The 139,236-nt window shown below is 38.2% G+C and overlaps 1 protein-coding gene across 6 annotated transcripts; it reads left to right on the top strand.

Moving 5' to 3' along the window:
* The first annotated feature begins 40,935 nt into the window (after nucleotides 1–40,935).
* Nucleotides 40,936–135,622, top strand: gria1b (glutamate receptor, ionotropic, AMPA 1b). Of its 6 annotated transcripts, none has more exons than XM_007244537.3 (16): nucleotides 40,937–41,451; nucleotides 42,592–42,726; nucleotides 58,680–58,919; nucleotides 72,941–73,125; nucleotides 74,023–74,076; nucleotides 82,313–82,471; nucleotides 83,954–84,121; nucleotides 89,187–89,291; nucleotides 89,683–89,793; nucleotides 92,324–92,530; nucleotides 98,535–98,992; nucleotides 119,241–119,439; nucleotides 120,963–121,210; nucleotides 125,093–125,207; nucleotides 127,121–127,255; nucleotides 130,124–135,622. In XM_007244537.3, the coding sequence occupies exons 1-16, from the start codon at nucleotides 41,352–41,354 to the stop codon at nucleotides 130,280–130,282; spliced, it is 2,778 nt and encodes a 925-aa protein (XP_007244599.3). In that variant the 5' UTR covers nucleotides 40,937–41,351; the 3' UTR covers nucleotides 130,283–135,622. The 6 variants fall into 6 exon arrangements, 5 of the variants coding, with proteins under 5 accessions (XP_022531896.2, XP_015460087.3, XP_007244598.3 ...); XM_007244535.3 differs by lacking the exon at nucleotides 125,093–125,207 and adding an exon at nucleotides 124,395–124,509; XR_007425115.1 differs by lacking the exon at nucleotides 125,093–125,207 and having other exon boundaries at nucleotides 130,124–130,228.
* Nucleotides 135,623–139,236: the final 3,614 nt, after the last annotated feature.

Here is a 139,236-nt window from a genome sequence, read left to right as displayed (position 1 = left end):
CTTCTGTGATCTGATTCTTCCTTTACTAGTGTGCACTCCTAGCATTGAACAGTTTTAATATGTTTACTATAGACCATACATTTAAAATATGAACAATGGTTTTAACCTTTTACGAGTTCTTGTAAATTACAATAAACAAATAAATAGGAACCTTAATATTTTAACAGCAAATTCAGGGCAATCTTAAAGAGAACTATGGCTCAAATAGTATTTAATATTGTAAAATATGAAGAACTTGTTGTGAGTAGGTCAAAATTAAACATGGTTGGGACCCAAGCATCCATAACTTTATTTATACACAAGTATCACATACAGTGCTGGAAAACTTTGGAATATAATCAAGAGGAATATGGATGATCACAAGCCATCAAACCATCTGAACTGCTTGAATTTTTGCACCAGGAGTGGCATAAAGTTATCCAAAAGCAGTGTGTATGACTGGTGGAGGAGAACATGCCAAGATGCATGAAAAACTATGATTAAAAACCAGGGTTATTCCACTAAATATTGATTTCTGAACTCTTCAAACTTTTAAATATGCTGTGTGTAGTTTATAGAATAAAACAACAATGTTCATTTTACTCAAACACATACCTATAAATATCAAAATCAAAGAATCTGATTCAGAAATTGAAGTGGCTTCTTATTTTTTTCCAGAGCTGTATAAGTTATTAATGGGTAAATTGCACATCTGCCAACTTTATACTCAAGTGTTCAGAGTTTTGCTGTTGGGAGATGGTTAATTGTTTTTGGAAAACATTTATTTATATTGTAATTTAAAAAAATGCCAAATGCCAACTGGCATGAATGCCTCTAATTGTGATAGTTATCTATTCTTGAACTCTTTAAAAACCAGTACTGTCAATATGTCATTACACAATGCTATAATTTCTGCTTTGTTGGCAGCTCTCCCGAACATTGGAACAGCTGTGAGTGGGTGGATGTTACTACACCAGAGTTTCTGATGAAATGTAATGGTTTGTAACATTTGATTTAATAATAATCTTCTTAAACATAGGATATACAGCTCTGGACAAAAAAAAAATAAGAGACCACTTCACATAGGTATATGTTTAAGTAAAATGAACATGGTTACGGACAAAATTTCTCCCAAATTCCAAATAAAAATATTGTAATTTAGAACATTTGCAAAAACGTCTGAAATAACAAAGATGCAGAAATTTCAGACCTCAAATTATGCAAAGAAAACAAGTTCATATTTATAAAGTTTAAAAAGTTCAGAAATCAATATTTGGAGGAATGACCCCACAGTTTTCATGCATCTTGGCATGTTCTCCTCCATCAGTCTTACACACTGCTTTTGGATAATGTTATGCCACTGCTGATGCAAAAATGTAAGCAGTTCAGCTTGGTTTGATGGTTGTGATCACCCATCTTCCTCTTGATTATATTCCAGAGGTTTTCAGTTTGATAATCAAAGGAACTCATAATTTTTAAGTGGTTTCTTATATTTTCCAGAGCTGTATGTGAGACTGAGTGTTCTATATCTATTTTACTTTAATCACCTGCATGTGGTTGTGTCTGATAACCAATTTTAGAGACAGTGGTAAAACATTTTAATGCTGTATCTTATACCCAGCATGTTAACTGAGCTAAAGTGACTCATCTGTGGTTAGTTTTGTCACTCCTCACCACAGTAGCCCAGATGGGAGAGCTGTCCTCGCCCTCATGCATCGATGGGTCTGGGATGGTTAACATCCTGTTGCCAGTGTGTGGTTTGTATCTCTTTGGACCTCTTTCAGTACATAATCAGCACTGCTGACCGCCGCTTCACAAGCCTTGGCAGAACAAGTTGTTTGGCCACAATGATTTCGATCTTTCCAACATCCCTCAGGTCTTCAAAGCTGCCCAATTTTACTGCCACAAAACACATCTTAAACACAATGTAAAATTAGTTTTCTTATTAAATGTTTTTTAGACAGTCAAAGTTCCCCTAAACCCAGAGTTAAGCAAACTCAAAAAACATTAGTAAGTGTACTGCAGCTTAACCCTTGTGTAGTGTTCGGTTCTGTGGGACCCATTTTCAGTTTTCATCAAATGATCCTAAAAAATATTTTTTCTAACTCAAACTTATTGGCATTGGCTCATTTTTTGTGATAAACATATATCAAAACACATTTTCGATAAACACACACTGTACACCCCCCCCCCCCCCCCACACACACACATTTATACATTTATATTACATACAGTATGTTTGGCCAAGGGCTAATAAACATTGCTTCATTTGTAAATTTGAAACTAATTCATTTTACATTTTATTAAAAGAGTAGCACTTTTTGAAAGAAATGTAACATAAGAAAGGTAAAGGGCAAATATTAACCATGTAAGCTGTTTATATTGCTTGCAATTTAGGTGAAGCAAGCATGTGTAAAGCATTTTAATGTAAAATTGCTTAATTTTGCTGAATTAAATACAAGTAACAAAGTAAACGAGTAACAAAAATATGAACACCACACAAGGGTTAAACATTTAATAAGATTTGTATTCTGTGTTCAGTCACTGTAATTTCATTACTTTTTCTATCTGTACAGATAGGACTTATCTTTTGAATCTTAATAATACCCATGTCATGGGCACGGCCTTATATAATCTCAGATTCCTGACCATTGAAAGCTGTTTATGAAATGTATGTTTTCCTGTTTGTTGACAGGCAGGTAGTTAGATGGTTATGTCACTGTTATTTTTAGAGAAAACATTATAGACAGCGGAATTTCCTACACACTATCCATCTATCCAATCTATCCAAATTGCAACAATTGCATGAAACAAATCAGCAGCAAAAAAAATATTTTTTATCTAATACAGTTGTGCATGCATCACTATGCAGTCTTTATGGCAGTGTTCATTTTCATGACATCTCAATGTAGGAGAGAAAAGGTAGAGAGAGAGAGAGATTTTGCTCGCTCAGACTCTGGCTGCTGATGGCATGATTTGGGATTTGAACTGAAGATTTAAGGTTGCAGCACCTTAGTCTGCTTGACCACTGATCCCACATTTTCCATCATATTCCAACTTCCAACAACTTTTTTGAAGATGTTTTTTAATGGAATTTTGACATTTAAAGCATGCAGCTCTTCACACTGCATTTCTTTGTTAACCCTTTCAGACCCTGTGTCCATTACAATGGACATCATGTATTTTCTTTTTTTTTGTTTGTTTGTTTGTTTTTTGCACACTAAACTATTTGAGACCTGTTGTAAGAATATATAGAAAAGTCAGAATAGATTATAAATAAGCCAATGAATAAGTTTGTAAGCCAATTAAACAATAGCTTAGCCTTGTCTACTGTACTGGGGGAACAAAAACAGCACTAGAGACAAAGATGCAAATCAAAATAGTTCATTTTCATGTTTATTTTAGTAGTTAGAGATGGCTTGTAATGTTTTTTAATCCAATTGACATAAACAGATGCTTATTTTAGTTCATTTGACTTGTTAATATTGTTAATGTTGTTTTTCCTTTGTGTACATTACATACGGATAATAATTGTTAAATAAATTTTTCCATCACTGGCACACAATTCAGGTCTGAAATAGTTAAAATGCTTTACAGAACTATCCACTGTAAGTTTCTCTGGCCGACCAAAAGTGCTACTTCCATAGCATCAAGAACCATTTAAAACTGTTATTTTTATTTTTAGGAGTGTAGGTGTGAACAGATTTCACAGTTTGGTCGTATGTCTCAACCGTTCTATAACATGCTTCCTCTTTCATCACTGCCAGAATAGTAAGAATAGTAAGAAACAGCCATCTGCATGACTAAAAGCATCTTTCAGTGTCTGGTGTGAGCCTGGGTTTTGGTTGGCAGCCCAGAGAAGCTGAGATAGACTGAGGTTTGGATATAGAAAGAGAGAGAAAGAGAGTAAGCAAATGGGATGTAGGACTGATCTGAGTGGGCTTTTCTTTTGGAGGGGGCTGCTATAGTGATTCACACCATCATGCGTTCCAGCCAAGCGAACCGCTATGTCCTCCTCCCTACAGTGACTTTCAGCACCACGGACAGGGACAGAGCAGCAACAACACACAGCCTCACTAATAAACGGGGTGTCAAATCAAGAACAAGAGCGACAGCCTAATGAAAGCTTCTCAAAACAGTGCTATCAGAGGGTGTCCTCCACTCATCAGCGCAATCGATAGACGGAAATGGCACCGTGATAACAGCTCATTTTCTTATGGCCTTTAAAGGCCTGACATTTCAGATGTTTCTGTGTGTCCTTCAGCTTAAAAAATACCTAAACGTTACACTTTAAATCCAAAATTTGTATGAACTCAAAACAGTTGTCTGTTGTATCTAAAACTGGATATTAAATTAGATGAAAGATTTTTTTGGTTACTTTATACATACAAATAGGATCTTTGAGTTAAATGATACATAATAACTGAGTTTGAGTTCTGTTTTGACTTCTAGAATCATCTACGGCTATGGAAAAAAAAAAGAGAGACCCCTTCAGTTTCTGAATCAGTTTCTCTGATTTTGCTATTTATAGGTATATGTTTTAGTAAAATGAACAATGTTGCTTCATTCTATAAACTAAGGACAATATTTCTACCAAATTCCAAATAAAAATATTCTCATTCAGAGCATTCATTTGCAGAATTTTTTTAATGAAATAACAAAAAAGATGCAGAGCCTTCAGACCTCAAATAATGAAAAGAAAACAAGTTAATATAGTTTTTAATCACAGTTTTCATGCATCTTGTCATGTTCTCCTGCACCAGTCTTACACACTGCTTTTGGATAACTTTATGCCACTGCTGGTGCAAAGATTCAAGCAGTTCAGTTTGGTTTGATGGCTTGTGATCATCCATCTTCCTCTTGATTATATTCCAGAGGTTTTCAATTTGGTAAAATCAAAGAAACTCTTCATGTTTAGATGTTTTTTTCAAGAGCTGTATATGGAAACTGGGCTCATTTTTAGTCACTGATTCTTACCGTCAGTGTGTAGTCACTCCCTTTAGGCTACCTTGGATAAACTCATAGTTCACTCACATACACACATACACACATACACACATACACACACACACACACACACACACACACACACACACACACACGCACACACACACATAGTAATGGTTAACTGCTTATTCTCCATGTTGTAGGCTGTAAAAGCAGGTGACTCTTTTCTTTAATATTACTTTTAAGCATAAAACTTTTACTACAAAGATTTTAAATCAATGTTTTAGTTTAACCAAAAAGAGAAGTTTAATCATCTCAAGATTTTTAACATTAGTTAACATTTATAAAGCAGCCAGTTTCTTGTAAATTCAACTCTTTCAGACTTTTCCACAAATATATAAAAACCATTCTTCTTCAAGGCTGTTCCTGTCAGCTAAACTGTATCAGCGCTCACTCAGCTGAAGCTCTCATTTCACCCACAAGACACTGGCAGTCATGCGAGCCGCTACACCTCTGTTGTTAAGATCAAAAGTGTGTGTACATTTCCCAGCGGAAAATAGAATGAATTCAGCTTTGATCCCCTATTTGAGCTTGTCAGCACAAACACCCCGCTCCCTCTTTCTTCCTCTCTTTCTTTCCTCCTTTTTTCTTTCTTTCCCTCAAATATTCAGTATCTACACTGTACAGTATAGTATTGTGGCGTGGAAGAGGAAGGAAGACCCGTGAGACTCATGCTGAATGCTCAATAGCTCCTTTATTAAACAGGCTTGCCTCTCACTCACAGTCTTTAACAAGACTAGGAGAGCTAAAACCATTCTACCCAAATAGGCTACCAACAGAACCAAATGACTAAACTCACTACTCACTTACTTTATGGTGAGTGCCCTGAACAGCACCCATCTGCAAGGCCCCTCCCCATACCCTAGGTTACGGGGGAGGTACCAACTACGTAGGCTAGAGCAACACAGCACACATAGCACAACAGAACACATAAGGCCACACACACAGAAGAACAGAAACATGCCTACAGGCAGCCACACACACAACCCAGAGCCGCCACAGTATATACACATACCCCATGTGGAAAGAAAGTATTGGGACACCTGTTTATTATTAATTCTTCTACAATCGGAGGTATTAAAAAAAAGAGTTTACCCTTCTTCGTCTCTATTGTCCAGGCAAACCATTGCTGTAAGGATTTGATTGCATTCAGTGACAGTGTTGGCAAGGATGCTGGATAATGCTCACTTTAGTCACAGAAGTAGTGGGTGAAGTATGAGTGTAAAGTTTTGTTGGGTTTCATTTGGAAGGGTGGTTGTCATAATGGTGTGTCCATTAAAAACACAGGAGGATGAACAGACTTGAACTGATGCAGTTTATTCACAGATTCTTTTACAATTATGCAGAGCAGATATCAAATGCATGGATGGACAGTAGATAAAGCAATTGATGAGAAAAGGATGGATGATGATGGAGTATGATTTGGATGGATAAAGGAAGGAAGGAGGTATAGGATGGATGGTTTATCTAAAAACACAAAACTACAAGGATCAGTAAAACATTACAAACAGCAAACAATAGAAACAATCAAAATCAAAATGGACAAATTAACATAAATGGATAAATTAATAGTTTAAAAAAAATTACACAAACACACAGCCAATGGACACACAGTCTTCAATCCAAAAGGTACAAATCCTCCTCCCATGCCAAACAGAGAAAATAACAATGGCAGGCAGTGACCTTTTAAACTTTAAGCCCCACCTTATCCTGCTGCAAAGGATTATGGTCTTTGTAGTTTTTTTTTTTTTTTTTTTTAAAAGCTGCTCCCAGGTAATTTCCAACAATGAGCATTACATAGAGCACTGCCAACAAGTGCTGTTTAGTTCCTGGGAATTACATCTGATAGTTGGGTTTAGATCATATTCTCACCACAAGGAATCATGGACATTTCCTACATTCTGAGTTTCATACATTTTAGATTAATCACAGGTCTTATCTATTTAGTCTTTTGATTTTTTTTTCTATTTTGGCTGTTTGACTGTTCCTCTGCCTCTAATTATCCTCCTTTGGATGTGTTGTTTTGACTTCTATACTGCTGTTACTCACTTCAGTACCTCTTCTCTTTGTATATCTGAGCTCCTTGTGATTAAACCTGTTAATCACCTTTTACAAATGTTAGTGTAAGTATTAGAGATTGTTTGGACACAATAGTCTTAGTGTGGTTGTCCAGTTTCACCAGACTAGAAAGTGCAGAAGTGAGAACACCCTATATCTGTTTCTCAATTATACTGCCTCACATTCTATTTCTGTATGTCTTTTTTCACTCATTCCATGTCAGTCCATTACTATTTGGCCCATTCTCTCTCTCTCTCTATTTATCTCTTCTTCTATCTCTTTTTCTATATTTCACATTTTCTCCAGCCTCTCTGTCTTTTTGTGTCTTATCTTGCTTTTTATTTGTCAATAGCCTTGACTCTATTTTTTTTCTTTCTGTTTCCTATCTTCTCTCTTGTCTTTTGTCTCCACTCTTTTTTTATATTTTCTTTCTCTCACTTGCTGTCTGTCCATATACCTCTATGTCTCTTTTGCCCTATCCTTTATTCTCTTTGTCTCTCTCTCTCTCTCTTTTACTCTCTCTCTCTCTCTCTCTCTCTCTCTCTCTCTCTCTCTCTCTTTTACTCTCTCTCCATCTCTCTCTCTCTCTCTCTCTGTCCCTCTCTCTCTCTTTTACTCTCTCTCTCTTTTACTCTCTCTCTCTCTCTCTCTCTCTCTCTCTCTCTCTCTCTGCCGCACAGAAGCACAGAGCTGTGTGATCACAGTTAGATTATGGCTTTGTGGGAGTGAAATCAAGCTTGTGTGAAATTGTCTGGAGACGCTGCAATTCTAAAGAGGATCTTCTCTCAGTGACTGTCTCTGCACACTGTAGACAGTAAGCTAACTATAGTCTGTGTGTGTGTGTTTGTGTGTGTGTGTGTGTGTGTAGGAAAACACTGTTTAAAAAGTGTAAAGTGTCCTGTTGGCCCTGTATTGTGTCGCACTCTTAGGCCTTTCTCCTGCTTCCACAAACTCTACCAAATACATTTCCCATAATCAACCTCCCTCTGAATTTCTAGCCAATCATGGACTGTTCTTACATTCCCAGTCACCTGAATTCTAGATTACTTGCACCTGTTATCCATTTAGTCTGTGTATGTATACATACCTGTTTGTTCGCATTTGCACTTTGCCAACTCAGCTGAACAGTAAAATACCAAACATTATCTTTTGTGTTTTTCTCTTTTTACTTTTTCTGTTATATCGATCTTTGCCTGTTTAGCATTCCTCTGCCTTAGCTTAAAACATTTTGAATTTGTTGTTTTGGTTTGGCTGTTGACCCCCTAGTTCCAAACTTTTTTGTTGGGGGCCAGAAGGAGAAATATATTTGAAGTCACGGGCCACAGACTCCGTAATAAAACAAATAATGAAATATACCACTTTAAATAATACATTTTCCTGATTACTTTCATTTACACACCATTTTACATTTAACTATCTTTATCTTTGACATTGTTGTGTAAACTAAGATTTTTCAAATTAATGTTTAATTTCATAATGCCTCTTAATATAAAACTCCTTAATTACGGCAACTTTTAGACTCTCTGGCCCGTTTTTCTGCGCTAGAAATGCGCACCCTCTCCGCTTTTAGACTCTTTGGCCGTTTTTCTGCACTAGAAATGCGCACCCTCTCCGCTTTTAGACTCTGTGGCCGTTTTTCTGCACTAGAAATGCGCACTCTCTCCGCTTTTAGACTCTGTGACCGTTTTTCTGCACTAGAAATGCGCACCCTCTCCGCTTTTAGACTCTGTGACCGTTTTTCTGCGCTAGAAATGCGCACTCTCTCCGCTTTTAGACTCTTTGGCCGTTTTTCTGTGCTAGAAATGCGCACCCTCTCCGCTTTTAGACTTTGTAGCCGTTTTTCTGAGCTAGAAATGCGCACTCTCTCCGCTTTTAGACTCTTTTACCCCCTTTTTTCTGCGCTAGAAATGCGCACCCTCTCCGCTTTTAGACTCTTTGGCCGTTTTTCTGTGCTAGAAATGCGCACCCTCTCCGCTTTTAGACTCTTTGGCCGTTTTTCTGAGCTAGAAATGCGCACTCTCTCCGCTTTTAGACTCTTTTACCCCCTTTTTTCTGCGCTAGAAATGCGCACCCTCTCCGCTTTTAGACTCTTTTACCCCGTTTTTTCTGCGCTAGAAATGCGCACTCCTCCGCTTTTAGACCCTCTTGTCTGTTTTGGTCACTTTAGCTGTGATAATCAGTGTGTCATTTGTTTGTTGTTAAATCCGTTAATCTATTTTACAGTTGTAAGTATCTGAACCATATCTTGCCTTAGCATTACACTATGTTTAGACAGGACTGCTGGCTCTTCACGTACAAAAACCCTTTTTATAAGTCAAGCCCGTGTGTGTTAACCCATTTTAACAGTAGAGATTCGTCTGAAATGCAGTTTTGAGAGGGTTAATATTAGTAGGCCTTCTGGTACCTTAAAAAGGCACCCCATTATTGGAATTGGGATTGAGTTAGCTTTAATGGTAGCCCTGAAGCTGGTAAAAGTCACTGAGTTTAATGGCCATTGAGAGCCATTAGGAAGACTCTTCTGGGGCTCGAGCCACAGCCATGCAGACACTCGGTGAGGAATGATCTCAGACGACCATATGCAGAGTCGAGCTCACTCAACAGACTGGAAAAAGCTGAAGGATTTCTGGCAGGCAAAAGATGCGAGCCTTCCAAATTTGAGTAAATGCTGCGATTAGTTGCGCTCCACAGCACATGAGACTGCGGGTCCAATGGCAACTGTTTTTAAACATGTCAAAGAGTTCCTTATCCATTGTGCTGCAGGTTCTACTGAGCTGCACAAGCCCACGCAGAGCTTTTTAGACATGAGAGAGACTCTGAGGGAAATTGGCTTCTTGCTCTGAGTGCTTTTGAAAACTTACCCTTGGAGATGACACTACTCAGTGTGAAAAAAGAAGAAAAGACAAGAAACGGGAAGAAAATAAAAAATAACAATAGTAAGAACATAAAAGCCCTAACTGCTTTGCATGGCAGCCTATAGATAATATGGATGTAAGTGTCTGTGCAGTGCGCTGCTTGTCTTTTGTAAGTGATAAATGTATAGTGCTGATCTTCAGTAAAAAGAAGAAAAACTTCAGAAAGCTAAAAAGACTGAAGATGTACAGAATCTTACAGCAGCGCTGAGCTATTGCCTCTGCAGCTCCAGGCACGGATGCAGTTTTAAAGATGCATTGGAAGGGTGATAATTTACTCCCAGTATGTGTTCATAAAGGTCTCTTTCCCCATCTATAGCCAATAATTATGCTATTATCTCTAATAACACCATTTAGGCAGATTCATAAGTCACAACTTCACACCTGGAAGAAACCAAGTGACCCATTACTGCTTCTGCTTCACTCTGTATTTCCTGGATATCTGGATCTAAGGCAATCCAATCAAAACATTGCTGTTTGGAGTAGAGGTGGACTAAAATAACTATCTATCTTCCATCACCAATACTGATATTTAAAAAAAACTTTGTGGACTTTTCTTTAAAAACTACACTCTAAGCTCACAGGTTAAAAACATTCCATTGAGCTAATAGATTTTTACAAAGAACTATCTGAAAAAAATAATAATTTAATTCATATAAAGAAGCATTCAAAGCCTTTAATATGATTTTATTAACACTCCTTTAAGGAAAGAAGAAGATTTACCTTGAAACCTTGTAGCTTTAAAATAGATTAAATCTCTTTTTAATAGTTTTTCGTAGCAGCAAATAGCACTATATTCAGTAGAAATGCATTGGGATGTATTAAAAATAAAAGTTTTATTTATATGATAATATTCTGACATGGATAGCAAATAACTAACTTTTATGTATTAGTTGGAATGGATGGGTGGGTGGGTGGATGGATGGATGGATGGATGGATGGATTGGGTGAATGGATGGATTGGGTGAATGGATTGGGGGATGGATGGATGGATTGGGTGGATGGATGGATGGATTGGGTGGGTGGATGGATGGGTGGGTGGATGGATTGGGTGGATGGATGGATGGATGGATGGATGGATGGATGGATGGATTGTGTGGATGGACTTTATTGATTGATGGATTGATTGATTGATTGATTGATTGTTTGTTTGATTGGATGAATGGATGGATGGATGGATGGATGGATGGATGGATGCATGGATGGATTGGATGAATGGATGGGTAAGTGGGCAGGCGGGTGGATGGATGTTTAATGTTTTATTGATCCAGAAGGAAATGTAGGCATCTACAATATATTATGAATAGAGTGTATATTGTAGAAGATTTGTGGGTGTAAACAAGTTTTTTAAAGGTTTAAAAGTGTAATAAAATGTCTTTAATTAAATACACTTTCCAACAACCATTAGATTATGTGGAGATTCTTCAAACTTTTAAATGGTTCTTTTCACTCTCATCTTACTTTAAAAAGCTTCCATTAAAGTTTTTAGTGAACTGAAACTTCTTTACTTCTTCTTTGGTTCTTCTTATTCTATTTAAAGAATAAATCCAGATCATCCCTAAATATTACTCACTCAAATATAGCAGGTAAATGCAATAATAATTGAGAGGTCATACACACTATAAACTATTGGCATGTATGTGCTGCCCTTATAGGCACAAAACCTCTCAGGGAATTTTATTGCAAGGTCAGAACTAACTATAGTATATTTATAAGTATTTAATGGGCACTTAAAAATCTTGACCTCTTCAACTTCTTATTAAGTAATAATAGTCCCGAGCGAGTGAAGAAATTCTATCTGAAGTTAGACAGCTAACTAAGAGCACAGGTAAAACATTTATTTTTAAAGTCTTTATTAATGTTTTATGCTCCCTAACAAAACACTGACATCAGAGAGATCCCAAAAGCTGTGGCAGGAATGCATCTCAAAAACATTGAGACAGGGCAACAAAAGGCTATAAAGGTAATTGCTACTAATAAAAAACATACTGTATACAATTTGTTTTAGAGAGGCATGGTCTCTTAAAAGCAAAGATGGGCAGACGTTCACCAGTCTGTGAAAGACAGCATCTAAAAATTGTGGAAAAAAATATTAAAATGTAATTCCTTAATGTAAAATTAACATTTAGATAATTCATACATAATATTATTAATTTATTTAATATCTGGAAAAATCCCTGTGTGCAAGGGATTGATGAAAGGCTGATGGTCAATATAGGATGCTGGTGATCTTCAGGCCCTCAGGTGGCACTGAATTAAAAACAGAAGACGTTCAAAACTCACTGTGGGCGCCGAGTGGTCCAGTGGTCTAAAGCACTGCCACTATGAGCAGGAGGTCGCAGGTTCGAACCCCTGCTCATGCAGCTTTGCCATCAAGCTGCCGGCGCTCAGAGGGCACAAAATTGGCCCTGCTCCCTCTGGGTGGGTAGATGGCGCTCTCTTCCCACATCACTCCTAGGGTGATGTCTGCAGCACAGGGCATCTGTGAGCTGATGTACAGGAGCAGAGTCGCTGCGCTTTCCTCCGAGCGTGCTGGCTGCATCAGCATCAGCTCGAAAAGGTGGCTGACTTCACATTTATCGGGGGAAGCATGTGCTGGGGCATCACTAGTGATAGGGGGAGTCCTAATCATCATCATCATCATTTGTCCTCACATTAAAATGCAGGTCAAGAGATCAAACATGATAAAGTTTATTTATTTTTCACCCAAGCAGCTCTGTTCTCTTCTAGTGTCAATAAAACCTAATTTAATCAAATGGAAGGAAAACTGCATTATGTTGCTAATTTTTCTTTGCTTTCCTTTAATGCATTGCACCACAATCCTCCTACATCCAAGAGCGCTTATGAAATGTTTAATGCATAGACTAATTAATTATGTGCTTTCTATGAATGACGCAGTAAAGAGGCAAATTACTATTCATTGTACATCTAAGCTGCCTGATGCATAATTTACTATCTGAGCTATAGCCTATGCTGCTTTCTCTTCTAGTTTTTATGACACCAGCAATGCATAGTAAAAGAAAGAAAGCTCTCTAAAGATCCTGGCATGCTACTTCCCACTCAGCACTACATTTTATCCTCCCATTTCTGACTTTTCTGATCTCTTGTTTTGCAGAATGCTGTAAGCTTTGTGTAGGTAATGAATAAAACAACATTTAAAGAATGCTACAACACTGGCCTCGTCCACCGCTTTCAATCTGGAACCCCCAACACGTTGCTAATTGTCAGATTACAAATTATTCATTGCGTTATTTAATGTATTATGCATCAATGTGCTGCCCCAACAGAGGGTGAATCTAGATGAGGGTGTTTTTCCTCCATCTTGCAGACAGAGCTGACAGCTTGAGGAAGGTGGAGAACTGAGCTAAGTGCTTGTAGATGTGCCGTCTCTGTATATCAGATTCACTCAGAGAGACAAAGTGGGTTTCCCTCTTGTCCTGTGGTTTCTCACACTTCAGGTTAATAACTATACTCATGTGTGCAGCTTTTAAACTTTGCAGTGCTGGAATTCAAGTTCTGATAAGTTACACAGCCACTCATGCGCAAAAAAACCCATATAAATAAATAAACTAAAATATTTTAAAATGAAAAAAGGTTTTTAAAAATACTATTAGCACTAGTGATCACTGGTGTGATCAAACTTCCTGAAAATTAGTGATAAGAAATTAAAACATATGTAAATATTCAAACACATACAAGTAAAAAACTTACCAATAACTATCTCTTATCTACCTTAATGTTGAGTCATAAAAGTTACATTCAGTCGTTCATTAATCGTCAAACCTGCTTAATCTGTTCCAGGTAGCAGGGGAGCTAAAGCCAATCCCACCATCACAAACACCTCCAGTTCACCTGAACAGCATGTTTTGGACTGTGTGAGGAAACAAGAGAACCAGAAGGAAACCCACTCAGACACAGAGAGAAGATGCAAACTCCACATATACAAAGACCTGATTACTGAACCCTGGCCTTCTTGCTTTCAGGCGATCGTGCTACCAACCGTGTTGTCCTAATTCTTACATGTGATAAATTATACCACAGTTAGTTCCGACCCTGCAATGTGATTGGCTGAGAGGAGTTTTTTGATGGCCTTTATCAGCCGGTAATGCACTGCAACCGAAGCTCTTCTTGTATTACTCCTCCACACACAGGTAACCAAGCAGCGATGCAGCGCTTACAAGCCAAACAACGCAGCTACAAACAGGGCAGCAATGAAACTATTTTAACTCGTAGAGTGTTTATAACCAAACAGATAGTATTTTCTCATTCTCTTTAACTCAAAATCTTTCAATACACAGCAATAATGGAACTGTGGTATAATCACAATAATACACTCAAAGGTTCACACTCCAAACTACAGGATAATATGCTAAGATAATAATTTAAATCCAAAATTTCATTTGTTATTACTCACAAGGGATTTATCATGAAGAAGCACTAGATTAGCACTAGAGCCAAAATGTGATGTTTTTAGACTTATTAAGCTGTATAAGTGCCTTCATTCTCCAAACCGATATATTTATTCTTTTTGCTTGACTTGAGCATATACTCAAAAATAACCTTCTGTAATGTGTACAAAACAGATGTTTCCCTTCCCTTTGTTCTCTATAGTCCACACAAGTGTCCAGCTTGTATTAAGCCACTTTTACCATACAGTGGATGGTGATTGTAAGTGACTGGCTGTCTAGAGAGTTTACAGTTATCAGATTTTAAAAGCTATGATCTTGATCAGAAGGGCTTTTGAGCATGACACATAGCTTTTAAAAGTCTCCTTTCAGTATTCTGAATTGCTGAATTTTGCAACTATCTGAACAAAGACTGTCGTCCTACAATATACTCCCCTAGAACTGTCTTGTGTGTTTGCACTCTCATATGTGTGCTGGACATCATCGGGGAGGCACAATGTTTTCAGACCATATTAGTTTCACTTTATAGTCTTAAAGCTGTTCCTATTCATTTGCTTATGTCATTAAAAGTTTCTTCGTATAACTGTAATGCATTGTGTGAAAATGCCAGAATATTCTAACATTTGCAAAAACCTTTCCAGTGAAAACGCAACTAGTAAAACAAATGACACTATGTGTCTTTATGAAAAGACAAGTGATTTTAAAACTTTGAACAGTGTATAGTTGTTTTTTGATTGGATTTTTGAATAGAAAAAAACGTTCAGAGAGTATTTGTTAAAAGGGTCCATTCTGGGTAACCTGGATGCAAACATATGTTTTTTTAGGTTAATCCGGGGCTTCAGAAAGCTGGTTTTGGCTGACATTTCTGCTCCTGATGACAAACAAGTTCTAAACCGGCCATCACTTTTTCTACTACATTAAGTTCACGTTATGATGTGTGTATGTGTGTGTGTGTGTGTGTGTGTGAGCGCATGGAGACAGAGAGGAAACGGAAAATGAAAGCAGTCCCCCATCTGCTTCCTCTTTATGAGAGCCATCATTCAGCACAGTCATCACCGAATTAATTGAGCCTTTTGACGACTGCTATCTTAACTCTGGCAGCAAACTGCTGACTCTCTAACACTACTAATTAGTCTTCTGTGGACGCAGTGAGCGCTGGAACCTCTCCATTCCAGTTTTCAGGTTCACGCGGTGCCACACAATTTCAGCGTTCCGAGGCTCGGAACAACCTCAAAAACATAACAGCTTTTCAATGCTTCACTTCATTATGTATATGGGTGCATCCAAACTCAAGTATTATACATGATACACTTATTTGCAAGAGCACAACATTAGCGACTGTTTTCCAGGCTTATTGAATGCGGCACTTGGAGCGTGGAATGTTTCAGGCAGACAGCCTTTGATAATGAAATTTACAGAAGCTCTCAGTGTAACATTTCACCTCAGTATAACTATTAGTTATCAAGCATTCCTTTTAGAACTGTTTGCAATTGCTTGTTTGCTTGCTATAATATGGCAAATACAATTAAACCAATGTTTTTTTTTAGCACATTCATATCTTGATGAACACATGTAGTCTGGTTCTAACACAATTTTAACAAACAGTAGATAAAAACTAAATGCAGTTTGGGTTCTGTGTAATTCAGCAGGCTAAGTGTTGCCATTATGATCAGTAGATTGCTGGTTCGAATCCCAGTCATGCAGCTTGCCATCAGCTGCTGGAGCCCTAAGAGAGCACAATTGGCCTTGTTCTCTCTCTGGGTGAGTAGATGGCGCTGTCTTTCTCCCCACATCACTCCAAAGGGTGATTTTTTGGTTTACTGGAGTTTTTATAACAACCATCGGTGTTAAACAATTCACATAGTTGGAGTTATTGGTCATATTTATATTTATAGTTATATTTCAACTCCCCGAAGAGTAAAATTTCAATTTCTCACTGTGTATTCTCTCAGATTCTCCTCCACTTGATTTTGATTCGCTCCCAGCATGGTCTGCGGTCATCATTTTCCTTAGTTTTTAGGGGATTTATGTTGTATTAGTTTGTGTGGATTAAGTATGTAGGTTTATGTGTTTAATTTGTTTATTTATATCATGTTTAGCTGTGGTGATTGAATTATTCACCATTATTATTATTGTGTTAGAAGTTGGATAGGGGTTTCCACTGCTGTTACAAAAGTAAAATAAAAGTTAATGTTACATAGAGTTGAGAAAATATGACTGCACGATGTTGAGTTGACTCTAATATTACACTGTAGAGGGTGGTTTTAATTTAGTTTTAGTCTGCAGTATAATGGAGAATTGAGTCTTTACTAGTGTAAATATTAAAACACACTTAAAATGTTGGTTTAATAGCATTTGTTGGTGTTAGTTACGCCAACACTTTTTGAAATGTTGAATTAACACATTGGTTTCTGAATAGATAGAACTCTTTTAGTGCTGAATTCGTAGCTTCAAATTTGCAGTTTAGCCAGCGGGCTCTGAGGAAATCGCAGCGACCCAGCTCCCGTTGAACATCATCCAGCAGATGCCTCATACTCACCCATAGAGTACAAAGCCTATTGTGCTCTCTCTCAGACTCCGGCTGCTGATGGCAAGCAGCATGACCCTTGATTCAACCAGTATGACAGCGTCTCAGTCCACTGGACCACCCAGAGCTCAGAGAATCCTGTTTATTTTTAGGTTTCAATGGTTTTTAAAAATTTCAAATATACCCTTTTTTCATGTTGGTTTGAATGTTAGCAAAAATGCTAAGGATGCTAAACGCAGCCCTCTCACCCATTTTATGCTTCTGCTACAGTGCTTAGTCACAGTTGTGATGATGTATAGCCTTTCCCAAACCGGTCCCTCCCCATTAACACTCTGTGATGGAGTGTCACTCCACATGAAGTTAGACTCGCTGCTATGGAGTGCCCTCCTAATGGGAGAAGAGAGGAGAGAGTAAAAATTAATGAGAAAACTTTGGGATGCCCTTGTAACACTCCAGACAGAAGGATGAAGCCGCGCTCACTGTGGCTCAGGATCGATGCTTTGTTTTCTTAGATGCAGATGATCTTAGAAGCTTTTTACTCACATAAGGAGGGCAGCCAAAAGAGCACTTTGTCTCTTTTTTGCTTTTTCAATCATGGTGATGCCTTTTTTTTAACTCCCATGCACAATTTGAGTCCAAAATGCCAATTGTGCTCTCACAGGCTCTGCCGGCTGATGGTAAGCAGCATAACAGGGATTTAAACCAGCTATGTTCCGATCATAGCGGCAGCGTTTTAGACCATGGACCCCTCAGAGTACACCCATTGTGTTTTTGTGTCCAGCATAGTGTGGAGCAGTTACAACGATTAGCAGATGCTGAAATTTGGAGTTGACAAATTTTGGTACCACTTTAAAATAAGACTACCTTTATAAAGGGGTTATGGATGGTTTATAAAGAAGATTATTAATGGTTATGAATTAGGCTGCAAATACTTTAAAACTTTTAATAAACAGTTAATAAATAAATAACAACATAGATAGAAATGACAACAGTGAGTTAAAAAAATGGCAAAGTAGTGATTCCACACTCCTTTCTACTGTCAAACCGCAGATGTTTCTAGATACTGATCTTACTTCGTGTTTTCCATCAATCAGCATTAAACCTGTCATATTAATGTATTTGTAAGTATGTTTAACTATTTACTTTAAATTTAATGATTCATTTAATTGTTTAAATTGAATGACTAAGCAAACAATTGATCTGTCACGCTCTGCTCTGTTTCCCTGTGTTTTCTGCATTTTTCAGTGTGTTTCTCCAGTTATTTTCCATCACGTGTCTGTAATTTGTAGCTTTCGTTACCTGTCTCCCCAGGTGTTCATTGTTTCCTGTTAATGTAAATAGTGCCCTTTTGTCTATGTTTATTCGTCGGTCTTTCTGTAACGGGGAGAGCAGACGGGGGGCGGACGTAAAAGCGGGTAAGACAGACAGATTTATTAAATAACAAATAAATAAATAAACAAACAGGGAATAAACGAGAAAATAAGTAAACATAAACAAACAGGGAAAACGACGAGGAACTAAACTAGACAGAAAAATAACTAAACAGGAAAAGGGATATATACAAGGAAATATACGTGATAAGCAAGGAACTAGAAATAAACAAGAGGTAAACAGAGCGCAAAGAAAACCGTGAATAAACTATAGCAAACGTGGCAAGACAAACGACAGAGGAAGGTGCAAAGACCGACGAATAAATATAGACAAAAGGGCACTATTTATATTAACAGGAAACAATGAACACCGGGGGAGACAGGTAACGAGGGGCGGAGCTACAAGTTACAGACACGTGACGGAAAATAACTGGGGAAACACACTGGGAAACGCAGAAAACATAGAGAAACAGAGCAGGGTGTGACAGGATCACTGTGTTGTAATTGCTTATCAATGGTTTTAAGGCACTTGCAACCATTTATAAACCCTTTATAAGGGTAGTCATATTTTAAAGTGGTACCTATATTTTTTCGATTGACATACTAGGTTATTGCGTTAACTAATTACGGCAGCTCTAATAACATGCATAACAGATCTTTCATATTTGGCTTAATAGTCAGATGGAACTAGCTTTTGAATACTGCTTTTCTCTGTCTGATAAACATGCTGCACATCTGTGGAAGGTTTTTGTACGTCTGAATTGATGCTCGTTATGAGTCAGAAGCTGTGTCTGAAAGCCCTGGATGCATCCAAAGAAAGTCTGTATTTCTGGACTGTTATGTCACTGGAGTCTGTACTGTTTTGTAGGATCCTTGAAATGTGGCCAAGGAATGTGTGTGGCTGCAGCTCTAGAATGTGACAGTTACCCAGAATATCTGCTTGAATATTTGACCACCCTTATTAGTAGGATTTAAGAAGTTAGTATGTGGCACTGATTTTAAGCATGTTCCACTTCTTTCTGATAGTGTTGAAGCAATTTCAAAAGCTTTACCTTAGTCTACTTTATTCATAATAAAGTTTTAACCTTCTAGCTAATAGTGATTCTAAAAGGTCATTTTGTGTTTTATGTGGTGTTTGTCAAGGCACCTACATCAGTGTTGATTCATAAAACATACTGTACATCTTTCCCATTGGCCACTGGAGTGTCCGACCCTCACTTACCATCAGTGTGTTGTCTTTCCCCCCAAAGCTATCTTCTTTTGGGTGCTAAATGTGATATATTTAGGTTTATATATATATTGGGTAGCTGAGAGTCCTCAACGTTGTAGGCTGTAAGAGCAAGATTAGAACTATATTGAGTGCTGCTGCTGCTGAACTGTGTTTGGCGTGGTGCTACTGTGGTTGGATTACTCTTGTGATTCCACAGGAATATGCTGTCAAAAATGGCAGATTAAAAATACAAAATATATGTATTGTTTTTTTTAATGAAGCCGATACTTAATAAGTAAGTTGTCAAGCAGATCCAGATCCAGTCAGGCAGTCCAGGGTCAAATGGCAATGGGCAAAGCAAAAATGAGAAAACTGAAATACAAAAGAGGTCTGTAACAAAAGGCAAAAACAAAAGAGCCCTTCGTACAAGAGCTAGATAAACTAGATTCAAAACTAGATTCAATACTCAGTGAGGACTAGGCCAAACTGAGGAGTATATATATACATACACAGGGGAGAACAGGTGACAGCAATCAATAGCTCAGAGAGTGGAAACGCCGTAACATCACGTGATCTGTAGTGTGAGGAAGTTCCGGTGTGAGTGTATGCTGGGAAATGGAGTCTTAAGTGACAAGTTCAGAGTCTGGATCAATTTTAAATTAAAAGATTGTTGTGTGAACAGAACTTATTAAAGTTAAATAAACAACACATATTTTTTTCAGTGTGTAAATTATGTGTTGTACTATATATGACATTCTGGACACAGCTCATACAGCTCCACTGCTGCGCTCGGGGTCCTCGCACGCTGCACGAATCCAATGCAAAGTGCTGCCACAGTTGCCATGGCAATGCAAATAAAAGCAATTAAGGGTGATCTAAGAAGAAAAAGATGATGACTTGTAATTTTCGCATGACCCTCTGAGCTGTATGAGTGCCAGGTGTTAATATGCTCCTTTATCTCTTCCCGGTCTCATCGTGCCTGAGTTCAATACACAAAGCGAAAAACGCTGACAAACGAGTGGAAGTTTCTGGTTGGAGTTCTGTGTTTCAGTGGTGAGGACTAGAAGAAAAAAAAACTCTGCTAATGGAGGATTAATTTGGATGTGCATTAATAATGCTGACTGACAAGTCAGGACTTTTCACTAACCAAGGGAGCAGCTCTGTTAGCATGGCCTTGCCAAAGCTGGCTCCAGCTGAGCTAAAACTTTGGGAAATCTGACAGGTCCTATTTCCGTGGTTCACCCTGACTGAAGCTGCCTGACAGAACTTGTAATTAGTTGAGGGAAACTCAAAGAGACATAACAGCATGCCACATTTTACACACTGACACCCAATGACTCATGCACACTCTACTGACCAGACTTGGTCACACATACAGAAATCTAAAGGTACTGTACTGAAAGTGCACTGTGGGAGGTCTGGAGTGAGTTCTGACACTGCTGGAAAATCCAGATCACAACCAAATTGGGCTGGTAGATGTTTTTAGATGGTCTATGTTGGTCTTGGGTGATTAAATTGGTTGAAAAGATGGACATCCCTGTGAAAACACACTGGTAGAGCTGGACAGAGCATCGTCTCTCAAAAGTGACGCCACCACAGGTCGGGCGCCCCCTGCTGTTCAGTTTCAGAAAGCTGTGTAACTCCACCTATCACCATAGGTTTCAATGGCAAAACAGAAAAACTTTCAATCACGTTTTTTTCTAATATACTGTATTTCTACCTCCTTTATTTAAATGCAACAGCTAGTGTAACCTCTGCTTATATTGTCAAATTTTTATATCCCCACAGAATTCATTTTTAAAAAACGTTATTCAGCTCTATTAAAAAAAGGTGTGGTTATTGTAAAAGGGCCGGTTATCCTCTTCTCCGCTCTGCAGCCTGCGACTGCGAGGCAGCCCTCAGGGGCGGAGTTATTCAAATGAGTAGGAGCTCTCTACAGTCTTTCTCCCTCCTCTGGTCTCTACTGCGCAGACTCGGGTTTAAGGATCACCAACATGGCGGAAGATTTTGACTTCATTTTCATTGAATGAATGGGAACGGCGACACAGCGTCCATCTTTTTTTTACAGTCTCTGTGGTCAACCAACTTGTTCTTGCAGATCAACCAGTCTGGTCTTGCTAATCGACCAGTTTGATCATTCTAGTTTCATAATCTGTCATTTGATTGGTCAACCAGCTGACTGATATTGTTTGAACAGGACAGTCATGCTGACTGACCAATTGGTCATGGTGGTTGACAAGTATATTAATGCTGGTTATGTTGGTCAACATGCTTGGTCATGACTTTTTGGCCTTGCTTTTCAAGCTTAGTCATGCTGGCTTGCTGGCTAAACCGTCAAATGCAAAAAAACTGTATAACCCTATACTGATAAAATTTTAATATTGTCAACCAGCCCAAACATCTTGTCCAGCTGGATCGGTCTATGCTGGGGGTTTTTCAGCAGGGGAGTCACTGCAAATGCACAAGGCATTTCTATAGGTATACTTTTAGCATACAAAAAAGTAAATAAATTACTAAAACACTACCAGACATAATTATTCTAAATAAGTACAAATCTAAAATCTGTAAGCACAGTCTAAAGGAAGGCATTTCTCTTATTTACATTATGAAATAAACTTTAGCTAAAAAAAAATACTGTCTGAGGGTGTAACATGAATTCAGAAGTGATCTAGTGAATAAATCATGAAATTCCAAATGTAGCCTGAAATGAACAACTACGTCAAAATCCACGGTGTACCTTCATCAGCGCGGTTTAAATTTAGCCCACGCTAGACACAATTTTGCTTTTTCATGTTGTTATTTTGTTCCGTCAGGTTTTTCTGCAACCTATCAGCATGGGGGAATGGACCACAATGATTTATTTAAGTGGAGATGGTTGAATGGAGCAGCCTGTGGCGGTATAAAAGTGGCAGTAACAATAGCAGAGAGCCTAAGCTGAAGAACCGATTCAGAATAACTTGGCCTATGTCTGGTAGACCATATCTGCCAGTCAAGCTGTGCAAAGAGAAAATACACTGCTTCCTTTTAAAAAATAGCAAGAGTACATTGAGTGAGTAAAGTGTAAAAGGATTGTTTGAGTGATGCCAGAGGAAACACAGAAGAACCAGTTGTGGTTCCATAAGAAACATGTGTTTCAGTGTTTAATTGAGATGTATGTGTGTAAAAAATCTTTAAATCCAGTGAAATTAGCTTTAGATAAAGTTCTACCTGGAGACTCTAATGCAATCCTAATCTTCTAGTCTTCTACTTCACCTTGCGCTGACCATCAGCTTACACTGTAAAGTAAGCTGCTATTAGCTGTTATAACTATTGTGTTATTGCCATTTGATTTAAGAGACCACTTCAGTTTCTGAATCAGTTTCTCTGATTTTGCTATTCATAGGTATATGTTTGAGTAAAATGAACATTGTTATTTTATTCTATAAACTTTGGACAACATTTCTCCAAAATTCCAAATGAAAATATTGTCATTTAGAGCATTTATTTGCAGAAAATGAGAAATCGCTGAAATAAAAAAAGTTGCATAGTTTTCAGACCTCAAATAATGCAAGGAAAACAAGTTCATATTCATAAAGTTTTGAGAGTTCAAAAATCCATATTTGGTGGGATAACCCTGTTTTTTAATCACAGTTTTTATGCATCTTGGCATGTTCTCCTCCACCAGTCTTACACACTGCTTTTGCATAACTTTATGCCACTCCTGGTGCGGAAATTCTAGCAGTTCAGTTTGGTTTGATGGTTTGTGATAATCCATCTTCCTCTTAATTATATTCCAGAGGTTTTTAATTTGGTAAAATCAAAGAAGCTCATCAATTTTACGTTTTGTTCCTCTTATTTTTTTTCAGAGCTGTATCTATGAAATAAAGTATCAACAGTTTCTATCTTAAGCAGTTTTTAGTTATTGATACTGCATTATTAATAAGAACATAATTTTTAGAGTTTGAAGAGATTAAGTCTCTTTATAGAGGAGCTGTCTCAGCTGTACCAACATTCTGCAATGAAACAGCTTCTCAGCACTCTTCAGAGTGGACACATTAGACCGGTTACAGTTTCTATTGCCATTGGCTGTGTTGCTAAACCAGGATCAGGAAGTGCTACAGCCTGGCATCACTATTGCGGTGCTAGCTACCAGCCTGCTCCCACATCTCTACAACCATTGTACAACATCAACACCATTGCGTTACCAGCCTGACAACCAGTATAGCACAGCATTAGTAGGTATGGTACTGAGAAAACCCGACAGAGTTTGGTTTGTATGTGTTCTGTGCTGAACTGTGTCCATGTGGAAAAGCCACAAGAACTGTTCAGAACCTTTAAAGCTCAGAACTGTTCAGTCCTGCAGTGGAAAACAGCCAAACTAAAGCACTTAAATACGCATTACAGGCACCTGTGTTTCATCAGCTTTACCATTATTTTAACCACAACCTTCCAGTCCTTCAGCACAAAGCTCTTTCAAGCTCTCTATCACTACTGCTGCCTCTCTCCTCCCTCTCTTTGTCTCTTTACTCCATTTTTAAACAGGCCCATATTGCCTCTGGCTAATCAGCTCCAGCTGATCCTAATCAGCTCAGGCACCTGATGGAGGAAGCTGGAGAGAAAGGCTTGCTCCGGATCTCATTCACCTACCTGCACTGCTGCCAGAATCGTATGTGAGGCACGGTTTGTTGGCTGTCCTGCAGAACCAGAGGCAAGGCTCAGAGGATAGTGCTTGAGGATGTATCTGCATTTTCCTGTAAAATATTCTCATGTAGAGCATTTATTTGCAAAAAATGAGAAATGCCTGAAATAACAAAAAAAGGTGCAGAGCTTTCAGACGTCAAATAATGCAAAGAAAACAAGTTCATATTTATAAAGTTTTAAAAGTTCAGAAATCAATATTTGGTGAAATAATACTGTTTTTTAATCACAGTTTTCACCTCCACCAGTCTTACACACTGCTTTTGGATAACTTTATGCCACTCCGGGTGCGAAAATTCAAGCAGTTCAGTTTGGTTTGATGGCTTGTGAACATCCATCTTCCTCTTGATTATATTCCAGATGTTTTTAATTTGGTAAAATCAAAAAAACATACCAGCTAATTTACGTTAAAAGGAATGCCTTACTAAATAAACACAAGGGAAAATGTTGAGATTAGGAATAATTATTTAGGTCATGTCCATATATTGTATGATAAGGCAATAATGTAATTATTGTAACAGGTCTACTGGTATTGCTTTAGAGAAGCCATTTAGGTTCAGCACCTTCAGGGCACCTTTAGCTTTAAGAGTGTTGGTGGATTATTATGGAACAGAAGCTCAGGATCACAGGTTAAGGTTTTTGTTGTCTCTTCTGGTGTGTGCATAACATTAAATGCTTAGCTCAGACACAAAGCCGATTGTAGAAAAGCTCGTTTAACAGAAAAGTTTGTGGAAAACACGATTAGCTACTGAATTTATGTCTGTAGTTGTGCACACAATGTACAAACTCACATTACACAATCGTCTTTTTTTTTTTCTCCTGTCGAAGTGGCACTTATTATCAAACGCTGATAGAAGAGATAAGTAGCTTAATGCGTGATCATATGCTCCTCTCTGGAGCCGGATTGATGAACACAAGCCGAGGCGTGCAGGCTGCACATGCGGATTTGTTTCTTAGTCCTCCTTGTCTAATCTGAACCGCTCGCCTGCCTTCCAAACAAACATTCGCCTCTTCCCTCGCCCTGGGCAATAACGAGAGCTGACAGCTGAGGCGTACTGGCAAAATTAATATGAAAGGAAAAGAGTTTCTTTTTGTTTCACTCCACACCGCTTTGTGTTATAATGACGGTAATGGCCCCATTGCTTCCTGTTCAGAGACCTCCTGCCTCTCTGTCTGCCTTTCAAAAGGTGAAAAGCTTTTAAGGTATAATGGGGACGCAAATGTTACCTCCTGGCACCGGAGAATTAGCCATGCCCCGTCACCTTTAACCACTAGCCGGGGGAAAAACATCCTTGACTGAAGGGTGTACGTGGAGGCCAGAGAGGATCGTTCCTTGAGAACACTTCTGACATCAGAATACAGTGCACCAGTGTGACTCAGTGATGTATATAAGCTGGTTCACGGCAATGCTTTATTTCTTTTATCTATTTATGCATTTTTTTTCTTCATATTAATAAGTGTTGAATGCTACTGCATGACACTGCAGGGCAAATAGGCATGACAAGGCTTCTGGATGTAGGCGTTGGTAGGTACAGCTATTACTTACGTACAGCTATGTTGCACACAGAAGGAAGGAAGGAAGTGATTTTGAAATTGTGATTTGAAATAAACAAATTACCAGGAACAATAGGTGATAAAAAATGTAGATTAATATGAACAATATTTATTGAGCTGCACCTACAGAAACAGGGTGTAATGCATGTAAAATTTAACATGCCAGATATCTCTGCATTAGGTTGTAGAGGTTACTAATGGTGTCCTTCTATAATCCATCCCTTGCAGCTTAAATTTTTCTTGCACAGTTCCTTCAGATTTTGGAGTGTTGGATTGAAGTGTTAATAGCGTGTGCCAAATGACAACCCACATATTTTCAATCAGGGATAGATCTGGTAATGCTGCTGGTTATTCCAGAAAGCAGTATATGGACGAGCATTGTCCTGTTGGAATAGCACACCAAGAAGAGGTAGGGTCAGTGGTTCTTCTTTCCAAAACACATACAACTCTGGAATAAAAATTATAAATTTCTTTGATTTTACCAAATTAAAAACCTCTGGAATAAAATTAAGAGGAAGGTGGATGATTACAAGCCAACAAACCAAACTGAACTGCTTGAATTTTTGCACCAGGAATGTCATAAAGTTATCCAAAAGCAGTGTGAAAGACTGGTGGAGGAGAACATGCCAAGATGCATGAAATCTGTGATTAAAAACCAGGGTTATTCCAGCAAATATTGATTGCTGAACTCTTAAAACTTTATGAATATGAACTTGTTTTCTTTGCATTATTTGAAGTCTGAAAGCTCTGCATCTTTTTTTGTTATTTCAGCCATTTATCATTTTCTGTAAATAAATGCTCTTAATGACAATATTTTTATTTGAAATTTGGGAGAAATGTTGTCCGTAGTTTATAGAATAAAACAACTATGTTCATTTTACTCAAACATATACCTATAAATAGCAAAATCAGAAAGTGAGAAAGTGATTCAGAAACTGAAGTGGTCTTTTAATTGTTTCCAGAGCTGTAGTTCAGAATCTTTTCTACAGCTCAATGTCGGGGGGATTTATACCCCTCTGTTTTTAGCCCATGCCTTCCATTAGGCATGGTACCAATGGGTTCATTTAAATCTGCTACAGAGTATTCACACAAGGTGTGTGTGTGTACATTTGCACATTTGTGTAAATAATACACAAACGTCCACAAACATATGTCCACAAACATTTGGACATATAGTGCATCAAGAAAAGTCAGCAAGGAAATATTATTTGCAGTTGTTTTAGTGTTTGTATTGATCCTATTATGCGTGGATGAATAATAGTTGAGATATCCTTCATGCTGTGATGGGCAGGAGAGGTACTTGTTTACTTGTTGAATCTAAAGAGAATACTCTTAAAGGATCAGTGAACTGTGCGAAGTTGCTCTGAAGTGAAGTTGCTTTTTGTTAAATCAAACATTGAGGGCCGACAATCTGAACCAAACATTCAGGGTCAGTCCAAACATTTCTTTTTAAATATTTAAAAGAAAAGACACAAGGTTGTTTACACAGCGTGTGTTTTTTATTTTTGAATAGCTTAGTTTCACTTATTTTTATGTTTGTGTTTTCACGCTTTACCTCTGACACTCCTGATCATCATCACATGACACTCACTCGATCTCGGTCACCTGACTATTGATTGCTTTCACCTGCTTCTCTGTCTATTTATACCCTCTCCTTTGTTCTGTTCATTTCTTGTTTGTTTTTTCGTGTATGACTGTTGCAACTAGCCCTTGTTTGCTAAAATGTCTGGCCTTGAACCTAACAGCAAAACAAATACAACCCTCCCTTCAGCGCTCCTTCAGAACGTCCGCCCCCAAAACTTCACATTCACATTGTTAGTTAGCAAACGGTTGCTACAGTTGCTGCTACTATACAAATTGGTCATAATTATCTACAGTATCACAAACATTTCCAAACTGGACAAAACAATACTGACATATTTCTTGGAAACAAATCAAAATAAGGCAAAGTTACTCACACATTAAGTAGGAGAAATCTACATCCTTATCCCTTTCCATGCCATTTAATGTTTGGATGGCTCTCCACTTCCAAACATCATAACAATAATAATAATTTAAACATTACTTCACCCCTGCCCATTCCCATTCTCTGTCTTGTGCAAGAGAACACACACTTATTGTTGCTCTCTGGCTATAAAAGAGTTGTATTTGTTTGTTTCCCATTAAAAGACCCAGGGCTCAGTATAGGAACCCCAGAACACCTTTTAATCCCAGACTAGAACATTAGTATGAATTAATTTAACAAAAATTATAGTTACTGTATTCATTTGAAAACATGTACAGCACTTATAATATGGTACAATGTCAAATTCAAATGACTGGACCCTCATTTAAGGACATGACCTTCTCAGTCCTCCACAACAAAGCTCATCCAGACTAACTTGCACAAAACAATTGGCTTCATTCAGAAGAGTTCTGAAGATTTTCTAAACTGAAGACTTTGTGGTTTCTGGTTTCTTTCCCAGCCACACACTGCAGAAAGCATCTTCTCAGACATCTCTGAAGGGTAAAATCAAAGTGTCTCCACAGACTTTCTCCAAAAGGGAGAATCAAAGAGGCCCAGTATCAGCTGGGCCTTTGGCCAGCTCTCGCATGAAGAGCCAGAGGACAGGGACATGCTGCTTCACTCTGAAGGCTGGTCCAGAGATTGCAGTAAAGGCCAGCCAGCCTGGGCACTCGTTCGTCCTGCAGAGAGAAGCTGCACAGTGGCCCGTGGCTCTGTGAGATGACCACTTCTGGATGGAGAGGACACCTGAGAGAAGTGAAGCATTCAGAGTAAGCTCTCGAGGCTGGTTCATCCTAATGCTCATTAGCATGAAGGCTGGACCGTGAACATTCCAGTGGATACTTTCGGGGAATGCATTTGTTCACCTGACAACAGCAAACAAGCTTAAAAGCTTAAAATCCAGTGTTTAAACAGCAGCAACATATGTAAAGTCTTTACCTAAATTAATGTTTTCAGTCCGGTATAATACCTTGCAGTGTGGTTTCTCTGCTCTAACAGAGCAGAGATAATATGCTTGAGCAAAAATAGGCAGTGCAATGAGAGCAAATCGTCGCTGTCCAATGAAAAACACTTATCTCCAAAACAGCAACTTTTCAGGAGAGAGAAAAAAACCTTATTAACTTTCAATGGAAGTCAATGTAAAAAGAGGTTATGTCAGGTCATTTTGAAGAGTTTGTATTGGTCCGTTCATCAAGGCATTTTGGCACAGTGTAAGGAACCGTTTGTCTGTTCAAATTATGTAGTAAACTAAAAATCGTCAAAAATGGAGATAAGTGTTTTTCCTTGGACAGCGACGATATACTGTGTTATTTTAGTAAAAACTGCAAAACATAAATTAATATAAATGAAAATGCAATGCAATGATTTGCAAATATCATAGAACGCCATTTTATTCACAATGTAAAATTGAAAAAGTTAGATGTTGAATTTAAGACCCTTGACTATTTTATGCACTCATTTAGCACTTCATGGCAGCAACACATCTTAAGTTGGGAAAAGGCAACAAAAGGCTAGGAAATTAAGTGGTACTGAGAAAAAAAAGCAAGCTGCAATAAGAGCAATTTGTCTCTTAGAGTCTCTTAAAATCTGCCAAACAACTGAAACATTTTCAGAAAATGTTCCTCATTCTAAAATTGCAAAAACATTGTATATCCCACCACCTATGATACATAATATTTAGAAAATCTGGAGAAATCCCTGTGCACAAAAGACCAGGTTGAGGGTTTTAAAAAACATCTTCATTCTCTACTAGAAATCACTGCATGGGTTTTAAATTAGGTTATTTACATTTATTTACATTTTACACAGCGTCCCAACGTTTTAGGAATTGATATTGTTGATTAAGCTGCCAAATTATTTGGTAAACCTAAACACATTTTATTCCATCATCTAGACATACAAGGTATATACAAATCAAATTAGAAAAAAGATAATAACCTTTTTTTGGGAAGTTACTTTTGATTTTCTTATGTAGTTTTCAATGGATTATTTAGAAATTCCATTCAGAAAGTCCTTAGAGTTAGGGCACAGAGTGGTCCAGCGGCCTAAAGCGCTGCCACTATGAGCAGGAGGTTGCAGGTCCGAACCCCCGCTCATGCAGCTTTGCCATCAAGCTGCCGGCGTCAGAGGAAGCAAAATTGGCCCTGATCCCTCTGGGTGGGTAGATGGCGCTCTCTCCCCACATCACTCCTATGGTAATGTCTGCAGCACAGGGCGTCTGTGAGCTGATGTACCAAAGCCGAGCCACTGTGCTTTCTTCCAAGTGCGCTGGCTGCTCGGCAATGCTGCATCAGCAGCAGCTCGAAAAGAAGCGGTGGCTGGCTTCACATGAATCAGAGGAAACATGTGCTAGTCTTCACCCTCCTGGTGTGTTGGGGCATCACTAGTGATAGGGGGAGTCCTAATGAGTGGGTTGGGTAATTGGCCGTGTAAATTGGGGAGAAAATGGGAAAAATTAGAAATAAAATTCTAAAAAAAAAGAAAGTCCATAGAGTTTATGGAAGCAGTAAGGTAGGCCTGAGAACATGATCACAGCAACATGCAAGTCTGAAACGATGTTTCTAAATGATGCAGTACCATTCTGACAAAGAAGGAACCAGGAGCAAGCCTTAAAATATTTTATTATACAGCAATAATATACAACACTTTCAAACAAATTACCAACAGAAGATATACCCTTAAAGGCCCACTGTTCTAATCCATAGTTTAAGTCCATAGTGCCTGGTAGGAAATCGAGATTCTCAGCAATCAGACTGAAAACAAAGGTCAGTCTCTTCTCTGTTCGATATTCCACACTTTTCTCCAGCTCTAACTGTATTGACTGTAACTGGGTTATTACAGTTCTCTTTGACAAGCTTTAGGTGTTTTAAAGAACAATTCTTCAGAGGGCCTTTTGACTGATGCATCAATATCCAGCCATATAAAGGAGCGTAATCACTGCTTTAAAGTGTACTGATGTTACCTTTAAAATCATAGCCTGTTAAATTGAACCAGATGAAGAACTGAAGTGGATTCTCAGGAATTGCTGTAAACAGATGCTTTTTAAGTGTTTTATAGGGGAATATAAGTGCAACATATGTTTATATTGCATGAATAGTAAATTATTTTCTATCATTCTTCTTCTTATTTGCTTTTTCAGGTGAGGCACACAGTGTGTACCTAGAATAATGTGATACATGGCAGGAATATGCACTGAATGGAAGCACCAACTTTTTAACTAGCTGCACTTTAACATAACCAATTCACCTACCATTGATGTTCTTGGGAGAAAACTGGGGTAACTGTGGTAAAACACACACAGACACGAGGAGAACACACCAAAAAAAAAAAAAAAAAAAAAAACACAGGCAGCAGCCAGAATGACAATGGAACCCATAACCCTAGGCCTTTGCAGCAAACACACACTACCTGCTTGACCACTCAGAGAAAGCAATTTGAAAAGGCTATAAACAGAATCCTCTTATGTTGCCAAGTTCAATGTATGACTGGTTAAACTCTGGCACACAAGCATGTGAACATTCCAACAGAAAGATACTTATGCATAACCTATATTAGCATTTATCATTTTGTCGTTCTATGTAGTTAAGAAGTTAAAAAGCATCAAAAAGCACATAGTGAAAAGGTGGCTATGCATTGTATAACATTTCTGGCACCCCTGCCTTTGTAAAATCATCTGTCTGTCAAAAAAACGAAATACTGGGCCAGGCAGGGATGAAACAAGTGCAAATCAAATAAAGAGGCTTTATTAGAAAGGGATGGTCCAAAGATGTAGTCAACAACAGGCAGGGTCCAAACCGAAATACAGTACACAAGCATAAGGCAGCAAATCTTCCATGAATGGTGATAGAGTCTTGAGAAAAAACACATCAAGGCAGTATCAGAGTGCAGGGCAAAAATCGTAAAAAAAAAAAAAAAAGATCATACAGAGAATAAACAAAACAGGGGCAAGCTTAACACTTTGTAGATGACAGACGGAATCAGAACAAATACTCAGCAAGGAGAGTATGTGGTGAAGGGGTATTTATAGTGAGTGAAACAGATAAAGTCAATATTCCAGTGGTTGTGGTCTGGGGAGTATCATGTGATGTGTCATGTGAAGAAGTAAATGAGGGATGTCACGGTGTGGTGCATTCTGGGCAATGGAGTTTGGAGTTGGAAGATTGATGGTAGACACAGGTGCAGGAGAAATCTCTACATTAACCTTATTCACAGTTTCTTTCTAAACATATTTTAAGCATTAAAAATGTTAAACACAAGTAAATATTTGTATTCACACGACTTTCTCATTATAAAAAAAAACTTTTGTTTTATGGTTAGTTTCTTTAAAATTGTGAACATGCCTTGTGTATGTGGAGAGATAACTGTGAGCAAGTTAGAGATCGTTTTTTATAGGATGTTAGATTAAGAAGATGGCCTTTGGGCCTGTTCCTCCTCCCAAAATGATGCTATTTCCATAACGTCACAAAAAAACTTTATTTAAACTTTGATTTTTACATTTTTTTATTAAATCACAACACATTTCATTAAACACTGTTTTTGTCATTTTAGACAAAACTGTAAAATATATTGGGAAAAGCTTATAAAAACAATTTAGAATGTAGATATAAATAATAAATATGTAATGGGTGTAAAAACTGTTAAACTCTGTATTCCATAATTAAATCTATGGTCATCTGCATTCAGATGCTCCCCTCCTTTTGTGTAAGAGATCATGATAGAGTGCTGAGAGACTCTGCCGTACTTTCAAGTCAAAACTGGAATTACTTAAGCAGATCTTGATTATTTCATTTAGGGCACTCATGCATTATTTATGACCTTAGTTATTAATTATGTTCATGCTTCACTTGCATGCATGCAGTCAGACTCCATAAAGGATTTTCCAGGGACTCACCTGATGAAACACACCAGAGGGAAGCAGGATTTCCTGAAAGGACAAAAGCGAGCCAGTTAAATGTAACTCTGTAATCTTTCGTCATGGACATTAATTTGATTACACTAGTTACTTCAATGACTTGTTCATGATAATGCTGTTCCCTTCCACTGCGTGATATAATCTAATCCCGGTAGACTGCGTTAATGTTTGGCTCTGGATTTTGATTGCATTAAGCAATATTGTATTCAGCTCTCAGTTGGATAAATGAGTCTGAGGAAGCATTTTGCTAGGTATTACAAGTAATCAGCAATTACAAATAATAATGATGAATAAATAGCATTGCCAGAGGGGTTTATTTAATTGCTCTGATGAACAGAGAAGCGCGCTGAAAGGATGTCAGAGTCTTAACAGGCAGAGGTAGAGCACGAAATGGTGTGTAGTGAAGCCTAGTTTTCAGAAAATGCTGACAGCTTCACATTTGTGAAGCATTACATGTAATATAGATACAATAAATATAGCATGCACTTATCATTTATTCATTAGCAATGTTAAAGGCCAGATGTAAAGAATTTATGATTTCTGCTACGCTGACCAGGGCATCTGTCAAAACAAAACATGTCTGATGCTTCCGAAATCCATCAGAATGTGTAACTGCAGTGAGTGTTACTATAAGAAGCATTTCACAGATAATGTTAAACATCCTGTAACATTACATAGAACTAGTTTCATATCCCATGACTTTTGGCATGTCCCATGGAACACACATGTGCACTATACATAAAGGGAAGCTCAAGCACACTATTATCACTAGTGGTGTACAACAAGGATTTAAATAAACACATTGCATTTATCCCACAATGACTCTAAAGCTCTATGCAGACGGGATTAGTTTTTCACTGACCTCCGTGGTCCTCCAGTAATTTTAGTCCCATCCAGACGCACATCTCTGAGTTTCGTCACCTTGTGTTTAATAAAATAGCTACTGTCCACTGCCACGCACCGTAATTACGCTTTGGGTGCGTGTTTCTACGGAGATCCATGTAAACACAACAGCGAGTGGAAATGGAGGAGCTACTGAACACGATGTCATGTGACCAAGAAAGCCAAAAAAACTCACAGGTCTTTCTGTTTTTTTAATTGCAGTCCGGATGCAAGAGTTTTATCCCTTAGTAGAAGTGTGAAATATTTTTCACAGACATTCTCCTGAGAAACTAATCCCGTCCGGATAGGGCTAAAGAAAGTGCTTTAGCTTTGCATTGCAGTGTTCCCCACCATCACATAAATTTGTTTAAATATCATTCAGCAGATGATTTAATTTATTGAAGCACTGATAAACCAAACCAGATATTTAATGGTTTGGAACTGGTTAAATTAATAAAAAAAAAAAACATTTGCGATTTGCATTTGCGAAAATGTTTTTCTGCAAGGTTGCAACAAAAACCCTATACTGCTGCACACCTTTAGAAGTGTCTTCAGGAAGAATGTGACAAGATAACACCTGAAACACACTTTATTGCTGGGTAACTTAAGTGACAAATGTGTTTTAAGTGTTGTGAGAAGTAATAGCAACAGAATAAGCGGGAAATGCTTTACAATCCCAACTTTTTTTAAATATGTTGCAGTCCTTAAATGCAGAAATGGACGTATATTCACAAAAATAAAACATAAAATATGAATTTGAGCAGACAAAACATGACACATCTTGGGTCTGTCTACAGTCTAATAATGATAATAATAATCTAAGTCAATGTAAATGTTTTATTTGCATTTATTCCCATACTGTCCTAAATCTGTGTGATTTGAGTACATGCAATACTATATTTATTTCAATACTGCAACATGTACAGTAGGTAAGACTGCAAAAGAAGAATGTGTTTAAGAAAAGTCACTACTGTAAGTGATTCTTAATTGGTAAAGTGAGCATCACAAACTCTCTCTCTCTCTCTCTCTCTCTCGCTCTCTCTCTATCTCTCTTGTTCTCTCTCTCTACCTGTCAATGTGATCTTAACTGTAAAATGTTCCTGAGAAACAGCAGATCAAAGTCACAGTTCACTGACTAATAGAATAGAACAATATTTTCCAAACCATTTTCCACACACTATTAGGGATTTACTTTTTTATTTGTTTCCATAAACATTTTGTATAATATTAATGTAAAATTTCTTATAAGATTCAGTTGTGATTCCTTTTTTGGCATCACTCCCAAAAGGTTCTGGTTCTGTTCCTTCAGGAGGAAACATCTTCCTTTTCATTTTGAGGTGCTTACAACATAGCCAGGGGGTAGTAAGGCAAGCTCTGTGATATACTGTGATACACAAGTATAAGAGAACTTTTTTTTTAAGATTTTGAACCTCAGTGTTGCTCAGCTTGATTGTTTGATTGCGTAAAGGAACGTGAAAGATGTCAGCAGTAACAACTCGAACATGTCAAAAATGTCAGAGAGTCATACATTATTTCACAAATATAATAGACACCTTCTGAGCACACTAGTTTAGCTAGTTCATTTCTGTTGAATCTGTTCTTCTATGGTCAGGACATCACAGGACCACCACAGAGCAGGTACAGTTTGGGTGGTGTGTCGTTCTTGGCTCTGATGTGACGTATATGAGGTGTTAGAGTATGTTGTGTTGGTATGAGGGTATCAGACACAGCGGTGCTGCTGAAGTTTTTAAACACTGCATCACCCAAAGGTGTAGGAGTGAAGCAAAGCCCACCTTATAGTGACTTACACTATTACACACTTTTTTCTGTACTTCTGTATATTGTTACCTAAGTCCAACCAAAGGTCACTTTACAACCTAAACATTCTAATCCACATTACATTTACTGTTGTTAGAAACTTAATATTTAAAATAATTTAACAACAAATTTGTTTTTATTGCAGTATATTGTTATTGTTGCAATTCATTGCTCTCATCACTGAACCACTGTTGTGCCGAATTTGGCATCCCTGCCAGGAAAACGCCCCTCTCGGGTGCGTGCACCCACGTCTTCTTCCACTTCTTCCAGGGGTTCATGGACAGAGGGAATTGTGGTAAACTGAAATGCTGGTGCTGCTGTTCTCCCACTGCACACGGTCACTCAGGTTTGTGACGGTGGAGTGAGTGGAGGCTGGTGTTTCAGGGTGCCTTCGTGTCTATGTTACCTTCTGGCTCTCTACCTTTAGTTAGGCTGTTTTATTCAGATCTGCCGGAGTCATTAGCCACACTCTGATAATGTTTTATGTTTCTCTGTTTTACATAAATCCAGTAAAAATAATTCCATCTCTCTGGCTTCCTCCGAGTTACTGACTGCCCACCTGTCTGACCCGATACCGATGGATGTTGAACCCTCAGGCTCTCATGTCCCCCTGTCCGGCCAGACTGATGGAAGTTTCTGAAGTCAGCTCTTCTCCATCACCCACCACAGATCAGCTGTTTATCATCCATCTTACTCTCCACTACAGAATACATCCAAGCAATTAGTGGTGCTGCTATACTCCTGAATATGTAAGACCTATGTGGATGTATAAAGACTTTTTAAAATTAATTTAAAAGCTGTTTGACCAGTGATATGATGGTCCCCCCTTTTATGTGAGTCTTGGTCCTCCCAAGGTTTCTTCCTCCTCCTGCAGCTCTGAGGGAGTTTTTCCTTGCCTCCGCGCTCACTGGGGGTTCTGTATTCTGTATTTTCTATGTTTAATGTTTTGCCTAATTGTTTGTCCTGTGATCATGTTTCTGTAAAAAGCACTATACAAATGAATTTGATTTGATTTGATTTGATTCTTGGCTTCAACTTTACTTAGAAAATGGAAACACTCAAGATACTTTTCTAAGCTACGCTGAAATAAGGAAAAAGAAACATCATCTGCAGCCTCTCCTGAGAGGGGGTGCTTTTCTTGGGCGGGGTGCTGAATTCGACACCATACTCTATAGACACCATAGTGCCTAAATCTGCACCCTCGCCATGAAAAGCACCCCGCAAACGAACCGCCTTCTTGATAAAAGCGGAGATAATTGCTTTAGCTAACTTTAGGGGGTGCAGATTTCGGCACACTTTCCAAATAAAAGTTTATTTTACAACAATTTCAGTTTTTTCTGCTATATAATTTTTTGGGTGGGCAAATTCACCTCTTTCTGACATTCCCCCGGTTCCCCCAGTTCCTACGCCAATGGTGTCAGCTCATGTTCAGGAGAGCACAAATGGGTGTGTAATATGCTTGATCAGTGTATAGATGTACAGTTAGATCTTGTGCTAACCTTATGTTGACACTACAACCTTTGTAAACTTTTTTTTACTAGCAACATATTTGCATGTATTATCCTCGTAAGAATTAGCTAGATACTTTCTTTAAATTCAGTTGTAGTCAATATGAATCTCAGAATGAATCTCAGTTATAAGCGCAGTGAATAGAAAACTATCCAGCATGCAGCACACACTTCAAAATACAGAAAAAGCTGAAAGATAAATAAATTCTGTTTATATTACACAGAGGAATACAAAGATGGAAAATTTTGACACAGTTTGCTTCACTCAGTTTGTGAAAAGCAAAAGTTTAAAGAAGACTCAGACTCAGACAGCTTGCAGCTCAGTGGTTTCCAGTTTCTGTATTTTGTTTTTTCCTGTACTATCATCATTAATTTCTGTCATCTACAAGACAACCCAATGAAATGACTGACGCAAATCAATAGAGTGTGCAGCTAAGTCTAACACTCATCCACTAGGTTATGTAGTCACATTCTGTCTGACATTGTTTTGGTTCTCTGTTCCTATCATGCCATCCTGTCTATGAGTCACTGTGCAATCAATGCAGAAGAAAACACTGCGACGCAGATGCCCAGAATGCTGATGATGTTTTTATGAAGACAGATGTGAAAATTGCTATTGGCAACCCTCTAACTTTGTTGTTCTGTAACAACTCTGGAATACATAAACATGCAGTATGGCTGTCATCGTTTTCCTATAGAAAGCTCAACTAGCGGTTTTGTGTTTGAAAGTGTCAAAGCTGCATTTTTATTTACATTTTATTTACATTTTGCGTCTTTTTTCCTACTTAGGAGCATTAATTTACAATAAAGTGCATCATTATGGATGAGCCACTCATTTTCCTGGCATTACTGTAATATGCAGCAACTCAGAGCTGTTCAAATTGTCTCATTTTTAGTGGAAATGATTATAGCGAAAGGAGGCCATAAGAGAAATAAGTCTCTACTTCCAACATATTAACAAATAATGTCTCACTTACTGGTCCTTCCTCTATTCAGAGAACGGCTTCTCCAGACTATTGAACCTCCCCCACACACACACCTGTGTGGAATGAGCTCATTAGCCACACCTTTAAAACTGGAACTCTCACTCTGGCTTCTTGCGAGGTATTGCCACTCTATGTGTCTCTGTCAAGCATTATTTTGCTATATATATATATATATATATATATATATATATATATATATATATATATATATATATATATATATATATATATATATATACATATGGCATGTGGTGATATACATCATAATATGTGGACAATTACTATTTCCTACTCTCTTTTGGTTTGTTGTTTTGGAAATATAAGCTTTTGGTAGCATTCACAAATCCTAAATATGCGTGTTTAGATTCTATTAATATTCATTAAAATTTGGTAACTTAGTAGTCAGTGAAATAGGAAGTATAAAAATATGTAATTTTAGAGCTAAAATGTAAAAAATGGCTAAAATGTAAAAAAAAATAGAGCAATATTCTATCAATATTCTAACTTACTTTTTGTATTTATCTTAACTTGTTATATTAAGTTTTGTGATTTCAACTACAGCTTGTCAGTTGTCAGCCTTTCAATTTAGGTTTTATGTTCTGCATGGAGTTTCATTTACGTGTTAAAACTCATTGTTATGCACAAAATTTCACTCACAAAACTGTGCAGAAATCTGTAAAAATAAAAATGCATTATTTAGTCAAATCAAGTTGTGTGTACATCATTGTTATATTATCCTCAAAAAGTAGGATCACTTTTCTAACTGCTTACACAAATTTAAAGCAAAAAAGAGCTTCAGGATAAGTAGGATATAAATAGTTCTTGAAGTGCTTCATTTATTAGTTTGAGGTGTAAAATGTTCTCAACACATTCACTTCACTTTAAAGCATTAAGTGGCAGGGCCACAACTTTACTGTCAATTCACAAGTGCATCATTAAAACAGCAATCTGAAATGGAGCTAAAGGAGCGGATGTTAAATAACAAAGTTAAATTCTTATGTCAGTAATGATGATTAACTTGAGTAGCATATTTATAAAGTACTGTTGCTGCTACTACAAATACAAATGCTTCTAAACTATACAACCCCAATTCATACAAATATCATTGAAAGCTGAAAGTAAAGACATTTTACCATTTCATGAAAAAAAAACATTAGTAAGAAGTTGATAGCAGCAACACATCTCAAAAAAGGTTGGGACAGGGTCATATCTACCATTGTGTAGCATCCCTTCTATTTTTAACAACAGTCTGTCTGTAAACCTCTGTGATGTGAGGAGACCAATTGCTTGAGTTTTGTTGGAGGACTGTTGTCCCATTCTAGTCTGATATAGGATTCTAGCTGCTGAGCAGTTATGGATCTTCTTTGTTTGATTTTTCATTTCATGCTGTGCCAGTGATTTTTATTAGGGTCTGGACTACAGACAAGGCATTTCATCACATGGACTCTTCTTCTTCAAAGCCATGCTGTTGAGATTGAGGTTGCAGTATGTGGGTTATCATTGTCATGCTAAAATAAACCAAGCCTTCCCTGAAATATACAGTGTCTGGATGGGAACATGTACTTCTAAAACCTCTATATACTGTTTAAAATGCATAGTGCCTTTTTAGTTTCTTGCCGTAGACAATGAAACCCATACTGTCAGATATGCATGCTTTTGAACTTTGTGCTGATAACAAGCTTGATGTTCCCTCTCTTCTTGAGTCCTTGAGCCCAATATTGATTGTCGCCCTGTCCCTTGAGAACTTCTCCACATTCTTGGAATCTTTTAATAATATTATGTACTGTAGATGGAGGCATATTCAAGGTCTTTGCAATTTCCTACTAGTACCACTATTCTTTCATTTTGGTGGACCATGTCCCAACTTTGTGTTGCTACCATCAAGTTCAACATGAGTTCAAGTTCTACATGAGTACATTCAACCTTTAATAAACCATATAGAGGAAAAATATAGAGGACAAAAATGTCTGCCATGATGAACAATTAACAATTTTGTTTTTATTCTCTCTCTCTCTCTCTGAATATACAGTAGCTAAAAATAGAAAATCCTATTTCTAACAGAGTGTTAACAATAAACTTACATCACTGTAGTAAATCTAAGTACAAAGAATGTTACCCACCACTACCAATCTGATTCAACATCTGATCTCAAAAACACAACAGTAAAACAAATAGATCATGAACCCCAAGTTTATCACTGTAAAAAACAAAACTAAAAAATGTTTTGCTTAGTGTGATTTTTAAGTCAGCTGAATGAGAAATATTGAATTGCACCCTAAAATATAGCAAACTAATCATCCCAACTTACTTTATTAAGTTTCTTGTTAAAAGTTGTTCCACATAAATAATCTGTGTTGGCAAAATTTACTTATTGTAGTTAACCCTAGTCGAGGCCATGCCAACTACTCTGCACATGCTCAGTTTGACCCTTTATTTGATCGGGGTCTATGGAGCAATGTTAATCACACTATTTGCATATTGGGCGTGTCCTTCCACCTCTCACTCATCATCAGTGTGTAAGATGAGATGGTGGTGAGATTTAATATTTAATGTTTTAATACATATGATCTGGGCTAAATATTTCTGGTTGGTACAACTGCATGTTTTTTTTTTTTTCAAAACTTAAAAGACTGAGTTGGTCTCAAAACTCAAAAATGTAGTGCAGTAAGTTGCCTTAATATTTTGAGTTTTCTTAACTTTTTTATTTTTACAGTGTATGGTGAACAATTGGTGCCAAATTATAAAGCAATTACTGCAAATGAAAATAAAACCCCTTTTTCATCCATCTGTTTTATGAAATTGTATGCTGATGAAATGTAAAATGCAAATTTAAAAGAAGAAAGTTGAGGACTTAAACGTTAAAATTCTAACGTTTGCACAACCATTTAACATTAAATGTTTTATCAACGTGGAAACAACAGATGTTAATTCAACCACATTTCAACGTTGAAGCTTGGTTGTGTGCCAGCTGGTATGCTTTCAGAAAATGTGTGTAAACAATCGAGAAATTAATTTTAATATTAATATTTATCTTAAAATACATCTGTTTATTGTTACAGCTCGTCTCTGAGTGAATGGTACAGTCTGCTCAGTTTCCGAATAAACCGCTCCACGCGCAGCAGCGTCCCCTTCCCAGTCCGCACTCTGCTACAGCAGCGCTCGCGGTGATGTTTTGTGATGTTGGGTGAATAAAGCTCAGCTCGCGTGACCCCGTTTGTACTGCTCACACCTTTTTGTCTCTCTCCGACGGAGCGCGGGCGCGCGGCACAGCACGGCACGCGGAGTGAGTAGAGAGAGAGCAACGGAGAGTGTGCGAGTGAGAGAAAGCGAAGAGAGAGAGCAACAGATAGAGAGAAAGAGTGAGTGAGTATCTGAGAGAGAGAGGGTGAGAGAGAAAGCAAGAGAGAGCGAGAGAGAGAGAAGCGCGCGCGGAGCTCGAGACTGCCCCTCTCTCTCGCGCTGGTGCGGCCGGGCTTGGCGGGAGCTCGGCGGGATACATGCGCGCACTCCGGCTGCTTTTGCGCCGCCGATGCACGAGGAAATATGCAGCGCAGTCCGGCCCTCTTCCTCCTCCTGCTCCTCGTCCTGAGCGGCCTGCTGGGACTCAGCTCCAGCTCCAGCTTTCCCAGTAACATCAACATAGGTGAGTACAGGGGGCTCCTCGCGCGCGCGGACTCTGAAGTTCCTGAGCGGAGAGCTCGAGAGTGGACACAACTTTAGTTTAGCGTCTTTTTAGGTGTTTTTATGTGTCTAAAACGCAAGAAACGGTGATTTGATGCCTCGAAGGCAGTGTAGAGATGCAGGTGTCTGTTTATCTAAACGGAAAGGAAGAAAATAACGTTACGTCCTGACGTTGCCAAAGTATGGACAGCTCACCGCTAAAAATGAGCGTTTAGCTGTGTGTTTTTTATTAGATATTAGCATTTTAGCACAGTAAAACAGAATATAGATAACTAAACTTCCATTTAAACATGATTGGGTGCGTTTTTGACTCAGAATCCTGTCAGAATAGACAACATTTCGTGGACATTTTGGCTTATTTTGTCTTCTTTTTTAAGCTACAGCATCCTTAAAAAAGGTAGCTTAGCTAAAGTGGGAAAAATATATGTATGAATGAGTATATATATTGTTGTTAGTTAAACGTGTGTGTTTAGCTGTGTTGTCATTGGTTAATAGCGTTTTAGCACAGTTAAACAGAATATAGAAAACTAAACTTCAATTTAGACATGACTGGGTGCCTTTTTACCTCAGAATCCTGTCAGAATTTACACCTTTTTTATACAGGTTTTTGGTGGACATTTTGGCTTATTTTACCTGTCTACAGCATTCTGTCTTTAAAAAAAGTAGCTAATAGGGGAAAATATGCATTTTTTAGATATATTGTTGTTTTTTTTACGCACAAGTCTGTTTGTGTTCACTTCCTGCTGAATGGCACATGACAGCGTATAGTCAGTCCATTCTGTGGAAAATAAGGCAAATCAAAGTTGACATTAAGATTAACTAGCATGAAACATAGAGAGAGATAAGCAAGCAAAATATAAAAGAGGGTCACAGCCATGACTTGGTTCTGTACCTGTGAGTTATACCTGCTGGACACACTGCATGTATAAAAGAGCTTCAATGACCTGTATTCATGCCAGCTTTTCGGTTAAAATGCATAGCATTATCCGTTGACTGAGTGCATTTGAGCTGTTTTGTCTGCGAGAGTGTTTGTGTTTGCTTCCTGCTGTACTGCGCAGTTTTTCCCATCTCTCTCTCTGTCTCTTTCGCTCTCTCCTCACAGGGGGTCTGTTCCCCACCGACTCCCACGAGTATGAAGTGTTCCGCTTTGCTCTCTCTCAGAACCATGAGGTGCCCAAACTGGTACCACAGGTGGACATGGTGGACACGGGCAGCAGCTTCGCCATGACATATGCATGTAAGTGCAGTTCTTTCTGTGTGATAAACAGCTCTGGAAAAAAATAAGAGACCACTTAAAAATGATGAGTTTCTTTGATTTCACCAAAATGAACACCTCTGGAATATAATCAAGAGGAAGATGGATGAAGAATTGGAAGAACAGCTTGATTTTTTGCACCAGAAGTGGCATAAAGTTAACAAAAAGCAGTGTGTAAAACTGGTGGAGGAGAACATGCCAAGATGCATGAAACCTGTGATTAAAAACGAAGGTTATTCCACCTAATACTGATTTCTGAACTCTTAAAACTTCATGAATATGAACTTGTTTTCTTTGCATTATTTGGGGTCTAAAAGCTCTGCATCTTTTTCAGCAATTTCTCATTTTCTGCAAATAAATGCTCTAAATGCCAATATTTGTATTTGGAATTTGGGAGAAATGTTGCTCATAGTTTTTAAAATAAAACAACAATGTTCCTTTTATTCAAACATATACCTATAAATAGAATAGAAAAATCAGAGAAACTGATTCAGAAACTGAAGTAGTATTTATTTCTTTTAACAGCTGAAACAGAGCTGTATCTGACTGTTTGAATTAGGTCTGGACAATAATTCAGTATCAATGTATTTCACAATACAAAATGTTTTATTTAATATAATATAAATTCTTTACAGCTTCTATCATCGACTGACTTTCATTAGAGAACATATTACATCGATTTATCATGCAACATATAAAGAAGACCACAATATTCCAGTTTTTTTTTAGTCAGTTTTTATGTTACTTTTTTATTGTGCATATTGATAGTTGAATAATCCCATATTTAAGTAATTATATAAGTAAATATATAAGTAGCCATGATAACCAATGCTGTGCTTCTCGTCACTTGTGACCCTTAATTCATATAATGCTGCCACATGACACAGAGCGTTTCGGTCACGCTCTGGAAAATAAAGCTGACGTGAAGATAAACTAGCATGAAACATGACGGGATAAAGCAGAGGCTTTAAAAAAAAACAACAAATAATGAATTTAATCACTGCCATGACTTGGTGGATGTGGTCCTGTTAGCTGTTGTTGTGAAGTGGACCTTCTGGAAACACTGCAGGAATAATAGAGTGAAAAGTTCTGCTGTAAGAAAATTCAATGGCCTGTAGTCATGCTATCGCTACATTTAAGCCTGTTTGTTAGAATTGTGTATGGTTAAACTGCAGTTTCCATATATGATATGAACTAATAGTCTATCATTATGGACAGACAGACATGCTTCACTGTTTTCTTCAGTTACTTTTAAACTGCACTAGATATTTTGATTGTAGCCACATCAAATGAATCTCATCTTTATCCCACTACCATGTCGATTACACAATCCTCACCTAATTGGACTATAACAGCAACAGAACCTGAGAATGCTGGGTATCTTTTCATCTTTAAGCACGTTCACTTATCAGACCAAACAAATCAGATATTCCTCTGATCCCTGAAAGAGACATTAGAAGGTTCTGCTGTCGCATTGTTGGGAAGATTACAGCATGATTTGCTTAACATGAAGAATCTTTTAACATCAAACGGGTTGGTGTTTGTGGAGTGCGAAGGCGAGAGGTGCGTTGGTGCGCTTCGAATCCCGCTGATATTAGCAGCTCCTGACAGCGCGGATGATGACGGCATCCTCACCCAAGACTCAGCTGGCGGTGTCATTCAGCGACTGCTTCGTGTTTGAAGTCGGAGGTTGACTCAGGCAACTGGCATTATTTATTTCAACTCCAGCCAGAATCTGCCTGAACAATGTGCAACCTCTATCGACACGGTGTATGGAGCCCCATGATCAGCGAGCATTTAAGTATGATTCTGAGATCTGGAGTGATGGAGTCAGGGGGTGCAATGAAGACTCTAGCAGAGTGTTGTATACTAGTGTGGTAGCATGTATTTGAGAGTGGATCTACATGGGGTGTAGTCAGATATTAATGTCAGTCTCAGGTAACGGCATCACCGCAGAACAGTGTCGGTGCTATGAGATGTTCCCCAACAAACAACCGCATTCTAATACATTCTAATGCATACAATTTCCTAATTGGTTGAATGGTTGAAACATTTATGAAAAAAACAACAATTCTAGGTAAAGCATGTACAGGTTAACTGTTAGCATCTGTGTATGCGTCCAGCGTTTTAATATAAAAGTCTGTTCACTCAGTGGCCATATTTGTCAGGCTTGTGAGCATTTATTTGGTAAAGAGTTTGTAGGATTTACCTCAATAATGCACAACAAATCTCAGGGACTTTTCACAGAGATGTTATAAATGAGGAGACCAGTCACTGGTCATGATGTCTGCTTACAGATAAAGCCTTGCCCTTCAATAAATTAGAGCCACTCAGCTTGCTGGATATGTTGTGAGCACAAGTGGACAGTATTTATATATAATTTATACATATTTATATATCCATATATAATTCTAATTCAAGACCTAAACTGAAACCTCGCCCTAATCCTAAACCTATTCCTAATGCTGAACCCATTTTAATCCTTACATTATTCATAATCCAAACCCCAGTCCTAATCCTAAACCCAAAGAAATCCTTTAACATTTAGGAGTATTCTGTTGTATATTTATTTGCCCTAGAACCTATCAATTGTCATATATTTCGTTTCCATATTCATATTATGACCCTGTCCACAACCTGAAATTCAACCCAAAACATAATTCTAATTCAAAACCTAAACCAAACCCTGGAGCTAATTCTAAACCTATTCCTTATCCTAAACCCATTATAATCCTTACACTATTCATAATTCAAACCACAGTCCTAATCATAAACATATTCTTAATCCTAACAGTGTTCCTAATCCTAAACCCATTTCTATTCCTTACCCCAGACCCAATCCTAGACCTTTTCATAATCTTAAACCATGTTCCTAATCTTGTTCTTCTAATCCTAAATCCATCACTAATCCTTATAGTATTCTTAATCCTTACCCAGGTCCTAACCTATTTTTTAACCCTAAACCCTGTTCCTAATCATTAAACCCTTTACTAATCATAACCTATTCCTAATTCTAACTGCTATGCTCATCCTAAACCCATTCCTATTCCTAAACCCGTTCCTAATACTAACCCCATTACTAATCCCAACACTATCTCTAATCCCAAACCTCTAAAGGAAGTGGAACCATCTTTTCTAACCTAGCAACAGTTTCTATGCAAGATCAAAATATGTGGGTGGATCATCGACTGAACTGTCAAATGGCACATTATCGAAACAGTTGGCTTTGTTGTTGTGTGTTGGAGGAGTGTGCGCTCTGGGCTTTATAGTCAGTAAAGTTCCTTCTGGAATGCTCTTCATGCTTTACGTGATTTACACATGGATGATGCCCTGAGAAGCTTGAACTTCTGCGGTGCTTGATGATGGGCTTTAGAATAGCAGCTGAATTTGCCTTGGGGCGAGTGATGGTGGAGATGTTTATTTTACGATTGATCCTGAGAGATTGTGTGATTGTGTTAGGTGTGTAAGTGAAGTGCGCTGGAGGAGGGAGGGTGCTTCAAAGCAGAGCAGTACATAGGCACCGCATTTGTGTAGGCTATGTATGAAGTGTGAAAGCAATTATATGGAGCTAATTACCTGCACGGCTACAGTGTCTTCTCAGAGGGGGATGTTAGCAGTACATGGATGGTTTCTGTCTCATCCCCCTCGTGTGATTGCGTGTGACTCTCTGGCTCTGTTGAGTGTGATGGAAGAATGTGATGAAGAGTAGTGTGCTTTAAAGACCATCAAAATGAAATTCCCCTTTCATAATATGATATTAATCGTATTTACTGTTTTTTTCTTCTTCTGTTCTCTGCCAATTGCTATCACACCAGCCCAGGAAAGCTGAGAGCTATCAGAAAGAGGAGAGAAATGAAACAAGCTTTGGGAAGCATGATTAGAAGGGAGGTTCCTCTAGTTCGCTGAACTCATCCGCAGCATCCGCAAATATTTATCTGTTTGTTCTGGTGAGAAACAAGTACGCAGACTTACAGACTTGACAAAAAAGAGGTTTGTCATCTATATCCAGCTCTCCACTTTTAGAACATGGTGGTAAAACTGAATATGAGATTCTGTGTTTTATGTGCCTTGTGCTATTGTTTTTGTGCCCTGGTGCTTTGAAGTTAGTTTTCGGGTTTCAAATATAACAGTGCTCAACAAAAATGCTGAAAGCGCAGAAGCACTTAAAAAAAGAGAACAAAAAAAACAACAGTTGCTGTGCACTGTTATGCCATCTATTGTAAGTGCCTCAGAAATGCCAATTCATGCCCTGAAAATGTCAGCCACGCAGTGTAGCAGTTGGTGCAGTAATATAAATGTCTGTTAAACCTAGTAATTTCATGCTCATTTCGCTCTGTTTGTGTGTGCATGATGTGCTTGTCGGTTGCTGTCCTTTCTGAACTCCATTCCCTAGCGAAAGATTAACTATTAAATAGACACAGAAATGCAAATGTAGCGTATTAGTCACAGTGCCCCGTAGCCAAGATACGCATTATCATAATCTGTCATTGAAGATGATTAAAAGGAAAGCAACACCGGATGTGCTGGCCACCTCATGATTTTATCTGATATCTCATACTGATGTGTGCATGTAGCCAAGTGAATGAAAACCTTATCATAAAAGTGAAGACTGCAGCCTTCAAGTGGCCTTCAAGTAATTTTTTTAACAAATCAACCTTGTCGTCTATGGATTACCATAAACAATCTTTCTTGCAGCATGTTTACATGCATCTCCCAGCTGGGATGAGACCTTGGCGATGTAGAGAAATGTTGAAAAATGGCCTGATGTGTTCCACAGTGCTGGCAGGGGTGTAGGTACACGAAGGGGACTGCTTATGCTAACACATGCTAGCACAGTGCAGTGCAGGTTTGCTGTGACAGTTGCCTGAAAGGGCTGCCTAAGTGGCCGTGTCTCGGAGGAGCTCCGCTAATCGTTCAGCGCAGCCCAGCTCAGCTCTGCCACATTCATTTAATCTATTATTCATCGCATCATAGCTAAAGTGATTATTTTCCAAAGTTAAGACTCGTGCGTATGCAGCAGCACTCCTCTCCAGCCTGGCAGGAGTTAGAAGGGGGGTACAGTTGTTAAAAATCCATTTATGCAGGAAAGGGTTTGCCAGTATGTAACTGGAGTAGGACATGTGCTCTTTGGGTGGGTGTAGTGGTGTTGGTAGGAGTTGAGAGGTGTTTAGAATTACCATATCAAGGGGAATATTAGATTTTTAAATGCCCAGATATTTCTTCAGGTTGTGACAGAATATATTCAGTATATAAAAACAAAAAGTGACTAACGTTGCTGTATAATCCTAGTGTGTCAACATAGGATACAAAAACCCACATGCAGATATGGATATAGCTGTGTTAAAAAAAATCTATTTAGGTAAAATTTTACAATGCAAGGCTGTGTTTCTGTTACCAGGACATAGTCTGAGTTATTCACCTGTTAGTCTAACAGAAGCATTGGTAAATATTGACACACTCTTTAATTGAAATGAAATCTTTATTAGTATTGACAGTGTGTTTCTCTTCAGCTTGTTAAAGATATCCTGGCATTCAGGCTTGGAAAGAGATGTCTGACAAACACAAGAAAATACACTTTTATACAAACAGCAAAACACATGTCAGATGTTTTGACACATGACAGACAAAACACCACAGACACTTTATACTCAAAAGCAACAGTTTAATCAAAGGAATGTGCCAGATGTTAAGAGAAGAATAGTAGATGAGGTATAGACTAAGTTTGATCCAGTCCAAATTTGTTTGATTGACTGACAGTTATTACACAGGGCAACAGACAGACAAACATCTTGTATCTTTTTTGTATATTTTTTGTTTTTGGCTTTTGGATAAAATGTGAATCTGGCAGTTCTTCTTCATATACCAACATGTCAAATATCAATGGACAAAAACTAGTATAGTATACCGTGACTTTTGTGTCCCTTGGAAGCTATAGAACACTGCACTGACCTGCTGGTTTCTATTCACACGGAAAGTTCTGTCTACTGTGGATGGTAATGCCTTCTGTGATGTATTCTCGATACATGCAGGACACTGTGGATTAAGGAATGTAAATAGTCCACAGAACTTTAAAAATAGAAGGTCTCACCTAACTGATTCCACTATCAGGACTCTCTAAAACTACCATGATTAACATTTGCCTGCTATGAAAAGGCTGGTCATTGTACAGGTTTGGGAGTTCTTAAGCCTTCCCCTGAGTTAACACTTCATGATCAAGTTACCTACTGACATCCCATGATGACAATGACCACACTTTTAAATGAATGAATCAATAGAAATGTTCTTAAATGAACAAAACAATTTTTTTACACTGACATCCTTAAAAATCCTTAAAGACGTTTTTTCCTTCTCCTTCACGTTTTAAACATTATTGTTTTTGTCCAATACTAATGATATATGTCTTACATATCTACAGTGTCAAATCTAAAAACAACTTTTATTAGATTGAGATAACAAAGCTTATAGCTACGTTTAGTTGTCAGTAACACGTAAACAGCTCATAATAGAACATCTATATTTTCTGGAAGTTTACTTACCAATTTCTCAGTCAATTCTATTAGTTTAACCATAGTCGTGTTGAACAGAGTTATACTGCTGATGTTACATTTACACTAATAATTCCCTTAGTCCTGAGAGCTGCAGAGATACTGAGCTGTCACGTGAATAGAGTGTGTGAATAAAACCGGTGCGGTTTGTAAACACTGAGCCACAAGAGCCCAAAAGCAACATATTGAGCATAGCCAAACATCTGCAATGTCATCACTCTGGTGTGTGAGTGGAAAGCAGAGTATTCATCTTTTAATCTCAAATTCAAATGTTTTCAGTGTGCAGCAAAAATAAAGGAATTGGCCTCACTTTTCCAGAACGTTTGAATGGAAGTGTGAGTTGTGGAGACACAGACAACTGTCTTTAAATTGTCTCCATTTTCTTTTGCTTTTCTGATCCGGAAAATTAGGAAAACAGATTAAGGGATTATTATTGGGTTTACATTTAGATTAGAAGTTAATGTGTATTTAGCTTTTATATTAACAGGAAAGTTCATTAAAACAGTGATTTTGTAAATAATATATTCATCTTTGTTGCCGTCATTGTTGGTAAGCAAATGCGTGAAACAACCTCTAAATAGTTTTGCTAAATTTAAAACACAAAAGCTACGTAGTGTTATTTGGTAAATGAGCAATTCATAATCAAAAAAATTTAATTATGTGTTTCAATAATGAAAATATTATTTCACTGCAAGACAGTGGATAACTTAACATATGAATGTTTAAAGTTAAATTTAAAATCTATATATATATATTTATGTCTACTAAATGAAAATCTACATAATTCTTAGACACATAATATCATTCTCAGCATTAGCTTTGAAATGCATATATAGGTCACACACTAAAAAGAGAGTGGATATTTGCTGCTGTTGAAGTGATAATTGTCACCTGCAACACTCTACTGTCTCACAGAACACTGAAGGTACATCCTCTTGAGAATCCTTAGCAGATGTTGAAAAAGAAGAAGAGTAAATGGCAATTGTTGAAAGCTGTTAATTAGAGCTGAATCTGATATTACATTGTTATTTTATTTCTGTATGCTGCCGTTGCTGTATGACTTGCAGTGTAATGTATCCTGCACTTAGCATTTCTGTTTGACATTTAAAATGCGTTAGTTTATGTTAATTTGTAAAGATTTCTATAGTTTTATATTCTATTTGAATGTCTGCATAGCTTGAGATAGACCAGGCAAAATGTCTTTAGATTTCTGAATATTAACTGTATATGAACAAGTTGTTTTGTATATGACATATTTAGCCACTTCTAAACACACTTAGATTGTCAGAGTAATAGTTTAGAGTTGTATGTTTTGACTGAAAGGGGCAACTTGTGGTCATAAATATTATTCATGCAGCTGTAGTGTGAAATAAAATGTGATCTAGCATTGTACAAAATTGCTGTTGATTTAGGCACAAATTCATTGGTCAGTTCCACCTTAACTAAAGCAGGAATCATCACTAAATATGACCCACTGCCATTCGCAATATGAGTCACTCCATGACGGTCTGGCATGACTACCCATGAAGTTTCATTCTTGTTGTTTGTTCCTTTCTGGGTGCAACTATGTTTTTGATGATATATTAAAAAAATTAAATGTCATGTTAAGTAACATTAAATTGTTAGACTTTGGGATCCTGAGGGATGTTGACCATTTTATGCTTATATGCCATTTTGTTTTATTACATACTATCATCTTTTTATAACTTTAACAAGACATGTTATTTCAGTTTCCTCTGACAGACATTCATTGTTCAGTGTTATTCAGATTCATCTATCTGACGTGCTTCTTGTGAGGAAAATCTGGCCCTGAATAGATAGGGCACCTGGAGTGGCATAAGGCTTTATGACAGCCTGCTCAGGGAATTCATCTGATCAGACTCTCTCAGCCCTGGTTTCTACACATATCAGTCCCTTTATCACTCTGACAGGCAGCCAAACCAAATGTCCGTAGCATGTCAATCAGCAAGACTCCAAAGGGGCCCATTGAGTCAGCTTACATCAGACCAGGGCTCAGAACAAACAGCGCTTTGTGGATTCTCCCTGAGGATTACATGGCTTTCGGGGAGGGTACTGAGGTAGTTGTACCTGCTTGGTAACTGCGAAGGTGAAGCCAACAAGGAATGAAGTGACTTCAAAGAAAAAAACGTGTCCTGATGTAAAAGGGGTGTCTGAATGTGGGGCCTGCTCTCTGTCCTCAGCTACAGGTCATAATCTGATATCGTCACTCTTGGATCAGCTGCATGGCCTTTAGCAAGAACTCCCAGCCCTCAGAGGATTTCAAAATAAAGCCCTGTCACACAGTCAAGACTGTGTTTGGCTCTTGCAGCATACACTGGCTCGGGGCGCTTCATTGTTGATTGCGTATGACAGGGATCTCATTAGCCTGATGTTGCTGGCCACTAGGAATATGCACCTGTCCTGAGGGGATTATGGAGGCAGCTGGGGCATGTGTGTGGCATGATATATGTCTGTGAAAGGCTGGATGACCTTTGTCCTTCACCGATATCATGGGGTGACTGAGATATTTTGTGAATGTGTGTAGTGGTGGAACAATTTTTTTTTTGTAGAGCAGTTACCAGACCTTATATTGTATTTTGCATTCATTTTCTGCATCTCACAGTGCTGTAGGCATGTTACAATTTGACTTTTTAATAGTGTAATGACAAATATAGCAGTTTCAGAGTGTTACAGTATATAAAGTATATAAATAGAAGCAAAATATATATATAGGAAACATAAAAAAAAGTTTTTTTTTAAATAGCACTCATACATTAAGAATGCACATATCAATATATATCGCAATGTGCACATGCCTGTAGCCACATCGCAGAACATACAGTGTTATATGACACTTTTTAGCCATTCTCCTTTTCTATGATGTAGCTGCACAAAGCTGATTATATCGACCCAAAATTGCTTATTTTATTTCAATATTTGGTAAACAAGTGTGTATTATTTATTGTATGACCTATTAGATCACTAATATCTATAGAAAATATTGCAGTGTCAGTTTTTTTTTGTAAGCTGTTTAACACAAGGGATTCAATTTGGGATATCACAGTTGGATGCTGGAAAAAAAAGAGTATATAATATGATAATTAGGGGTGGGGAAAAAAAACGTGTTTGTTTGCGTTACCTTATTGAAACAAATATCAGTGTTTTTATTAAAATGTATGTGCTCTAAGCTCCCTAAGATTCGTCCACCAGTTTGACTTACTAAAGTTACTGTTTTATTACTCCATATTTTGGTGCTAACAAAATGAATAGGGTAAACTTGTTGTGAAGAATTTTGGTTGTCAAATTCTGTAAATCTGACACAGTAATAAATACATCATTTCTGGTATTTGCTTATTTAGGAGTATTTTATTCTCTTCAGTAACACAGATGACTTGTCGTATCACAAAGAATTGTGTTGCTGTATAATAATTATTGCAGAATCAGAGTGTCATTGTTATCATGGGCAATGTTTTATAATAATTCAGTATCTTGAGATGCCCTGTGTATCCCAACCCTAATAATAATATATTTTGGAGACATATAAGTCTTTCAAACTAATGATTTTCTTTAGAAAGCTGTCAGTTTTAGCTAAAAAACGAATTGTTAGATGTCACATCTTGTGCAAGAAAGCAGTATAGAGAATATTAATTTACTTGATTATCAACTGACAATATCAAAAGCAAAATATAGACTCATCATTTAGTCTGCACACAGACACATATTACACACATGGCCAGGGGTGAGCAGCCTTCAGTGTGGCACCCAGAAAGTAGAGTGGTTTAGGGGACCTACCTAAGGCCCCAACAGCGGCAGCTTAGTAAAGCTTAGTTTCAAACCCACAACCCAGTTATCAGTAATTCACCACTGAAAAACCTCTGCTCCATAAAACACTTCTACAAAAAAGCTCATTTTTCTAGATCATACATAGACATGTGAAGCATGTAACAGACATTAACATATATATTACCTTGTATGTAAATTTATTCCATTTTCATCAATTGAATCAGGTTACACTGCAACTCGTATTCCCAAATCAGTTCCACTAATTGTAAATCAAAACATGATTGGTTGCTTCCTGTCGCTTTATAATTATGTTTTAAATCAGAAAAGGTTTAGTGATAGATTCAATTGTGATTCCATTCACATAACTGAGCTCACAGTTATATATAATGTATATTTTCTCCTCAGATTAACTGAATAAGTAAACTCACACACTTATGATTCCCTTTTGTGACTTGCAATGCTCACAAAACTAGAACAATCAGCCACCACCTCTTTTTTAACCAATGCCAGTGCTGCATCACTAGGCAGCCAAAGCTCTCTGAGGAAAGTGCCGCACCTCAGCTCTGATAATCTAGCCAACAGATGCCTGCACCGGCCAGCTTCACAGTCAGGGCAGGGGGGAGAGAATGCCTTTGGCCCACCAATAATAATAATTACATACAGACATTTTACTAGCAAAGCAAAATGAAAATGGAAAATTATACCTCTTTAATTCTATGTTTTAATTATCTCCCAGGTTATTATAAGCAGGGTGGATTCTTTTTAAGAAAAAATAAAAATAGTTATAATCCACATATCAAAATACTATATTCTCCTTAGACCTGGCATTCCATTTTTGTATAATTTAAGTCAAGCACCAAGTATGCAATCACTTTATATCCTGCTGTACTTTCAAATGACAACCTGGGCTTTTTAGGGAGGCTTTGAGTGCGGGGGTGTGGCCAACAGAGCACAGGGACATTCTTACATTCAGTATTCTTGATTTTGCAGTTCTCACATTTTATGCCAAAAACATGGGCAAGTGATTATTTTATGTTTTTTTATATTATAGAAATATGACAAATGAGATTCTTAATCTTATTCTTAAGATTTTAGAAAGTAAGCCACTGCTTTTATTGAGTGTCCTCTGAAGTGGACAACAGGTCTGATACTATTACAGAAAAAAAAAAAAAATATATATATATATATATATATATAATCTTTTTTTTTTTGGAAACATGTTAGAGCACACAAACCTGCCGGAGGATCTAACCTTTTAGTGTTTGGATTTGTTTCCTTCATCTGTCTGTTTTTTTCTGTTTATTAAATAAGAAGAATTGTTAGCAAAGGTCCACATAAAAATGAAAATCGTTACATAACCCTTACAAAAATCTTTCTTTTCCACTGTAACTTTATCTTATCCACAGTACTAAAAATCGAAATATTAAAAACATTAATCTGTGTCTGAGGATAATAAGCAATATATATAATACAATTCTGGCCATTTCTTGCTTGCTGGTTCCTTCAGCAGATCTATGCAGTTCTTGGCAGGTTCTCTTTTCCTGGTCTAAAGACAGGGGGAGCTGAATCTGACACGAGCCAGAGCGAGCCGATGCTGGCATTTTCCTCAAATCTCCACAGGGGAGCCTGGAGATCAGAGAGGACCGCTCACCTCTGGACGCGGGTGTCACAAACATCGAAGCATGAGGAAGATCGCCTCGGGCCAAAGGCTGTTTTTCCCGTCTGACCGCACATTCCACCTTGTATGCACAATCACAGCCCTGCTAGAAACGCATCCTGCCAATCTTTCCAAGCACCAGTGCTTTTGGAATCTGTTAAACCATGTTCTTTTATCTGCGAGTGGAAGAGGAAAGACAGATAAAAAAGAAGCTATGGTACGCACATGGAAATATAGTGTTATCTCTTCCAATGAGAGATAATGGCTTTGTGCAGCCTGGCACAGCTGTGTTATCTCCTGCAGCATAAGATACATATCTTGAAGTAATGACAGAACATTTGTTAATTTGCGCTATCAGTGCAGCGGCTGTGAGAATGCAGCTGATTTGTACGGAGGATGATGTATGAATGGAGCGCAGGGTGGTGGGTGGAGAGTGAAATAGTAGAGGCTCACTGTTAGAGAAGCTGCTCCCAGAGGAGAGTGGGCTGTTCTGGTATGGCTTGAAAGTTTGCTTTGCCTGAAGGTAAGATTTCAAGTTCATGTGTCACCGTAGTAGCACAGCCTTCATTCACATTCCTCTGAGCCCAAGGGAGCCGACATGGCTCAATGCAAATGACAAGACACTCTGCCGCAATGATGGGATTAGTGGGTCAAGTATGATGTCTTACTGTATTAGCTTCACTTCTACAGTAAAGCTAGTTTGGCCTCTGTAACAAATCCTGATTGGGCCAAAAATAAAAGAACAAAAATGCTTGTGATTTATGATGCTTAAAATAAACTAGGATAGATAAAAATAGACTTCTGAAAAGAAGTTTATTCAAGGATTCTTTATGAAGGCATTGGTTATATATAGAAGTATCACAAATCAAAGATTCATTAGACTGTTCATCCGTTTATCACCTACACCTGACAAGAGATCTCCATGCCTCTTGGTGTTGGGTTTTCCGCTCCAGCTGGTTTCAGGTGTACCCCATTCTTTTGGTGTCCACATCATGGTTTAGGCTTCACATGTTTATGGTCTGTCCTCTGTTCCTTTTGCCTTGCGGGTTCCAGGTCAATGCTTGCTTAGTGATGTTGGGGGCTGGTTTGCACAGCATGTGACTGATCCATATCTAGCACTGTATGTGTATCTCATTAGACATTGTGCATAATGGGTTGTGGTGCACTGAGGAATCTAAACAGTGCCCAGTTTGGCCATTGATGCACAGCACCAGTTTGTGACAGATTTTAAGTCACATTGAGCATGTTTTTTAAACTGTAAAACTTAGCTATTTAACTAAACATTAGGCAGTAAAATCCATATTTTTCTCTTCACTCCTTTCCCTTTCTTCCTCCTGTATTTATTGTTTCAAACTAAAAGCTTTCTACAGAGATTTGTCATTGTGAAGTCACATTGTGAATGACATTTGGAAGGAGTGTTAGCATTAATTTTGTGTCAGTGGGCTAGCACTAAAGAATGTATGCAGCAGAAACTGTGGCACATTTATGGTACTACGTAGAATATTTGTCTGTGTAGACTGTGGAGTAAATAATAATATAAAACCCAAATTAAATAATTATGCCCTGGGATGATGCCTGTCAAAATGGACTGAGCGGATTGACAATGAATGAATGAATGAATGAATGAATAAATTAATGAATGATCAGGAAAAGTGAATGAAGACGTGGCAAAAAGGATTAATGCTAGCAGATCTTTTTCTGTTCTGACCAACTCTTTTTTTCTCACACTCACCATGTTTCTTCTCCTCATCTTACGGAAAATTGAAAACTGCTTGCCAAGTCTCTAATCTCCTTCTCCATCAGCTCCCTGGAGTTTGAGAGATTTGGGATCTCTGAGTTCGGGAGCATGCAGAATGTTGCACGCAGGATACTGCGCATAACTGAGTGATCTCCTGTTGAGCACTAGTCTCTGATTTCTCATCAGTGATTTATTAGCTTTAAAAACATTTGACTGCAATAACACCCAACGTGGCAGGTGTATTATGAAAACTCTTGTCCTCCAATTAAAACAGACAGTTACCTTGTTACAGGTGCAAATGGAGATACACACGTGCATAGTAGCTACAATAATTAGAAAAATGAATATTGTATGTGTGTTTTAGAATGAGGCAAATACCACATATTTTATAAATAAATATTTCTGAAATTTCTTTCAGATTGTATTGGTGTTATCAAATATTATCTTGTCATACAAAATACTTGTATTTTCAAATGATAACTTAATAGAAGAAAGAAAAATGTCAAAAAAATTTGATTGGTTCTATTCAACATGAAATTGTGACTCAATGTGAAGAACATATAACAAGTTTAATTTATGTTAAAAAAGTGAAAACAGTCAAGTTGATTTCAGTTTCCCAAACGCATTTTAATATTGAACTGGTGGAGATAGTGTTTAGTGGAAGGTTTACTCAACCATTTAGGCAAAATCATTGTGGTAACATAAATGTTGAGCATTGCTCTTGACCATACTGCATGCTGTAACCAAAGAAGCTTGACTGTACCTTTCAAATCATGAATAATAATAATGTCATAACCCTGTTAGAATAAGGTGAATAACATGCGGTTCTGATCTAATTTATTATCTGTTCATGGCCATGTCATTGTGTCAGTGCTCTGATGAGTTGATGAGGCCTCGGGTTCATCCTGTTTTTGTGCAGATCATGAGGACACACATGGAGACGGGATAATGAATTCTCATTCAAACCAAAGACCAAAGACAATCACATTTGTTTAAATCAAAAGACCAGTCACACAGTAATTGTCAATAATTTGAACAGATTGATTAATTATGAGGGCTCAGCATAAAGTATTAATTAGTGAAGGTCCCTTTCACATCTATGACTTCTTGTTAATCACTTTAATGACACAATTGACACCCTTATGGAGTATTATTACATACTATATGAAGCTAGATATAATAAAATGTATTTAAATATCAAAGATATAACTTCCTATATTATATTTGGTACTTTGAAATTTGGACCAGTTGTCTGTAAGATGTAAGACAAGAATTAGAACAGAATTGTATGGAAATAGTTAGTTTGTCATTTAAGAGTTTGAAATATTTCATTAGAGAAGTATGAGTTTTATTTGAAACAGTCTTGCTTGCTATTGAAGGGCATTGAATGTTCCTGGAATTTAAATGGAGCTCTCTTCTTTCGGCATACTTTCAGCATTTCTTACGTAATTGCTTCTTAAGTAATTGCTAAAAAATTCAATGGATAAATGGTTATTTAATACTGAGTAAAATGTAAGATTAATAAAGTATTACCTTGAGTTTAATTTGATAAACAATTTTACTGTGTTTTTTGACATTTCTCTGAGTGCACTGACAAGTTACTTTATCACTTTTCATCATTCAGTCTTATGTATAATAATGGTGCAGTGTTTCTTCAAACACACACTTGGTATTATTATTAGAATTATTATTATTGATACTATAATGATAACACTATTCATAATACTAATTCCAGGTAGTTGGCCATTAGCATCAATAGTGTAGCTGTATACTCCAGGTTTAAATTCCTTTTTAAATTCACTAGCAGAAATAAACCTAAATAAAGCTTTCAGCATCTCCTTATCATGCTTGGCTTTGGTTCATTCAGTTTACTGCCTCTTCACAAACTCGCTGTTTTACACAATGTTCTTTTTAAGAACAAAAACTTATTGTTTACCTTTCTACCATCTCTCCTCTCCCTGTCTTCTTTATTTTTCAACCTCTGTTGTTCATAGTGTGTAGAGATAGGAAGACAGGGTGCTGTGTCATCATATGCCTCCACTTCCTGTATCTGTTGGTTTAGTGAAAACTCTGCAGTTTTTCATTGCAATCTCATGATATTTCATACCATTTTGAAGAAGCAGTAGGCTCCAAATGATGGGACCAAATGAGGTATCTAAAATACCTTCAGGAGTGGACTTCCTAACCTTTCTTTATCTATTTGTTTCCACAGTTTGTTCCCAGTTCTCTAAAGGAGTCTATGCCATCATTGGTCTGTATGACAGGAAGACTATGAACATGCTGATGTCGTTCTGCGGGGCTCTGCACGTCTGCTTCGTCACGCCCAGCTTCCCCATTGACACCAACAACCAGTTTGTGATCCAGCTGAGGCCTGAGCTACAAGATGCCCTGATTGCCCTTGTGGAGCACTACAAGTGGACCAAGTTTGTCTACATGTACAGCTCCGACTCAGGTAACCTTTTTCAACGCACACTTATAGTCTTAGAAGTAAAGGTTACTTAATGGCTCTTGGCACGAATGTGCAGTTCTAGGAAAACCTTTAACTGGAGGTTCATTAAATAACACAAACCTGCATGCAAACACATATACACACACTCATTTCAGATATGGATGTTTAGAAAATTTCAGAACATACAAATGTTCTATATGTAACTAATATTGCTTCTTCTACATAATTTCTCTTAAAATCTGTTTTTGGCCCTGACCTTCTGACTTTTCATTTTGGTTTGTTGGGTTGTGCTGCAAACCACAATCTGGACCAAACTAACAAAGGAAGTGGTCTCAATAAGGAACAACTGAACCAGGGAAAATTACAGGAACTTAAATAAAACATTAAACAACTAAAGAAAATTAAGAGCTTAAGAAATCAGTACACAACAGTTTATGCTGTCAATTAACCCTTATTATTAATTACATGGGCTGTACGATAATTATATATGTATACATCAGATACATCTAGTAAGTGCTATTATACTGCAGACAAACAGGACCATAGTTCAGTAAACGAGGACCAAGACCACCTCTTTTGCTTTAAATGTTGGTTATTTGGTCCAGACTGGTCCCTTTCACCCTAAATGTACAAAATGTTATCAGCAGCAAGAACCTCGGTTCAGATTTTTGTCCGGACTTTCAGGTGTAATAACATCCTAAGTGCGTAATGACTAGTAGCACAGGATGTCTCCACAGAGTTAGTCTATATAGCTTTGCTGCACAGAAGTCTTCTGTGAAGGCAAGAGTGATGTGCATCATTAGGACTGCCTGAGAAAGCAAAACAAATTCTAGGATGAAGTGGCAGTTTCTGTGATGGGTTCTTCTGCTGATGTGATTAAGGATAGAGTGTTTTATGAAGTTCTCAGGCTTCCAGTATATGGACTACAGTGATTTATAATGAGGAGCTTTCTGGAGTCTATTGAGAGAGCTTTATAACGTAGAAATGTGAGGAGGAACATGATGCTGTGCAGTACTATTGGGTTGAGCTCTGAGTGTAATGGCCTTTATGCTATAGTCTGACATTTGCAGTGCCTCCGGTGCTCAGTTTCAGCTCCTTGGGAACCTTGGGATTTCACTGTGGAAAGGGCGGTAATTACATTTACTTGTGGCCTGTGGTAAATTGCTGCCTTTACTCGCTTGACTTGCCATTAAGTGAATTTACTTGTAAATATTGTATTTATTAATGTAACTAAATAGTAAGCAGTGACAAAGTAATTGGCTTAGTGCTATTGGTGTGCTTTATGAGGAAAGGAGAAAGCAAGACAAAGTAAGGACAGTTGCGAAGGACAACTGGCATTATGTAACGTGTAATTCCTTCATCTGCATATGAAACAAGGCTGATAATGAGTTGTTGTTTGCTTAAGGAGCTCTTCTGATTCGCTGAAGCAGTGGAATAATTAATTGACATGTTTGCCTACCAAATGTTCACTGTCGCTGAACTGATCAAGGTTAGAGAGTGTACTGTGACACTCATGTTCAAACACCTCTGGAACCCGCCATTGCTCTACTGTTGCCTAGATACAGCAGCGCTCCGGCTCAGGGCTATTTTGAACCTTTTAAGTAACTCCTTATGTGTGTATGTTTTTGTTACAATCAGGCAATTCTATTCAAACATTCTGTCCAAACCAAACAGATGCTCTATTATGTTTTTACATTTAGGTTCCATTGTTCCGTTCAGGGACGGCCATTCATTTGCAGTTTTCCAACCAGCTAAAAAAAAACCATGGCTTTATTTAGAGATGCACCAAAATGAAAATACCAAAAAAACACTTGTCAAGTACTGAACATAGTTTTTGCAAGTTTTCATTTATTTTGCCATTTTATTTCCTATTGAAGTAAACAAGTAGCGTAAATGTGTTTTTTTTTTTTTACTTTTTAAAGAAGAAAAATCAATTGCACAACTACAGTTGAAAAATACTGGATGCATATTGAGCCATTTTTTTTATATTCCAGCCGTCAGGCCTGAGCAACCGCGCCCCCCCCTCCGGCACTCTCTGAGAGAGCACTATGCCCATATAAGGACATCCGCTCCTTCAGAGCGCACACACACACACACGGCTGCTCAGCCCTGATCACAGACTGGCTTCAGCTGCGGAGAGCAGTTTAAAAGCACGCTGCTCTCCTCCACTCTTCGCCGAGTAATGGTCACTATCATGGTCTGTGTTTCCCTGCGGTTCCAGCCTGTTAGCTGTCTTACAAAGCGTACTCTCAGACGATCCTGTCTTCCCGTTTTCCCGGTGTCCCCTTTGCCTAAGTATTTTCTGTTATATTTTCTTATTTTGTTTCTTTGCCCAGTTTGAGTTTTTTAGTCTAGCCGTTTTCCCTAAGCTCTGCTTAGTAGTTTTTCGTTCTAGTTTGTAGCCTAGTTGTCCCGTTTTCCCCGTTGTACCGCGCTACGCGCTGGTCTTATTGTTTTGGCCACTTCCTGGTTTTATTGTTTTGGCCGTTTTCCGTTTCTCCCGTTTTTCAGCTTTTTCTTTACTTTGCCCAGTCCCATTTTATTTGTCAGTTTCTAAGTTTGTTTCTAGTTTTCCCCAGTTAGTTATTGTTGCATGTTCATTGTGTTTTCATTTGTTTTCCATTTTTGAGTTTTATATTATTCCTGTGTTTCTTAATAAACACAACTGCTTCGTATTCCATCCCAGCAGTGTCTCCCTTTTCTCTCTCTCTCTGCCTGATCCCAGTCAGGTATGACACCAGCAGACAAACCAACAAAGCACAACAGATTTACCTCACTTTGCAGTGCAGTTTTATTCATGGGTCATTGCACACCTGCGAATATGCATTTGGTGGTAGTGGTGGTGATGGGGTGATTTTGTACTGATTTAATTCTTTCATGGTTGGCAAGTCTCATTATCGAAATATTGTGCCTTTTGGCCCTCAAAGCTTCAAACTAAATAAAATTCGATTTGATTTATTTTGATTAACTATCATATTTATACACAGACTACACAGAAATCATATTTTTCCAGCTTAATCACTTTTTATTTCCTGCCGTTCATGCATATACCTTGTCATGGCGAGCTTTACAACACGGTGGACAATTTTAAAGAAAAAAGCATTTCATGGGTTTACCTACAGTTGAAATCATATTAAAATGTTCATGGTGATCTTGTTGTGTTATTTTTCCATGGTACATATGTTCTTCTAAAATAATTTTAATTACCTGGACAGCTTAAGCTTTACCTCAGTAAAATACAGAAACAATATGAGAAATATTATGGGAAAGTAATATTATAAATTACTGAATTTGCAGCCAGTGTCTTCAGTCCCTTGAAAAGGAAACAGTATGAAGGATGTGATGGTTAGTTTTAATGGTCCAGCAACACTGCCGTGTCTGATCCACTCATACCAGCCAACACACACCATGTCAGTGTCACTGCAGTGCTGAGGGGTCCAAACCATTCTCTGTACAGCACTTTGGTCAACATCTGTTGTTTGAAATGTCCTTTGGAAATACAATTGACATTGACATTGACAAAGAACAGGGTGAAAGGAGGATAAAGTATGCAGTGAAACAGAAGGACTACAGTCTATGGTTATGCTGTGATTTTTGATGTTCATCGGCAGATTTCTTCATAAGTTCATAAGTTTAGACAGCAATCTTTATATAGAAGCAAAACAGAACTGTGAAGCGGACAAATCAGCTTCAAAAGATTTTTACCATACATTTACATATTTAGCAGATGCTGTAATCTGTGAATAAAATCATTCTGTACACTATGTGAGACTTCATCCTCACATATTTATCCATTCAGAGCACACCACAGTGACAGATGAATGTAATGTCAGCAGTTGTGTCTATAATGCTCGTATTAGTATATTATAGCAGTGATTATGATGCCGGCCTGACCCCGATCTCCTCTGTGCAGAGTACTGCCTCTTCACTCGGCTGACAGAAACCCTCTCACTGCAATGAAATGGATTTTTGTTAATCTATCCATCACACAATGGGTGTAAAACAATAGCCGCCGTGGGAGGAGTGTGAGGGCGGAGGATTAAGATTTTTAGACTTACTGAAAGATTCTTAATTAGAACACTGTATTCATCAAATGATTACTAAAGACATGTTTTCTATGCAGTGCCAACAGCAATGCATCCGCCTCCTATCACACCTCTAGTGACTCTCTCCATTAGAATGTTAAGTAATTTACCCCAGTTACTGTCAGTTTACTTTGAATTTAAATGAAGCTGCAGCCAGGATGTCCAAAGTGAGCAATAGTAAAAAAAAAAAAAGAACAGCAAAAACAATAAATACAGTAAGCAATTGCCATTTCTTTATTATTATATCCCAAAAGTATTACTAACTGCATGTTAATTATTAAAACTAGTAACTGATCATTTATTCTTTATTATACAATAAAAGTATCATAAGGCAAAATATTATACACAATTTAATTAAGTATTAAATGTAATTAAAACAAACAATCAAATCTGAAAAGTATGGAAAGGAAAGATTCAATAAACCTTTAAAAGATTCTCTCGGTATTACAGAAATTGACCTTATGTAATCAGAATGTATTAAATCATGCAGAATATCATCCATCATTTTAAGACTATAATGTTCTCTCAACATCAGTAATTTAACATAATGTGACTTAAAACTGTTGAATATCCCAAAAATTATCCAAAAAATTAGTCAATACATTAAATAAAAGGGTTCTAAGACCCAAACGTGCAGGTGCTCAAGCACCCTCCGTCCCCCACTCTGCACGTGCCTGGGCAACACTATAAACAGCCTTGTGAAAGAAAGAGTGTATGGAAATGTTGTGACTGGGGTTTGTAGGTAACTGGGGTGGCAGGGGGCATTATTATTATTACTAGCATCCCTAACTTGGACCTCCATGCCTTGTGCATCCATACTATTTTTAAATGCAAATTGAACTGAAGAATATCTAGAAATGAGAGATTTTCATATTTTAAATGCAACCAGAAATCAACTCCAAGGACTGTCTGGATGTGGGCCTTTTGAATTTTGCTGCTTGCTGTGAAAACCCTAATCTGCAGAAATGCTGAAGAATGTGCTGCTGTGCATTGATGTTAGTTATGGGTGCAACTGCCTTTACACTACAGTCTAAAACTACTGCAATATGAGCGAAGAATTCCATATTGTGATTTGCCATCCTTAGAGCTGGGCAGTGCATTGTGAATGTTTATATATTCAAAACAATTCTTTACAAAAATATTTAAAACGACAAGATTGTAACAAGTTTTTTGGTTGTTTAATGACAGTAAAACAAAACACTGTGTGCAATATTGTGGCACATTCAACACCTGATGTATCTTGCAGTATTATGACCTGTCACTTTTTCAGCAGTTCTAGTCCAATAGGAATTAAATCAGTTTTAGTACACAGCACCCAATTCACTTCTTTTTCAACCCGAGGCACGGGAAAGTGAGCATCATGTGGAGATGGAAGGTAATTAAATGAACACAGCCTCCAGAACGTCCACTTGCCAGTCTGCACAGATGTTTCCCGAGCTGAACTATAATAAGCTGGATGGATGGAACGTGTCTGTCTCCGCAAAGATGTGCAAAAGGCAGTCAGAAAAAATTGACTCACAACAAGTAGCTGCTTTTTTGATTGAAATGAAAACAGTTCCCTGAATTGGCCGCGAACGAACACGGACGGAAACGGAAATTCAATTTGTGTCTTGGCGTGACATCTGGCGAATGTGCGACGCTCAGGTAAGTTGGACAGTGGGCCAAACCTCTTTCTCTCCGGCCTTTAGCTCATCTCCCTTCGCTTCCAGTCTTATCGCTGCTGCTGCAGGAGCGTGACACGACACTAAAATGCAAGACAGATAGCGTGCGGCGTCCATCTCTCTCTCTCTCTGGCTTTCTCTATTTTCTCTCGCATGCACTCTCGCTCTCTCTCACTGTCTCTCACTCGTGCGCTCGCTCGCTCTCCAGCCTTATCTACAGGTTAGTGCTGCTCAGTGGGCGATAAAGCCGCTTTGCTCGCCGGTGTGAGGCAATTTCACAGCTGCCGAGACCTGCTCCAATGATGCTGGCGAGGAAAGAGCGACAGCACGGCCAAAAAGCTGGGAAAGCATTTCGAAACGCAATAGGACACAGTTTTTTAATGAATGGCATTGTGTCCAGCGCACTGCGCTTTAACAGTTGACAGCCCCAATTCTGGTGTTTTGGTGCAAAACCAAAGTATCCCACTTATAATTAACAATTCCCTGCTTTAGTTGCTGCTGAGCTGTGTACAGGAACAAAAAAGAGGACATGAATAATATGGAACTCAGGTTACTGGGGAGCACAAAATGTCCTCTAGTTTTATGCATAGGCATTTTGATTTAAGGCAAAGAGTTGAGATTAATAAATTTTGGTATGTTTATTTAAATATTTTTTTAATTGTTTTTAGATTGTGAATTAACATCTATATTTTGAACTTTTTAAAAATTTCCACATTCTGGGCTATGTTTCCGAAATTCATTTTAAAATGGTTTCAGTTAATTTGTCTTCGTCAGTCTAAACACAATACTTTAAATTAAAGAAAGAAGTAACCCATGTTAAGTCAAGTATTTAGACCTGTCACATAGGTTTTGTTTAAAAGCAATGACAGTCTCAAGTCAAATTTTTAGGAAGTTTCTCCATCAAGACTGAGTCAAGACTGAGAACAGGATTCGCTAAGACTAGGACAAAACCATGACCTGATGAATTTTTTTATATAAACATTAGTAGAAAATTTAAAAATGTTCATTTCAACAGGACAGCTTCACAACGAGGCAGAGATAAGACTGATTTCACAGTTTAAGGCTGAAGAAATTGGGGCTCATTCTTAATGGTCTTGAGACCAAGATCGAACTTGAGTACTACAACACTAACAAGTTCTGGGAATGATTTTCACTCAGGACTGCTAAATATTTTTTCTGCTTTCATCATTCTATCTATTCTGACTAAAAATATCCCCACAGCAAAATACTTCCACCTCAGTGTTTGACTGTAGGGATGTTATTAATGAGGTGATGCTCAGTGCCTGGTTTCCTCCACACACGCCATTGGGAATTGTAGTTAAATAGTTCAGTTTTCATTTCATTCAGGTTCCTTTTGGCAAACTCCCAGTGGGCTTTCATGCATTTTTACTGAGGAAAGATGTCTGTCTGGCCAGCCTACCGTGAAGACCTGATTGGTCGAGGGTTATACTGATGGATGTTCTTCTGTTAGGCCCACCTAGGATACAGGATCTCATTCATAAATATCATCGTCTGTGAGTGCTCAGTTTGGCTGATGTGCCATAGCTATTAAGTTGGTTCCAAACGTACTGTATTTCATTTGAATAAGTGATGGAGGCTTCTCTGTGCTCTTGGGCGTTTTCAGTGATGCAGGATTTTCTTGTATCCTTCCCAAGATCTGTGCCATGGCACAACCCTGTCTTGCAGGTCTACTGGGCATTGGTGGCTCAGCAGTTTGAGCACCAGGCCATTAATAACAAAGTTGTGGTTTTGATACCTGGATTTGGCAAGCTGCCAATGTTGGGCCCTTGAGCAAGGCCCTCAACACTCACTGTTTTCGGGGTGCTGCAGCAATGCCAGGAAGTACCACCCTGGGCATGAGTACTCACTGTATGTTACTGAGTCTTTGTGTTCACTGATGTTTATGAATGTGTGTTTGGTTTTCTACGCTGTTAAAGCACAAATATGGTCACTATGGTTGTTTGTTTCATTGACAATTCTTTTGACCTAATCGCATAAGTTTTTACCCTGACCTCATGTAGACAGATGTTCACCTTTCTCGATTATGTCCAGTGCATTCAGTTTTTTCAATTATATATAGAAGCCTGTTTGTTATTGTCATAAGAAGGAAATAAAGCATTCAGCATTACTTATCACGCTTGATAAGTATGAGTTTACTAAATTATCGAAAAACAAAATGATACAAGCTGTACAAGGTTAACATTTACCAAAAAACTGACTGCCTTTCTTTGCCTTTCTTTCACCCACATAGTTTACAAAATGCTGTAGAATGTACAATAATATAAAATAATGTACTGAATTAAATTTATTTATTTCATAATATGTGACTTAAATCTTATTATTCAGCTTAAATAAACCAAAGCACAAAATTTTGTCAATGTAAAAATACTCTATGAATATGGAAATTATATACACATCATTTGTATTAAGTACATTCTGTGCATCACTTCTTTTCAGTATGCGTTTCAGAATCTTACCTCTGCATTCTCTTTGTAGGCTTTGCTCCTCCGATCTTGTCTAAATATAATTCTACTTTTTTAGTAAATGATATGCACTGCTAATGTATTATGCAAATGAAATGCAGTAGGGCCTAGATTAGTAGACAGCTTAGACCTTCAGTCTACTGTGGATTCTCTCAGGAGGATCTGCTTTAGCCAAGTTAAAAAACAGCTTGGGGTCCCAAAGATATAGTGGGAACTGAAACAAACGGTTAAGCATCAATATTTTGATACATGCTAAGCACATGAGACATCTTCTTAAACTTCCAACAGGGAGACTCTCAATCTCATTTTGCCAGCAGCTCACAACAACAGCAGCAATTATCTAGTACTACTCTAATTATTCATCTCCATGACAGGATGTGCAGTCTAAGCTTCATGATAAATGCAAAATCATCTCATTGCATAAATTTGCTTATCATTTCCGTCTTTCTCGGAGTCAGATAAGGTCAAGTTTATGAATTGCACTTGGAGGCGGTTGATCATGGTCGCCAGATGGGGCAGATTAATGTCTCAGGCTAAACTCTCATAGCCTCATATTTCAGTAGCCGCGAGGTCAGTTGTCGGGGAGCTGTGTCTGATTGGCTGGCTGGTTTGTATTCCTAGTGTTTGGTCTGCTTAGGAAGCAGTGCTTACAAACAGTGTTCAGTGGCGTCTGCAGGTGCCGGTATTGATCTGCTGTCTTCTTTGAAGGTGCAATGCACTCTGCCTCAGGTCGAATTTGACTTGCACTGTTTCTTTGAAGTTAAAATTCTGCAGCATTTAGCATGTCCTTCATATTGGCCAGTTAGCTTATCATTAAAGCGCACAGGACAAACGCTGTGTTGGAGAGCACAGCCTTTGATCCCGTAGCTTCAAGACAGAGTCTGTCAGCAAACTCGCCAGATTCAGCCAGAAATGTCTGCGTATCTTTTTGAAGTCTGTGAGTGTAGCTGCTGAGCACTTATGTGTTACTTAAAGAACAACATCTGAGGTGACCAGTTTGATCATTAGATGCAGTTTACTTCAGTGAAGTTCAGTCTAAAGCTGCAAAAAATGATTTAAAAACCCATATCTCGTTATGCCTAAGAGAAACAGTAATATACCATAGGATGCAATATTTTAAAATCCTTAATAAAGTAAGTTCAAGTATTAGCATATACAAAAAAATCTGTATTTAAACAGTAAATATAACAGTGTATCTATGTAATGGATATTTTCTAGAAATACCACGCTCATTTACTCATACTAGTATTGCCTTGTGCACTTTTCTGTGCTAACAAACAGACAACTCTAGTCTCCGGTAACCTAATCGCTCAAGTTCGAATTGTATAAATATTCAGTCCCAGATCCACAGCACCGGAGATAACATGAGTGAGAGAATTAGAGATCGAGAGCATGCAATAAGATGACTGAGTTGGGTAAATACAACAGTCTCAACTTCAAACCCCAGCAGCTCAGCAAACAGTCCTTGCAATGAAATTATAAAGCACTTTGTCCAGGCACTGTTAGTTCACCTTGACATCCCATAAGAGGCACCCACATGCAGTTATAAAAAAAAAAACACTGGTAAAAAGTGAACAAAAAATGCCACTCCAACTGCTCTGCCTTTTCCACTTGTTCTTTCCCTCCTATTTACTTCTTGTTTTTTCATCAGTCTCATCTGATTGGCTCATGTGGTCATGACATCACACAATCACACTGGGGTGATAAACATATGTGCTTAGAGTAAAACAAATCTCTATTTTTATTTAAGTATAATTTGCTAAAAATAATCTTGTTTGCAAAAGTACAAAACATGTTCAAAAGAAAACAAATAATAACTAATTAAATGTTGCCTTGCACTACTTTACACTAACAACTACACTATTACAAAATGCTCCAAAAAAACCCTAATTCTAAGTAGGTGTCCGTGTCAGAAAGTAAAAAACTTGAAAGATATTGCAGAACGTTACAGAAGTCCTGCATATGAAAGATTTTTTGTATGCCCGGGAAGGTTTATGTGATATTCAGCCGCAATCAGCCAATTACATTTAAAAGCTTTAAAAACATTCATCGGCCATTTCTAGTTTTATATAGCATTGCTCAAAACCCATTTCTTGTGCCTTTATTTTTACACTAACAGTAGCCTCCTGCACAACACAGCAGAGAGTCACTACAAGGTGCTCAAAAAAATCTTCATCCCTGTCAAAACATCCTTCAAATGCTGAGAGAGAGACGTTTTCCAATTAAAAGATATCTCCCTCTGTGTAACCTAACACTTTGAGCTTTTAATTGATTTCGTAAGTCCTACATGTGAGTTGAAATCAGTCATTAATAATCAGTCAAGCTGATTGCAGGAAATCGTCTACTGAACATAAATGGAACCTCTTTCCAGTCACTTGCATGTATTTTTGTACCTCTTTGTAGTCAAAGTAGATCTTCCTGGGACGAGCGGAAGGCACTTACCTCCAAATCAAAGATGACTGAGGCGAAATAAGAGAGGGGGTCCTTTTAATAAGACTAATTATAGCGATGTGTCTGCTACATGGAAGACAAGCTGTCATGATGGGGAAAGAACTCCTGTTTGAAGGACAATCTGTAGTTCATTCTCTCATTAGCTCACCCCCCCAACCCCTCTTTCAGTATGCAGTGAACCAAATCAACTGCCTAATCTGAAGAGATCAGGAACATATAGTTCATTTAGCAGCTTGGTGGTAAAGCTAACTGATTTGAAGCAGGGTTAATAATTCTTTTATGTCCTGCAGTATAATACAGAAAATGCAGCATCATGAACTCCCAATCAACTTCTCAGCGCAATTTTTGACAACTTCAAATCCTCATCCAGAACTTTATGGGAAATCAGTGGAATAGTCAGCTAGAGTCAGACAGCTTTAGGTTCTCTGTCCTAGAGCTACAGGTCTTTCTGAAACAAAAATGTATATGTATTAGTAGGTATATATAAAATAACAGTCAAAACAATAAAGTAACAAATATGGAATTATTTAGTGTTGGAAAATAGGTTAAAGAAGGAATCTATTTGAAATTATTTAAAGTAGCCAAACTGTTATCTTAATTTAGTGTTACACTTTCTTTGTACTTTTCTTAAGCAGCTAAAATGGAGCTGAGATGCTTTTTTGTTCCAAACCTTCCAAAAGGAAATATATCATCCTATACTTTCGATGTTTTACATATTTAGATGTAAATGTAATGAAATGTTTGGTGAAATGGTTCTGAAATCATACTGCATCTATATTTTCAGTTAATGAGAAACATACCTACAAATAATAGTAATAATAATATCTTGTAACTATAATATGCTGTATATCTAACTATAGTTAGAAACACACTTCAAAACAGAATTCACATTGTAGATTCAACCCACTGAACACACACACAACTGAACTGGGTTGATGATACACACACCCAGAGCAGTGGAACGCCCACCTGTCACTGCCTGCAGGTTAAGGGGGTTCAAACCAGTCACCTACCAGGGCCAAGCCCAACTTTTTTTTTTAACTGCTGACACATAAAAGCATTAAAACATGAGTTACTATGTAAAACTGCATGTGCATTTTACTGCATTTGTAACATTTTGTAACGCTAAACCAGGTCCATGTATTATTAAAAAAACTAAATGCGATAATTCTAACCAATGTAATCATGTCCATATCTGTTATTTATTTATTTATTTAGGTATTTATGCTTAACATGGTTTGTCTGTTATTACTTCCCCACTGTGTGTTTATCCACGGTCCCTTTAAAAAACATAATACTGCATGTATGATAGTGCTCTATCTAATCTTAGACATGAAAGCAATATGGAGGAAAACTTAAGCACAGAACCTACTGAGGAACTATGAAAAAATTGTCCATTATTCAGTAAAATAATGTTCAAATAATCATAATACTGTTTTGAGATCACATCGCCCAGCTCTAGTTTAAATATTGAAACATTAAAAAATACTGGATATTGTCATCAGCCAACAATTCCACCAATCAGTTCATCCCTTAATACTGTAAGCATATCCCCTGTTCCATTTTGGTTGAAAGTAATAGTTGTTTTCATCCACTTCTCTCACAATCTTTTTAACAAAATAATGCTGGATAGAAGTGTTATATAGAGCTATTATAGCTATGAAAAACTTACACACCAGGGAATAACATGATTATTACAGTTGTATTGCTTCAGCTGTCTTACTCCTTGTGCTTTTCATAAAATATCTCACTTGTTATCCAGAGATTTACTATGCAAAATATTTTGTGGGACTTATGAAAGGAAGGCTATTGCCCCAAGTTTGACACACATTCAGTAGCTCTGCTAGGCCTCAGTTCTTAGTAGTATCTCCTCTGTAGGGGGTGAGTAGAGAGCAGTGGAGATGATGGTTGTCAGGAGGAAAAAAATCTTCTACACACTTCACAGACTTGACTTGCTGTGATCACCACAGACTCTGCATAATATGGCCAGATTAAGTGACTTCAAACATCCCTCTGCCTTTCCCCTCTGCCTGCCGAAAAAGCCGGCATTTCCATTTTCCTTCAATTAAACAGAAAAAAGGCATTTGAAGTTCAGCACAGGCTCGGTTCACATTCGGAGGGAGTGAACTGATATGAAAACCCACGTTCATCATAGCTGCAGAGAAGCCGCTCAAACCCCCTACTGCTCTCAGGGACAGCACTTTCTGACAGCGGCCTCTCTCGCACAATGATGTGTTTGTGTTTTTTCCAGAAAATCCAAAGAACAGCTAAGCCAAATCCCTAGACTTAGAGATAGAGCACATTCATAGTTTCCAGGACTAGTACAAAAAATCTTATACAAAATGACACCTTATGCAGGTAGGAGGCTGGATGGATGTTTTCAAACAATATTACAGCTCCACTCAATATTTGGCATATTTCTCCCAGTACTCTTGGGATAAGTTGGGGAGTTGGGGAAGGAGGTGGGTGTTGATCATCCAACATCCTGACCTTATTACTAACACTTTTGTCGCTGAATGCAATTAAGTCCTCAAATCAACTGCTGTGATTTCAGATGAAATACTGAATGAAGAGGTGTTTCAACACTTTTGTCCATATTGAGTATTTTATCTAAGTTAGGTATTGACAGTTATTTATACTTAAAGGTATTCATAGAAGCAAAAATAAACCATAAATAATTGTATTCATTGTGATTTAAATGTCCTTAAATCTCCTTCAATCTCTCAAATATGCAGTGGAAATAAACTTTTCAAATATTACTACTCTGGTACAGAAGCACTGTTAACAATCAATAATAAAAGTAGGATATACATTTTCAATATTATTGTATATCATGATAAAAAAAATAAGTTTTCTAATATTTAAACATAGCATACATAATACAGCATTTAGCACTATCCGGATAAGATTAGTTTCTCCGGTAATTTTAATCCTGTCCGGACTCACATCTCTGAGTTTCGTCACCTCACATTTAATAAAATAACTATTTGTCCACTGCCATGCATCATAATTACACTTTGGGCGTGCATTTCCACAGAGATCCACAAAAGCACAGCAGTGAGTGGAAATGGAGGAGCTACTAAACTCAATGTCATGTGACTGAGAATGCCAAAAAAATGTTGGCATTTTGTCGCTGACATTCACTACAGATTGCTTTACATGAATTGCCTTTTTCTGTTTGTTTAAGTTTTTGACCGTATCATCTAGTCCTAACTAATACTGTTAAATTCCCTCATAACTAGTTACTTGATTAAATGCAGTTCTATTACCACCTCTATGTAGATTGATGAATCATTGATGCTGAAGTCTGTCATAATTCAAATCTTTCTTTTCCTCTTGTCTAGGTCTGACAGTGCTTCAGAAGATCCTGGACACCGCTGCAGAAAAAACCTGGCAGGTCACATCCATCAACTTCGACACGCTTACAGAGGCAGCCTTCCTGAAAGCCATCCAGGACCTGGAGAACAAAAAAGAGTACAAGATCATTTTGGACTGTGAGCTGGAGAGACTTAACTCCATCCTCAACCTGGTGAATTTTCTTACACCTCTCTTCTGACATTAATTATAGTATGTAGTATATAGTATATAGTAATAATATATAAAGGGATAAATGGTGTTTCTTCTAGTAGCTGTTTGAGGCTTTATGATATTCTAGAGTAATAACTACAGATCTTATTGCTGAAAATGGGACACGAACATTATCTTAAAACAGAAAACGTATATGTAATACAGACAAGATTTAACATTCATAAGCCTCCCCTAAAGAGGCTTTGGCTGGCTTTTAACACATATTGTTAGGGACCCTATAGCTTAGCTTATGCTTTCACCAGAAGCCAAGGCAAACCAATGTTGTTTAAACTGTACGGTTATATTTGGGTTTGTGCCCCAAGTAGTGCTCAGAATGAATAAATTACTTATTGGCAGAGCCTGGCTCACCTTATGGGGAAACCTTATAGGAATTAGATTTTTGAACAGTTAACAAAAAAGGAGATCATTTTGAGCATTTTCTCTGTGTGTGTTTTGTTTAGTTTGGCCAGATTTGGTGCTTAGAGACCAGGGTCAGGTTTATTTAATTGTGAATCTCAGGCATCTAGGACTTTCTAGGGATTTGAGAAGATTGCCATAACTCACAGGTGTGTGTGAATTCCTGGTGCACATGTAATCATTAAGGCCCATAATTGGGCTGCCCATGAAGACAGATGCCAAATCCCCTCCCCCAGCCCTTCTTGTGTAGTTCCATCTGCCCCCCACACTCTGCTGATCTCAGATATTCCACTTATAGGAAAGGATGGGAGGTGAACAATTTAAATCCTGAAAGATGGGACCAGTTAATTTCTGTCTGGGGGACATACTGAACGTTAAACTGTGAATATGGTTATATACACATCAGGTGTTTAAAATGTGTTGCTTGTGTTTTGCTTTACAGATAGCAGCCCAGCGAAAGAACCTGAAGAATTACCACTTCATTCTGGCAAACCTGGTAAGTGATATTTTGTCTTCTAAGTAAAAAAGTTGAGTCATTGGACTTCCAGTTGAAATGCTAAACAGCTCATCTGGACTATTAAGGGTATTGCTCATTTTGATCTTCAAGTAAACCTATTATTTATTTAGCCTTTATTCAGTTAAACAGGTGCAGGATTTATCACCTTTCTGGATTGTGTTATTTACAGTTAAACAAACCCAAAATTAGAAAAAAAGCTTCAACTAATTTGTGCTGACTTGGGCCTACCATATTTATTTCAAAATCTAGCAAATCTGTGCAATTGAACAGCACAGATAATAACACATTTAAAACATTTTACTACTCATAAATAGCAGAGGATAATTGTAGCCTCTTCTTGATTTACTGATCTAACAAAGCTGTTACGAAATGAAATGAAGTTTGTTCTATCAGTTGGAGTATTATTGGGTCTAATTGAAAGACATGCCAGTTACACCTTTAGCAAGATGTTAACATAAAACTACTGGTTGCTACTGTAGATTAATGTGCATACTTCCAAAAAGCAACTTTCAATTAAGCAATAATACAAATAGCACTGCTGTGCTGCGGTCATAGACACAAGGCCGCAGAACCACTGTTCCATTATCGCTGTTTATTGAAAGATGTTGAGTTAAAGAGGATGAGAAAATATGATCTGTTTGGTTATAAAAGATTGAGTTAAAAAAGTTCCATTGCTGCTCTGTTTGTAGCTGCGCTGTTTGGTTTGTAAGCGCTGCATCATTGCAAGGTAACCTGTATGTGGTGGAGTAATACATGGATAATACATTCAGTTACATTGCATTACCGGCTGATAATGGCACTCATAAAACGTCTTTCAGCTAATCACATTGCAGGGTCGGAACTATCTGTGGTATAATTTAGGTAACAATAGATTGAAAAGTATTACGGTAGCTCCAAAAAATAACAACAATATTATGTCCTGAGTTATTTTTCTATCTAGTACATGCTCAAATAAGCTAAATTGACAGAAGACTCCATTCATATCTATATCAGTATCTGTATTTAACATTGTGCATGAATGAGCCTTAATTCGCAGTACTCTAACTTAGTAACTTTTACAATTGTTGTCAGACTGACGGTTTAACGTTTATTGAATGACTGATTTAAGACAATGTTTAGGTTGTGACCCTTTAAACTATACTTGCTAATTTATCTTTTTTTTTAATGATTACACTATTCATTAACTCGAGTCACTCAAGATTGTTTTTCAAGTACTTAAGTAACTGTGCACATCCCTAATGAATGATTGATACTAATTGGTAAACATGATGTAAATTACAATTACATTTGGCAATCATGCTAACTTCATGTCAGATGCATAGTGGTCAGTTCTGATGTGCAGTGCTGATTTGATATATTTTAATAGGAAAATGATGGACACCATTTTTTCAGAGTACCTCATCAACCTCTGCTGGTCAGAGACACTGAGCTCACTTAGCTTCCAGATGCAATCTAGCAGGTCAACCTTAGCACATCAGCTGCGATAGTAAGGGAAAAGCTCAGGCAAATCGATAGTGGCGTACCACCATTTTTGTGTACTTACTCTCCCTCGTTTTTTTTTTTTTTTGTGACCAGAGCAGCCATGCTTTTAAATGCAGAACACAAAGCAGACAGATTGCTGATTACCCGCTGAGCCGGGAATTATCATCCCTACTTCTCCTGGAAGGCATCAACATCAGACACCCTTTCTTCTGCAGCTGGGGGAGTGTTGGTGTTGTGATTGTGTGTATGTGTGTGTGTGTGTGTGTGTGTAGGAGGGTGTAGAAGTGGTGGTCTGGGAAGACTTTTTGTTTTAAGGCTTCCAGCGTCTGCTTTGCTTTCACTCTGTGTTGCTGAATGATGCAGTTCTATCACACAGCTTTATGTAAACTTTATATAACCACTGCAGTGCTGAATTGTGCTGGATAAGTAGTCACACTCCAGCACGCATTGTCCCAGGTCACTGTTTATTTGCATCTGATAAAACCCACATAACACTCAGCGAGATGGTGTTTTTCCAGAACTCACAGGAAAGACAATGGGGTTTCTGTAACATTAGCCAAATGAGCCCTGCATGAATTAAGTTAGCAAAAAGCAGTGAAGTGTAAATCTCTTTCCCTTTAACTTACTTTAATAAAATAACTTTAATGCAGTATTTTACACAACACAAGCTATAGGGAGTGTAGGGAATCAATATGCATTCTTAAAAAAAATTAAAACATGTAACCGGTGTGCAACTGTACACACAATTTACAATTCTATGTGCAGCAGCGTTTGGGCCTCGTGGTGAGAAAATTCTCATTAATCACAACAATATGTGATTAATCATGATTAATACTAATTTACAATGCTCCTATTTTAAATTGTATTACATTGTTTCTGCTAATCATAGTTGTGAAATGAATGCTACCACCACATCACAGCTCACAAATTAAAACAGTAAAACAACTTGTACTGCTAAAAACACCAGTTCATTAGATAAACTGGTGGATTATACAGGTAACATGGCAAACTTCAGCAGAACAGAGTGTGTGTGTGTGTGTGTGTGTGTGTGTGTGTGTGTGAGAGAAAGAGAGCAGAAGAGAATGGAGCTGTAAGAAATTGGGATTAGGAGATTTGATCCATATTCCAGCATGAAAACAAAATAGTCTACCTTTTGAATTTAACAGCAGTGACACTGTGTTTACATCACTAAATAAAATAAGCTAATATGTCACCAGGTTCTGTAAAAAGAAGGACTTATGGGAAGAAGTTAGGGCCAAACTTCTTAAACTAAATAATTTGTGTTTCATATACCTCCATCTAGTCCATATAGTGCCATATAGCAATCCACACTACAGCCTGTAGTGTGTTGATTAAGCAGTACAGTGTAAATCTTAGCATGTTTATTGTGTGTGCACAGTCAAGCACACACACACACACACACTCTCAAACACTCACATTCCAAAATACACATCGTCTGACACATCGTCCTTGTCCAATCCACCATGAATTGAAAAAAGATGTTAAAAGTTTCTGAATATCGCTGCAATAATTGCATATTTTCAAGCATTTTAAATACAGTGATGAGAACAGTGGGAAATAAAGAATAAAGAGATAAAAAATGAAAACTGAGAGAGAGAGAGAGATGAGAAAAGGAACCTAGACTTTAAAAGTCCCAACAAAACCATTTAGAAAATCCATCAGCTTACAGTTTAAGATTTCTGGGTGGCTGTAGTTCTTGTGAAATTACCACATTTCCCTTATCTTGTGTACCGTGTACTCTACATGCGTCTGTGTGCACCAACCATGACTTCCGTACCTGCTTAAATATTTTTCTAAATTAAGGTTGGAGAGTTGGGGATGAGGTGGGTTTGTGTTTTTCATCCCGACCTCAGTAACGCTATGCAATCATATCCTAATAGAAATACTTCAAAAACTTGTAGAAAGCCTTCCTTAAACTAAAATTTCTATTTCTAATTTCTGTCCATATAGTACAGGGTGTCTGATGCTACTAGACATTGGGAAAAGTTGAATAGACATATGCGGATTTGATGATTAAAATAATATACCAGCATTGTTTCATCTGTAATCTCATTTACGATATAGGTCAACAGGCAGTTTTATGAATTTATGCAATTTTAGCCTTTCAAATGAGATAAGATGATTTAAGATGAGACAGACATGAGAAAATATCTTATCTGAGCTGATTTTATGATGTTTTATTCAGCTTCTGAATACTGTTGCAACACAATCAGAAGGGTAACTCTCACTGTCCCCAAGGTTTTCTGTAATTCGTGTGCAATCAGGCTGGAACCTGTGAAAACTCCATCTGTACCAGTACAGTTCTAACATATTATCACAAATTATTCCCTCTGGAGAACAAAACCAAGCACGAGAACAACATACTGTACAGACTGACAGCTTTTAAAAAAGAATGGATGTGCTTCACACAAATCATGGTGATTGACTGTACTCTACAAGTGTAGTAAATAAAGATTTGGTGTAAATAGACTTCCATTAATTAGCCCTTTACAATACTTTTCAGCCTCACTAAGTGTATTGATTGAACTGGAGCTGTAAAGACAGTGGAAAGATGTGTTTTACTGAAGACAAAGAAGACAGAAGTTGCTGAAGATGTAGTTTGCCTTTTTCAGTAGTTGTGAGCTGTGTCTTTAGACAATAAATTAATTTACATACATTTTATATTTTAATTACTGCAGAATATGTTAATTTATCAGTGATCTTCTGAGAAAATGCTCATTAAAGAGTCATTCATTTCGTCCATTAATACGTCCAGCCAATAGTGTAACAGAATAAGGTGTGATTAAAACATCAGATAAACCCATAAAACTTTACACTGCATTTTTTTTTTAAACATTTTGAACCATACATCTGCTAGAAGTTGAGGATTGTATAAATTCTTTCATTTCAGTATTACAAAAACATTTAAAAGTATTTAAAAGCTGCTCGCTTATTTCTGTTACCATCGTCTGTTTTCTCTCATGCACTAAGAAATCTAATCCCATGTGTACTCCAGTTAAGAGTATACATGGACTGAGAAATACAATTTTATAGTGAAACTTAAATGTTCATTTTTCGGCGTTTCTGGGACATCAACTTTGATCTGCACTGGGCAATAGTGCATGATGGATGTATTGTCTCCTTTAGCAGATACTATGCATTCATATTTCTTGCAAAATAGATATCTGATTCCACAGGATTAATTGATGTTAATTAGGGGGATAAAAAGATAAAAATAGTCAATTCAGTTTGACTTCTCTCTGTCTGTTTCTCTGCTGTGTGTGTTTAAGTGCTTTTCCACCTGTCAAGTCTAAGGCAGCCAAGGTGGACACACATGTGCATACATGGGCGAGATTCTCCCTACACTTGTGTTTCCCTCCCAATACCAGTAATGAGCAAATATCAGTGAAACCGGTTAACGCTGCAAACCTAGTCACTAGTGGCACATCCCCAACCAGTAGTCTATAGATGTTGAGGTTGCCACTATAAAGAGGAGATACTGTATATGTCTGGAAATAGGCAAGTGACACAAACATGTGTAACTATAGCAGTAAAATAGATGTTCAAGTGTCCTATCCGGACAGCTGGACAAAAAGTCATGGAGCCCCAGTGAACTGAGAGCTCACAGTACACATTGTGAAATTTATAATTGGGCTCCGTGAGAGGGAAAAAGACTCCCCCTAAACAGCAGTTCCTCACCAAACAAGTCCTAGCCGGGTGCATAATTGGATTTGGCAATAATGAAAAAAGATGTCAGCCCATAAATAATGATGATAATAAAGGCCTGCAAGAATGCAACACTTTGTATGTGTGAGAGACCCATGGGGTTCATTTTAGTCTGAACTGCTTGCCTGAGGAATCTCATATACTCTCTCTCTCTCTTACACACACACACACACACACACACACACACACAAACACAGTGAGCTGTTATCACATGAAGACTGGGACTTTCTCTGTATTTGTAATCTGTGTGGAAAACAGAGGATCATTATTTGTGAATGTGCTGATCTCTGGAGTGTTAAATTATACACCTCCATAATATTGTCATTCAGTGCTGCATTATATGCATTCAGTGCTTATTGATATACTGTCATCTCTTAGTTTTTTAATGCCACAAGACATTTTTTCACCCTTTAGCTGATTGACTACATTCACACAGGAGGTAAAAGTGGTCTATATCTGATTGTCTCAACAAATCCAATGTTTATTTCAGGCCTATATCCTACATATGTCTGAACAGTTTAGAATCCAAAACTGATGCGCTGATGCACTGGAAAGAAATGCTTCATGTGAAGTTTCGGTTTCATCTTTGACAGCATCGCAAGAACAATCAATGAGTTCCCATAGCCTACAGCTGGGCTTATCTCTAAAAATGCTGTATTGAAGCTTGCTGTCAAATGGACGTTATTCAGCCATGGATGCGTCTTTGGTTTGAGCCTTGAGCTTTCTTTTACCTTTCTTTACCTCTGCCATGTCCCCTGGCTATGCTGGGCCATTTCATTCGGAAAACTAAGCAGTGCACCTGTAGAAATGGACTCTGATGTTTGACTGTTGTCTAGGTTAATTTCAGTCAGTGGAGCACCTGTGTTTTCCACTGCCAAAAAAGCAAAACACCAGAAACTGTTCTGAACACTCCTCATTTCCAGACCACCACGCCCATCAGTGAAGATTTAGTCATAAACTCAAATACTACTTAAATGAGACGGACACAAGGTGTTAAAATAGATTGTTGATGTTGTGTAAGGTAGCAAAAAGCATCGCTACGCGCCGTGCGCAGGCGGTGTGTGTTTGAGTTTGTCTGAGCTATTGAACGCTTATTTATGCTTTCTGTGTTCACTGCAGGTTGTGTGAAAAGCTAATACCCCTTATAATTAACTCCTGAGCAGGATTAGCCTACCACTGCTTCATGATTAGAATAGACTACCTTTGTGCAAACCTGTTAAAACTTGTTATAGGCTTTACTTTGAAGCCTTAATTTGCCCTGCATGCTTATTGATATATGGATTTACCATCTAATTTGTTAGACACACCGACCTTGCACTTATATACAAGATTAATTAATTAGAAGTGTTGATGTTACTTAACAATATGACTTCAAACCAACAACATATTAATGTCTAACAGCATTAGAGTTTAGCGTTTTATAGATGGTAAAGTGTGATGTGTAGCTGATAGCTGATGTTGGATTTTAGTCACCATACCTTAAAATTACATGTTATTGATGTTGGCATGTGTTGGGGAGAAGATGTTGAATTTTATTTACTAAACATCATATTTTAAAAGCAGATAAATATACTGACATGCCAAAAAAGTCATGGGATGGTAGTATGCAATTAGTTTATTAAGTGTTACTATTTATTCCATTTCCGAATTTGTCCAGTTGTTTAACATTCCTCGAAACACAGTGTCTTGTTTGTACTATTAATACATCAGAATAGCTAATATCACCCAATGATATCTTTTGATGTGTGGGAAAAATGAATAGTATTTATGAAAATCACCCTGTTTAATCTCCTTTAATGGACAAAATGTTCCAAAGCCAGTACAGAGTGTCAAAATATGAATCTGGAAAATAATTGTTAAATAGTTGTTGTTTTTTTTTGTTTAAAAACAAACATGTAGATGTTCTCCATTGACATTCAGTAGGTGAAATATGAATATGAATACTGCTACACAATGGAAGGATGTAATCAGTCCTCTGTGTGTGTTGTCATGTGCAATTTATGTCAGTCGTCCTGGGCCCCTTTCATCATTGGTCAGTCTCTGACATCATGGCTACAGCTGACCAGATATTATTTGAAGGATGAGCCATTCTTAACACAGCAGTGACACTGACTTGTTAATGTTATGGTAGTGTGTGTGTGGTGCTGGTATGATTCAGTATCAGGGCTGGACTAAGAGTGGTCAACCACTCAAAAATATCCAGCCAACAGAAACATTGTGGTCAGAAACTGACCAGTGATAATTGGGTCGAGGGTAGATCATCATATAACTATGTATCTACAGCCTGTATATCGTATAACCAGCAAGTCTACTTTAGACACTGCTGTAATTGTCCATGTTGGAGATTCAGAATTAGTTTTGCTGAGTAAACTTAAGTAAACTTAGATAGACTTATCTGGCTATTAATATAGGCATATAATAACCAACATTAACAATTACCATATTAACAAATGCTGATGACATAATTTTGCATTAGTGCAAAAGTGTTCACTGTAGCATTCAGCCAATCTCAGCTACGCTCAGTAGCACAGAAAACCTTGCTCATACAACCTTCAACACTAAAGCCAACCAAGTACAATGTAATGTAGATTCAATGGGGAGTGACTACACACTGATGTTGAGTTAGGGTGAGCCCCACCAAAAAAATAAATAAATAAGTGTGTATGTTCACTATTCATTTATGTATTTGTAATAATGCCTCTGGAACAGGTATCCTCACCAAACAGTCAGTGGGTAGTTAAATTAGTTACAAGTGTGGCCATACCAGAATATAGTTTGTGTGTGTGTGTGTATATATATATATATATATATATATATATATATATATATATATATATATATTTATAAAAGTAAATCTCATTTATGTATGTAAAAAAAGAACACTAATCACACTATGTTTAAATGAAAAAAAAAATTATATTATACTAGCATGTAGTTTTATGCAAATCCAACAGCCCCTCAAGACCTTTTTTCAGAATCTAAAACGCTGTTTGTTTTTTGCTTTCAGGGCTTTCTGGACTTGAACTTCACAGAGTTCAGGAAGGGCGGGGCTAATGTGACGGGCTTCCAGCTGATGAACTACACAGAGCCTATGGTCAGCAGGACCATACAGGAGTGGCTGGAGTTTGACAGCAAAGACCTGAAGAGTCCTAAGAAGAGGCTGAAGGTGAGCAACATCAATATCAGTGGCTACAGATTCAGGAGAGGATTTTCTGTGTGTGTCTATCCAATGCATAGAAACTGTAGCAGTAGTGAGTTACTCATGCTATATAAATAGTATATGAAACAGGGCACACACGATGGAGCAGTGTCAGAGTAAGAAAGAACAGTAACAGAGAACAGAACACACCAACCTTCTAAAAAACAACCTTGGGCAAAACCACATCACTCTCCTCCTTCCTCCTCCTTACACCTGTCATATAATCTGGTTTGTGCTTTTTTCCTGCAGTGGGGATTGTATAGGTATAAAATCTGATCCAGTAAAACAATACATCTCAGTGTTTAGATCATTCTAAATGGTAGTTACAAATTCAGAATAATTTTCTTCACCTCAACAAACAGTGTGGACTGCAGTAGTTGAAGAAAAATATATATATTTCTACGATTAGAAACAAATCTATTGTCTTTCAAAGGGTATGAATGCTTTATTATGCAATTCTATTATCATTACGTCAGTGGCATTTTAAATGGTCTCAAAATGATAATAGTATCGTTTATCGTAATAATTTCTGGGATGACGTATCATTCACAAAAAATGTTATCATGACAGGCCTAATCTAAGATCCTTCTGAAATTGGCAGTCTAGGCTGTGAATCACCTGAACACACACCTGGTGTGGTAGCTATCCGCTCCCAGTACTGCGTGTGGGGTAGTGTGATTGGTTAGTTTTGTAGCTTGACTGCTTTGACTTGTCACATTACGTCCCTTTCTATCAATTTATGTCTAATAAACCCACACTTTTATAGAATTAACATGGTTACTGTAATAAGCTTTATTTGGCTCCCTGCACAAAGAAAAATGCCATGCATCCCAAAAGCATTGTTCACTGCATAAAAGTTTGTATGCAAGCAAAATGATAAAAAGCAGCAAACAGGAAGTTTTTGCATACCTATATTCAGAAAACTGGTGCGTGGAATTGCGCAATCAATTCACAGTTCATGGAGTTCTTGTGTGTTAAAATAAATCAGTGATAATGAGCCCATTCCCCTAAACGAGCCAAGAATAGGCCATGAATGCAGACTCATTTTTTCGGGACAAGCATGAAAACACCCTTACAATTTAGCCTCTTTATCTGTGCAGACCTGTCAGTGTGTGCAAACCTACAGAAAATAAAACATCTGAGCTATGCATATTAGTTATACATATATTTAGAGAGAATTAAAACAACAGGTGGAAACATGATTTCAGCAGAAAATAAAGTATAAAAAATAACTCGATGTCAAAATGTTATAACCTCAATTCTGACTGTAGAATCTGAAGAGTGTTCTCTAACACACCTGCATCCACTCATCAGTGAAATAATGAATAATGAAGTTTTGGGTTAGAGGAGGAAAACACTCAACAGTATTTCAGGATTTTAGAATAATAACTGTGTGCGTGTCCTCTTGCTGCTGTCCCACTAACTGGGGTCTCTATGGGCTTTACTCAGTACACTGGAGCACTAACCTATGACGGCGTGAGCGTCATGGCCACTGCCTTCCAGAACCTCAGAAAGCAGCGCATCGACATCTCTCGGCGGGGCAATGCAGGAGAGTGCCTGGCCAACCCCCCAGCACCATGGGGCCAAGGCATCGACATCCAGAGAGCGCTCCAGCAGGTAATTCACACGCTTCACTACACTTCTGACTGCGCTGAAATGACTTCTAATCTGTTCACTGATGATGAGATAAAGCATGTGATTTGAAGCTTGTGAGATTTCTGGTGCTGTTGGGGCTCATGTTTAAATGCTGGAGGTCAAAATGGATTGCTAGGATGAACATTTGCTGTATTATACACTGATGTTGTGATATAACTGTTACTCAAAAAAACTACTTGATCAGTTGTCATATTTTGCAATGTAAGAAATATTTTAAATGCTCTGTCCTACAATAAGAAACAAAACCTCATTGGCATATAATGGTTATGTATACTTGTAAGCTCAGGCACTGATGATGGATGCTCATAATTGACATTTTAATTAAATTGAAATGTGTTCAGTGGGTTTGAGGTCAGGGCTGGAGTTCCTCTTAGGTCTGTACTCAACTTAGAATTTTGTCAATCAAATGAAATATGGCTGGTCAATAGTCTGTTAGATCCTTGTTATATGTATGTAAACAATGAAATGCCAAAAGTCATTGAATAGCAGAGTGCTACGTCTTGGTAACACCTACTCCTGTGTAAGTTGTGAGGTGTTATTTTGTGAGTAAGTTTGATCTCTAGCCAACAGAAATAACTTCAGAATTCTACGTAACCCTGTTTGCATTCATGTAAAATCCTGTAAGGCCACATGATTCTGTTACCGTATTTTCAGACTATAAGGTGCACCGGATTATAAGGCGTACTATCATTGAATTGCTAGTGCTAGACTCAGTAACCCAGAGTGCTATCATTTAGCGGTTTATCCCACATAGCTTGTTTAAACTCAGTAAACTCAACTAGTTTGCTACACTCACATTTAAGACAAACTGTCGGCTTTTCAACTGGTCTTTAGCATGTGACACCACCAATCATGGAGTATATTATGGCCCTCCTAATTGTTATGTTTTATTTGGCTCGTCACTAAATAGTGTATGTATAAACTGAACAGAACTTAGACATTTTACACACCTCATTATTTTAAAAAATCTGTCTTTGAATGGAGACATCATCACCACTTATAAATAATCAAAACAACAATTCCCAGAGTGAAGTATCCACTCCAGTTGATAAGAGCTCTGGACAAAAAGCTGTTAGCAAGTCTAGTTCTCTCTGTACTTACTTTGATAGTTCTTAATAGAGTCTTCTACCACAGGGAATCATTTAGAAGGGTTGATGTCCAAGGTCAAAGTTGTCTGCTAGAATCTTTATACTGCATGTATGCAGTGTACTGTATGTCAAAAAAGTGTTATAGAATGCACCTGATGATTATTTCTTCTGCCCTGAATAAATGCCAGAGTCTAGCGTATTCAGACCAGATGGTTATGGATGATGTGAGGATGACCTTGATCATTGCTGTGTAGCAGTGTGGCACTTAGCTTTGAGGAACAAGTATTAAGGGTCTGAGTGTCTGACGTGTGTCTGTCTAGCTGCACCTGGTGCCTCCTTTTGGTTAGAAAAATCTTTGATCAGAAAGTCCACAAAGAGAACTCAAGTGCAGGTTTTTGAACTTTTTAGATGCTGTAGCATGATGTTCAGGGTTTAGTTTATATATATATTTGTGCAATATGGCCTCAGCTGGGCTAGGACAAGTGATCAAAGGCTTTTCTGAATACAGAGATCAGAGCAACAGGCTTGGTTCTGTTTAGTCGGTTTGTTTTCAGGGTGATAGGTTAGGACTCGAAGCATGTGGAAAGAAAACAATGCTTCAGTATTGTTGAAAATGAATGCTAGTTGGTCAGTGCTGAAGGGCTGAACCAATTTTTTGGCAAAAAAGCACTTTTGTTTTTTTTCCCAAACAAGCAAAAAACTAAATTATTTGTACTAAACAAAAGATCATTGTTCAGAAAACAGTTAATTACAGCTGAGGCCAACTGTTAGCTTCATAACTAACCTGCAGACACCTCGCTGACGTTGACTGCCATGTCTATTAGCATTATGGCTCCAACTTTGCTAAGCCTGCTAGCAATAGCATTGCGGCTAATCCACGCTTACTCTGCTGAGGCCGGCTGCTGTATTTCTTAGCATTATCGTTCTAGCTCACCTGAGCCTGGCTGTTAGCATTGTGGCTAACCCGGTACTCTAAGCTTTCTAACTTAAATTTCAGAGAGCAGCAGTTTGACTCATTAAAATGGCTAGAATCCAAATTTGGCAGATTTTTAACATTTACAATTATATATTAATAGTAATTTCAAATAGATTTTTCTTTGAAAGGGAAAACAAAAATATGTGGACTAACTATAAATGAATACGTAGGCTGTTCAGTCCATGGAAAAAACAAATGATAAATTAAAAAAATGTGGGAAAAAAAAAATGTTTAGCATTCAGGTTTGGTATTTGGCCTCCTGGTTTAATTTTTATTTTTGGCCAATATGTTTCATTCCGGTGCATCTCTAATAGTGAGACTCCATCAGGGCATCAGTAATCTTGCAGCATCCTGCCCGGTGAAGGCTACATAAACAGGGGTCAGAGGTGAGACCAGCACCGTGCGGTGGAGGCCAGGAGGTTGAGATTGTAAAGCTGGAGATAGCCTTTTCATTTAGAAACCTGCAGTAGAAATCAGTGAGGTTGTTTGTGAGTTGGCAGCCATTCAGGAGAAAGAGAAAGTTGGGTCGTTTATAGCAGTGTGGATTTTCAGCTTGTCTGAGCATTTTTCTCCCTTTCTCCAGCCTGTATTTGTCCTCTTTGTAGAGAATTTTGTCCCCACTCCTGAAAGCTGCCTTCTTTTCTCAGCTTGAGCTGACATGCAGCTGTCCTTGTAGAAGCTTATGTACAGTATGGCGTCAGAGTAACCATGTTTTCATCAAGCTCTTTTTTGACACAATCTGTGAATTTAAAGAATCTTTGTAAGTTCTCATTGTCTTCAGGGCTCCACCAGCGGTTGGAGTTAAATTTCTGCCTTTAATTTGGTATCAGGTGAGCAAGACAGTGTTCAGAATGCTCATGAGTTGTTCCTGCGGCAGCATAATAGGCATCTTCGGTATTTGTGCAGCAGTGATCCAGAATTTTCATTCTCTTGTGTCTTTTTGTCTGATGCTTCTATCCAAAGTGAATTGCACACAAATAATCATGACATTATGAGCACCCTTCCACAAGATGCTGCCCTTCTGTATCCATGATGAGCATAAATGAGACTTTAGGAGTATTTCCCAAGGATTCCTATTGCTGTAGCATGCCTCTCTGGCCAGAAAATTTAAACCCAGTCTGCTATGGGGAGAACAGTATTGTTACCCACAACGCTACACCAACTTCTTCATTAAATCGGCACTGTTAAATTCTCCCAGAGCGATACAATAATACGGAGTCAGGATTTTTTCTCTACTTTTTAATATCTGATTCACCAGCACTGTACGTTTTTCGTGCACATAGGCTTGAGGCGGGATGTAAATGCCAGCCAAAATGAAGTAGGAAAACTCTCTGAATGAGTAGAACAGCTTGTACAGGAGTAAATGTCTCTTTGTGAGGAGTACATGATTTTAACTAGGGCCACACAATATATCAATACAGCACTATTATTTCTATGCATGCATGTGCATTAGTCACATTTGTTTGTGGCAAATTACATCAAACCTGTAATGCTTTTTTTGATGCTTTTTTGTTGTTTGATGCAGAAGGAAAATCTGCACGGTTCTCATTTTCCATTACATATCTACAGAGGGAGATCATATCTGTACAATATCATTTGTTGTACTGTAGTCCGTACAAGACAGAGGGCAATATTAATATCATGACATGTTGGATCATTGAGAGATTGATGAAATCTGGTGAAAATTCTTGTAAAATTTAAGGAATGCATTATACATTGCAGAACAACAAGATCGCAGTGTCAGTTATTTTGTCAATCATTTTAACAGAACTGTGACATTCTTCCCTGACAAAAAATCATTCTCCTGGTTTGCTCTGTTCCTCGGTACACTGTGTGCTGCTGAAAGCCTGATAGGTGAATATATTGCCTGGATGCCATACAGCTTGAATTGTCCTTTATGGTCCCTCTGGTTAAACAGAAGATTTTATTGTGTAGAGACAGCAAATGTTTCATTTTTCAACTAATAGTGCACCCATGCAACTGATTCCTTTATACTATATTACAAGGTTAAGAAAGTGAGAATTTCCAAATAAATCTGATCTGGTTTGAAAACATATTTTTGAATACTTTTAAGTTAAAACCATAAATATTTTCTGTTCACCAAGGCATCCATCTTGGATCCAAAAGTTTCTGTTGGTTTTACCTTTTACTGATATGAAGGTGTTGAGTCCAAACATTAAGGATGGGCCCCAGACCATTAATCCCCTTTAATCTTCGTCCACCACACATTGATTTAGTCACAATTCAGTCTGTTGATTCTCTGATAAACTCTTCTGGCATGTGTTGTGATCATTTGTTGATGTCTTATCCAACCCATGTAACTCTTACAGTTCAACAAGACTGCTGCACTTTATAAAGTGTGAACATTTCATGAAATATGCATATAAATTGTCTAGAATAAAAAACAATTCAGTCTTTCTTTAAAGATTAATATATGAACTACTGGCATACCAAACATTGTAGGACAGGAAGTAGCATTGTGTCCCATAACTTTTCCATGTCCCTTGGAAGCTAAAGAAAGCTGCATGGATGTAATTTGATTACATGGACAATTCCAGCCAAACACCACCAGTCACAATCATTACCAACCACTGTGCTGTCTACTGTGGGTGGTAATGATTTTTATGATGTTTTACATCCTGATAGACCGGTGGCACTGTGGATTGAGTAATGTAGAATACCCATATTTCTTCGGAAATTACATGCCCCATCAACCAGGTGCCCACTATCAGGCCTCACTCAAACTCTTGTAATAAACATCTTACAATTTACAGGTGATTACTTTTACACACTTCTATCCCCTAACTTTTAGTATGTTACATATGTTTAGTATGTGTTTTAGTACTGTCGTGTAGTATGTCAGTGTATATGTAAATGTGTAGAATGTAAATGTCTAAATCTGTATGTATATAGGATCCTTTATCATTAAGAAATGAACTGTCTCTCTCTTCCCACTCTCCAGGTGCAGTTTGAAGGTCTTACAGGTCACGTGCAGTTCAATGAAAAAGGACACCGGACCAACTTTACTGTCAGCGTAATGGAGCTTGGCTCAAGTGGCCCTAAGAAGGTAAATCCCTCTGATCCCAAAACACCAATGCAGCAGTTTCTCGTCTCTCCGCAACCATAACACCGCCTCACACACTGCATAAGATTATTACAATAACTCACAAAGGCACGCATATCTGTGGCTGTGCAGGAGATCTGTGTATTTCCCTCAGCTGTCGCCTCAGCGTCTGCCAGCTCGCGTGATTAGCTGTAGGTAGCGCCTCAGCGTTATCTCAGAGGAGAGCAGTGAGAGTGAAGTGTTAGTCACTGGAGGGGTGAAAGGGGTTTGCATGCATTTCAAGTGATTGCGCTTCTCCTTAAGCCTCCGATATGAATATTTATCACCCTAAAAATAGCTGCGCCAAAAGTTCGTGCGTTCACTCTGCCATGATATTCTTCTCTTCTGTGCACAGGTGGGTTACTGGAACGAGAACGAGAAGTACGTGACCACGGCGACGTACACCCACACACTTAACGAAACCTTTGGCTTTCAGAACAGGACGTACGTAGTGACTACCATTCTAGTAAGTGTCTCTCACGTCAGATCTGCTGTTTTGACTGACTAACGTTGGCACAATCTACCTTCCGCAGCCATCACCCCAGCTTTCAATCAAATCCTGGCTGATGTTCCCGCCTGTCAACAATGTGTCCAATACGTCCACGGTCTTCCGCCGCTCATTTGCTGTGGCAGGGCTGTGGATATAAAGTCAAGATGTTCTTTGTTGTGTAGCAGCAAGACCCGTCCTATTTACTTCCCTTTGAAGGCTGTCCCAGAAAAGCCCCTCATTGTGGCCACATCTCATCAGTGCAGCAAATTTCCCTGTGTATACTGTAGTTAATGCACTGCTTTTGCTGTGTTTGAAGAGTGCAGTGGCCCTCAGAGGGATTTATTAGTTGCCGATGTTTGTCAGCAGCAAGGTGTGTGTGTTTATGCCTGTGTGTGTGAGAAAGAGAGAGAAAGAAGGGAACAGGGAGAGAGAGAGAAAGAAAGACCTGTCAGTGAATATGCCAGTAGAATGGCATTCCAAGGATAAAAAGCTTTAAACTCAATTCATCACAAAAGATGACATGTACCTGCTTTCCCTCAGGTAGTGGTCCGGGCTTTTGAATTTTACTGCCTATAAGCTTTTCTAACCAGCTTGCTGCCAGTTGACACAGTGGCATGCAGCATAGCAAGTATAGTTCTATGGAAGTTAGAAGTTATTGGGTCAACATAGAGTCAAACTTCCAGTTTCTTTAGTACATTTTAATTACACTGTTTGCTGCATAGGTACAGTAGTTACAGTAACTGTGTCTGTTTGCTCCTCTATGTTGTAGAATGGCTGCACTAACCAGCACTAATCTGGATCAGCACTTTACCTGTCCCAAATACTCCTACTACACACTGAGTATGAAAGTGAGCACCTGAAAGTGGCTTAAAATGCCCTCACTCTCTCTCTCTCTTTCTCTTGTGCTTTAATAAATAGTGTTTATGCGTCCTGCGGTGTGGTTATAGCACTGGGGAATAGGCAGTGGGTGGGATCAGAGGTTTAGAGGCTAAAACAAACAGATTTCCACTCTATAATAAGATTAAAATCAGATTAAAAATACTGGCTGAATCACTGCCATCAAGAGAAAGCCATTTGATAATCAATTTTTGAGTTAGTACAGAAAATATAATATACACTGATTCTTGAAGTAACATTTTTAAGTGCTAAAATGCTTTAAAAATCCACTGCACACACTGTGATTGCAGAAAACACCACATAGAATTGGCTAATATGTTGTTTTATGAGGGGGAAGGGAGGGGAGTACCCTGCTGTTCTTTTCTCCATGTGAGCCAACTGTATTTTCTTTGACCCCTGGCCGTGGGCAGTGCACAGCTGTTATTCCTAAACCCCAGTGGTTGGGCTCACCTCTGCACTGGAGCCGCGGAGGACTCTGAGTGGATGAGCCGCTCAGGGGTCGACAGTGTTGTACCACCCACAGGCAGACCTCAGGATGGACATGCACTGCCCAACCCCACACTCCCGCTCCTGAGCTCGCCTCATGGAAATCCATATGCAGTCAGCAGACGCTGCTGTTCCGCTCATTAAAGTGCAGTTTGATGGCCTTTACTCAGTGTTTTGAGACATTACACATCCCTGTTCACAGGATCATTCCACTTGATTTCACACTGTAACCCTTTTAACACAAATCCATTGCAGCTTGAGGAGGGGCTTTCTTAGAAGCCATGGTTCATCACACTTCAGTGCTTACGGCTCCCTGGGGTCTCACTGTATTGTGTAGACCAGCTACAGTTGAGTGATTCTCTGGAAAGAAATGTTGAAGGTTGAAGGTAACTTTGTCCTTGCCTGTTAGAAACTGTTAGTCGGTAACAAATATTTACATGCAATGTGTCTTTGGACAGGAATTAGTTTTATGTCCAATGACTCTTACCATGTCCTATGAAGAATAAAGAATAGGATATGTGTGTGGGAACTCCTGCCAGTGTCACCTGTCTGTACGCATGGACAATTCATGCCAGATACTGTTGGTCACGATCATTACCACTTAATGCACTGTCCTTTGACCTTCTATGATGTATTCTTGGTACACACATGATTCTGTGGATCAAGGAATGTTAAATGCACTCATAACTTTGCCTTTCTTTAGCACGCTGGCTAGTGATCAATCTCACTCACAAGATAAAACCTCACAACATATACAGCTGTGAACATTCTCAGTCTCAGTACATGCTGGTATTATTTTGTGGCCAAAAGCATATTGTTCCTGTTTTGTAAAAAACATCATCTCCATTTTTGCTTTTTGCACTTATTATCACTCAATTAATGCAAATACAAATAGTCCACAATGACTTGGGGGGGGGGGGGGGGGGGGGTGACATTGACTTCCAAATAAATTACAAAAGGATTTTTGCTTTTCATGCTTATTTGCTTATTATTGCTAATCACAAAAACACATTGATGATCACAATAATCTTTTTTTAGAACTATTTTCCCGAAATTGAGAAATGTATTAATGTTAGGGGTAAATCTACACATTATTAAAATTAATTTTAATTATCTCATTTAGGAATCTCCATATGTGATGCTGAAGAAGAATCACGAGCAGTTCGTAGGGAACGATAAGTACGAGGGCTACTGTGTGGAGCTGGCCGCAGAGATCGCCAAGCACGTGGGCTACTCCTATAGGCTGGAGCTCGTAGGAGACGGCAAATACGGAGCCCGAGATGCTGAGACAAAAATGTGGAACGGCATGGTTGGAGAACTGGTGTATGGGGTAGGTAACAGTCTGCTTTACTCAGTCTACCACTTTATAATGTGAGGAAGCACTCCAATTAAATAAATGCTTGTGGGTTTTTAGTCTGTTTTTCCGCAGTAGTAAAACCTGAGCGATTTTCTTATGCATACAGTAAATTAGGGCATGCTGTGATTCTGATGAGAGAGGCAAGAAATCCTGTGCTAACTTTATATGTTGAAACTTTCTTGTAACTTTAGTTTGTTCAAAATTTACAGGCGATAAAGTTTTGCTTGCATAATTCAAAGCTTCCTGCAACTCAAACTAATTTCAGAACTAGTGTAAAACTGAGCTGCATAGGCTTGTTATGATGACCACTGCTTTTAGATTATATGATGTCCAAGAAATGATTGTGATATTATTATCATTTAATTACACTAATAATAAAATAATAACCACAATAATAATTATATATTAGCATAATAATGTGGCTCTTCTATTTTAAAAAAGCACTATACGTTTTACTAGTCGGGTAGACATATACTGAAGTCCATTCTCTGTAGAAACTTGATGCCTTTATTGATGCATTGTTTATTACACGACTAAAATATTTGAGAAGTTTGTTTGCATGTAAACAAGCATACTAATCACAATGAAAGGTGGTCAGCCAAAGGTATTGATGTTAAACCCATATACTATAAGGACAATAAGTAATGCACAATGTGCACAATAATGTCAATCATTGTGACAAACCTTATGAAACAGCCAAACACAATGGCAGAACACACCACATGATCATGTCACACTTAAATGTTATCCAATGGATTATAATCAACACCTAATGAATTCAAAATTAAAACAAAGCCTGGGCTCAAAGGATGGAATAATGTTGCTAATTTACTGGTAATCATTTAGATTAATTAGCTAGTCATCTGCCTGGCTAAAGTTTATGTGACAGCTGTTTTGAACGGCTGCTTGCACTGCTGTTTGTTCTGCTTCGTTAACTTGCTGCAGTTTGATCTTCAGAACAAACATATACATTTTACCCTCTTTACAATAAAATGTATACATTAGTGTGGATCACATCACAGAGGATTATTTATATATAAAAATTAAAGACAGTGTATGAAAAAGCACTCATACTAATATTTCTAAAAAATAGTGACATTGTATGTGTTGTGTGTGATTTATATTTGAATTTTATTGTTCAAATGTTGCACAAATTTAGCCCCACAACTCATGCAATGTTATCTTTAATATATAAAACCACACTGCACATAATTTAAAGTAAGCTCAAATTAAAATGATAAAGCAAATGTTTATCTGTAAGATATCTACAAGTAATGAGTTATATCAGTTAAGCTTATTTAAAAACCCTCTTATTATACATTAAGTTCTGTTTCTCTGTTTGATCGACAGTACAAAAAACATGTATTAATGCAAATTTGCAGTCTGCACACCTGTGTACGTCAGCTAGTTAAAAATTTGAAAGTTAAGCTAGAGGGTTTGATCCGATATATTTGTCATTTTATTCATACATTAAATGAAATGAACAAACTAAATAATACACATTTAAGAGGAAGTCATCTTTAAAATGAAAAATAAAAGCATGCAAATATATAACTCAAAAGTAGCAGAACATTAAGTTGTAGAAGTTGTAAGGTTATGTATCATAGTTAATCACATATAGTGTACTGGCTATGACCTTTATCTGCTCTTTTATTCTAAAATCTGAACACTGTGTAAGCAGAGGGAGAGGTACAGACTGAATGGTAATCAGATCTCTTTTTCTATTGCTTCAAGTGGAAAGTGCTGATTTTGTCTCTGATTTTGCTATTTCTAGGTATATATGTTTGAGTGAAATGAAATTTGTTGTTTTATTCTATAAACTGTAAACAACATTTCTCCCAAATTCCAAATACAAATATTGTCATTTAGAGCATTTATTTGCAGAGAATAAGAAATGGCTGAAATAACAAAAAAGGTGCAGAGCTTTCAGACCTCAAATAATAAGACCTCAAAGAAAACATAAATATGAAGTTTTAGGAGTTCAGAAATCAACATTTGGTGGAATAACTTGTTTTTAATTACAGTTTTCATGCACCTTGGCATGTTCTCCTCAACCAGTCTTACACACTGCTGTTGTATAACATTATGCCTGGTGCAACAATTCAAGTAGTTCAGTTTGGTTTGATGGCTTGTGATCATCCAACTTCCTCTTGATTATATTCCAGAGGTTCTTAATTTGGTAAAATAAAAAAACTCATCATTTTAAAATGTCCCTTTTCTTTCCAGAGCTGTATATGATATTATAGGCTGAGTACTGAAAAATGACATTGATCTTTATGAATTTCACATTGCTGGTATTTATGGTAGGTGCGAATCTTAAGATTTACTAGCACTGTTGCATGCTGGGTAAGAAAGTAAAAATAGTTATAATAGCTAATAATGAAATATTTGTAAATTAAACTTTGAGTAATTTTTCTACTGAAGGCACATTTTTTTGCTAGACTCACACAGCACACAGTGTACACACAGCAGCTCAAGCAACTCTGTGAGTCAGTGTGATAAAAGCTCCAGGAATTCTTAGAAGGAAGGTAAATAATATAACTGACTCTGACCAGTTCAGGTTCGAATAAATAAGCAGAGGTGGTGTGCGGCTTTTCCTTGAATCTTTGCAAGTTTGTAGCTGCACGTACTCAATGTTATATATACTGTTAACACATATACCCTCTCGCATTGCCCCGAGAGACTGTTTTTTTTTCTTTATTCCCTGCGCTCTTGTTACATTGACACAAATCCTTTCTGAAAAGGATAATAATGTGCTGGCGAAGTGTGCTACAGCCAGGCTAGCAGCAGACTGCACTGTGTTCAAGCCTTGAAGCCAACTACTTGACAAAGGTTTGTGTCTCTCCAGGCACTCGTCCACAGGCGTAACCCTGTACTGTCACAGAGCATTCTAGTCACCGATGGGTTCTTCAATAATGGCAGCCAGTTGTTTTGCATATCTGTTGGCATGATTAATGATGGACAGTTACTGGAATGAGAATGATTTCAGTCTTTAAAAAGGTGTTTCAAGCTGGCCTCCACAGATGTTCAGTTTCTAGTACAGTGTATGCAGCTGTCGCAGGCAGAGCTGGAAGATATATTCTGCCTCTGTGGTATACTGTGTTCTTTATGGTTGCAATACAAAAACTGTTTGATTATTTTCTTACAGTTTAGGGGTTAGGAGACAGTACTTGCTTTGAGATTAATACAGTTAGATTGTATGCTGTACAGATGTACTGCGATATGGGACTGATACTCAAACAGGAATCTCTCCATTAATATTTTTAGAAGATGCAAACTGGCCAATAACATATATAATAGCATTTAAATGATATGATAAAAATTATAAAAATGTTTGAACATTTACAGTGATCTGTACATATATATTAATATTAAATCTTAGATTAAGTGATCATCCATATAGAGTTGCTGTGGCCATGTGGTGAGACCATGATTTGTCGCCAGATTTATTCATCTTCTTACAAGTTCTCAGTAGTGTAATATGTTTGCATTACATAGAGTTTTTGTAAGTAATGATCTAATTTGTTTTATTCTGAAATGTCACACATCTTACACCCTAAGCAAGGTACGTCACGTTGCTCATTGCTATCTTATACCCCGTCAACAGTCTGTTTTCACACCTTACCCCTGCATCGCTTAAATAGCGAAGGCGCAAAGCTGCAAAATTACACACACACAATGACGTAAAGCAGTGTGCAAACCCAACCTTTTACATCCACAATAAACAGAATACTGAATAAAATAACATTGCTGTTCCTGTAAATGCAAACTTACATACTACTCAGTATAGCTGTAAAGTTTACCGTGTGCAATATCCATCTCACTACATGTACTGTGATCCCCTTATCACCATTTGTGCAATATGTTTAACATGCAATATTTTCTCACTGTTTTATCTACTATTTATTTTATATTTATTTACTGTTACTCTTTGTGCAATAATGCTGGCCACACCCTACCAAAATCATATCTCTATGCACTAGATGTATATATTTTTTCCTTTACTATATATATATTTTTTTAAGTATCTTTCTATATTTCCTGTAATTGTTTTTGTATACATAGTTTTATTATTATTTGTTTATATTTTTTCATGACCTGTTTCTCTGTCCTTTCCTCTGTCTTGCTGTAACATTGTAAATTTCGCCATTGTGGGATTAATAAAGGACTATCTTATGTTATCTCATCTTATCTTATCTTAAATGACCTGCTCATGCATCTTCACAGCATGAACAAGCAGATCAGTATCCTCTGCAAAGATGTGCAGAAGTGCTGCGCTTTTAAGATAACAATCCGCCAAAATCAGAGTGCATCTGGCTCTTAAGGTGAATGGCAAGTGACACGCTGATTGGTTTATTTTACATTACAATACAATTTATGTTATGTTATGTTAGAGATGCACAAGGCATGTTTTTTCCATCCTCATGATACCAAGCACACACACTGACAGACCCTTAATCAAGCTTCGCAGTGCGTGGTTGGTGGCTTGCCTATAGATCACCAAAATGTTGTATGAAACTGATAAAATGTTTAAAAAACTACCATTGATGTAAACAGATTGTATGATTAATGATTAAATGATTAATCAGACCCAAATACAAAATATGCTAAACTAATGCAGTTGCAAGCTATTTAGATCTTGTGTTTATGTTTATGTTTTTGCTGGTGTATTTGGTGTGCTTTTGCCAGATGCTACGATTAGATCAAATTATAATTGATTGTTACAACCCTAATCCCAAACAGTACTAGCAGAGTGAATTATAGTTTAACTTAAAGAAGCAATAATCTCAATAATGCTGAAAGGCGTGGTGTATTATTCAAGCTGGACAGCAGCGCTTATTGAAGCACTCTTGAGAAAAGGCCTCTCAGTCTCTGAGAAAGGGCTGCTGATAACACTGACAAACATGGCAGTCATTCCTAATGTGAAGCGACATGCAGTTGTTCAGATGGAGGGTAAAATATAAACTGACACTGTCTGATTCTGAATTCTGACATGCTGCAAAATGCGAGTGTGCTGAGCACTCTTGTGGTTAGCACATCTTCTGATGAATAACAGAGCAGCCAAAATAGATTTTCTGTTCTGAGGCGTAAAGATGAAACTGTTTTTTATAAGATGGTGCTTCTCCACAGTTCATAGGTTAACCCTCTGAAACTGCAGGCTTATATATTAATTTGTTATCAGTTTCAGGTACATTACTCAACTCTTACGAATGACCCATTAAGTACTAAGAATTTTTCAGTAGCTATTAGGTATTGTTCTATATGTCTTCACTGACCTGCAATAGAAAGCATAGCATTTCTATCATGTGCTAACTGCACTATGTAACTTTAGTAGAGTGGGCAGGAGAACATTTTTAAGAACACTGCCTATAATCTGACTAATGCTGTTCCAAAATCTCTCATTCTGCAGTTAGTGAGTCAGTGAGTCACCCATAAAAATAACATTTTCAGAACTTCCCTATGGTCAGTGACATTCAAATCAGTAAAAATCAGGGTAACTGTGTAGAAAAAGTCATGGAAACTCTGAAACTTGTTGCAGTCTATAGTTTGTATATAGTTTATATTCTGACCAGATGAAAATATAACGTTTGATTTTGAAAGTTTTAGAAATCCACCATATGATGCAAACCGTCATGAGCAGTTCATAGATTTTTTTTGAGATTTTAATAAGCCATAAGGGGTTAAAGCAGAGGGATTTGAACAGTTTACACAAACACAAAAGTATAAAGTTAAACATCCAAAAACATTAAACTTAATTTAATTAATGTTTATTATTCCATAATTACATACATTTATACTATTTATATTTAATATTGGAAGCATAACCAGGCATGCTACTTGGTTGCTTTTCAAATCTTATTCAAAGGATTACCTGATTAATAACGAATAAATGAATGTAATAGTATTTTGATAGAACATTACGCAAATGAAACTATTTAGTATTTACAGTCTCGTTCGCTGTGTGTTTGTCCCACAGAAAGCTGATGTAGCCGTGGCTCCTCTTACCATCACCCTGGTCAGAGAAGAGGTCATCGACTTCTCCAAGCCTTTCATGAGTCTGGGCATCTCCATAATGATCAAGAAACCCACCAAGTCCAAGCCTGGGGTCTTCTCCTTCCTGGACCCCCTGGCATATGAGATCTGGATGTGTATCGTGTTTGCTTACATTGGCGTTAGCGTGGTGCTGTTTCTGGTCAGCCGCTTCAGTCCTTACGAGTGGCACAGTGAGGACTCGGAGGAGGGAGCGGAGCAGCAGAGCCAGAACCGGACGCCCTCTCCAGAAGCCAGCCAGTCACAGTCCCAGGGCCAGCCGGGCCAGAACCAGCAGGAGAAACAGGAGAAGCAGCCTGAACACACCAACGAGTTCGGTATCTTTAACAGCCTGTGGTTCTCCCTGGGGGCTTTCATGCAGCAGGGCTGCGATATCTCACCCAGGTAAGTAATGCTGTTTTCAATTTGTGTCTGCCTTTTTTATTGCAGATATGAGAATAAAAACAACCAGTATGAAGGCAATCATATTAATCAATGATTTTAAATATAAAGGTAATAAAATAAGTATTTGGAGCGTTAACATAGGAAGACTTATTAAATATACTGTTTAGTTGTAAAAAAGGAACTTTTAGGAACTGCATAATTCAGTGGTTATACAGCCATATACAACCAATAGGTAACACTGTGTCTCCAGGAATGAACTGAAACTTTCTTTGTCCTTTTAACCCTTTGTGCTCTGTTACTATTATTACACCCCATCTCCAGAGATTACTAATCAGTAATTACATGCAAAGCAGTGCAAACTGGCTGAGTTCCAAGGAACTGGTGCAAACTGGCTTAGTTCCAAAGAACTGGTGGTTCCCAGGGATTTTTCTGAGGTTCCATTATTCAAATGTCTAATCAAAGTAGCTGGATATCCAGTTTGGACATAGTTAAATGTATCAGCATGTTGAATTAGACATTGTTTGGTGCTATTATACAATTAAAATAATTTTGTTCTTACTGTTTTTCTAAACATTTCTTTTTATTGATTTCATTAACAGAGAGTACACATACTACTCCTAGTAATGTGTTCCTTGCTCAGAAGTGTAGTGTGTTGGAATGACCAAAGAAGATTATTTTTGTGCCCCTTTGAATAAATGATACAACTAGGGCTGCACGATCTTGAGGAAGTAACTGACATTGTGATGTTTTTTAACAATGTAACAATTAGCAATTGTGATATTAAATTAAAATTTGATTCTACTGGAATTCACTAAAAAGCAATAATAATCCAACATGGCATAATATTAATAATGTCCTCTGTGTATCAAAGATGGACAGATATAATCTGATTTGAAAATGATTTTGAACATTTTGTAGTGTGGCTTTTGCACATGCACACATTTCGATGATGATTCTGAAATGATATATATTGTTATGGGTGTAAATGAAGAGTCTTCCTAAAATTAGTGAAAATGATTCTGGCTTTATAAAACCAAGTCATTTTAAAGGAATAATTTTAAAACTGCAAAACATCAGTAAAAGAAAATCAATAAAAATAAATTATGAAAACGTTTAAAAAAACCATACGAATGGATAAAAAGCGATGCCATATGACATTATAAGGAGAGGAATGGAGGAAGCAGCTGGAGCAATTTAAAGAGAAAGTAAAGATAGATGGATGAATCATCAGCAGAGAGGATATGACAAAAACAGAGCATATAAAAGCAGAAGCGCCAGGGGAGAAATATCTGAGTAATGAGAGAGAGGCTTTGAGGATTTGGGGCTCTTTTGAAAACCTCCAGCTGCAAACAAAAAACTCCTGTGCTGGATTAATAGATCAGCTCCAGACATCACAAAAAGCCAAACAAGTCCGAGGATTAGGAATATCCTGTCTTGAGAATACTGACAAACCGGTGAGGGCGAAGGAAAGGCTGTTAAAGATTGGGTAATAAATGTACTAGAAGTGAGAAGACAAAAGCCTGGAGCTCAAGGAAAGCTTAATGAAGTATCAGTTACATTTTTGTATCTTAGGTTCATACAAATATAATTGCAGCAGATAAACACCAATAAACCAAAATAATAACACTCATTATCTATTTTATCAGCTCCTCTGATCATTTGGCAGCACTTACTTGTTTAAATACAGAGTGATGTCCTTCTGTTTCTCTATTTTCTTTATTATTCTCCGTTGACCCTGTTCTTTAATGGTCAGGACTAGGGGTGGGCAATATCGCCCTAAAATTATATCACAATAGTTTATGGTATTTTTGTGATAATGATATTCTTGGCGATATGTCAAAACATATAGTACTGCAATAAAATCAATCCTAAAGCTTAATTTAGTATAAATATAATAGTTTTAAATGTTCACTAAAAAAAATACACTAATTTACCAAGACAGAAAACAAAATAAAATATGTAAAAAAACGTATTAACAAAAATCTACCACAGCACTAATCAATTAAAAGTAAATATAGTAAATAGCTAAATTAATACAAAATAAATCGCTTTTAGGAATATCATTATTTTCACAATATGGAGGTTTTTTTTACAGTATCAATATTTTTTGTGATATTATTGCATATGATAGGGGTCGGCAATAGGCCAGATGTGGCCCACAACCATGAAACATCTGGCCCGTGAGGTTGTTTGAACCATAATGAACGATAGTGAAAAAAATAAAATAAAATGCCTCTCTGGCAGATTTTGTGTACATTCCTCCTCTATTGGCATCTACTATGACTTTAGTGTTAGAACATTTTCGTTTTTCCGCCCTTTCTCAGGCTTTCTATCTCCTTATATAAGGGCGTTTTTTTCCTGGCCGCGTCCCAATTCAGCAGTCGGGGCAGCAGTAGTTTCACGGACCGTGACCCTAACGACCCGGGTTCGATCCCGCGTGAGGAGCAGTGTCTTTGTTTATTTATTTATTTATTTATTTATTTTATTGAGTGTAACCTTCTTTGTGACATGTTGAGGCGCTTTATGCAAACCGTTATGCATTTTGTTGATGTTGATTACGTTTACAAGTGCTTTCCCTTCTCCAAACACATGTCATTCAAATAATCAGATCACTAAGTCCTTTCAGAGTGTCAGTGGGTATGCTAAAGTAGGGAGTCCACTACAATGTGCAGGGCAGGGCATATTGTTCATTTTAATAGGTTTGGAAGACCCAGGCAGCCGACAAGAGGTCAATGGCTTGTTATGGAGCTCAGCAGAAGCTCACTTCAAGAAAACTATACAAGCTCCATCTGCATTTTAGTCACTGAATTGTTAACTAATATATTTGCAGCATCTTTGAATTAAACAAATACCCAAACAGTGGTTTTGGAAGGTGAACACATTAGTGAATAATTGCGTTTCTGTGCACTGCTTCATTGTTCAGTATTTCAAGAAAAACTCAGTTCCAATAACACATTAAGTGTTGTATATTTCAGCGTTGTGGCCTGACACAGCATGTGAAGGCTGTTTTGTTGGTAATTATCATTATGTGCAGATGTAACGAGATGTAAGCACACTAGAAATGAACAGAAGGCTTTTCTTCCTATCTGTTGTTTTTTTTTCCTCCTGCTCAAAGCCTCATCAAGGTCTGTGGCTTCCAGAGGTGGCAGTTCCACTCATGTTGTGTCCTATTTCCCAATAATAGCCTGTAACCTCCTGCAGCTACACATTCCCTGACCTTTCATTTGCCACTTTCCTGACCTGAAGCTGTCCCGTCCCTTCGGCTGAACTGACACTTGTCGTACTATTTTCTCTTGGCGTTAGTCATTATGGGCAGCGTTAGCGTGCTGGAGCGGGCCAGGGCTGCTGCTGCCATTCCTTGATTGTCTCCTCTCTCCCCTCATTATACCGAGATGGTCCTCCCGAGCCTCCGGAAGTGCTGTCTCTTCCGCCGGCATTTGACATTTAGGTAGGACGTGTATATCCTTCGCTTCAGGGTAGCAGCCAGCATGCTCGAATTAGATTCTGCTCTCAGAGAGATGGCTGTGACAGATGTGCTGGTGTGTATGGCGGATCGTGTGCGTGTCGGTGTGTGTTCTGCCAGGGCACTGGGCCCTGCCACTGTGGAAGCAGCTGCAGAACACGTTTTTTCCTACCCATTTTCGATCAGCTAAATGAGGTTGAACTTGGAGGCAGCCAGAAGGTCTTAATGAAATCTTCACAGAAGCCTTTGATCCACTCTTATCGGGCAGATTACGTAGAAGAGCCTTGTTACTCTGGCCTGCTCTGACCCGAGGGAGACGGGTGCTGAAGCTGGTGTCACGTCAGTCGAGGCAGAGGGATGAGAGAGAGTCTGGAGAGAAGGCTGACATGGCTCTGAATCATCTCATCCTCGGTAGCTCGGGGCTTTAAGCAGAGATGGAGAAACTCACCCGGACACGGACTCTTTTAGCCGTGGCCTCGGAGATCTACAAAGCTTCTTCAGTTCGTGACTGAGAGAGTGCTGCACAGTGCGCAGTGTAAAAGCAGTAGCAGAAATCAGTTATTGACTTTATATGTTTTTTAATATGATATTTTATACTACTATGTAGGAGTGTGCTGTATTGTATCATACACAAAATATTGTGACAACAATATAGTCATATGAAAAAATAAATATTCTAGTAATAATGGTATTCTGTTACGAGAGCAGACTATTTTGTCTTTGTTTTGCTATTTAATGTGAAGCTTTAAGGGTATTTTTGTATAATTGTTTATGTTTGCCCTTATTTTGCACCGTAGTGTTTTGGTCATTTTTTATATTATATGTTATATTATTTATTTTGTTACATTATTATGATTATATTGTTTCTGCTGTATGTTTGAACTTGTTGTGGTCACATAAAATTAAACTTTAACATTTATTTTGTTGCAGTAGTATATTAAAATTAATATGAAACATTGGTCAGTGAATTTTCAGAAGAATCTCGTCAAGTTCCCTAAAATATTATGATATTATTTTAGAGCCATATCGGCCACCCCTCCTACTAAGGTGGTTATTACTGGTCATTTCTGGACTGGCTAATATTACTTAGTTGTTAATGATGTTTTAAAGTACTGTTTATGTATACTAACACGAGGAAGGACACTTACATAATGAAATACACTGACTTGCCAAAAGTCATTGGACAGGAACCAGTACCCCATAAGTGCAGCAACTTGACGTGGCATCAATTCCACAATAGGACAGAAGACATCTGGAGAGATGTTGAGCCAAGCCATCTGTACAGCCAAACACAGCTGTGTGCTTTTTGTAGGTCTATGATCTCTCACACATCCTATAAATGCTGGATTGGGATCATGTTGGGTGAAAGTGCTGCCCAAGTGCATACCATTTATCATTTTGACCACTTAGGTCTGAAGACATGGTGCATTATCCCATAATTGTGGGGGTACATGACGTCCATGAAGGGCTGAAAAAGGTCACCTAGAGGTCACCAGTAAATTACATATTTAGGCAGATTCGGTCTATGCAACCAAAGCTATGAGAATACTTTTAATATACTATGGAACTACCAACAGCCTGCACAGTGCTTTGTTGACACATAGGGCCAATGGCTACATCAACTGTTTGTTACCCAAAGTTATTACCTAATGTATTCAGTTGCAGTATTTTTTCTGTTGCCTTGCTAAAAAAGATATTTCAGATGTTGCAGTTTTTATTTATTTGTTTATTTCTGTTAGTTTTTTTTTCCCATTTTCTTTCCAATTCACAGGGCCAATTACCCAACCCACGTATTAGGACTACCTTTATCACTAGTGATACCCCAACACCAGAAGGGTGAAGAGTAGCACATGCCTCCTTCGACACGTGTGAAGTCAGCCACCACCACTTTTCGACTGCACTCAGCATTGCTGAGTAGCATCACAGCGCACCCGGAGGAAAGCGCAGCGACTGGGGTCCGATACATCAGCTCACAGACGCTTTGTGCTGATCGACATCACCCTTTGGAGTGATGTGGGGAGAGAGCGCCATCTACCCACCCAAAGAGAGCAAAGCCAATTGTGCTCTCAGGGCTCCAGTAGCCGATGGCAAGCTACAGGATTCAAACCGGCAATCTCCTGATCATAGCGGCAGCACTTAGCCAGCTGGAGCATGTGGAGCCTATTTCTGACGTTTAATGCTGAATGACAGCAGCAAAAAATATCGAGTCATATTTTAAATAACAGCTAAAAAAATGCTTTAAATTATACTTGTACATCCAGAGCTTCTTAGGCTTTGCTTTTAAAGAGGAACAAAAATATGTTTAGAAATAAAGAAACTGACTTTAGACTTTGTATATTTAAACATGGAATAAAAGTAAAAAGAATGATAAAAAATGATCTTTTTCAACAAAAATATCCCTGGATCCATAGTGCAGGATGTTCATAGATCGGTAAAGATTGAGACTTTCTGATCTGTCATCTTTGTGGAAATACTGGCTTTTAGAGCACTGTACTGCAGGAAGATTGTATCCCACATGGTAGCATTGGATAGGATTGTGTTGCTTGGCTCTAAAAAGTGAACTATGTCTCCAAATTGGGAGGTCTCCTTAACAGCAGAAAGTGCATGAATATCTTTGATAACAAAGCTGAAAAGCAAATTTGTGATTTGTCATTGTTTTTCGTCCATGAGCAATGTTTTGAGCTATGTGATGGTAGCCTGCTTGTTTCCAGTGTATTCTGTCTTGGTACAATGGGTGACAGCGGTTAGCACCAGAGGCTTAGTTTTAAGAAAGCATCACAGAAATATTTTGATTGTACTTAAGCATAGCTTTACTTATTGTTCAGCTGTACAATAGCGCATTTTGATTATCACAGTGTTTTGCAGGCGAGCTGCTTTCTTTACCATCTTCCTGAATCCTTGGTGCATTTTTTTTCTTCTACATTTAGTTGATTAGTCTATGCAACCAATAATGTAGTTCTGAAATGTAGCTGTAACATCAAAAAATGTTAAAATCATAAACAAAAATAAGGACTGGATTTTCATTCCACAAACCAAAGCTATAGAAGAATTTCTGTGCAAATGTTCTTTTTTCCATACGGATATTGATCTTCTTGATTTAAAGCACAGAGCTTAAGGTAAGCACCAAACTACTTAAAGCCAGGCGGACACTGTGCGATTTTAGCCCGATTTTAAGCCCGATCTGGTCGGATGCGACTGAATATCATGATCGGGCCGAATTTTAGCTTGATCGTGCGTCGTTTGTCGTGCAGTGTGAGAGGGGAAGCGATGTCCGATTAATTGCCCATACGAGCTGCGAATGAGCAGTCGGACGCGACCAGGGATTTCTGACATGCCAGAAATTTTGGTCGCTTGTCTCACAGTGTGAGCTATTTTGCGGGCCGATTTCTTAACGTTACGACCTGTTTTCCCAAAAATCTGCACAGTAACTATAAATAATTATTAGTCATATTTATTTCTGTCAGTTATAAGGATTTATATGTATATTTATGTTCGGTACACAGACTTATATCTTAATATAGCAGACACAGGAATTCTGCTGTTTAAGAATTTCAACAGATGCTTATTCTCAGTCAATAGCTGGAGTTTTTGAAAAGAAAAATTAAAAGAGAAAATATCTTTGACAAACATAAATTTATTTTATTTCACTTTGCTATTATATCTGAAAAATAAAGCACATTGTCAGCCTCTGGTGCTGCCCGTCAATTATATAAACCTTAAAACATGCACAGAAATATAAAGCTATATTTTATAATTCGTTTCTTTTAGCCAGGGCAAATTTATTAAAATTATAAATATGTTAATTTATTAATTAAAATCTCGTCCAGTGCTCCAGAATATTAGCCACGCAAAGCCAGCTTAGCGCAGCGCGTGGCATTGCGCGCGGCATTGCCCGCATATTAACCTCTGTCTTCTAATATAAACGTTTTAATAAATAAGGTCGGAGAAGTGTAGTAAAATTAGTGCTATTAAACTTACTAAAGCTAATAAAGTAATAAAGTACTGATAATTAATCAAGATAAATCAGACAAAATGCGCTGCGCCTCTCTCTCGCTCTCTTTCGCAGCCCGGAGCTGAATTCAGTGCGAGGCTACAGAAACCCAGTTCAGTTGAATAAAAATAAGTAAGGGCCTAAGTACAAGCAAAGGACCTGTAAGTAAATATAGTCAAATATAAAGAATAGTTTGAGGTTTTGGTGAGCTGTTTTCATGATTTGAAACTGAAACTAACTGAAACTTTGATTATTCTGCAGAAAGCCTGGGTTATTTTAAACGAATTTTTAATGAGTTTATATTTTATATTTTTTATTTATTCATTTTAATTATTTTTCTTCTTTTATTAATCAAATCATTAAATATATATCTTCATAAGATATAATTTTTTTTACCTTTTATGTCAATTTTTATGATCTTTTTTTAAGGTCCTATTTTTCCTTTTTTACGTATATATTTTATTCGTCTATAATAAATGTCATTTTTTTCTTCCTATTTTTTATATATATTTTTAATCCCTTTTAAACTGTTAATGCTCAGCGGCACTGTAAATGAGGGTCCCTATCCAGTCTGAATAACCGATTGCTTGTTTAATATTCAGTGTTGCAAAACCAGTTTTTACATAAACAATAAACAGAATAAAAAATAAAATTATTTTATTTTATTTAAGCTGCTGGTGTTTCTTTCGCAGCCTGACGCGCAGTCATTTTTCTATGCGCTCTCCTTCTGTAAAACGGACAACCCGTAGAGTCCACGTCGCCTCAGCCACCTGCGAGTCCATGTACGGTACGTCTCTTCCGTGGACTTTCAGCGCACAACAGGGCACAAATAAGTAAAGCTAAGCGCTTTCTTTTGCAAGGCGTTGTGTTGAAGCGAGAGTTTGTACGCAAAGAAAGCTCCGCCTACGGGCTGCGTTTAGACGTGCAGTGTAAGCTCCCCCGTCGCAGCAGGTCAGTTGGACCGTACAGTGTGTGCAGATGAATCGCAGGCGTTGTTCATACACGACAAACGATTCAAACGTGCAGTTTGAGCTCTCCAGAACGCATCCGATTAAAAAAATCGCACAGTGTCCGCCTGGCTTAAGATAAGCACCAAACACTCTACTATCCTAGTGAGGTAATAGGGTAAGCAGTCTGAATGTATTGTAAATAAGGTTTCTTATATGAACACATTCTTTTCTTCTTTTTTCCTCCAAATCTGCTGCTGATAAAACCAGTCAAAATATATATTACTTGTGTAACTAGTGACTAGAAACCTTATTTTAAGGCCTAGAGGAGTTATAGTGAGTAACACCAGAGATCAGCCCATTAAACTGCATGAAACCTTGCACGACTGTGATGCTCATTCCACGCCTGCAGCCAGCGCTGAACCAGCTGCGTGTGAGATGCAGCGAATACACAAATGGGCTGCTTATAGTATTTATCCACAGCAGAAAAAGTGTTTGTCCTTGATAAATGTCAGAGCTGCCACTCAGAGAGTTGCGCTCACACTGTAATGCATGTCAGAGCATTTATCACAGGGACGTTTATCATCTGAAAAAACACGCCCCTCACTGTGTCCAGCAGTGTTACCTCAGTTACCCTCTCCGATTTTTTGATTAGCTTCTTAATCTGATAAGACACATAAATGGATTTCTTCTCCAGCCACTGATAATAGTGTCTGGGGGATGAAAAGCAGGCTCTTTGCTCTCTCTTTTCTGAAACAGTGTGCAAATGAGGGCTTGCTGTAGCTACTGAGGCAATCAGGGCCATTTTGTCTCCGAGCTATTGGCTGTAATGTGAGGTTGTGAAGAGGTGGCGGCGGAGTTGATTGGCTCGCTTGCAGTAACGCTCTGGCGGAGGTCTGCTAAAACATAGCTTAGCGGACTGGCGCAGTGCTGATAGCATGACAGTAGAACCGGGATGGAGTGGTATTATGTCTTTGCAGGAATGTTCCACGTCTGTTCTGCTGTTGTCCATGTTATGGGATTTTCAATTGCTTTTGTCCTGCTGTACACAAGCTGACACTTTCGCGTGAAGTGCCATCTTTACCGCGGCACCGCAGAGCACATTATGAGGCAGCAGCAAGAGCCAAAGCGTAGCTGCATGATAGAAAACACTCTGCATGGCTCTTATTGCAGATATAGGTTCTAGCACACATCCCGCATTGTTGTGTATTAGATTATGCAAATGGCGTAAGCCAATTGTTTATGGTTTCGCTAGCAAAGAAAATGGTTGACTCACATCTAAATGCCATAAAATTCCCTTACATTTCCCATTGACACAAACGGAACCAGTTTACTGTAGGAAGACTCAATTTGTGCGCTTTATTTTTCGTGCTGCAGAAAATTATTGATTCGGAAGAAAGTCATTTTATGGTAATGTGCGCATTTATTGCATTATTCATGGAAATACTGCTGACATTTTCTCGCAAAGAGGCATTATTCGAGCAATTGCAGGGCAATATATGCAGTGTATGCTTACTTGTGCTAGTTTACGCTACAATAAAATAGAGTGGAGTCCAGAATGCGTACATAGAGGCCCGAACTTGACTCTAGGTAAATTGGTAAAAATATGCTGAGTAAATGCTGGAAAATGTAGAATTGGTCCTACGGGACTATGCGAGTGTGTATGTGTGTGTACATGTATGCCGGTCTTTGTGTGTCCATCTGTGTCTGTGAGCTTAGCAACCCTAAGGAAATGTTACAATGCCTGGTGCCTGTAGTGCAGATTGGTATGATGTGAATTCATGAGTGTGTATGAAAGTGTGTGTGTGTGTTTGTGATTTGAGAGGTCAGTTAGACAGTCTTTCTTGAGGCCAGTGTAACCACACAGCCCCAGTGGCCTCGTTACCCCCCGCTTCCCAGAAGGCAAGGACTGTCGTTTCGGCTTTGCCTCCTATACTCTTACACATGTTCAAAAATACTCTGAGCCTGCTTGCGCTTCACCATACACACTCACACATTAGCATGACTTATAGACGGCAGCCTGAGGGCTTTGCCACTGTGGAGGTGACCCTGCCACGGCTAGCATATAGGCATTCTCAGCAGTGTTAAACACGACCGTGTCACTCGTGCGGGCAGAAGTCATTAGCTTGTCACAGCACTTTTTGTCTTTTCCTTCACACTGTTGCTAATGGTGAAGACAGTGAAGAGAGCATGCAGTCATATCTAGCTGCAGCCCTGCAGACAGATGACGTGAATCTTGCTTGAATGTATTATTTAAGGTCACGTTATTAGGTGTTTTTTGTGTGTAAACAAGCTACGATCCAAAAACACACTATAGGTCAATATTCTTGTGGACACCCCTTATAATAAATGCAATCAGCTACTTTAAGTCGCAGCATTTGCAGACACAAATGTGCAAAGAAAAATCCATGCATTCCTGTACAAAAAACTGCACTGCCGGGACCAAAGTGAAACCAAAACACAACCAAGAAGGGCTAATATTTTTGGTGGTGGTTAAATAGGATCTGCTTAGGTGTGTTTGTTAGCTCTCTGTTAGCTGCTCTGTTTTGATACTTACTTTGGGCTGAGTGATGTACTTTCAAAAGGGGTATCTAGTTAGTGATGTTGCAGTCTTCACTCTACATCCTTCCTCCACTTGTAAAGTTAGTTTTAAACATTCTACAAATATGTTAGTTTAGGTCAGAACAAAAAGCCTGACTGAGTGGAGAGCAGACACACCAATAAGAGTACAATGCTGGCATTATTGTGCGTCTGTAGTCGTGTTTATGGTTCGTAGTTCCATCTAGAGGTAATTCTAACAATAAATTGCAGTGTCATGTGGCCCAAGGGCCTCTACATTGAGCATCATACAAAACTACTGTCAGTGGATCGTATACTCATACATAGCTGTTGATTTTTTATTTTTTTGTTCAAGATGGTTGATTTCTAGTGTGATCAGTTGAGTAAAATCATGTTCAAGTATTTACTCACTATTTGAAATTTTAAACTAAGCTGTTGCTTGAATCTGGCTTTATCAAAATTGTTCATCAAGAAACATGACAGTTAATAAACGTGCTGAGAAATTTGACATTTGATGGCACAATTTTAGAGCAGAAATTCACAACCCTGGTAAATGACTGATCAATCTGTAGTAGTTCTCTGGAAATGTAAGCCAAGTTCAGAATAAAAAGAGCAGCACAGCTGTACTGTAATGGTTTTGTTGGCATTTGCAGAAGTCTGATGTTAGAGAACGTGGACCTTTTTGTTCTCTGCAGCGGCAGGCTGCTGAATGACTGACAGATTGGCTGGACAGAGAAACAAGTGGATTCCGAATTATTCTCGCAGCAGTCGAGCTGAAAAAAGAGAGAGCGGGAGACGGAGACAGACAGAGTGAAGGTCTGAAGAGAGTACGAGATGAGGGAGGGACAGGAGGAGCAGATAGAGGCTGTTGGCTGTCAGCAGCGGAGAGAGAGGAAAAGAAGCTGCTATGGCTCATTGTCTTTCTGCTCTTTTTGGCTGCTGTTATCTGCTGCTCTACTCTGGCATGCTCTCTTTCTCTCTTTCTTTCTTTCTCTCTCTCTCTCTCTTTCTCTCTCTCCTCCTTCACTGCTCTGTGGAGGAGAAGAGTAGTTGTTCAGGTCCTGAAGGGCTTGGGGGGGTGTTATAGGGGCATTTTTCCAGGGAAATGACTGCGCTGCCATAAGGCTCTAGATTAGGAAACATGTCTGTGGGTGAGGATATTCTCCTTGGCAAATTTCAGCTGTGTTTTTGTGTCCAGGCAAATCCTAAATGGTTGCAGGCTTATCTCCGCTACTTAGCACAAAACAACATGCTCATCTATTTTTACCTCAGCTGTTTCGTCTTGTCTTTTTTCTCTCCCTCTCTCTCTCTCCATCTCTCTCTCATTAAGAGATGTGAGTCACATTTGAAGCAGCCAGAAACAGGCCTCTTATATTTTGACACCAATTGTATATTGCCCGTAAAACATTTCATCATCTGCTGCTCAACTTGCTTAGATGATTTACACCTTTAGATCGAGTGTAATCACAGCCTTAACTCGTGAACTATTGGAAGGCAGAAGAGATGATGTAGCCTGAGGAAAAGTAGTATTTTTACTGCTAATGAAGGTTTAGTGCTGAAGTAGAATTCTAAAATCTTCAGTACACACAAAGCTTACGCACGGTTCAGTCTTGGAAAGGACTATAGTAGTGATGTGTCACCCAACTGGACCTGGCGGTTCACCTCCGAGACACAGGAGGTCACTTTCTCCCTTAGCTGTTTTCTCTGCTTCGTTTGTTGCACTATTTAAGGACGCCGCACCTGAACAGTGGTGCGATGTATTGTTAGTATCTTTAAGCCATTTTAAAGAGTTCCTTGTAATAATAGTACTTTTGACCCTGATATGTAATTTCAACCTTAATTTTTGCATTAGTCCCTTTATCTGTTTTGGTTGTCTGTTCTTTTCCTGTATTGGATTTATTAGACATGCATTAGGATCCTACCATCCCATATTGTGTGTCATGATGCTTCTGTCTATATTTTGTGTGAAATACATAGATATACATGGACACTAAGGACTTACTTCATTGTGCTTAATGCTTTATAATAATCTCAACCATTCTTCATAGCCTCATAACTCCAGAGGTGAATTTATCTAGGCCGATCTTCCTAGATCTTAGCTCTCCATGATCTTTTAATGGAAAAAGCAGGTGACATAGACTTAGATTTAGTTTGAACTGTTTTTCTGTATAACATTTTTGCAGAAATATTGAGACCCCAGGGGGTTAACACATCCGACATGAAATCAGTGCATAAGAAAATATTCCAGACCTCAGTCACCTCTTATTATGTGTCTAATTGAACAGATGTTTCCAGCATTTAAAGTAGGCTGTTGATGGGTTTCAGTCTGAATGTGTGAGCACTTGTTTAGAAGCTGTGATTCTGCTTCTAACAGCAATGGCTGAGACTGAGGTGGGCATTGCAGGTCTACAACTGTGGAGTGGTGGATGTTTTATTTTAACCTATAGTGTAGGAGGTTTCACATTATAGCTGTTTTATACAGATACTGTATATTGAATGGAAGGAATGAAGTCATTATCTGTGTTATCATTATTGTTGTTATACACTGGCATGCCAAAAGCCAGTCAGTGGATAGCAGTATGGAACTTGATCATGAAGGGTTACCTGAGGGGACAGCTTGGGAATGCCCACACCTGTTTAAGTTGTGAGGTCTTATCTTATGTGAGTAAGGTTAAACACTGGTCAGTATGCTTATATCAAGGCATTGTTAGTTATTAGTTTGAGTGATGGTGGGTGCCACATGGATGGGACATTCAGTTTGTGTGGGCATTTAACATTTCTCAATACACATGTATGTACCGGGGAAATACATTAGGTATTTCCACCCACAGTGGACAGTGCAGTAGGTAGTAATGATCGTAAATGTAGCATCTGCATGCATACCCACAAGTCAGTGCAGCTCTCTTTAGCATTATTGGTACATGGCAAAAGTCATGGGACCCTGGACTATCTTAGTTTTCATTACTTAAAAAATCTTTTAATTATGTCTTGTATTTTGTCTTAACATTGTTCTTAAACTTTTTTTTCTTGTTATGTTTATTTCCATTTTAATGCTACATATTTTTTTATTAGACTTCTCTTTGTATTTTCTATTTTGTAAAGCACTTTGAATGACCGTTGTGAATAAAAGGTGCTATGTAATAAACTTGCCGTGCTTTGCTAAGTATTAACTAGTAGTTATAGTAGTTGGAAGTTGGTATTTTGCAACCTTTCTTCTTTTATAGGTTTCTGTGTGAGAAGGTGGCTCACTTCTGAAATGTCTTCAGAGCCAGTGGCCTTTTAGTATGCACCTTCTGGACAGCTGTATTTTAACTATGACCATAAGAGCAAGCTAACTCCAGTAACGGTGCAGATACATGACTTCATAAGAGTTAGTTCTCTTCCTTTGGTCTGGGTGATAAAACGGAAAGAAGAGTCTATATGAGTGGGCCGTGTGATTGAGGGTTTGCAGCCCCCGTACATTGAAGCAGTTATCTGGACCATATAGTGAGTGCACACAGAAGGCAACAGCTGAGCAAAACAGAAGGAAAACTGTGGTCTAAATCAGAGGTTTGAAGGTTTTTTCTCAGCTTTAAATGTATCTACATATCTTCATTTAAGGTATTACTTCAGTCACCTCAACCCGATAATTATAACCGCTGATGAATAGAGCTGAGCTGAGCACTGTCATTAACGTCTGTGCCTTCATCAAATGCCAACGAATACATGCTGTGATCTCTTCCCTTACTGCACAGCTGATTAAAAACATCTTGTGACAGTTTGCAAAAAAAAAAAAACACTCATAGCCAGCCTAAACTCTTCATCATATTCTTTCTATTTGCTGCTTCTCAAACAAATGTCTTTAAAAATGCATGAAAGCTGCTTTAATAAATAAGAGTTAGTTATATCTAGACAGTGATTTAAATCCCAATCTTATATGCATAACAACAAGCAAAAATGTGCACTGTTGGTGCTAACCTCTATTTAGTCGCTCTGTTTGATTGCACATGACTTGATTTCAGACTTGACCTACAACACGTCCCTAATAACTTCTGACTCGACTCGAATTTGTACGAGCATCTGGTAAAGATAATTATGGTGGTTTTGTTAAGGACTAAATTATTAGCTCTCTTTAGTATTAATTCTGATTTATTTGGAATAGTAATGTATAATTGAGGTACCCACATGTCGGCGGCGCGAGCAGTTGCAGCGGCCACTCCGAAACCAATACACGGTGCTTTTTTGTTTGTTTTGTTGTAAATAATCCGATCTGAACTCGCAACCTTGCAAGAGTTCGCTATGAGAACAACTGGCACCCACATCTACGACCGACAGACCCTCCTAGACCTGCAAAATCATCCAAAAACTGTACTTACAGACGGTCTACGAGCTGAGCTACATGCGCTAGGCCTGCTAAGATCCGCGGCGTATCCTGAGCCTGCTAGCCGGAAGAGGGCTCCCCGCAAGCGGTGCGCAAGAAACCGGAAGCGTGGTAAGAGAGCCGGAGTCCGCGCTAAGCTAATGGCTAACTCCAGCCGGCCAGCGGTCCCATCCGTCCTTCTTGCCAACGTTTGCTCCCTGCCGAACAAGCTCGACCACCTCCGGCTCCAGCGGACTCCATCCCGGACTCCGCGATTGAGGTGAGGGGCATGCTATGCTTCCGCGCAGACCGCGACGCCAGCCTCTCGGGCAAGGTTTGTGGAGGTGGAGTGTGTGTTTACATCAACACAGCATGGTGTAACAACGCTGCACTGATCTCCAGCTACTGCTCGCCGCTGGTGGAGTTTGCTGTAGTCAGAGCCAGGACATTCTACCTGCCCAGAGAGCTTAGCAACGTGTACATAGTAGCAGTGTATGTAGCACCCAGTGCTAATGCTAATGCTAACGGTGCTAATGCTAACGCTCTGCAAGAACTGTACACTGTTATCTCCAAACTCCAGAACTCACACCCCGACGGACTGTTTATTGTTGCTGGTGATTTCAATCACAGTAATCTGAAGGCTCTGCTGCCCAGCTTTCACCAACATGTGGATTTTCCAACCCGTGGAGCTAACCTGCTCGATTGTGTGTATACTAACCTTCCCGGTGCGTACAGAGCAGAGCCCCGCCCCCACTACGGCTACTCTGATCATATCACTGTCATGCTCATCCCAGCATACAGACAACTCATCAGACGTGCCAAATCCGAGAAGAAGCAAGTAACAACCTGGCCTCCAGGAGCCGTCTCTGCTCTCTGGACTGTTTTGAGCACACTGACTGGGACATGTTCAGAGAAGCTGCTACTTCTGATGACTCCATCAACCTGGAGGAGTAAACAGATTCAGTGACTGGCTACATCAGCAAGTGCATTGATGATGTTACTGTCTCCAAAACCATCACAACCCGCCCCAACCAGAAGCCGTTTAAGACAAGGCCTTTAAGTCAGGGGACAAGGCTGGCCTCTCCCGGGGGATCAGAAAGGCAAAGCGCATCTACGCAAAGAAAATCCACGCCCACTTCCAGAACACCGCTGACACTCGGCGCATGTGGCAGGGCATCCAGACCATCACCAACTACAAGTCACCTCCACCTGCTTGTAACAGTGATGCCTCCCTTCCAGATGCACTGAACTCCTTCTACGCTAGGTTCGAAGCACAGAACTACACAACAGCAAGGAAGACAACACCCCCTCCGAACGACCAGGTACTGTGCCTGTCCTCAGCTGATGTGCGGAAAACTCTACTCAGAGTCAACCCACTGAAAGCCCCAGGACCAGACAGCATTCCTGGCAGAGTGCTCAGAGGATGCGCAGACCAACTCACGGATGTTCTCACGGACATTTTCAGCATCTCTCTGAGCACTGCAATCGTGCCGACGTGCTTCAAGACGACCACAATCGTCCCTGTGCCAAAGAAGTCTCGAGTGTCCTGCCTAAATGACTACCGTCCCATTGCACTTACTCCCATCGTCATGAAGTGCTTTGAGAAGCTGGTCATGAGGCACATCAAAAATCAGCTCCCCTCCTCACTGGACCCTCTGCAGTTTGCGTATCGTCCAAACAGATCAACAGACGATGCCATCTCTACTGCGCTCCCCCTGGCTCTCACCCACCTGGACAACAAAGACTGCTATGTTCGAATGCTGTTCATCGACTTCAGTTCAGCATTCAACACCATCATCCCTCAGCATCTGATCGGAAAACTTAGCTTGCTGGGCCTGAACTCCTCCCTCTGTAACTGGGTTTTAGACTTCCTGACTGAGAGACCACAATCAGTCAGGATTGGAAAAAACACCTCCAGCACCACCATACTGAGCACTGGCACCCCCCAGGGCTGTGTGCTCAGCCCACTGCTGTTCACTCTGATGACCCATGACTGTACTGCAAAGTACAGCTCAAACCACATCATCAAGTTCGCTGATGACACAACTGTAGTTGGCCTCATCAGCAAGAACAACGAGTCAGCATACAGAGAGGAGGTGCAGTGGCTGACGGACTGGTGCAGAACCAACAACCTATCTCTAAACGTGGATAAAACCAAGGAGATGGTTGTTGACTTCAGGAGAGCTCCAGGTGTCCACCACCCGATGAACATCAACGGCTCTGCTGTGGAAATTGTGGAAAACACCAAGTTCCTCGGTGTTCACATTGCAGAGAACCTCACCTGGTCCCTCAACATCAGCTCCATAACCAAGAAAGCCCAGCAGCGCCTCTACTTCCTGCGAAGACTGAGGAGAGCACATCTCCCACCTCCCATCCTCACCATGTTCTACAGAGGGACTGTAGAAAGCATCCTGAGCACCTGCATTACCGTCTGGTTTGGGCACTGCAACACCTCTGACCGCAAGACCCTACAGCGGATAGTGCGGACAGCTGAGAAGATCATAGGAGCCCCTCTTCCCTCCATCACCGAGATCTACACCACACGCTGCATCAGCAAAGCTACCAGCATTGTGAATGACCCCACCCATCCCTCACACGGACTCTTCGCTCTGATGCCGTCCGGCAGAAGATACAGGAGCATCCGAGCCTCCACTACTAGACTCTGCAACAGCTTCATCCACCAGGCAGTCAGACTTCTCAACGCACAGAGACAGAACTGAACCCCACCCCACCCACCACTCACACAAAACTGAACTGAACACCCCACCCCCCCCTTACACACACAAAGACTGAGCTTTACCCACACACACACACACAGTCAGCACACAGAGGCTGACATGACTTTATTCCTTTCAGCAATATTTGCTGCACTCTTAAAAACTATAAACTATCTACCTCAGTAACTGCTGTGATTATATATGTTCTATATGTTACAGTATGTTACACATCTCTGCACCTTATCCTCACTAAACACTCTATTTTACCGTATCGGTACTGCACTGTCCTGTCTTTAAATTGTCTCGTCTTTTGTATTTATTGTATTTATTGTTATTTAGTGTTATAATTGTATAATTTTACGTTGCACTGTCATCACTCCTGCACTTTATGTTGTCTATTGCTTGTTGTTCCATGTTGCACCATGGTTTCGAAGGAACGTAATTTCATTACACTGTGTACCTGTACTCAGATGTAATGACAATAAAAGCCTCTTGACTCTTGACTCTCTCTTGACTTGACTAATTGAGCAGATAAAGACTGAGTTGGCAGTTCTGATAAATCTATGCCTAATGGCGTTGATATGTTGTATCAATGCCATTAGCTGCACCACATTTGCTCCAATAACCAGCTTAAGCTGCCAGAAAAACTCCAGACATACCTGTTTTTAGCCTGAATATAAAGATGGCTTTACTGGGATTGTCACAGAAACACGCTGATGCCATTTATTAGAACATTGTGTCCCCTTCCCACTGATGGACACTGACTGCTGCTTTAAGCCTATTTCCATCATCCAGGTGTGATGTGTGAAAGGTACAGAAGAATGGGTTCTTTGTGTGGGAGAGAGTCCAAAATCCTGGGATGAGCTGGGGTAGTGTTACATACATGCATATACATACATCTTGACCATACCATTGTTTTTTCACTAAATTCAAACAAATCCTCACAGCAGTTTGATTTTAGAAGAAGCAATGAATGAGTAGGTGTCTCAGACCTGTTATGTTATAGTTACTTACCCAAACCCTATTTGTGGTTAGTAAGTGAGTATCTCAGTTTTACTGTAGCAGGATGAAAGGAGCGGTGTCTTCTAGGGGTGGGCAATATTATATCGTATACAATATATCGTGACACAGAAATATCATGATATTAAAAATCCATATTGTGATAATAGGGCTGTCCTGTCTTAAAAGTAGTCTATTATTTACTGTGAAGCTTTAGATTTAGCTTTAGTATTTATTGTATAATTGTTTTAGTTTGCAGTTTATATGCATGCACTAAATATTCTGCAATATATTTTGCTGCACTATATTATTTTATGCTATATTATTTATTTTACCACATTATGATTATTCTGTTATACTCTTATACTATATTCCTGAAATGAATTAATTATTTTAGTTTTCCTATATTGCCAAGCATATCGTTATCGCAAAAATACCCTGAAATATAATGATATTATTTTAGAGCCATATCGCCCACCCCTAGTGTCTTCCCTTTTGCAGGTTTCACATATGTATGTATTAGTAGCACAAACCATTGGGATGAGATTATTTTAAATTTACTGACCTTAATGTCATCTGTTGTGTTTTATTGCATGTTTGTTTAAAGTAAATGAACTTTACTCATATATTACAATATTATCCTTGCATCAGTGCCATTATATGTTCTTAAAATTACAATAATATTATTGATATTGGTTAATAAAAATCTATGTAAAATACTACAGGAACTCTCCCTTACCCACAAGTTAAAAAACAAAACTATTTCCAAATAAAAGGGCTAGAATAAACAGGTGTTTTACATAGAACTCAAGATACAGTATATAATGAACAGCAACCCCCTTTCAGCTGTTATTACACCTTATCAGAACAGACATTCACTGATAAAAATTCAGAATTAAAAGCAGTTGCTAAAAGCATGGTGGTTGTTATGTATAACCTCTCTGAGGTGAGAGGAAATACATCTAAGGGTGTACCTGATGATGTGAAACTGTGAATTTGGTGAAATCTGCCTGTCAGTTTCCCAGGTTAAACCAGTCACACCTCACTAATTTATGCAAAGCAGTTCAAACGCATCTCATATGCTGTTAGCCCATGTTTTTCAAGATCTCACTATGCAATAGTGATTTTATAGTGATTTAAAGCATCTGCAGCACTTCTCCTGTTTTACTATTTATGAATACAGGTTTAAATGTGTATTAGTACTGACATTTGCTAACTCTGCCCGCTGTTTAGATCACTCTCTGGACGTATTGTTGGTGGTGTCTGGTGGTTCTTTACCCTCATCATCATCTCCTCCTACACGGCCAACCTAGCTGCTTTCCTCACTGTGGAGAGAATGGTGTCCCCTATAGAGAGTGCTGAAGACCTGGCTAAACAGACAGAAATCGCCTACGGGACTTTGGACGGAGGATCTACCAAAGAGTTCTTCAGGGTATGAAATGGGTCCACTTATTTTCCACTATACTAAAATGTAACATTTTTTAAATGTAACATTTTAGCATAGTTTAAAATGTATATCAATCGTCACATATGTTATGCAACTTGGGTGAAGTTGTTACCTGGAATACAATTAGCATTGGGAATCTCATTAAAAGATAAAAACTGCTATCTGTCCTGTAAAAAAGGTTGTTCTAATTGTTTAGTTGTACTAAGTAAATATAGCACTAGTTCTTCTATTTACTATTTACGCTAACTCACATAGTAAATCATGTGACTATAGCACACTCTGTAAAAAAAATAATTTAATGACAATGACAAAAAGCATTATATTATTATGTACATTTTAGTATTAAAGTACACTAGGTAGGATTGAGATTTTGTGCTCGTGGGCTCCCCCTACAGTTGTAGAGTGTAATAAATGTTTCAGGCGGATTAGTTTCTCTTTCTCGTTTTCTGGCTTTCACAGACATATTCGGTCTCTCTCCAGCTTCTGCCAGAGTGTCTGTATGTTAGTTTTAAAGAATGAACCAGTAGTCCTTGTAGAACTATTAGAACTAAAAGTCGGAAAGCAGGTCGCAGTTCTCGCGAGCGTTGGTCGCTGCCTCCTCGGAAAACAAACAGAGTCTGGTTTGAGCTTAGAGGAGCTCCGGCACAGACACGAGAGCACCACTGTTCCTCCTATTACACCGCAATGCAGCACTGCAGTGAGTTTCAAGCTGTAATTTTACTTCTTTAAAAAGATCAAAAATCAAGGAAATCCTACCTAGTTCTGCTTTAAAACTACAGATTGTACATGTGAACATGGCATCTGCAATTACTTTTTAACTCGCAACTAATGTGAATAGCATGGATTAGTATAAACAGCATAGTTCTACGAGGTACACTTGGAGATTTTTACATAGTGTACATAATAACTTCACTGTGCACTTGTATCTGCAGGTATTATATGCACCAAGTGTACATAGTAATTTCACTTAATTTACACTTAGTGTTAATATCTTCTGTCAAAAAAGTTTATTTTGTCATTTTGATTAGATTCAGATAAGTTAACAGAACATTACACACAGAATATTGTACTGGCAACTTACTATTTATTATGTGTTAGCTCAATTTGCAGCCAATTTTCTTAACTGTAAAAAAAACTTTCTACAGTGCATAAAAATAGAAAAAAGCATCACATGGCCTAAAACAACATTAGCAAGCATATATTTGCCTTACCCATCAATTTCTTCATGAGCTTCCATTATCTTCCATTGTATCTGTGCTTTGTTACTTGTCAGACTATTCCTTTAACAAATCTTTATCTGGTTTTAAAGGATGTAAAAACATTGCAGTGAAACATGTGTACTGTTATCCAAATTACAGCACCCTATTAAAATGGAATCCTTGGAATTCCTATATTAGATTGAGTGTCTCAGGTACACATATTCTTCTCATCGCCATCATGCAATAGCCTTTTATAGTCGTCATACCTGGAAATCTAAAAGAGTTGGTTTTTGTGATATTTATCTTCAGAGATCGAAGATAGCGGTGTTTGAGAAGATGTGGTCCTACATGAAGTCTGCTGATCCCTCAGTGTTTGTGAAGACCACGGATGAGGGTGTCGTGAGAGTCAGGAAGTCGAAAGGAAAGTACGCCTACCTGCTGGAGTCCACCATGAACGAGTACATTGAACAGCGGAAACCCTGTGACACCATGAAGGTTGGGGGAAACCTAGACTCCAAGGGCTATGGAGTTGCCACTCCCAAAGGATCTGCCTTAAGGTAAATTAGGCATATTTGCTCATCAATATAAAAGAAATTTCTATTGAAGGCTGAAAAAAGATTAATGTTAAAATTCAAATGTTTATTGCCCAACAAACTTGAATTGATAATGCAATGCATAAAATATGTATATAATACACTCATCATCAAAAAACAACTGTTGCACTCAGATTGTGTCAGATTGCCAATGCTATACAGAAGGAAGATAAACATTACTATAAGTACAATATATGATGAAAAATTTAGACTGATATGGACAAACCTTGATCATATTTATTGAGATACACATACAGAAGTAGTGTGTAAAGCATGTGTACCGCAACCAGCATAAAGTTGGAGAGGTTCCTAATGGTTTCCTGTGATAATCCACTTGCTGAATGTCTGAAATCATGGCTGCTGGGTCACTTTGAACATGTTGAACAGTTGTCCTTCTCTATGGTTCACTTAGATCACAGACCATTCATGTCACTGGTGTGTCTCTTCTTCTTTATCCACTACTGCCAGCATGCTATGGCTTCCTGGTGTCCTACAATAGTACCCCTCTCAAACACTTCCAACTGATTAGACTACTTTAGTCATCCTTGCATAGTCCAGTCAGGTACCAAGCATGAAATTTGAGTTACCCACTTAGTTTCATTCCTGTCGGTTGATCAGTTCTGGGTGCGACTATATTTTGGATGATGAGTGTATGTAAACAATAGTAATTGCAGTTGTAATTGCATTGATGTAATGTATTTTAGAAATGTGAAACATTTGAATTAAGACCAGTGCTTTATTTTTTAGTATTATATATTTATATTGTTTAACATTTTGAGCATCTGTTTTTAAAGATTGTTGGTTTCACCTGAAATGATTTGAGTAAACTCTTTTCACAGGTGATAAACTGTAATATCTGTGACTGTCCTTGTCTCAATTGTGATAAAGTATCATAATACATAATGCAATTTATCTGTTCATTGTCACAACTGTTGTCAATGTATAATGTGTTGTATGTTAATGTCATCATTAATACCATGATGTCATTCCATCCTATCCCATTCCATACATAAACTAAAGTGTGATTTTTGTTCAGCTAAACTTAATTTCACAAATATCATGCAGGCAGAAGCCAAATGAGTCCCGCTGCTAAAAAATTAATATTAGCATGGATTTCTGTGTTTCTGTAAAGAGGCAGGGGGCCCAACACAGATAAACAAACTTTGGGACATGCTGAGGTCTAAAATGGCTGCATATTTTCTGCCCTAATTGCTTTTTTTTTTACCTCAGCAAACAACAATTTCTGTTTTTTAAACAGAGCAGTACTGGGACTTCCATACTGTGGAAAGCAACATTTATTTTTTCTTGCAAAGAGCTTAATGGTTTAATCATTATGATCATTTATGTCTTCTCACCAAGTTTTATCCCTTGTGATATGTTGCTTTCCATCATACTGTTTTTCTTCTTCCACACTGGCCCAATGTTCTCCAACAAACACCAGCAAACTCTAGATGATACTGTTCGAGCTGATGAGCAGAGTGTGCGTTCTCTCACAGTAACTTTCACAAGATTAGATAAGCTTTACATAATATCAGCACAAATTAAATTAATTCCATTTAACTGGCATGACAACACAAAATTATACCACCATAATTTTAGTGTGCACCCTGGCTGCAGCCTGTTAAACATTTATTAAATTCTAACAGTTATTTTTTTTATTCAGTAATTATATGGGAAACAGTGCCAACTGCAGGAGTTGTGTCTTATGTAACAGGAATGGAAGGAAAGCAAGAGGGAACTTAAACTGGCATGAGTCCAAAAGCTTAGGTGTGAAAGAGAAAACACATAAAAATGACCTTTCTGTACAGAAACACACATAGATTATGTTTACCTGATTATTAAAGTAAACATGTAAACAGCATACTCTTATTTTTTAATCGTAGTAATTGCTGGATTTTAGCTTTTTTAGCTATTGTAGTTATCAGTAGATTTATACTTGGAGAAGTGGTAGACCATGCTACAAAATTTAGCAATTTTTTATTTTTACATGTTTCCTAATGTTCATTTTTAAATAATACTCTCAGGATAGATAGGGTATGGGTTGTTGGTGTTGTCAGTAAAGTTAATGTTAGCAAGGGTGACACATTCATTGATGTTTTCTGTCTGTTATCATTTAGCTTCAGCATAATCCAGCTCATTATGTGTTATTAAAATAGCCTGCCCAACCTTGAAACAGTAACTATGAAAGAACGCTTTTTGTCCAGAGCACTTAGTATTTCACTCTCTTGTTCACACTGGTTCATTTGACCTGTCAGTTCTTATTCTGGAAATCGGTGAAGCCAACTGACCGCGTTAGATTGTCAGTGATTGTTGGAGAACACTGAATCAGTGTGCCACGGTCTTGCTCTTCCTGACAAAGCAACGTATTTCAGAGATTAATGATCATGGATGGAGTCCAGCTTTCAGTTAGTCACCCATGAGCTGACCTCCTTTTGACCCCCTCCTCGTCTCTTGGGGAGGCAGGGCTCAAAAAAGTTCAGAGGTTTTACTGAGAAAGACACTGTTGGCCAGGAGCAGAGCAGACCAACGGTCTGTTCGCTTTCCTTCCCAGCAGGACACCCTCTCCGCCGCGCTGTGGGAGGGTTTTCCCGTAGCGGCGCAGAGGCAGGAGCAGATGAAGACTGGGTAAGGGAGGAACTGGCACATTAAGAATGCTCTGGCACACACTGTAAAGAACGAGGGATTTCCTAAAGAGTGTATTACTCCTCTCTTCTTTCTGTTACAATGTAAGAGCAATTTAACCATGTAGAGATAGATTATCCGAAGCTAATCTGAAGCGTACCAACTTAATCTGAGAGACCGTTTCCAAAGGCCAAGAGGCCACGCTAAAGCGCTTATATCCAGAGCATTGCTAATACTTGCTTCTCCCTTCCCAACAATCCATGTCTTGCTTGGTAAAATCTGTCGCACTTTGATCACACTTGCATTTTTTTTTGACATCACAGCACAAGACAACTAAAAAACGTCTTGCAGAGACAGCAGGCACAGTCAGATCAGTTTTAGTTGTACTTTTATTTTGATTGATTTTGTCTTGCTTTACTTTCTCTTCTTTAAGACTTGACTCACTTTTTGATTTCCTACAACCTCTGCCTCGCCGTCCCATTCTCACCACTGACGCTGACCCCAATTATCTTATTATCATTTCAAGAAACCCAGTAAACCTGGCAGTGTTAAAACTGAACGAGCAGGGCCTGTTGGACAAATTGAAAAACAAATGGTGGTACGACAAGGGCGAGTGCGGCAGCGGGGGAGGTGATTCCAAGGTCAGACCCAGTATGAGCTATCAAGCGGGTAACCACCGCGGTGGGAGGGTAACCGGCAACCACTGACGTCAAACACTCTGGCACTGCATCTACTGTATCCACCCTGCACTTTGGGTCTAAAAGCAAAAATTAAAAGTAACTTTGTCACCCAACTGGAGACGTATATAGTGTATCAATGTTATTGGATCTGATTAGGATGATGATTATGATGATGATGTACACACATTATTTTCGAAAACTGTAAATGTAAAATAAATAATGAATAAAGATTACATATTGGCATCAAAGCAGTGCATATCTGAGTGTTTCCAACACTTGCCGGTTACCCAAAGTGATATAGTAATACACATCTCGCAGTAGGGAGAAAGGCAACAAAGCTAGATGGAGTATTAATGCATATCACTTTCGGAGTGACAGTTTATTTCTTCAGACTTGTGATTGTGTTGTTCTTTTCCCTTTCTTTTATCTACCTGTAGACATGTAGAGCACATCAGTACATATTTATGGGTGTATGTTTGATTAAAATGCTGAATAACATAAGATAACATGGGTAATGTTATTTATGTTATTTCCCTGGTTGAAGAATCCCCGTAAACCTAGCGGTGTTGAAGCTCAATGAGCAAGCCGTCTTAGACAAACTGAAAAACAAATGGTGGTACGATAAAGGCGAGTGTGGAAGCAAGGACTCCGGAAGAAAGGTCAGTTCACATGTTGGTGCTTTGCCTCACTCAGAGAATATAAAAAGGCCCACGCATACCCTCTAATACAGCACTGCCTGCACTTTCTCCAATCTGCCATTTATACAAACACAGCCATCACACTCACTGCATTACTCTGACTATATTTAGCTTCTCTAACATTATCTAAATACATCACATCAGTCCGAATGGTGGCAGCTTCCTGTACTGTACTGGATGTGCTGTACACAGACTGTGCAGTGAAGAAGCAACCAGCTTAATGTCGCCAGAATTCCTTAATTTAAAGCTTGTTTAGCATAATGTAATCAATGCAGAAGAAATTATTTTTGTGTTAAACAAATAAAGTGTGTCCTTTTTTATAGGATTTTTATAAGAAATTTGTTGCAGTCAGAAATCAGACCAATACAAAATGATAAGTTATTGTTAGCTGTTTTTTGAGTTAACTTAGATTATTTTGGTCTTGTAGCGTAGAACTCCCTTTTAGAACAGTTTATTTAGAACTGTGTTTGTATGTAGTGTAATTTCATAGCTAAAGAGTGGCACAACAGTCTAACCGCCTGTTCTTCAAATATGTGGAAACCAAAAGTTCAAATCTCAGCAGGAGCTCAGTGCTGCAGTCTGAGGAAATCATGTGATAAGTGAAGATCTAATCTAAAGATGGTAATAAACAGTTAACTAATTAAAGGTTAGAAACATGGACTAAATATCCAACAAAATTCATTTTAGTTGCACCTCATTTACTAACATGCAGATATAATAAATGTGAGTTATTAGACCTTTTTTTAAGTTATTTTTTCAGTTGGTCTGCCTTATAATGTTATTCAATTATAAATGAAAAGTTAAAGGATAAATGTTAAAAGGTTATTTATTGATGAATTTTCTGAATAGAGAGTTTTTAATGTCCTCAGTGCTGTACTGTTTGATTCATAGAATTCTTTATAGTGCTGTTCACCAGTTTTTCTATTAATTCTACTAATCAAAACCTGCAAATGTTATACAAGACATATATATATATAGCATATTAGAATCATTTATAGCATATGCTGCACTTAATTCCAAATTTTAACAACAACTAAAGCTTAATCTAAAGATAAATGATTATATAAACCTTTCCAATGCATTCAGTCAAATGCATCCACATTTTCATAAAAAAGAAAAGTAAATGACAGTTTGGAGAGAAACGCGCTGCTGTGAAATCCCCGTCACTCGTTTGCTTCCCCCCACATAGGTCCGAAATGCTGTCTTTTCCTGTCCACGTCTCAGAGACAATGTGCATGTCGTTGGATGAGACCTCAGTACGGTCACTAAACTCATGCATGCCACTGGCTCCCACCACCCCTGATGTGATGTCATGGCCACTGGGGACAGGGCAATACTCACAGGGCACTGCAGTGGCCTACATAATACATATTATACAATATGTTGTCGTCCCAAATGAAGTCCTATAGAAGGATAGTGTATGTGCCTCAAACGCTGAGATTACACTGTAAAACAGGAGCTACTCTATTATCAGAGGTTTCAGTGCTAGACAGTTTAGCAGAACACAGAAAACTACAGTCTGACCAAACTCTGTTTCAGTTGTGGAGAGTGATATGTGTTATCCCAGCTTGTGTCTTGTGCATGAATCCTGCATGAATTTAGTTATTATTTTATCTCTCAAATTAGTCTTTATAAAGTAGATTTATTATTGTGCAGTTATTCTGTGTTACTGTGTGATGCTTTACTTTTATGATTTCTGTTTATGCAGTATTTCATACAGTAGCTGTCAATAGAAATGTGTAAAGAAAGTGTAACGTGTGCTTTTGTGAACGTGTTTGTCCCTACTTGTGTGCATGTATATGTGTGTTTGTGTGTTTCTGTGTGTGTATATATACTTTGCATGTGTATCTTACTATGTTCTCTGGACTCTGCAGGATAAAACCAGTGCCCTTAGCCTCAGTAATGTGGCGGGGGTGTTCTACATCCTGATTGGCGGACTAGGCTTGGCCATGCTGGTGGCCTTGGTCGAGTTCTGTTACAAGTCCAGAATTGAGTCTCGGAGAATGAAGGTACGGAAAGCACACAGTGTCGAACATGCTGTTCTGTGTTATTATATTTTTCCTCGAATGATCACCAGTATTAGATCAGTATTATTGTACTGTCTCGGGATGTTCTGATCCAGGTATATTTTTAAGGATTAAGTGTTGATACCCCTACCTAGCCTATGGGACCCACATGAGAATATCAGCTGGGATATCTATCAAGAGTGTCAAATTACAAACTAAAAGTCTTTAATAATTTATATCAAATATCAGATTGGATTAGAAATAGTTGGAAATTAATAGAGCTGTAACAAAGTATCGAAACAAACGATTTTACATTCTGTATATTATTCCATCTCAGGTAGTTGCATTGTTTGAACACCAGAGGTTGCAATCCCACTATTGTAGGCTGGAAAAGAACATTGGAAATAAACAAAAAGCCAGAGGATATGTTAGTCATTTTTGACTGAAGCCAATCACACAACCGCTTTTTGATGTCATTAGCAGTCAGAGTTTGCTGTCCATACTTTTTTGCTCCTAAAGGAGTTAGTTATGGATCTGTCATTTCTCTTGGCTTATGAGAGCTAAAGCCAAGCCTGGGGAGCTGGGGTTTTGGCACAATTGTGATGGGGTCACCCCTCATGCCACGCCATGCCGTGCCGAAAGGCCGGGTTACACATGGGTGACGGATCCTCCAGGCTGTGGTGCCTCCGTCCCGACAACCAGCCGCAAAACTCCACCATGAAGCAGGAAAGGATTGGGTGAAGGGGAATGGAACACAGTGGTTGCGGCGGGACTTTTGTCTTTCTGGGTTTAGACTGGCTCCTGTGGGCCGGGAGAAATGACAAATCCTCTAATTTCAGCTCTTTCCAGAACTTCATTTTAAAATCAATAAATTTCATGGCTTTCAAACCTTTAGCTTCGTTATGTTTGTGTAGTTTTTACGTCTATTTTTAAACATGCAGAATTTGGGTTGATTCCTATTAATAATCTGGAATTATTAAGTGAAATAGAGAGGGGTTTGGTATCATCTACACCTGTAGCCCTTGTACAGGTCAAGGCATGTTAATAGGTTAAAGTAAAAAGTACATTTTAAACATATTAACATATGTCATGAGAAAGTGGAATCGTGAATCCAGACTCGTGAAACAAATCAAATTGTAAGCAGAGTGCATTGTTACACCCCTGGTACTTATTATTAAAGTAATTAGGATGTAACTATTTGGTACACCCCAAACAATAATTTTAACCCACTCTCATATAATATGATGATATGATTCTGGTTTCTCCAGTTGCCAAAAGCCAACTAAAACAGTTCTTATTAGCCCCATATACAAATTTAGTCTGTATTAAGTGTAATCAATTGGTGCACACTACTTTCCATAATTCTTGACTGCTGTCACACAGTCAGCCTGCTTCCTGTAGACAGGATGGTGTTAGCAGCAGAAAGGTAACTGTGGGCGGGCGTGATACAGTGAGCCCCCTACTGTGCCTCCTTCTAATCCTGCAACACACTTCCTTCCAATGCTTTTCACCCAGCAGCACAGAGAAATCCAGTGCAATACACTGACATATTTATATTCAATTACCCATACAACCATGTGATGAGTCACAATTTTATTTTAGATCACCCGAAGAAAAAAAAGGAAGCTGCATTTTTTAATACTGTGTTCGCTATACGGCCCATTTGATTTCTTGTTGTCGGATGCCTTTTTTATGCCATCTCTCCAGTTCAGTCTAAGCGACGCCGAGCCTTGATCTGTACGCGTCTTTACCCGGCTCGCCATAACTGCCATGTTTAGAATATCACAGGCGCAAATCGCTGCTGCTAGCAGGCCAATTAGTCTGCAACATAATCCTCAGCAATCCACTGAAGTGTGCTGGATTTGAATCATTTATTCGCCAAGGATGTACAAACCCAACATCCACATCATTAGCTCTCGTTTCAAGCCTTCAGGGTTTTATTATGTTAAACTAATGCGAGTGCGAGTGGCTTCCCGACTGGCACCCACTTTTCTTTTATTATTTTGTTATTATTTTTTAAGCTGCTAAATTATTGCGCAAGGCTGCCCACACTGACAGAAATGTACAGCTAGAGTGAAGTATGGGACTCCATATTATACACCCCATTCATGGCAGAGCCAGTGGATATACAGTAATTAGCTTTAATATAACATAAAATGCATAAATATGCTGCTTTCTACTGCCAAGGTTTCCCTGCACATTAGATGCTATGACTCTGGGTAATATCTTACTGTTACAGAGAACTTGATAAATGCATGCCTTAGCATTTTTGTAGTTAGTCTAAAAGCCTATTTCTTTTTATTTTAAACTTAAAATATGTTTGCATCTTAAGTAAAAAAATTGGCCAAAATTTATATCACAATATATATATTCTATTGGTCGATAAAATATAATCCAGATTTTAATATTAACAGTATTAAGGCTACAAAAATACTGCCAAGAACAAGAGCAAGATCAAGGAACCCAAATTGATGTTTCTGATTTCTAACATCTGAAAATGTACTTGCCAACACATGTAATGTGCTCTGAAATTAATAACTGCCAGTAATTCTGTAAATATGTAAATGGAAATATCCTTCATGTACGTGTTACAAAAAAACATGCATGGCATAACATAAGTCATGGGATACAATTCTTGTCTCATGTTACTTGACATTTTGCATGTCAGTGTGTGATTCATTGCTATTAATAAACAAATAAAATCAATGACTTGACTGGCAGAATTTTATTCAACAGAGAAAGCAGGGACTAATTAGTTGACAGTTAAATAAGATGAATTTCAGCAGTAAAAAAGACAAAACTGCACATGTAGAGTTAAGAGTTTGCTGTATTTTGTGATCTAAGCAGCTTTCTGTACTGCGTTCCCTGCAGCAAATCATTGACGCGGCCATGATGGGCTCCACTCTGACTCGGATGGGCAGCGGCGGGGAGAACGGCCGAGTGGTGGCCCACGACTTCCCCAAAGCAGCACAGACACTGCCCTGCATGGGCCAGGCAGCGGGAATGGGCCTCAGCACCACCGGCATGTAGACGAACCCTGGTCCTGGGTTGCCACAGAGGGGTGAATGAAGAGAGAAGCGTTGCGCTGCGACATGCTGTACAGCCAATCGGACTGATTCCACACTCTGGACTCTTGAAGACGAGAGCAGGAGGGGCAGACGTCTCTTTTCTAATACGAAGTGTGGTCGTTTTTTTGAAGTCTTTCTGGTGCAATAAGAAGCTTGTGTGGGAGGGAGGTTTTTGTATGAAGTTTCGTTTTCGTGGGAGTGAACAGAACAGAAGCTCCGCCCCACTCTAAGGGTAGTGACTTGCACTTGCACTATGTCGTTCCTGTCATCTGGCCTTGGTTTTATGTTTTGGTTAAATTAATGAGGATGAGATTCTTGGTTCGTTTGTTGGTGTTTGCCTGTTTTGAGCGTAAAAGGTTTCAGTGTGTTTAACTAACGCAACGTTGTTTTGTCTGCTAAGTGATATGGAGAGCATTCCGAGCCCAGTCATTCCTATATTGTCTTTCTGTCAGTGAGGAAGGATGATTGATTAACTGTGTTGAAAGTGAGTGCTGTTTATAGACGGGCGCTCAGTATGCCGGTTTTGATTTGCCGATGCTACGTCTTAGTGTTTCAGGTCCATTTCAAGATGTCAGAAGGTCTTCCTCCTTCATTAAACGCATTGCCCAAACTTTCCTCCCAAGCGCCCTGATAAGATTGTTGGGTAAGAAAGCAGGAGCTGATCGTTCAGGCTTGTCATAGCCTTTGCTCCGTCTCCCTCTGCCCTACTGAACATGATGAATCACCTGCTAGCAGTCTCTGAGCCGTGATTAGATCTGAGAGAAAGAGCAATCGAGAGACACAGAGAGAGAGAGAGTGGGCGTGAGGCAGCCAGAGACGGAGTTAAGACAAAAGACAGAGTGCAGAAATACTATGTGTAATAAATCTATACAGACCAAGTTTGAGAAATACGGCAAAAATAAGACATTACGATACTTCTGCGCTGCCCAAAACACACAGACCACATGCTTCACCAGATTAACACTATTTAAGATGGAACTAAAGGCAAAAAAAATTATAAATCAGTTTGTAAGCGTAAATATAAAGCATTTCAATAAAATAAGACAACTGAGGAATGGGCTGGCATGTGGTTTACGCAGTTACTGTATTGTTCACTGGTTATTGCTGTTTTCAGGCTCTGTAGTTTGTCTAAATCTGTTGTTGTCTGATCCATGCTGTCATTTAGTGTTCAGAAGTTTGTTAAAACCCATGATTTATGTTTTTATTTTTTAAAAAGCACATTATTACATCATTAATCACAATAACAATCAATGTCAGTCTGCTCACACCTAATACTAATGCTACCTATGTTTGAATGATTTTTGTCATGTCATGCTTCCATTCTATAATTTTACATTTGGTGTTTACATCACAGTAACTGTGTGCTGTAGGCAAGCTGGAAACACATTATTTGAGACACATTAAGCTGGAGACACAGTATTTCCAGTGCAGGGCTAAATAGGAACTAAGGCCAGGCTGTACCGGTGCAGACCTTTTTTGTCAGTTTCTGTGTTGCTTATAAACAAATGTTTTGGAGATAAAACATTACATCATTAAGAAAAACGTTACTGATTAAGGGTTATTTGGAGCAATGCCATAGAAGAACCACTTTTTACATGGGATGTGTGAGTGTTTTTAAAGGTTAAACATCTCTCAAATGGTGTAACATTACTGTCCTCTTCTGCAATACATGACATGTATAAACTGACCTTCAACAAGTAAAACAATGAGAGAAGTTTACTTATCATATACTGTATGAATTATCATTTCATAATGAGAAGTTTTATCTACACACTATGTCCAAGTGTTGCTGACACACCTTCTAGAATGCATTCAGCTACCGTGCAAGTATTAATATAATATAATTGAATAGGACTCTCTGTAGCAGATCAACATGTGCATAAACATGTTACCATGTCTACTGTATGTTCTAGAAGGGAGCAGTGGAACTGTGTTCTCTGGAATGATGGTGCTCCATCCACTACCTTGTGTGTAGTGTGTAGTTATCATCCAGAATCTTTTTTTTATCATTTTTATTTCTCCCATTTTCTCCCCAATTACACAGCCCATTACCCAACCCACTCATTAGGACCTTCCCTAGTGATGCCCCAACACCAGGAGGGGGAAGACTAGCACATGCCTCCCCCGAGATGTGAAGTCTGCCACTGCCTGTTTCCTGCTGCTGATGCAGCATTTCCGAGTAGCATCACAGTGTACTCGGAGGAAAGCGCAGTGACTCAGTTCCGATACATCAGCTCACTTGGCTGCGGACATCACCTTTTTTTGGAGTGATGTGGGGAGAGAGCACCATCTACCCACCTAATCTCCATCTCCTAATCATAATGGCAGCACATATCCCGCTGGACCACTTGAAGCCCTGTCATCCAGAATCTAGACCTTACTAACACACTCATATTCCTGTTACCGAATACAATCAAATCCTCACACCAGTGCTCCAAAACAGTCAAAGAGTTACTCCAACAATGTCAGGATGAATTAATTTTTTTGTATACTTTTAATTTCAGAACAAACAATGAATAAGCAGGTGTCTCAAACCTTTTTTCCCATTTCGTGTTTATTAAACAGATTTAAGATGCCAACATATAATTTTTAGTGCAGAGTGCAGATGCAGCATTTTTAAGGAACCTTTATTTAAGTGCATATGGTGAAGAAGCATAGGTTTCGCTGAAAAGCATGCAGGCAGTAAAATAAGCTGGTGTTAGTATACAGCTGTTGCAAGAGCATGAAAACACATATAATGAGGGAAATATCCCCATTAGCAGCAGCACTGGTTCGTGATTTGACGTTAATTTGATGATTTAATGGGTTGCTTCTAACAGTAGATTTGAGAGGAGCAGCAGGAAAGAGAGCAGCAGCGCTATTTGCCAGCTTATTAGCCTGACTGCTGCCGCACTTACGCTCACATGTGCTGTCGCAGTCTTGACAAAACCTCACATCTCCACATTGATTTATAGGAGAAGAGAAAAGATGTGCTTAAAGATGTTCTACTTTAGTGTACCTTAATGTAACGTAACAAGCTTTGAATGGAAGCGATTTGGAAGTGAAGAGGACCATATCTATTGATCCATTCTCTTGAAATTTCACACAGTGTAAAGGGCAACATTTATATGTTATAAATGATGTAAAAATCTGACAGAGACAGTATACTGTATATAATGAGGAGAGATGTGCAATACAGAGATAAAATAGTATAGCAGTTATATTTCTACATATTGACTGTGATAGACCTTAAAAATATGATAAACATATACAGCTCTGGAAAAAAATAAGAGACCACTTCAGTTTCTGAATCAGTTTCTTTGAGTTAGCTATTTATAGGTATATGTTTAAGTAAAATGAACATTGTTGTTTTTTTGTAATTTACAGAAAGCAGAAAATGAGAAACAGCTAAAATAACAAAAAAGATGTAGAGCATTCAGACCTTAAATAATGAAAAGAAAACAAGTTCATATTCATTAAGCTTTAAGAGTTCAGAAATCAATATTTAGTGTAATAACCGTGGTTTTTAATCACAGTTTTCATGCATCCTGGCATGTTCTCCTCCACCAGTCTTACACACTGCTTTTGAATAACTGTATACCACCCCTGGTGCAAAAAATCAATCAGTTCAGCTTGGTTTAGTGACGCCCTCTGGTTTGATCTCTGCGCTTTTTTTTCCAGAGCTGTATAATAAAAACACATTAATAAGTCAATAATGTGACAAGCTTTAAAGACCAACCAAAAGGATTCTACTGTATAAAATGTATTAGATTGGTCTCAATACTTGACCTTATGTTTGGATTAACTGGATTTATTGAATTAACTGAGTACCCAAATGCAACCTGAAACTGTGATTGGTCATTGCTCACAGTAAACACAGTAAAATCACTGATCTGAATGCTCATTTGCATATTGCATTGTTCAACTCAACAGTTCAGTAACTCTTATAATAATAATAAAATAAGAAGAATAACTACACCAATAAAAGTAATATTAATAATAATAGCCTACAGTGTAAATTAATGCACAGTCTAATAAACAATGTGCCTAATCTGTGTTGATGCACCTCAAACCAAACCCTGAAAGACGTCTCTTTTTTTATTAAAGTGGTATACACCAATCAGCCATAACATTAACACCATTACCTAAAGTTAACACTAAAGGTATTCTGTGGTTTCTGGCAACAAGATGCACAAGTTAGCAGGAGAACCTTTTTAATTTGGTTTTAGGTACTTTTTAAAGTGGGAATTCCATGGATCACATCAATAAGAAAAAGCTTCCTGATGTTTTACCAATTTGATGCTTTGACCCCAAACATCTTCATATCACAGTTCTGTTCCTGTCAGAGTGACTCAAATACTTACGCTTGGCCATTTCAAGGACTGATTGTTCACTTGCTGCCTAATAAATCCATCCCACCTTTTGACAGATGCCACTGAAGAGAAGCTGAAGATAATCCACGTTCCTCACTTGTTACCACCTGTCAGTGGTATTAATGTTATGGCTGATGGGTGTATGTATGTGTTAGTAGCCTTGGTGTCCCGGATGCTAGAATCGCAGCTGCATCAGGCTGCATCTGTCAGAGCTGTGCTAGATCTGGTTTGTCACGTTGAGACAGGATGACCAGAAAGTCACTGTAAAGCACAAAAATCTGTTTTTTTGCACAATAGCAATTTCACTTCACCCCTCCAGCACAAGCATCTGCTGCGTTTTGGTTTTCGACGTGTTTGTCAGGGCTAGGGCATCCAGCTTCCATCTGTACGGTTCCTCAATAAATAAACTGTATGGCACGGTGCGGTGGGGCGGATTGTTAACAATACCAACAGTACTGATCATTTTTTTGTACCTTAATTGATTTGTAAAAAAAAATAAGCGAAGAAACTGAATAAAAAATTAATAAAATATTTGAAACAACAAGGAAAAAAGAGATTGACCTTAATATGATGTGGAATATGTTTGTGCTGAAGAAAAAAAAAAAACAATGCTTTTTATGGTTTTGCATTTGATAGATTATAATTGATTTAGTATGTTATGTTTGAATTTTTTATTTTTGTTTTTTTCTTCATATTTATGGTGGAATTTTTTGTCCTGTACACTGTTTTGTTTTTTTATTTATTTATTTATTTTTTGCTTTGGCACAGTACTTTTCCTTTCCAAACAGTATGTTCCGTTTTATTCGCATCAGTCTCGCAAAAAAAGAAAATTACAAAAACCTTTCAGAAAAAAAGAGGGGAGAGGAGAGGGGAGGATGTGACTTGAATTCTGAAACTGATGAAAAAATATGTTGACAATAAGAGCTCAAAAATAAACTTTTCTAACCACACTGCTGGTGGATTGTAAATCTCTATCTCTGTTTCTCTCTCTGTTTCTCGCTATGTCTATCTCTCTCTCTCTCTCGTTCCCTCTCCCTCACATGTATTTGCACAAGTGACACAAAATCGAATTCACCGTGCACACAATTGCTTTTAAAAATGCTGGTTTCTGGCCGGATTGTGTCTCACAGCTCAGGGTTAGTAGGTTCACCCGAGCTCATTTACTCACTATTCTCACTCTGTTTTACCTTCTTCTCTCCTGCAGCTCAATCTACCAGCAGAACAGATGAATTTATCCCCTCCGTTGTGCTGCCCTGATATGAAACAACCATTCGCGGGACCTTTGCGCTCCACCACTGTTGCCTCTCCGAGCTCAGTATCGATCCTGATAAATGCCACATTTGTTCTCTCTCTTTTATTTCCCCCATAGGCCTGCCCTTTCCAGACGAGTCGCTCAGCCCAAAAAAAACCCAGCCCACTCTCACTCAAAGTCAATCACAAGAAAGTGCCAGAGGCTTTCATGTGTTGCAGTGTTCAATAACACAGCACAGTCTGTATGGGGCTGAATCCATGCCTGTGGATGCGCATTTATCTCCAACCACATGAATACACCTAGACATATTGTTATTTTGCTACACCTCCATATATACTGTATATAAATATATATTGCTCCGCCTGAGGCACCTGAGTGAGTGTTCCGTTCTTTTCTCTCGCTACACAACTCAACTGCTCAACTGTGGGCCCGGTGAGGTGTGTGATCGGGATTGTAAAGATGAGATTTCATCACTCGAACTACATTAAGGCTTCACGTTCCATTAATGTCAATAGGAATATATCACACACCAGGAGTGGCAAATAACTGCCACACACATAGGGATCGTTTTAGAGCTCTAAAATATAAGAAGAGATTTTAATATCTCTGCAATATCTCTGCCAAAACATGATTCAAATCAGCATGAACCCACGTTCTGTCTGTCCTGAAAGAGTTTGGTGTGTGTGTGTGTGGATCAAAGCCATAATCTTGGTCTTTAAAAATAAAGTGTTTAAGATTATAATTCAGAAAAGACCCAGTGTCACCTTGGATTTAGACTTGCAAATTCTCCCCATCACACTTTTAAAGCTAACATTTTCATATCTTCACTTCTGATTTCCATGACTTATATGACCTTTACATTTTTTAAACAGGGTAAACCTTATTCAATATGCCAATGACTTTTATCAAAGTCTTAAACTTCTTTAGAAATACAGCTCTGGAATCAGTTTGTCTGATTTTGCTATTTATAGGTATATGTTTGAGTAAAATGAATATTGTTTTATTCTATAAACTACGAACAACTTTTCTCCCAAATTCCAAATAAAAAACAAGTTCTGCATTTATTTGCAGAAAATAAGAAATGGTTAAATAGCAAAAAAAAAAAAAAAAAGATGCAGAGCTTTCAGACCTCAAAAAATGCAAAGAAAACATGTTCATATTCATAAAATTTTAGTTGAGTTTAGAAATCAATATTTGGTGGAATAACCCTGTTTTTTAATCACAGTTTTTATGCATCTTGGCATGTTCACCTCCACCAGTCTTACACACTGCTTTTGGATAACTTTATGCCACTCCTGGTGCAAAAATTCAAGCAGTTCAGCTTGGTTTAATGGCTTGTGATCATCCATCTTCCTCTTGATTATATTCCAGAGGTTTTCAATTTGGTTAAATCAAAGAAACTCATAATTTTTAAGTGGTCTTTTTTTCCAGAGCTGTAAATGTATCAAATTCTTCACTTTATTTGGTTTATCATTCATTGTATTAAATTAAGCTGTTCAGTAATTACTACTATATGTGATTTAGTACATGCTATGAATTATTTAGTCATCGTTATAAATTATTTTGTAACTATTATAGATCTTTCAGTAACTGTTATAAATGTAATAACTGCTTCCAATCAGTCTATACCTACAAATGATTCAGTAACTATTACAAATGAGTCCATAACTATGCATAAACATGCATCAGGAACTGCTATAAAATATTCAGTAACATCATTATATGATTCAGTAACTGCTTTAAATTACTCATTAGTTGTAAAAGATTTAGTAACTGCTGTGGAATTAGTGTGATTTGTTTTATTTTAGTAAACTGAAGGTAAACTGAAGTGGGAGCCTATACACAGAGTATAAAGGGTTAATTCCACTCCTCTGCCTTGGTCTCAGACATACTAAGGGTCCAATAAGTTTTATTATATAATCTTACACTATTTAAAAACATTTAGGGGTTTACTACTACTGGTTTTACTACTACTGGTTTGAGGTGAATCCAACCTACCAGTACATTCGTCCCACAGTCTTATATGTCCCAGGTTAACATTGTTAGCCTTTCCAGTTGATAACAACAGATTATGTAGTATTTTGCACATCGAAACACCATGGAAACATGTTAACAGATAGAAAATGGACAGTACTGTATGTACTACGAGGGATTTAGTGAGACTGACTTAAGGAGTAGTCAGGACACTGTAAAATGTAAAAAAAAAAAATGCAATGATTTGCAAATTTTATAGACCGATATTTTATTTTTGATAGAACAGAACACATATCAGATGTTAAATGATGACATTTTGCCCTTAAAAAACATTAAGCTGTTTAGACTTTTATTGCAGCAACACATCTTCAAAAAAGTTGGGATATGGCAACAAAAGTTAGCAAAGTAAGTAACTCAAATGACTGCATAAACATACAGACTAGCAATTTTGTTATGCAGAAAATAACTGTAAAATGAAACCCTATATTGAGCTATGTTAATGTAGTGGTTATTGTCATTTTAGGTCACTTGTGTCACCATTCTCATAGCCCTCGGTTTTGAACGTGCCTCTAAACACATCTTAGTTTGAAGGGTCAGCATTAAAGTGCACAATCCCACTAAAGGTAGTTAGTAAAGCTCTTTTCAATGTTTAATTAGGAAAAACAGAGTAGGATTGTTCCAGTTGAAATGTCTCACCTGAAACTAGGAAAATTTGATTTTATATGGAAGTTTTACGTATGAAGTTTTGCAGGTTCTAAATCTCTTTTTTTCCTCAGTGTCTCACTGAAACTTTTGGGGGAAAGTGTCAGGTGTAGGTGCCATGTCTAGCTGTGGATTTATAGACAAAAGAGCATCAGGGAGGCCAGAGGCAATCACTCTGTCACATTGCACGGCTTATTGAGTTTCCCTGCCGTCACCTGACTCACGGTCTCCATAGCTACAGTAAAAGGAGCTGTGAAATAAACACAGTGGAGCACTCTTGAGTGCTGTGTGAACCTCATTCAACTGATTTTCACCCTATTACGTACACAATGGACCATGTTTCACACCATCCCAGCTTTCTGAATCATTTACGACTGGGGAAAAGTGAAGGAACAGAAGAGGGGGGCAGATAAAAAAAAAAACACGCTGGACTTATCAGTACTGAGGGAATCAGTAAGCGTAATTGGGCGAGTCCATCTTTTCCTCCCGGATAAAAGGGGGCAGCAGCCGTGCTGCAGTGCAGCGTCTGAGGCCCTCGCAGATTAAGGATATCAGGATGTTTTTCTTAAAGCATCAGCAGGCAAGAGGAAGCGTTTCAAATGGACCCCGAGGAGATATCGAACGCTGCAAATGTTC

This window comes from Astyanax mexicanus, chromosome 17 (assembly GCF_023375975.1).
Source record: "Astyanax mexicanus isolate ESR-SI-001 chromosome 17, AstMex3_surface, whole genome shotgun sequence".
Taxonomy (NCBI): domain Eukaryota; kingdom Metazoa; phylum Chordata; class Actinopteri; order Characiformes; family Acestrorhamphidae; genus Astyanax; species Astyanax mexicanus.
This window is presented reverse-complemented; position numbering and strand designations above follow the sequence as displayed.

Excerpts from the sequence above, each read along its gene's own strand:
- gria1b (XM_007244537.3), top strand. The coding sequence starts at position 41,352 with ATGCAGCGCAGTCCGGCCCTCTTCCTCCTCCTGCTCCTCGTCCTGAGC. Across the intron at positions 89,794-92,323 it reads ACGTAGTGACTACCATTCTA|GAATCTCCATATGTGATGCT; the intron begins GTAAGTGTCTCT and ends TATCTCATTTAG. Across the intron at positions 125,208-127,120 it reads GCAAGGACTCCGGAAGAAAG|GATAAAACCAGTGCCCTTAG; the intron begins GTCAGTTCACAT and ends TGGACTCTGCAG.